The sequence below is a fragment of the Suncus etruscus genome, chromosome 1, assembly GCF_024139225.1.
Source record: "Suncus etruscus isolate mSunEtr1 chromosome 1, mSunEtr1.pri.cur, whole genome shotgun sequence".
Taxonomy (NCBI): Eukaryota; Metazoa; Chordata; class Mammalia; order Eulipotyphla; family Soricidae; genus Suncus; species Suncus etruscus.
In genome coordinates this window covers 58,660,846-58,789,740 of record NC_064848.1, presented here as the reverse complement: position 1 = coordinate 58,789,740, position 128,895 = coordinate 58,660,846, and the positions used below count along the sequence as shown (strand labels likewise).

General features: G+C 41.5%; 1 protein-coding gene and 2 non-coding genes across 3 annotated transcripts; 2 read left to right on the top strand and 1 right to left on the bottom strand.

Moving 5' to 3' along the window:
* Positions 1–4,655: 4,655 nt before the first annotated feature.
* On the top strand, positions 4,656–4,759 carry LOC126029037 (U6 spliceosomal RNA). The gene has a single exon (XR_007502700.1). It is a non-coding gene; the product is annotated as a U6 spliceosomal RNA (small nuclear RNA).
* Positions 4,760–15,918: 11,159 nt separating this feature from the next.
* ACO1 (aconitase 1) lies at positions 15,919–84,378 on the bottom strand. Its single transcript, XM_049773168.1, has 21 exons — positions 84,291–84,378; positions 65,383–65,501; positions 64,074–64,242; positions 62,003–62,140; positions 51,840–51,909; positions 51,544–51,727; positions 50,088–50,227; positions 47,274–47,445; positions 40,502–40,602; positions 39,369–39,485; positions 37,040–37,199; positions 34,708–34,843; positions 33,497–33,581; positions 32,394–32,550; positions 30,045–30,169; positions 26,727–26,831; positions 25,328–25,470; positions 24,003–24,150; positions 21,255–21,377; positions 18,112–18,297; positions 15,919–16,691 (listed from the first exon to the last, which is right to left on the bottom strand). The coding sequence occupies exons 2-21, from the start codon at positions 65,477–65,479 to the stop codon at positions 16,578–16,580; spliced, it is 2,670 nt and encodes an 889-aa protein (XP_049629125.1). The 5' UTR covers positions 65,480–65,501; positions 84,291–84,378; the 3' UTR covers positions 15,919–16,577.
* LOC126028348 (U6 spliceosomal RNA) lies at positions 52,770–52,872 on the top strand. The gene has a single exon (XR_007502423.1). It is a non-coding gene; the product is annotated as a U6 spliceosomal RNA (small nuclear RNA).
* Positions 84,379–128,895: the final 44,517 nt, after the last annotated feature.

The following is a 128,895-nucleotide window of genomic DNA, read 5'->3' as shown; positions in this document are numbered from 1 at the left end:
GGGACCATATAGGACACCGGGATTCGAACCAACCACCTTTGGTCCTGGATCGGCTGCTTGCAAGGCAAACGCCGCTGTGCTATCTCTCCGGGCCCACAGTATAACCTTTGAACCTTTTCTTGTTGTGATTGGCTCACTGTGGTACATACAGTTGCAGCACAGGAACGGTCTGGTCTGTCTGATGCAGCGAATATAGGCCTAAACCTATGTTTTAACTGCAAAATTAGGGGGTCGTTTTATATACCCAGTCATCTTATACGCTGGAAAATACGGTATTTGTTTCCCCCCTCCAATACTTTTAAAACCTGAGATAATCTTTGGCTTGTAACATGCATAAAATAAAGCCAAGTGTCAGCTTTAACCTGCAAGCTATATATTCATCTACTACCTAACAAAACCTTAATCTTTTTTTTTGGGGGGGGGGGCCACACCCGTTTGACGCTCAGGGGTTACTCCTGGCTATGTGCTCAGAAATCGCCCCTGGCTTGGGGGGACCATATGGGACACCGGGGGATTGAACCGTGGTCCGTTCCTTGGTAGAGCTTACAAGGCAGACACCTTATCTCTAGTGCCACCTTCCCGGTCCCCAAAACCTTAATCTTAACTGATCTCAACTTTTGTGTATTTATATGTATCCTGCCAAGTGATCCATAGGAAATCAGTAACTGCAATTTGGTATCACAAATATTTCTTTTGTAATTTTGCTCAATGTCTTTTATATCTTTCATTCTTTAACCCACAGCCACCTCCTTTCTACCAAACACTTTACTTGATTGGGCACTTCTTGTCAGTGTCAGGCTCTAGCAAAAAACCTCCCATCTGCTGACCAGAAATAATGTTTTAGCATCTTATTAGTGGATATTCCCACTTGATCTTGCCTGTTTTTTCTGTCTTCTTCAATGGTTAGTAAGTATGCTGATTGAAGCTGACCTCAGCTGATAATAATAGGATTTCTAGTTGATCTCTCACTGTTCCAGATGTGTTTCTCCACTGCTTCTTTTCCCTGTTTTATCATCTGGTGGGTCATTCCCCCACTCCACCCCTGCTTTTGATTTTGGAGTCACATCTGGCAGTACTCAGGGTTTAGTTCTGGCTTTTTGCTCAGGACTATATGTACCAGAGATGAAACCCAAATCAGTCACATGCAAAGCAAAACCCTTTCCCTCTTCTATCTCTCTGGCCCAGTTGAATTTACTTATTTCAGTTAGGGGTGTATGAAAAGGAACAGAAATGTGAAGTTTATTGAAAGCTCGATTGGCACTTTTATATTTTCTTTAAGATTATCATAATGGGGCTGGAGAGTACAGGTAGGGTAAGTACTTGCCTTACACAGCAATTTGATTTCCAGCAAACCATTTGGTCCCCTAGATACAGAGCCAGGAGTAAGACATTGATGTGATCTGAAAACCAAATAAAAACATTTTCATTAAAAAATATTAACACATGGGGCTGGAGAGATAGCATGGAGGTAAGGCCTTGTATGCAGAAGGATGGTGGTTCAAATCCTGGCATCCCATAATTTCCCCCGAGCCTGCCGGGAGCCATTTCTGAGCATAAAGCCAGGAGTAACCCCTGAGCGCTGCCGGGTGTGACACAAAAACAAGCAAACAAAAACAAAAAAATAACACATTTAAAAGGGTTAAGGAAATTGGATTTTATATTTTGTTTTTGCAATTAAAAATATTAAATTCAGGTAATGATCATTCATCTTTTATCAGATAACAGTCATTAGAAATGGAAGAAGCATAGCAAGTGCTTGGGACTAGAGCCATAGCGGGCATCAGGTAGGAAGCTTGCCTTATAGGTGGTTGAACTAAATTCAATCCTTGGCACTCCCTATGGTTCTGTACTTCATCAGGAGTGATTCCTGAGTGCAGAGCCATGTAAACCCTGGGCACACCCTGGTGTGCTAATCACCCCCTCCCAAACAACAAGAACATCACAACAAGTACTTAGAGTTACTAGGGAAAATTCAAAGGCAGAAACAGTGAATTGGACTATAGAAAAAGGTAATCTCAATGAAAAAGAATACTCTTTATGTGACTTTTTTTCCTAGAGATTCTCCTATCCACGTGGATCTAGAACACAGGCAGAGAAGCAGAGTTCCTATAGGAATTGAACCCTGGCTATTGAAGTGACACTGGAAGGAAATTACTGAAAGGAAACCTGTAGGGGACAAGCTATTACTTTCTTCTAAACTTTCTCTAAGTCCCTTAGCTAACTTTGAAATGTGGGTTTTCGGGACCTGAAAGATAGCACAGTGGTAGGGCATTTGCTTTGCACGTGACCAACCTGGGACGGACCCAGGTTCAATTTCGAGCATCTTCATATATGGTCCTTCAAGCCTTCTAGGAGCGATTTCTGAGCACAGAGCCAGGAGTAACCCCTGAGCACCGCCAGGACTCAAAAACCAAACCAAAACAAAAAATGTGGATTTCAGACAAATCCTCTTAGGAACCTCAGTGAACTGGCTGCCACTCTAGGGAAAACATTTCAAGACTGAGTCCTACCTATTAAGACAAAGGGAACATGTTTTCATTGAATAATGCTTGTTTCATGGAATATCCAGCAGAGTAATTAACTAGAGTTAATATGTTAACTCAATAATTTGCATAATACGGGGCCGGAGAGATAGATGGAGGTAAGGCGTTTGCCTTTCATGCAGAAGGTCATCTGTTCGAATCCCGGCGTCCCATATGGTCCCCTGAGCCTGCCAGGAGCGATTTCTGAGCATAGAGCCAGGAGTAATCCCTGAGCTGCCGGGTGTGGCCCAAAAACCAAAAAAAAAAATTTGCATAATACAAGGTCCAGAAACAAGTGTTTATGCACCAGAAACATTTGAAAATGAAGTTTTTGAAACTATTCACTTATCATAGTATCAAAGATCATAAGACAGTAAAACATAAACAGTAACTAATGAAACTAACAGGTATGAGTAAGGCCCATAATTATAAAAGTATAAAATAATATGGAGATAAAGGGCTAAATAAATGAAGTTCATGGCTTTGATGACAATGCTGTGATGTCAGTTCTCCCCATGTTCATCCATTTATTCTATATAAACCTGATCAGTATCCCAGTATGCTGTTTCTTTTTGGCAGAAATGAACAGGTCTATTTTCATCTAATTAAAATGTAGAGATCAACTTGCTCTTCAAACCCATGTTCTCCTTTGAAGATACATCTTGCTTTTTGCTATGTTTTTTGATTGCTTAATTCTACACTGGAGAAGCCTATTTTTCTCTTGAACACATTTTCCTTATTCTTGCCTTATCTTTGTTGTTGTTATTGTTTTTTGTTTATTTTGTTTCATTATAGGGGTTTGAGCCACACCAGGCAATGCCCAGGGGTTATTCCTGGCTCCCACTCAGGAATTACTTGTACTCAGGGATGGGATGGCAGGGAAAGAACCTGAGTCTGCTGCATGCAAGGCAAGCAAGCTTATTCATTGTACTATTGCTCTGGTCCCTCTGACCTTTCTAATCAAGTTTCATTCAATAAGAGCTACCTTACATGGGAACAGAGTGATAGTATAGCAGGTAAGGTGCTTGCCTTGCATGCAGTTGACTCAGGTTTGATCCCTGGCACCCATCAGTTTTCCCCCCAAAATTTCCAGGAATAGTCCCTAAGCAGAGACAGGAGTAAAACCTGAGTACCAGTCAGTATGCCCCTTCCCAAAGAAAAATATTTATAAAAATACCTGCTTCACTTAAAAATAAAATAAAATGCAAGATTATAGAAGAACGAATAGTTATTATAAAATATAAGGTTGGATAATCTATACTAATTAGTTTGTCAAGACTCAGTTGGACTCTTGAGCTTATAGTACAGCAGGGAGGGTACTTACTTTGCACGCTGATGACCCCAATATGATCTCCAGCATCCCACATTCCCCCTCCCAGCCCACTAAGAATGATTCATGAGCACAGAACCCAGAGTAAACTCTTGAGTACTGCCAGGAATGACTCCAAACAAACAAAAACAAAATAAAAGTGAAACAAAAGACATAATAAATAGGTTTTTACACAAAAAAAGTCTTACTTTTTGGACATGGTAGAAGAAAAACCTTTCAACTAATAATTTGTGCTATAACTATTTGTAACTGGAGGAAATAAATAAAAGGCATTGTTTTCATATCGCACCCACAGTAAATGAATTTGAGTTGACATTAGATCTAAAAAAATGGCTAAGAACAGAAAAGTTTGACACATGATCTTGGTGTAGTCAAAGATTTAGGAAAGGGGCCAGGGAGATAGCATGGAGGTAAAGCGTCTTTCATGCACAAGGTCGGTGGTTCGAATCCCGGCATCCCATATAGTTCCCTGAGCCTGCCAGGGGCGATTTCTGAACATAGAGCCAGGAGTAACCCCTGAGCGCTGCCAGGTGTGACCCAAAAATGAAAAAAAAAAAAGGCCCGGAGAGATAGCACAGTGGTGTTTGCCTTGCAAGCAGCCGATTCAGGACCAAAGGTGGTTGGTTCGAATCTTGGTGTCCCATATGGTTCCCCCGTGCCTTCCTGGAGCTATTTCTGAGCAGACAGCCGGGAGTAACCCCTGAGCACCGCCGGGTGTGGCACAAAAAACAAACAAACAAACAAACAAAAAAACACCACCACAAAACAAAACAAAAAACAAATAGATTTTCAAATTAGCTAAACTAAACTTCTACTCATTCTCGCTTCGGCAGCACATATACAGAGAAGATTAGCATGGCCCCTGCTTAAGGATGACACGCAAATTCGTGAAACGTTCCATGTATTTTTTACACGCTTAAAAAAGATAAACTAAAAAATAAATAAATAAACTACTCAAAGGAAAAAAAATTGTTTTGGGGCCTGTGTGATAATACAGAAGGTAGGGCCTCGCATGCACGACAGTTCCAGGTTCAATCAGCTTCATTCCATATGGTCTTCTGAGCACCAATAGGAGGATTCCTGAGTGCAGAGTCAGGAGTTACACTGAGCATCCATGGGTGCAGCCTAAATAGCAAGCAAATAAATAATAACAGCAAACAACTGAAAGAAAACAAGAAGACGTTAAAGAAGACTCGGCATACCTGTCTTTGAGAGTGAACTTGTATACAGAGTAATGTGTATCTACAATAAAAAGAAAAGGAAAAAAAGAGCTGAAGGATGGATGTTGAGGGGGAGTGAACAGTCTTCTGAAGTTTGATTGTGGAGTTCATTAATTTCATTAATTTCTGCTGTATGCTTTATTATTTCCTCCCATCTGCTGATTTTTGTTTTATTTGCTTTCACAAATTTTATAAACTTTGCCATTAAATTAATTATGTAGGCCCCTTCTTCCTTCCTGATAAATGCTTGCAAAATGATACATTTTCATCTTAGTACTATTTTTACTGTGTCCCACACATTCTGAAAATTTGTCATTATTATCATTTGTTTTAAGAAATCTTTTTATTTTTCTCTTCAACTTCAGCTGTGACAAAATAGTAGTGAGTTGTTTAATTTCCAGGTGTTAAAGTTTTTTCCCCCATGTCTGTGATTTACTTTTAATTTCAGTGCAACATAATCTGAGACAATAGTTCTTACAATGCCTATTCTCTTGATTTTATATTTGTTTGGTTTATTTATTTGGGGGGGGGGGAGTGTGTGAAACCCAGCAGTGCTCAGGGTTATTCCTGGCTCTGTTCTCAGAAATCACTCCTGGTAGGCATGGGGACCATATGGGATGCTGGGATTCGAACCACCATCTGTCCTGGATTAGCTGTGTGCAAGGCAAACTACCTTACTGCTGTGCTATCACTCCAGCCCTCTCTTAATTTTATGGAGGTATGTTTTATGGGGCAGAATGTGGTCTTGATCCCTTTGCATCAGAGAAAAATGTTTATCCAGTTTCCTGAAGATGGAGAGCTAGTATATTGTTGTCCCTCTTCAATCTCTTCCATCAGAGCTAGTATATTTTTGTTTGGTTTTAGACTGGTGGCATGTGTCTAAATTCTGTTTGATCCAAAAAAAAGCTTCATGGTCCCCTGTTTACTATCAGCAATGGTTACTGAAGTACAGAGATCGGTGTAGCTCCCAAATTCAACTGAATATAGTTTCCACAATTTGTAGAATGTTTTAATAAAATCTTTAGCAGAGAAAACAATACAAATGGCCAATAAAACCTGAAAATATGCTCAATACTATATTTATTGCTAGGAAAATATAATTTAACTCAATTAGATTAGATACTATGCATATCTCAATTCCATAAATAAAAAATATTTAAAAGACAGAATATGGTATTTGTTAGATCAAAAATTTTAATATAACTTTAATATATTTTACAGGTTTTTTTTGTTTTGTTTTGTTTTTTGGGGGGTCACACCCAGTGGTGCTCAGGGGTTACTCCTGGCTGTCTGCTCAGAAATAGCTCATGGCAGGCACGAGGGACCATATGGGACACCGGGATTCGAACCAATCACCTTTAGTCCTGGATTGGCTGCTTGCAAGGCAAATGCCGCTGTGCTATCTCTCTGGGCCCATATTTTACAGTTTTTAAAAAAGTAAAGTATGAATCTATATTATTTGTTGCCCTAGGTACTAGTCAATTTATAAGTACATATCCAAGACAACTGAACACATACACTCATAGACAAACTATTAATTAAAATATGCATAGCCTTACACTGTTAGCTAAGAACGAAGTGATCATTAATTGGTAAGGGATGGAAAAAATGTGGACTTCTAAAATAGATACTAGAAATTTTGCTAACTACACTGCAAGGAAGAACATGGTTGTCTTATGTGAGGATGCAGCTATTATGCCAAGAGAAGTAAGGGAAACTTTGAACTCACTGAAAACACTGAGTATAGATAGCAGCAAGAAGCATGAAAGTAGTCAGTAACACTTCCCCAAAGGTCAGCCTTTGTCATAGTGTCCACAGATTTCCCCAGTCCCTACTCCCAAAGATTTCCCCACCCTTCAGTGTAGTCTGGTATCTCTCATATTTGGGATATGCCTAATAAGCAGAGTCCAGAAATCCCTCATGAGTGTTTCGAGCACATTTGATTTTGGCTCTTAGATCATCAGTACCTGTTGTTTCAGGACAGGTTGTTAGCCTTGCCAATGATTTAGTAAGCAAAGTCTAAGAAGAGGGACTTTAGTAGGAAAATTATAGCCCGAAGCAAGAAATTAGAGCAGAACCTAATAGAGCCCTGAACTAAAAGATGGGCATAGATGAACAGTGTCATAAATCACCAAGGCATGACTAGAAATGAGCAAGAGAGCAAGACTTTCAGGTTGCTGGAGGAGCATAAAGGTCACAGAAACAATTAGCAAATGTATATTTGGAATTTAGAAACTATTGTTTTAATCACTGATTCTATCGGTTTTGAAGAGTAGCAAACTTGTTAGCAATCTTTACATATGTTAGATGAAAATTGCTCACGTAGAATCGATATATTCTGCATCAACCCTTTTTTAGGCTCTATGGGAATCATGTTCACTTCTAGCCCATTTTGGCACTATCCCTAGGGAGAAGGCATGCAGAATAAAATTGGGTGCCTCCCTCATTCTTCGCAGTTCTACCTGCTTCTTAGAAAGATGTCTGTAGATGATTGCTGATCTTTCAACATCAGTGAGATCAGCCCCCAGAATTGGGTATGGGGAAGTGAGATGCACAATCTCTGAGTTTTCCTTTCCCCAAAACTCAAGTTAAAACCTGGTCTGGGCCTCCAGCTAGATCAATAGCCTTTTTGCAGGACATGAGTAATTAAACACAGAGCCCCTTTAGGGGTGAGAGAGACTGCACACACATACACTCAGGCATCCTCTTCTTCCTGAGAGGGGATTTGCTTCAGTCCCCAGTGGCAGAGCCAGGCTGTGATAGAGCAAGATTTGTGTGAGAGAGGTTTATGAGATGCAGGAGGCATGCATAGGCCTTGACGCGAAGGCCTTGCAGTTGGCATGCAGGAAGGTCCACAATTAAGATATGCGGCGTGTGCCACACAGTTTTTAGATACTAAAAATCTGTTATTAAGGTTTAATTGACATGCTGGCAATTTTGAGGAAATTCTTTGGTTTTGTGCAGCAGTTTGGGCACTTGGGCTCAAAAAGGTTAGTCATCATTGGAGGTGGTTCCCAGGCCCTGGGAGAAACATGAAAGATGGGGAAAGGGCTGGGGGTGATGGGGTAAACTGAAGACCCTTCATGCTCTGCCTTTGATCAACAATGGCAGGGTTCCATTTGGTAGGTTGTGAGCAACAGGCATGACCTGTTGAAATATCTGAGAAAGGACAGTGAGGCTTTGCTTTCATCATCTTGAAGGACTCCTCACCCTGTCACTGAGTATTGTGTCTCTGTATCCTGCACTGTCTTTCCATGTGTAGGGTCACAGGGCCTGATTTCACTTTCTAGGTGGCTGGAGGATAGGGCCTCTGGAGGCAGGGGCTGTTTTAGTGTCATCTCTTTATAAAAGCAGATGGGGGATGGGGGAATGTTCTGGCTCCAATGTTTGGTCCACTATAAGTATATGTAACTTCCTAGGCCTCTGTATTTCTCAATGATCACATATATTTTTTCTTTGTGGGTGTGTTTGGATGGAGGGAGCCCCTAGCAGTTGAGTGCAGATCTAGGACATTTTTGCTGAAGCACTTTGTTATAATTCAGCCCATTTGTTTTGTTTTGTTTTAATTCATTTTCATAAAATCTGAGCTGGCTGAGATTTATAGGGTACAGGAGCAATTACAGGATGGGTGAATTATCTGCTGGTCCTGACTTCCAAGTTAGAGAGAATAAGGTTTCATGACAACAGCTTGCTATGGCTCAAGGGGTGGAGTTTGGGGGGGATTGGGGTAAGTTCCCAGACTGTCACTGGTGGCTTCTCCCTTTCTCCTATCTTTTTTCACTTCCCAGCTCAGCCCTTCAGGCTTGGGACCAAGCAGAAGCCCAGAAGCAGACAAAGGGAGGCAGATAGGGAAGAATACCACATGAAAGGGTGCCTGGACCCAGGAGTAAAGCACCTAATCTTTCTCTCCTGTAGCTCTCCAACTGAATTTACAGCACTGAAAACACCTCTAGTCCAAGAGCTCCACCTGGAGGAATATCAATTCTAAACTTATCTAGTTAGTCTTTTCCATATCAAAAGGGCCTAGGGTGAGTAATGCAAAAGCCTCTAGATTGTTTTCTTCAATCCAGAGAGATGGCAGATAATGGAAAATATAAGAAGTCCCAATCCCCCACGGCCTTTCCTAAGGGTACCTGTTTTCTAGTAGAAATTTAGGGTCTCGTAATTGCCTTTTCAGCCTCACTTCTTCAGCACCCATTTTTCTAGCTCTATACGTCTGTATATATATCTGAGAAGTAATGAACTTTGGTGAGTAATGAACCATAGTCAGTAATGGAGGAAATCATGTCAGAAAACTCCATTTATGGAGACAAGCCTATTTTTCCTTTACTATATGTTTATTCATCTGTATATTTTTTACTTTTGCTCCACAACCCATGATTTTCAGAGCTTACCCCTGGATCTGACACAAGTCATTTCTGGCAGATGTCTGGAAACAACAGGTAGATCAGGGAACTGCACATGGAAATACCATGAGGAAGGCAAGATGCCTCTTCTCTATGGAAGCGTTGTGTTCTTAGGACCACACTCAGAACGTTGCCTGTGCTCAGACAACTTGATCCCCTCCTTGATCCATTTCCTGTTTTACTTTTAGGACTGGGCATGTAAGGCCTGTAGCAACTCGTGCAGCATCCCAAGATTCCCTGCTTAGTTTAAATTTTAATTAGTGGCTTGCTCTTTCAAGACCCTATTCTCTTTAACAGGTATTTGACTTTCTCTTATAGCACATGTTACAAACTAGATTAAAAAATATTTTGCTTCACACACAAAGAGAAGGAATAAGAAGGATGGAAGGAAGGAAAGAGGAAAGGGAGGAAGCCAAGAATTAAGGAAGAAAAAGAAGGCAAAATGAAGGGAGGGAAAAGAAATTAGAGGGGTAAGAAGAAAAAAAAAATAAAGAAATTATTCTTGGAAGCACACTAAGTAAGCAAGCAGGTTTAATGAAAACAAAAAAAAATACTAGTGATGCATCTATGTTACCATGGTGTATGCCTTTTTTTTGTTTTGTTTTGTTTTGTTTGGGTCACACCCAGTGTGCTCAGGGGTTACTCCTGGCTGTCTGCTCAGAAATAGCTCCTGGCAGGCACGGGGGACCATATGGGACACCGGGATTCGAACCAACCACCTTTGGTCCTGGATCGGCTGCTTGCAAGGCAAATGCCGCTGTGCTATCTCTCCGGGCCCACCATGGTGTATGTCTTATACTCAGTTGATCTCATTTCTTTTTTTTTTTATAATATCTTTATTTAAACAACTTGCTTACAAATATGATTGTAGTTGGGTTTCAGTCATGTAAAGAACACCCCCCCCTTCACCAATGTCTCAAATCTTCCTCCTTCCCACACTACCCCCGCCTATACTCTAGACAGGCTTCCTACGTCCCTCATTCATTCACATTGCTGATAGTTCTCAATGTAGTTATTTCTCTAACTGCACTCGTCACTCTTTGTGGTGACCTGCATGTCAGGATCTGGACCTCCTTTCTTTTGTCTCTGAGAATTATTGCAAAAATGTCTTTTATTTTTCTTAAAACCCATATATGAGCGAGATTATTCTGTGTCTATCTCTCTCCCTTTGACTTATTTCACTGCATAATAGATTCCATGTATATCCATGTATAGGAAAATTTCATGACTTCATCTCTCCTGATGGCTGCATAATATTCCATTATGTATATGTACCACAGTTGCTTTAGCCATTCATGTGTTGATGGGCATCTTGGTTGTTTCCAGAGTCTGGCTATTGTAAATAGCGCTGCAATGAATATCAGTGTGAGGAAGGTATTATTTTGATGAATCCACCTTTCTGCTGTCTACAAGAAACACACCTGAATACTCAGAGCAAACACAGACTCAAAATCAATGGCTGGAGGAAAATCATCCAAGCACACAGCACCCTTAAAAAAGCTGGGTTGGCCATATTATTATCAGATGACACAAACTTTAGACTCAGAAAAGTTGTAAGGAACAAAGATGGACACTTTGTACTAATAAAGGGATATGTGCAAAAGGAAGAAATCGCACTACTAAACATAATACGCACCCAATTAGAGACCAGCAAAATATCTAATACAATTATTGAAAAATTTGAAGGAGGATATCAATGATAATACAATAAATGTGGGAGACTCCATTCCCAGAAACCTGGATACACATTCTTCTTCAATGTAGATGGGTCATTCTCCAGGATAGACCATATACTGGCACACAAAACATACCTCCATAAAATCAAGAGGATAGAAATTTTGCAGGCTATCTTTACTGACCACAGGCTCTGAAATTAGATGTGAACTGCAAAGGGACACAGAAGAAAAACTTTAACACCTGGAAATCAAACAGCCTACTACTGAACAACCAGTGGGTCCAAGATGAAATCAAAGAGGAAATCAAAACTTTCCTGGAAACAAATGACAATGAAGACACAAACTATCAGAACCTATGGGACACAGCAAAAGCGGTACTCTGAGGAAAATTTATAGTTTTGCAAGCACACATCAGGAAGGAAGAAGGGGCATACCTGAATAGTTTAATGACACAGATTATAAAATTAGAAAATGATCAACAAAAGGAACCAAAAATAGGGAGACAGAAGGAAATAACAAAGCTTAGAGCAGAAATCAATGAAGTGGAAACCCAAAAAACAATCTGAAAGATCAAAAAAAGCAGAAGTTGGTTCTTTAAAAAAAATAAACAAGATTGATAGACCATTGGAAAAACTAACAAAGAAAGAGAGAGAAACTTGATAACCCATATCAGAAATGAAAAGGGAGAGATTACTACAGATATTACAAAGATTCAAAGGGTAATCAGAGACTACTTTGAGAAACTCTATGCCACTAAACATGAGAACCTGGAAGAAATGGATACATTCTTGGACTCATAACTTTCCATGATTGAATAAAAAGGATGTAGCATATCTAAACACCCCCATCACTATTGAGGAAATTAAAAAGATAATCAAATGTCTGCCCAAAAACAAAAGCCCAGGCCCAAATGGATTCACTAAAGAATTCTTTCAAACCTTTCAAGAGGAACTATTACCAATCCTGGCCAGGCTCTTTCATGAAATTGAAAAAAAACGGAAACACTTCCAAATAGCTTTTATGAAGCGAACATCACCTTGATACCTAAACCAGAGATGCTGCCAAAAAAATTATAGACCAATCAATATCCCTGATGAACACAGATGTAAAGATCCTCAACAAAATCCTGGAAAATAGGATCCATGCCTCATCAAGATCATTCAAGATCAAGTAGGTTTTATCCCTGGTCTCATTTCTGAGTGACTGTTCTGTTAGCAAGATACCCGTCAGAAGTAATCCCTGAGTAAAGAACAGTTTTCATGACTTCATGAAAACTGCAGGTCTGACTTCCAAATATGTTGTTTTATTGTTTTTTGGGTCACACCTGGCAGTGCTCAGGGGTTACTCCTGGCTCTACGCTCAGAATTCGCTCCTGGCAAGCACAGGATACCATATGGGATGCCCAGATTCAAACCACTGTCCTTCTGCATGAAAGGCAAACACCTTACCTCCATGCTATCTCTCTGGTCCCATCAAATATGTATTTTAATGCAATACCTGTTAGAAATACCTTACATGCAAAATTAAATGAGATGAGAGAATAGAAAAATGAAAAAAGCAGGTTGATGGAAAGAGCACAGGAACATAGGCAAAGGATGTTAGCACATAGATAGTGCAAAGGGAGGGTCAGAGGATGCATAAAAACTGTAACTGTCAATCATGAATCAAGGAGTCATTGTATGGAAGGAATCCAATTCAGACATGGCATCATGGTCACTGGATGGTGATGATGTGTGATAATTTTCATCAATGCCAGGATCTTGAGCTTTATTGCAACAGTAATGCCTAACCCCAACAAAACTATTCTTTAAAAAAAATGTCTGGTATGTTTCATATATAGATATATGTATATATATTCATGGGGATGTGATTAACAAAGCCATAGGGTAGAGGTATAAGAGTGGGGTGAAGGATATGTAGGTAGTGATTGAAAAATGGAACTAACCATGCTGCTTAAATAAACACATTTATAAAAATAAAGAAAAAAATTGGAATTACATGGGGAATAGACTGAATTCTCCATACAATGTTGTACATTTATAATCCTGATATGATATCATATGAAAAGTCATGGTGAATTGTTTTATTTTATAATGTTAATAGTGAGTGTGATGTATGCCTTGCATGAGGCTCACTAGTGTTTGATTTTGGGCATCAAATATAGTCTTCTAAGCATGATTATTAAGCATGGAGCCAAAAGCAAATCCTAAGTACAGTAGGATATGTTCTCACCTTACTCCAAACACCCTCAAAAAAATCAGATGATAAGGAACTTGGAGATAGAATAGTGGTATGGCAAGTGGTTCAGATATTTTGTTGACTTATGAGTTTTCCCACCTGTCCCCAGTAGTTTGGAATCTTATGCTCATCCCTGTTTCTCCTGGGGATTCTTTGCACCCTAAAAATACTCATAAGGCTTTCTAAATTCATTGCAAGATACTTGAGGTTGTAACTGTCTCTATTAGTTACAACTTATTCTATATTTTTATCCTAGAGACATTGTAAAAACTCATTTGCTATTAATTTCTGTGCTTTCACCGTAGTTTTAAAACTATTTATAATCTCTATTAGTTATTTAAGTGTTTGACACCCCAGACATACAATCAACTGATCTTTGATACAGGGGCAAGAAATGCAAAATGAGCAAGGAAAGCCTCTTCAACAAGTGGTGCTGGAACAACTGGTCAACCATTTGTAATAAAGCAAACTCAGACCTCCATCTAACACCATGCACAAAGCTCAAATCCAAAGGGATTAAAGACCTGGATATCAGACCCAAAACTATAAGGTATATAGACCACGTAGGTAAAACACTCAATATCATGACATTGAGACTAAAGGCATCTTCAAGGAGGAAACAGCACTCTCCAAACAAGTGGAAGCAGCAATAAACAGATGGGACTATATTAAGCTGAGAAGCTTCTACACCTCAAGGGAAATAGTACCAAGGATACAAAAGCCACCACAGAATGAGAGAAACTATTCACCCAATACCCATCAGATAAGGGACTTATATCAAAAACACACAAGGTACTGACAGAACTTAACAAGAAAAAAAATTTAACCCCATCAAAAAATGGGGAGAAGCAATGAACAATTTCTCAAAGAAAAAATACAAATGGCCAAAAGGCACGTGAAAAAATGCTCCACATTACTAATTATCAGGGAGATGCAAATCAAAACAACACTGAGATACCATCTCACACCGAAGAAACTGGCACACATCACAAAGAATAAGAACAATCAATGCTGGCGGGAATGTGGAAAGAAAGGAGCTCTCATTTATTGCTGGTGGGAATGCTGTCTAGTACAGCCCTTATGGAAAACAATCTGGAGGTTCCTCAAATTGAGCTGGAAATTGAGCTCCCATATGTTCCCACTCCTAGAGATATACCCTAGGAGCAAAAAACAATACAAAAATCCCTTCCACACCTATATTCATTGCAGCACTATTTATAATAGCCAGAATCTGGAAACAACCACGATTCCCTTCAACAGATGAATGGCTAAAGAAACTGTAGTACATATACGCAATGAAATATTATACAGCCATCAGGAGAGATGAAGTCATGAAATTTTCCTATACATGATGAACATGGAAACTATTATGCTGAGTGAAATAAGTCAGAGGGAGAGAGACACAGAATAGTCTCACTCATCTATGGGTTTTAAGAAAACAAAAGACATTATTGTAATAATGCCCAGAGAAAACAGAGATGAGGGCTGGAAGGTCCGGCTCTCAATGTGAAGCTCACCCACAAAGAGTGATGATTGTAGATAAAATAAACGTTGGACATATAAGCACTGCAAGGACCATTGGTATGGTTAATAATAGATATCTGGTAATGATATCCTTTATTATGAGTACAATATCCAACCAAATATGTAACAATATGAAAAGAAAAGACCCATAATTATTCTGTAATCTTGGTGGAGATATTGTTTCTGTTCAACTATGGATGCCAGCATTTGCATTGAACATAGCCAATAAAGGTCGATTATTGGTGTCTTATATAGGTAGTATTTTGAGCTTTAATATGAGACAAATAGAGTCATTCAGATTGACAGAACAAAGAATTAAGGTGGTCAAGACTCTGATATTGATTCCCTGGCTCATAGCACATTACCACCTCAGTGATCCCTAAGAATCCGTTCAAAGACAGGCTTCCTCCATATCACCTACTTCTCTCTCACCCACCTTTTTACTGAGCCAACAGTAGGATCAGGCAGACCCCCTTCCTCAGACCACCATATGGCTTAACGAAAATGACAAAAGATTTGAGTCTTGGAAGAGTAAGAAAGGGGTGCAGAAGTTCCCCTTTAATGGGTAATGGATTTTATTTGGTTAGTTTTGCTGTGTGTAAGAATGTGAGATTGGCCATACTGTAAGTTGCTGGCACAAGAATCTATTTCCCCATCACCACTGACTATGGCATTATTTATTCCCGGGAAGCTCAGGAATTGAGAGCTAATGGGGTGGGAGGTCTGTTTTCTTAACCATTCTTAGTGTTTTCCATTAGGACTGATCTGAACTTGGGTGTAATAGGTTATTATTTTTAATATATTTAAGTCTTTGGGTCATATCCAGCTATGCTCAGGGATTACTCCGAGCTCTGAACTTAAAAATTATATCTGGCAGGGGTCAGAGGACCAGAAACCAGCAATGGAACCAGGATTTGGCCCTTGCTTTGCTTTACCCACTGTACTCCTTCTAGTCCCTATTTTTAAATGTTCATACACACATTAATTGCAAAGTCAACAAGGTGAAAATAGATTTAATTTTATTCCAATTAGAATCTCCATGTCTCTCTCAAAAAACAAAAACAAAAACAAAAACACCCAAAAGAAGTTCCCCTCTTAATGAAGAGAATTTTTTTTCTGGGGGGAAAAATGTAAAGATTGTAAAAGAAAATTGTCTATATCTTTAATGATGAGCTATCACCAAAGGGATGTAATAAAAACAGCTGCAATGTGTCACTTGGCCAAGAAGCATCTGGAGAAGGATCACATCCTGGTTATGATCTGAAGTTCGAGGAAACTTTCCTATCTATCACGTAAGCTAACACTGGTGCAGCAGGCAAAGGAAATGACCTCAAGGAAATGGCGTCTCTGCATGAGGACAACAGAGAGGAACAACCATATAATCCAGTGACACTTTCTGAGAAGATTTCACACCCACAAAGAGTGTGAAAGAATGACATATTCTACCTGGTAACTTTCCAAGTGAGCTCTTTCACTGGCATGTCTGACATTTCCCTACCACTCTAACTTCTGGAGTCTAGAAAAAGATAAGAAGATTAACAAAAATTGAGAATGTAGAAATTGCTGATTTGGAGCTTGGAAGAAAAGGCCCCATAACTGCAGCACCTGCTGCCGCTGCTCCCCTATGCTGGAGGACTGCAGGACTCCTGTGAAGGGCAGAGCTACTTGGCCATCTTGCGGATCATGTAGTTAAGGATGCCTCCATTGTGAAAGTATGTGAGCTCCACATCGGTGTCAAACCGCATGACAGTCTGGAAAGTCTTTCCGGTATCCAGCTGTGGTGACAAGAAATGAAGAAATGAAATGAGGGAGGTGGATGGGGCAAGAAACCCCACCAGTGCCCAGGAACTTATGCAGTAGAGGGGCCCCAGCCCAACATCCACTAATCAACTAATCAAAGATTGCATTTGAACAAGATGATGTTCAAATCATCATTTGAACAAGACAATGCAGAGAAAAAATGAGGGAAGTAAGAATTGCCTGAGAACTGAAGAAGTGTCTATCAGTGGTGACAGAATTTTATCAGCTCTTTGTGGAGTATCTTTAGGATGCAAGTGGCTGTGGTTAGTAGAGGCTTTGTTAAAGATGTAGCTTGGGCAAAGAACCCTGTCACTTGCTCACCCTGGACCATTTGGACTCACCAGCTGTCACTACCTGCAGTGCTTCAGTCCCTGGAAACCCGATGGGAGCCTGCTTCTTTTTTTTTTTTGGTTTTTGGGTCACACCTGGCAGTGCTCAGGGGTTACTCCTGGCTGTCTGCTCAGAAATCGCTCCTGGCAGGCACGGGGGACCATATGGGACGCCGGGATTTGAACCACGGACCTTCTGGTATGAATGGCAAACGCCTTACCTCCATGGTATCTCTCTGGCCCCTGGGAGTCTGCTTCTTAAGGTGGTTGTCATGATCATCTTTGGGATAACCAGAGCTCAGAACCTTTGCCAAACCTCAGAACTCGGAGGCCTAGGGTCACTATTCACATCTTTGTGTGAATAAAAAGGTGTACTAAAACTGAAGTGAGGGCCCAGAGAGATAGCACAGTGGCGTTTGCCTTGCAAGCAGCCAATCCAGGACCAAAGGTGGTTAGTTCGAATCCCGGTATATGGTCCCCCGTGCCTGCCAGGAGCTATTTCTGAGCAGACGGCCAGGAGTAACCCCTGAGCAACGCCGGGTGTGGCCCAAAAACCAAAAACCAAAAAAAAAAAAGAAAGACTGAAGTGATAGGTAGGACATTTGCCTTGCACAAGACTAACTCAGATTCAATCTCTGGCATCCTGAACACTGCCAGGAGTAATTCTTGAGTACAGGACCAAGGATAACCCCTGGGCATTGCTGGGCATAGTCCCCAAACCAAAAATAAATTTTAAAAAAGGCACACTACAGATAATGTGAGAATGTTCTATACTTTAATTTGGTCAGAATTATCTGGGCCTAGACAGACTGGGAAGAAGAGGAGGCAGAGAAGGAAGAATGACAACTTTGAAAAGTTATTACTAGGAAATGTAACTACACTGTAAGGGCACATCCGAAAGGTCCAGGGAACTTCTAATACCATCCTGATGAGAGATGATCTCCTGTTCCTCAACTGTCACTTACTTTCTTTGAACAAGATTAATGCCAAACACAGGGTCCCATTTAGTTGGGCCTGAGCAGGGGAGTTCGGTAAAGAGTGGGGGGGGGGGGAGGAGGAGACTTACCTTAACCTGAATTTTCATCCTTGGTGTGAGATTTTCTGGAATGATGACAGTGTATCTTTCTCGCCCTGTGAGTCCCAAGGTGTCCGCATTCTCCCCTGGGAGATACTCGAGTGGGATCACCCCCATTCCAACCAAGTTGCTGCGGTGAATCCGCTCATAACTCTCTGCCAGGACAGCTTTGATACCCTGATGAATCAAGACAGAAGTGTTAGATATGGCTTCCATGTCTCTTCATATACACCCACTTTTTAATGGCTAATGTCATAACTCTCCTTACACCTAGATTCTTTATAAATACTGAAGGACCTTCTGCATCAAACAGCACCCTTTAGCTGTACTACCTTATTGCTTAGCTTACCGATATATAGGCATTATGTGAGCAACTACAGGAATTCTCATTCTACCTGCAGCGAAAGCTGGGCAAATCGGGGAAACAGGCAAATGCTATGATTAACCTTCTTTACTCTGGTAGGCAGTGGCTATATCTGGTATATGAGCCAAGGCAGTCTGATCAGGCCCACTGCCTCTTCTGACACAGTATGTCTGAACATATTTCCTTTAGATGCCAATAAAACACACCATAGAAAAATAGAAAGAAAATTCTTTTCTTTTCCTCAAACTTGACTATTGTTGCAGGTGCTATCTACACATAGATTTAATCAAAAGAACAATGGTCTGAGCACACTACAGAAAAGTAAATGATTGCCTGCTCTATGCTGCCTTTATATTGCCACTCTCAAGTATTAAAGAGCACTGGGGGCAAGAGAGATAGCAGAGCAGGTATGGTGCTTGTCTGTCTTGCATGCGGCTGATCCAGGTTCAATTCCCAGCACCACATATAAGCCCCCTCAGTCCTGCCTGAGTAGAGAGCCAGGAATAAGCCCAAAGCACTGACAGCTATGACCCCCACTTTTCAGAAAAGGTACATTGAATGTAAACTTGCTATTTAGTTCCCTCTAAAGTACATTTTACTGGTAATCTATAATGAAAATAAAACAGGGTATTCAGTGAGAACACTACTCTCTCGTAATTAGTTAACTCTATTATAGTAAGAGACCATAAAAGGTACCCAACTACCTAGGGTAAACTTTCATTTTATTTATTTGTTTATTTATTTACTTGGCTTCTGGGCCATACTCGGTGGAGCTGAGAATTGAATTTGGCCAGCCTTGTGCAAGACAAATCTTGCCAACCCCTAGGGTAGAATTTTTTTTAAGCCAGTCAAATTGAGCAATAGAGGGGGGGGGGATTTATATACCAACTTTTGTGATGCTAACATTAAATAAACCACTGCCACTGGACCAGCCTAGGGTAGACTTTTAATAGCCCTTGCAACAGGGTTAGCTTTTTAAAAATGTGGCATTCTGGGCACTAGCCAAGCCTACTTCTTGATGGACCATGAGCTGGAGTCGACAGATTTTTGTTGTTTCTAGGCTACTCCTGGCAATACTGGTGGTGGGGACCTTTTTCCTTGCTCTGTATTCAAGAGTCACTCCTGGTAGGAGTTTGAGGACCATGTGGTACCTGGTACTGAACACTGGCCTTCCACATCCAAAGCATGCACTCCACCCTTCAAGCCATCTTCCAGGCTCTACAATGCTCAGACAGTGCTTCTTAAGTATTGAGAGTCAGGGCTATAGAGCAGTGGTTCTCAAACTTGGCTATATGTAAGAATTACCAGGGGAGATTTATCAAGTTCTTATGTCCAGGCTTTTCTCCTTAGCAATTAAATTGGAATCTCTGGCAAGGAGCCCCAGACACAGTTGGGTTCTCCAGGACAGCCATTATCTGGCACAAATGAATGCATGTATGGGAATGCATGTTCAGGGAAATCTGTGAGTAGTCTCTATGTACAGCTTTGTTTAAAAGTGAGCAGTGCTGCAAAGCCAGCTGTCTCTCCCTGTTTGTGGGCAGCTCAGAGGGAGCGCACAGGGCTGCCCACACAGACAGAACTCAGTACTGCAGGGAAATCAAGGCTCTAGAGAAATTTCCTTGAGAGCAATTCTCTTCTTAGGCTCGTTAGATCTTGCAGTTCCCCACCTTTCTGCTTGCATCTTGAGTCTCATTTCTGCTACCAGACATCCCGGTGGCATTCCTAAAAATCCTTTCCTTCTGTAACTTATCTGCTTCTTTCACACTTAATGGGAAAGTGAGTCCTCCGACTTGTGACTAACTAAAGACCATCTACTCCCTCCTCAGAACAAAACTATTAATTTAAAAATGAGCAGATACGATATGTAAAGACATTCAGAAAATTGAAGGCTGCTGCCAGATGGCTGGTTTTTGTTTGTTTGTTTTTAAACACATGTATCAGTGCTCAGGGTTTATTCTTGGCTCTACACTCCTGTTAGGAAAAATGAAGTCATGAAATTTACTTCTACATGGATATATATGGAGAGCATTGTAGAGCAAAATGAGTCAGACATACAGATGCAGAATAATCACACTCATTTGTGGAATATTAAAAAACAAAGTAGGGTAATAATATCCAGAGAAAATAGAGATGAGGGCCAGGAGGATCAGTCCATGGTCACCACGAATAGCTGGGAATACAGTTAGGGCAGAAAAGGAACCATTATGGCAATGATAGTTGAAGCTGATCACTCTTTCAGCACACTGGTTGCTGAAAGAAGATAAAGTGATAGGCATGATACCCCTCAATAATAATTGATAATAATAATAATAATTGCAAACCAGTGTCTAAATGGAGACAGAGAGAGAGAGAGAGAGAGAGAGAGAGAGAGAGAGAGAGAGAGAGAGAGAGAGAATGTCTGCCTCAGAAGCAGGCAGGGGAGAAAGCAGAGGAGAGGGTGGGCAGGAAAACTGGAGACATTGTTGGCCGGAAATGTGTACCAATGTGCGCATTAGTGAAGGGTGTTGTACATTGTATGATTAAAAATTAATCATGAACCACATTGTGTCTGTGGGGAAAAAACCACTAAACTGTACTATGAGTAATCTTGTAACCATAGTGTTTAAATAAACTAAGTAAAAAAAAAATTATATATCCCTTGAAAAAAAAAAGTCAGATCCCTTTTTAGAAAGTTAAGGAACAGAATAGGTCCCCCTGAACTTCTCCCACGGATGCTCCCTGATCAGGGGAAGGACACAGCTACCTGCCCCCAGGTTTGTGCCCTACTCACCAAGAGGAAGGGGCCCTTGGCAGCCCAGTCTCGGGAACTGCCTGAGCCGTATTCTTTGCCAGCCAGAACAATGAGGGGCAGGCCAGCCTGCTGGTACCTCTCCGCAGCGTCAAACACGTCAAGCTGTAGAAAAGAAGGGAAGGTTCCAAGGGGAGAGTCAGAGCCAAAGTGAAGACACAATCCAGTGAGAAGTCTAGTGCAGGGTGAGGAGGACCTGCAGTGGCCAAGGGCAGCACAAAGCCAACAGACCTACCCCCCGCTGTCACTCTACAACTCCCCCCAGGACCCATTGGTTTACTGCTACCAAATTGGAGTCAATAGTTTTTGACTGGACATGTCTTGTCTTGGTTTTAGGGTTCTATCCTAGATCATCAGGGGAGAATGAAAACTAGGTAAGTTGCCCCCACCCCCCCTTCTCTTTCATTGATTCAAGAATTTTAACTTTTGATTTTGGGGCCACACTTAGCAAGCAGGGCTCAAGGGACAATATGCAGTGCCAGGCACTGAATCACAGATAACCTTGTGCAAAGCAAGCACCTTAACCCCAGGTGCTTGGTTCCTCATCTATTTTAAAACATAGACTAACCACAGATCTCCACAGAAACCTGGGTTTCCTTTATCTATTAATATTGTTTCGTTTTATTTTGCAGTCACATCCGGAAGTGCTCAAGGATCACTTCCAGCAGGCTCAAGGCACTACATCAGGTGGCAAGAATCAAAACCTGGGTCAGCAGCATGGAAAGCAAGTGCCCTACCTCCTGAAATACTTCCTGTACTACTGATCCAGCCCAAGAGATGCCTTTTTTTTCCCTTAAAGTTTTCTTCAATTCTTGGCATTATCTGACTTCTCCTTTTATTTCCATTTTTGTCTGGGGAGGGGGGGGTGTCATTCAAGATTAAGACTTGGCTCAGGGGCCGGGCGGTGGCGCTAAAGGTAAGGTGCCTGCCTTGCCTGCGCTAGCCTTGGACGGACCGCGGTTCGATCCCCCAGTGTCCCATATGATCCCCCAAGCCAGGAGCAACTTCTGAGTGCATAGCCAGGAGTAACCCCTGAGCGTTACCGGGTGTGGCCCAAAAACCAAAAACCAAAAAAAAAAAGACTTGGCTCAAAGTTTATTTCTCTCTGTCTCAGTCTCCTCATTTATGGTGTACTATATCATAGAAGGTGGCATTCTCTGCCAGTATGCCTGAGCCCAGAGCCCCATACTGTGACTGCTCCTGCTTCTCCTTCAATTTCTTGGGCAACCCACTCACTGAACTCAATCTTTGTGTATCAATTTATTATCCCTACTTGTCATCAAGTTTTCTGCTGGACATTGATTTAGGCCTGGTCCTGGTGATCAAATATTACCCAGGAAGAGCTTCCTTTCCCTCAAAGAATCCATGGCAAGTGGAGTGTTACTTGTGCCAAGAGTGCTGGCACCTGAGCCAGAGCTTTGGGCTTTTAATCTCAGTTTCCCTCAGTGTGACTGAGAGTCATGTGAGCTTGCTCAGTATCAGGCTACCTAGTTTAAAACAGAAATAATTGGGGTTGGAGAGATAGTATAGCAGGTTGGGTGCTTGCCTTGAATAGGGCCACCAGGGTTTAATGCCTAGCACCCCAAGTGGCCTCCCAAGCCTGCCAGAAGTGATCTGGAGCATAGAACCAGAAGTAGCCCTGAGTACCACTTGAGTAGTAAAAAAAATCTAGTTAAACAAAATGCAGGTAATTATAGTTTATTCTTTGAATAACTTTCATAAAGAGTTGATATGAGGATAAAAAAGCTAACAAGTGCAAGGAGTTTAGAACAGCACCTGGGATGTAATAAATCCCACATTAATATAAGTCAATTCAAAAAGTGGAGAGTTATCTCTAAAGCAGCTCAGTAGCATTTGTTGAACAGTGAGTGAAATGACATAGATGTCATTTACCACCTGACACTATTCTAGGTTTGTCACCTTTTTTTTTGTGGCACACCTGGTTGTACTCAGGGTTACTCTTGACTCTGGACTCAGGGATCTCTCCTGGTGGTGCTTGGGGGAGAATAAGGGATGTCAGGGATTGAACCTGGATTGGCAATGTGCCAGGCAATTGCTCTACCAGCTGTACTATCACTCCTGCTCCTAGGTGTGATAGCTTTTAAGTTTAGTCTCAGACAGAACCTTATATATAAGGTTGGTACAACTGCTTTATAGGTTAAGAGAAAAGCTCCAAGAGGGTGGTATGTTGTGGTATGTTATACACTTGAAATCAGTGTATCTGACCCTCTTTCTACCTTCCAACCTCTCTCTGTGAGAACAATGTTCAGCTGGAAATATACGACATGCAAAACCTTTTAGATACAGCAGGCCTCCACATTCCTTCTTTTCCTAGAGGGTACCTTGGTATAAAATGAAACAGGGAAAAAGTCACGTAATACCATTTCTTGCTAAATATCCTCCACCTTAACCTCTAATTCTCTGAATGGATGAAATTCTTCTCATCGACCTTTTAAGTTTAATTTCCAGGAAACTAGACTGAGCTATAAACATCAGCGACATCCCTAAGGAGGAATGGGAAATTGCACATTTTCAAGAGCACTTCTGTTAGTAATGAACTTTACATCTGTGGAAACCTGGCATGAGAGGCTATAGGAAGGCAGAAGCGGGACGGAATTATAGGAATAAATAAGACATAAAGGAAAAAAGTGACTTGAGTACATAGCCAACTGCCCAGACAAAGACTAGCAAATGCTGGTTTCTTGAGGAAGAGGAAGTGACAATACTCACGACTTCTCCAGATGGCAGATGTATAGTTTGTGGTGCCTGCTTGTTCAAAAACTTGTTTAATAAGCGAATGTTGGCGAATGTCCCCCTTGCCATGATGGCATCGTTACCTCGGCGGGAACCATAAGAGTTGAATTCTCGTGGAGTCAGGCTATTATGTTAGAGCAAGAAAAGACTTAGATTAGTGGACAAAGTGGTCATTCAACTTGGCTTATGCACAAAGGAAACCCTTCCAACCAGCTACTCCTCTAAGTCGACTGGGCACTGGTTTAAGGGGGAGAAGAGCTTTTCCAGAAGCATCTTCTAAGGACAGAAAAGTGAGAACTGTGGAGACAAGGCCATGACCTATTCGAGAGTTTGGAAGCAAATCAAAACATCAGGAGGAATGCAAATAAAATAGGAAAAATGGGTAAGGAAGCAAAGAGAGAAATCAGGCCAGTTATATAGTCCCCTGAATTCTGCCAGGAATAATACTTGAGTACAGAGCCAGAAGTAAACCCTAAGCACCACTGGATATGGCCCCTAAACCAAAAAAAGATGGGTGCCTTAGTTCCCTGGTTCTACTGGTAAAAACTGGCTGATGAAGGAAGGACTGATACATGGAGGCAGGAACTGCAAATCCTCACAGCCATTCTCTGTCAAAAATTTATAACTACTGCCAGTACAATAGTATTGAGGGTAGGTTACTTGCCTTGCATGTGGTTAACCTGAGTTTGATCTTAGCACCCCGTATGGTCCCCCTGACAGTAGTGATCCCTGAGTGTAGAGCCAAGAATAAACTCTAACAGCATGTGTGTAGACCCTAAACAAACCAAAATCAAAAACAAAGAAAAAGAGTCTATAACTCAGTGGCCATGCTTTTCAGGTTATATCACTGCTAAGCTTCAAGGATGACTAGACTTTGTTCTTAATTTCCCCTATGGGCTAAGGGCTTGTACTCTTAACAATTAGTTATGCTAGGGACAGTGTGTTGACTTAAAATTTTAAGGACCCTAATCCTACTTCCATTGGTATGGATGTGCTAACTAACCTCAATGAAGCTGAAGAACAGAAAACAATTAGTTTTCCAGTCCAAGGGGTTAGAGAAAAATCAGACTCAGATTTCCAAGAGACCACGTGAAGAAAGAAAAAATGTCTTCACTTTTCCTTTTTTAATTTATTTATTGGGGAGGCACACACTGTGGTGTTGGGGGGCTACTACCAGCATGGTGCTTAGAAGTCACTCACAGAGATGCTGGGCAACCATATAATGCCAGGCCTTGTACAGTAGCCCTCTCGCAGGTGCCTCAGTTTTGGCTTTTGTCTTTCCTCACCTTGCTGAGACTTACCCTTTGTTGGTTAAGTAGCGAGCGGCAGGGCTGTTTCTGGCAATGTTCCCAGCTGGAGAGATGTGGTCTGTTGTTACAGAATCTCCCAAATTTAAGAGCACGTAGGCATCCATTATCGATTTTGGAGGCTGAAGATCCAAAGTCTAACAGAGAATACAAGAAGTCAGCATTTGCCTAGTTTGTGCTCAAACAAGTTCTCAGGACAGTCTCTACAGTGGCCATAGCCTCGACCTGCTTAGCACTGAATTCATTCCTTTTGTGAGAGGACCTTCCTAAGAAGACTACCAATACCACTTACCCTTAATGCTATAGTACATGATGTCAGATTTATATGGTTACATTAATAAATTATATGTACTAATTCTGTTCTAAAAATTAAGTCAGAAAAAGTTGATGGACTTTTTCCAGTTACTGATTTTCAATATATTTTTAGGGGGCTGGAGGGGAGTAGGGGTGGGGGTTTAGACCACACCCAACAGTTGTTTCTCCTGGCAGTGCTTGGTGGGGGGCTGGGGTGGAGACCAGGTGGCACTTTGGATCAAATCTGTCCAGAGTGACTGGTTCCAATTATCATTGCCATAGAGGACCCTTCTCTTCCCTAATTGTATTCACCACTCTTTGTGGCAAGCTTCCCACTATGACTCGTCCTATTGGCCCTCATCTTTGTTATCTCTGGATATTTTTATTATCATACTATCTTTTTATTTAATATCCCACAAATGAGTAGATTATTCTATGTGCCTTTTCCCTCTGACTCATTTCACTCAGCATAATACTTGCCATATCATCCATGTTTAAGCAAATTGCATGGCTTCATTTTTTCCTAACAGTTGCATAGTATTCCATTGTAGATATACCCCAGTTTCGTTAGTCAATAATTTTTTGGGCTGTTTCCAGATTCTGGCTATTATAAATAGTGCTGCAATGAACATAGGAATATAGAGAGCTTTTCTGCATTGTGTTTTTGAGTTCCAGGGTATATGATCCTCAGCATTTAAATACTACTTTCTAGTTCCTATTTTTTAATTTTGGTTTTGGACCACACCCAGGGCTTACTTCTGAATCTAAACCTAGGGATCACTGCTGGTGATGTTCACAGAATCATACATAGTGTTAGTAATGCAATCCAGTAGTATATATATAAAAACTCGCTGTTCTATCTCCAGTCCTCTAGTATACTTATAAAAAAAGAAAAATAAGAATACTAACTTAAGACTTAATAAGTATTATATTATTATCTTCTGGATAAATAAAAATACAAATTTTTATAGAATGCCAAAGAGAGAGTCAGAGAAAGAGAAAGCACAAAGGTAAAGGCCTGGAGATACTAGATAAATTATACTTTATAAGAAAATAACCCCTTTTAAGGAATTTGCTTTGTTAAAGAATAAAATCATACCAGTTTTTCAAAAAATGGTGGTGATTTAATGTAGGTAGATTTGGGATTCCAGGAATACAGCTTCTCTGTTGGAGCAGCTAAGGCATTCCAGCTTTCATTCACAGTCTTAAAAAGAAAGACAGAATTACATTCCATTCTAAGGAAATGGTAAAAGCAAACCCAATACACTTATTAAGAGTACAATCAGGGGCTGAAGAGATAGCACAGTAGTAGGCCGTTTGTCTCGCATGCAGCCGATTCAGGACGAATGGTGGTTTGAATCCCAGCATTCTATATGGTCACATGTGTCTGCCAGGAGCGATTTCTGAGCGCAGAACCAGGAGTAACCCCTGAGTGCCCCAAGGTGTGACCCAAAAACCAAAAAAAAATTTTTAAAAGTTAAAAAAAAAAGTACAATCAAAACCATACTTATTAGAATATCACACAAGAATTTCATTAAATGAATAAAGACCATTTTCATAACTTCAAATCCTGCAGAGTTGAGAGGAATCTTTGTGTTAGTCTCCCACAAGTCTCCCTTAGGTGTTCACTCCAGGTGTGATGATACCTGTCTAACTGAGTGCAATTGAACAGAGTGATTCATTTCCAAAATTATCACGGGACCCTTCAATCCCTCCCACCCCTTCTGGCTCTTAGACTTGCTTACTCTGCAGATACCAATAACATGCTTGTAAGAGACCAAGGCACTAAGGCCTGGTAAAGGCCTCTCCTCTAGCTAAAAGCAGAGTGGAACTGAGTCCTCAAGCCAACAGCGTTGAGGAACAAAATTCTGCAACACATGTGTAGTCTAAGAAGTTATACCTTTGCACCTCCTCCCCTACCTACAGATAAACCTTCAGGTGAACTGCAACCCCAGAAAATACTTTGGAGATTCATGAAGATGAGGCACTTTGATTCCTAGGTTGCAGAAACGTGAGATGATGAACTTACCTGGAGTCATTTGTACCCAGCAGAAAATACCTAGCATACATATTTATGTGTTTATTTAAGAGAGGATAATACAGATAGTAGCATAGAGGGATGTTTTTTTACTCTTAGGATTTTGGGAAACAAACTTCCAGGTAATAAGGTCAATGGAGAGAAAATATGGGTAGCTATGCATTCACATTAGCTTAAATTATTTCCTTCCAACCTCTGAAGAAACATGTTCAATCTGATAGCAACCAAATGTCACTTCTTACTAGGCAGTGCATGAAAGGCCACAGTCTTGAGTATAAGCCCTGTTTGATCCCTTGTCCCAGCCTATTCTCTCTATTTACTCTTCTGGTCAGCAGCCTTGGGTCTCCTTAAACAAAGGAAGCAGGAAAGGGAATAACAGTATACATATAGTACTTATTCTCTCTACCTGCCAGATGCAGAGAAAGCTTTTTGTTAGCCGTTTTTTTCTTTTCAACATTTTTCCTCTTTATTTTTAAGACTTTTTTTGGTTTTGTTTTGGGGCTACACTTGATGATGATCAAGTGTAACTCCTAGCTCTGCACTCAGGGAACACTCCTCAAGGTACCTGGGGAATCATAAGGAATGCCAAGAATTGAATCTGGGTGAGCTAAGTGCAAGGCAAGCTCACTACTTGCTGTACTATCCCTGCAACTCTACATTTTATTTTTCTTTCAAAGCACCAAACAATTCTGAGAGGAATATTTACCCAACTCACTTCATGTCAGACATGAACCTGGTGATATTAGGAGTCTTTGGCCAGTGGACTGAGGACCCCGTAGTGTTTGAGAAAATGGAGGCATTAAGAGAGCTGGACAACACATTCAACAGTACTTTTGAACTGGTCTATAGAATTGAGCTTATCATGATGGGGAGAGAGGGTAGGTGGGTTCTGGGGTTGGGGTAGGGACCTTGATTTAATAGTGAAGGGATGCAGACAATCTGGTGGAGGCTGTGGTGTTGAAGCACTATGTGCATGAAACCAAATCATTAATAATATTATAAATCTAAGTATACAAAATTAAGACTTTTTTCCCTGAGGCTGCCATTTGTTTGTCCTTATCTGGAAAGTGTTGGGCTAGTAAAATAAAAAGTGACTTAGGCCTCAGTTGATCGGACACCAACTGTCCAACCCCAAACCCTGGATCCCATTCTTGGAACTGGCATGGTTTTCTGCACCAGCACCAAATAAACTTCCACCAGGGGGAGGCCCTAATGCTGTCCTGGCACTGACTTGCTCAAGGGTAGGTTCATATGATACCCTGACAACAAGGAAACGGTAACAATTTGCTTTCAGGGCAGGATTCCCTGTCTTGCCATTTAACGATGAGATGGAATCAGAAGATGCTCCATGACATCCCAGCTTTGACATAGGATCTGTGCAAAAAGCAAGATCTCTAATTAAAGAAGCCTGTTGCAACAATCATGATTGAGGTGAACTTTTCCTGAGATCATGAAGAAGACTCGGGTTTTTTAGGCCAAGGATATATTTCCTTTCTAATTTCCTCAATGTTTGCTGTACCTATACAAAACAAAACAAAACAAAACACACACACACACACACACACACCCTGCCACCACCCCTTTAATTTTTTAATTTTATTTGTATCTTCTAGATAGGGGCTCCTGCCTTTTTCATAGAACCTTGGGACATGAATTACTTTGTTTTAGCTCATAATTCTGCATTTTTCTACAAATTGAGAAAAGAAAAAAAAAAAAAAAAAAAGAATGGGGCCAAGTAGTCTCAGGTGCATTGGTGGAGGAAAAAAAAAGGTTAGAAGTAAATACCTACCAAAGCCAACGACAATAGAATCAAGAGAGCCAAGCTTTAACAATCTAAATTTAAAATTGACTTATTACACTGGTAGGCCAGGGGGCTAAAGGTAAAGGCATGGAATGCATGCTGGAAACTTTGGTGAAGGACAGTCAACACTGGTGTGGGGATGACCCTCACTGTATGCCTGAAATCTAACTATGAAGGACTTTTAATTCACAATGGTTTCAATAAAAAATAAATAAAATAAAAAAGAAAGAAAGAAAAGAAAAAGTGAGTCACAGGAAAAAACTGACTTGAAAGCCAACCTCCTTAGTCCCCTGTAAAAGTAACTCTTACTTTTTTGGGGGGGGGAGGGTTAGGTCACACCAGGCAGCGCTCAGGGGTTACTCCTGGCTCCATGCTCAGAAAATTGCCCCTGGCAGGCACGGGGGACCATATGGGATGCCAGGATTCAAACCACCATCCTTCTGCACGAAAGGCAGATGCCTTACCTCCATGCTATCTCTCTGGCCCCAACTCTTACTTTTTGTAATTGACATACTTGTTAGCATTAAGGTCTGCAGAGGTGCAGAGATACTTGTGGGCTGGCTGGGCAGGAAGCGTACCTCTATTTTCTGATAGACTTCCATAAACATCCCGGGGATGACATATTGCCGCTCCACCGCCTGGATCTCATCTCTTGTCGGCCAGATATCTTTCAGAAAAACTTGTTGTCCTTTTGCGTTTACACCTGGGGGGGAAATATTGAATAAGAAAAATTGCATTTCATAATTCCATCTTCATCGAGACACAGAGTCAAGTCTTGTTTTCCACGATTCTTGTGTTACAAAGTTGGCCAATGCTGAGTCAGCTAGTACCCAGTTAGTGACTCTGGAGAAACAGGTCTGAGATTTCCTGGCATCTCTACCTTGACATCTCTTCCCTGGACACCCCTGTCTTATCTTGCTATATGTGTGTTTTTGTTCAAATACTTTACTTAACATACATTGCCTAGGTGTTCACATTGCATTCAGAGTTACCAGCTTCAAGTGGTGTTTTTCTTTTTTTTTCAATGATGTGCGGTTGCTATGAAATACTACTTCATAGGTTCCCCAAGTTTATAATGACTGGACAGCTCTTCATAGCACTCTTGCATGCATGAAGTCACTGCTACAATAAAATCACCAACACACAGTTCAAAGATGCAAAACCTGGGATCCTAAATAGATCACCCAAAAGTCACAGGTTTACTGTCCTACAGCTGAAAAGAGCAGGCAGAAGACTGCCTTGCCTAGCCTCAGCAGAAAAGGTCAATGTTAGGTGATTCAATGTTTTCATCCCTTGTGTATGACTGTGATTGACCACGGAGCGTGACAAGCGTTGTCTTTGTTAAACACATTTTAGTGAGTAGGCACATTTAAATGCAATAGGGTCATCTGGAGTTATGATTTCCTAAAACTAAGAAGACCAGACACAAGGAAACACCATAATTTGCCTTAAATCTTGAGAGATTAAACACTCTGGGATGCATACTTAACCTAACACAGTAGCTACCCTTCATTAAAGCAGGAACTGGAAAGAGATGACGGAGAAGTCAGAGTGCGGCTCTTTTGCTTAGCAATCATTAAGATTTAGGAAAGTTTAGTTTACTATGTGTCTATGTCATAGTTGTGCATTGCTTGCTTGTTTTGGGGGCCACACCTGCTGGTGCTCCAGGGTTCTTCACTTAGGAATTACATTTGGTAGGCTCCGGGAAACATATAAAGTTATTGGGAATCGAACCCAGGTCTTCTGTATCTAAGGCAAGCACCCTACCCGCTCTACTATCACTCTGACCCTGAGAACTAATTTTTAAAAACAGTCCTCCTTGTATTCTTTTTTTTTTTGGTTTGGTTTTTGGGCCACACCTGGAGATGCTTAAGGCTCTACACTCAGAAATCACTCCAAGTTTGAGAAAACCATATGGGACACCGGGGGATTGAACCAAGAGGTTTGTCCTAGGTCAGCTGCATACAAGGCAAACACCCTACTGCACCACTGCTCAGGCCCCATTGTATTTTGTCTCAAAGTTCTAAGCTTCATTTCTTTCCCTCCCTCCCTCCTTCCCTCCCTCCCTCCCTCCCTCCCTCCCTCCCTCCCTCCCTCCCTCCCTTTCTTTTTTGGGGGACTGAACTAGGGATTGGCCATATGTAAAGCATGTTGCCATAATCTTTAGGCAATTTCTCTTGCCTACTAAGTTCCTCCCTCCCTCCCTCCCTCCCTCCCTTCCTCCCTCCCTCCCTCCCTCCCTTCCTCCCTCTCTTTTTATTTCTTTTTTTTTTTTTTTTTTTTTTAAAAGATCACATCAGGCAGCGGCAGCGCTCAGGGGTTACTCCTGGCTCTATGCTCAGAAATCACTCTTAGCAGGCTCAGGGACCATATGGGATGTCAGGATTCAGACCACTGTCCTTCTGCATGCAAGGCAAATGCCTTGCCTCCATGCTATCTCTCCGGCCCCCTAAGTTTCATTTTTGTTTTTGGGTTTCTTTGACTCACACCCAGCAATGTTCAGGACTTACTCCTTGCTCTATACTCAAGGATCACTTCTGGCAATGCTCAGCAGACCATATGGAATGCTGTGGATCAAATCCAGGTCAGCCATATGCAAAGCAATTGCCCTACCTGTTGTATTCTCATTCTTGCCCTCTAAATTTTTTTTTTTTTTGGTTTTTGGGCCACACCTGGCGGTGCTCAGGGGTTACTCCTGGCTGTCTGCTCAGAAATAGCTCCTGGCAGGCACGGGGGACCATATGGGACACCGGGATTCCAACCAACCACCTTTGGTCCTGGATCGGCTGCTTGCAAGGCAAACGCCACAGTGCTATCTCTCCGGGCCCACCCTCTAAATTTCATGTATTAAGAAAAGCAATAACTTTCTTCCAGTTATACATTTGTATTAATTGGGGGAAAATATAACCACACAAATAAAGTCTTACCCAAGGGCTCTTTCTCAAAGTCAATCCGAATGGTGCCAGCAATTGCATATGCGATTACTAAGGGTGGGGAAGCTAAATAGTTGGCCCGGGTATTGGGGTGCACACGACCTTCAAAATTTCTGTTTCCAGAGAGTACTCCAACTGCTACAAGGTCTCCCTGTGAAAGGTCAGAGAAAAAACAGGTCACAAGGTGAAAGAAATGGCCTAGATTGCTTCTGCTGGAGCATTTTCAAAGTTTCTCCAACTTGGAGATGTAGGTCCTTATGCTTCTATTTTCCTGCTCCTTTCCCCTGGGGCAAGGGGAAGTGCACTGTTGAAGACTAGAGTCAACAGAAGTAGAGACAAGTGGTTGGTTTCTGAAATAGGTTGGAAAGCAATGTTCTGGCTCTTCTTCTGCCTGGGGCCCAGAAGGAGGTGGGAAAGAATAAACTTGAAAGCTAAAGACAGCTGGACTAACTTACACAGATTCTACAAAGCAAAGCCATTGTATGGGTTAGCACTGTGGAATTTCTGAGAGGGGAAAAAAAAGAAAACAAAATCAAATCAATGCAGTTTAGATTTATTTGTGATAAGACTTCTCTGACCTTAAAACAGTTTTTAATCAGCATGAATAATTTTGGAGAATTTTAAAGTCAAAACAACCACTTACGTATTGAGCAGAACTTCTGCAAGTCTGTCATGATTACTCACATCTATGAAGCAGGTTCTGTTATCAGCTGTAATGGCTAGTTGTGTATACTGAGGCCCAAAGATGCCTTTTTTTTTTCTTTTTGCTTCTTGAGCCACACCTGGTGACGCTCAGGGGTCACTCCTGGCTACGCACTCAGAAATCGCTCCTGGCTTGGGGAACCATATGGGATGCCAGGGGATCAAACCACGGTTCGTCCTAGGTTCATGTGCGTGCAAGGCAAACACCCTACTGCTTGCGCCACCGTTCTGGACCCTCAAAGATGCTTTCTTAACTTGCATAAGGGTATATAGTCTTAAGTTCTCCTAATGCCAAATACCACAACCATGCCCTTGATTTTCTTGATATAACCAGCATAATTTGGTTCATATGTCTTCTGAAAAGTAGCAAGACCCATGGGCTCCTCTGTAATTACCTGTGTGATGGCCTCGACCACAGGTTCCGGTAAGGGTCCACTATTGCCAATGCAGGTCATGCAACCATAGCCCACCACATCAAACCTATAAAAGCAGGATCAATTCTCCATGATTCTGTCCGTCTGCTGGAAACATTTCCTGAGAATACTAGTTTAAAGGTAGTGGTAACATATGAAATAAGTCTTACACAGCACTATTTTTATCAAGTTGCCATTCTTGGGAGTATTTTGAGATATTATTCATTCATTCTACAACGTTCAATTAAATTTATTTTCATAATTTTGGGGGGAATCACACCTGGCGGTGCATAGGGGATACTCATGGTTCTACAATTACAAGTCATTCTTGGCAGACTCAGCAGACCATATGGGATGTCAGAAATCGAATTGGGGTCTATCCTGGGTTGGCTGCATTTAAGGCAAATGTCCTACCGTTGTGCTATCTCCAGCCCCTATTTTTTTGTTTGTTTGGTTTTTTTGGCCACATCTGTTGATGCTCAGGGGTTACTCCTGGCTATATGCTCAGAAATCACTCCTGGTTTGGGGGACTATATGGGACACCGAGGGATTGAACCACGGTCTGTCCTAGGCTAGCACTTGCAAGGCAGACACCTTACCTCTAGTGCCACCACTCCGGCCCCTCCAGCCCCTATTTTCATAATTAACTTTGAAAATTAATGTTCTTGTTTAAGACTTCTACTTCCTGGTTCTACACTCAGGAATTGCTCCCGATGGGCTCAGGAGATCATATGGGATGCCAGGATCGATCCAGGTCATCTCCGAGCAAGGCAAATGCCTTACCCACTGTACTATTGCTCTGGCCCCTGATGCAGAACTTTTAAGAGTTGATATCAGAAATAATAGATATACAATTAAATGTCTTGCTTTAATAATGTTTATTATCAAGGGCAGACTCCCCACTACAGAGCCCACAGCTCACTCTATGTCCCTGAGATGATGCTTTCGACCTTTGGACTGGAGTAGCTCTACATTAGGACACACTTTCTAGCCCCGACAGACTTTCAAGGACAACTTGTGTGATCCATAGACAGCATAATTGTCATGGAGGATGCTACTTTGCTAGAATGGAGAAGCGGAAATCTATTCCCTAGTGACAGAATATAGCACCATCAGCTCTGAACTGTGACTAGGGATCCAGCATGCCATACAACACAGCAAAGGCATTGGTAGAGTAGAATGTGCTCCCTCACCCAAGCTGAGACAAGTAGGGCATGACTCCACTCTCTCGAAGGTAGTAGGTGACCACGCCGCTTCCAGGGGACAGACTGGTTTTGATGTATGGTTTCACATTCAGGCCAGCCTCCACGGCTTTCTTGGCCAGCAACCCTGTAAAGTGGTGAACAGATCTGGTGTGGGCGGTCATCTTGGGGTACCAGGTGGTTCGAGAAAGACACTGACTTTCAGTTTGCAACATGTACCATCACCTGTTTATGGAGGTGCTTCCTACTGCTGCTGTCAATTAGAAGTCAAAAACTCGATAGCCTCAGATCAATTAGGAAAGAAACAAAGTCTGCCCCAGAAAGGAAGGGAAAGAGGTGCACTTTTTAAGAGATAATTTTTTGTTTACATTTTTTGCACGTTACAAGTCAAGCTCTTTATTTTTGGGGAGAAGGGGGTCTGGGGCCACACCCAGAGATGTTCAGGGGTTACTCCTGGCTTTGCACTTAGGAATCATTTTTGACAGGCTTATGGAACCATACGGGATACCAGGGATTGAACCTGGGTCAGCCACTGGCAAGGTAAGTGCCTTAATTGCTATATTATCTCTTCAGCCCCCAAAGTGAGCAATTTATACTTGATCATAGCCGAAAGGTCTAAAAGGAATCAAGGTGAGGTTGGGTTTTTTTTGGTTTTTTTGAGCCAAGCTCAGGGGTCCATATGAGATGCCAGGGATCAAACCTGGGTCAGCTGAGAGCAAGGCAAGCACTCTACCTACTGTGCTATTGCCCAAGCTTGGCAATTTTCAGAGGGTAACACTTGTTTCTGTGCTCAGGATAACTCCTAGCAGTTCCTGGGACCATATAGGGATGCTAAGGATCAAACTTGGATTGGCTGTATGCAAGCAAGCACCCTACCTGATCCAGCCATGGGAAAGTGAGATTTCAAACTCTATTTTATTTGGGATCCAACCACGGTCCATCCTAGGTCAGCCGCATGCAAGGCAAATCCCCTACCGCTGTACCACTGCTCCGGCTCCAAACTCTAATTGATTTGGATAAAAATTATAATGGAATGAACCTTTTTAAAAGCCATATAAATTGTATTTTGGCTCATAAATTAAATAAATCAGTCTAGAAATAAAATTTTCATCTCAGATATTTCTTTAAATGCAAGTTCAAGAGCCCCTGAGTCATGAAACTTCTGGCAGACAGAGTCCATCACAGGAACATTGGGTGGTCTGGTTTAGGAAAGACTTGAGAGATGAGGGTAGGAAGAGACAAAGAACTACAGACAAGCCTGGGGACTTGTAGAAAGTAACTGGTTTACTTCAGGTAAGGCAATCTTAGAAGGCAACAGCTGAATTCTTGGACAAAAATATTATTCACGTTCTTGTCCATTTCATAATGAAAGAAGCTTTCTGGTCTAATGGCACAGGAGGAACTCTTGTGAATGAGTGACAAATTAGAAATTAAAGATCCCTTATGTTAGAGAAAATGCATATAAATATTAACTAGATAGATATTATCTAGAAATGTGAGTTTTATCGATCAGTGCCCTATCCCCTCATTCTTTTTTTTGTTTTTGTTTTTGTTTTTGGGTCACACCTGGCAGCACTCAGGGGGTTACTCCTTGCTCAATGCTCATAAATCACTCCTGGCAGGCTCGAGGGACCATGTGGGATGCTGGGATTCGAACCACCAACCTTCTGCATGAAAGGCAAACAAACACCTTACCTCCATGCTATCTCTCTGGCCCCTATCCCCTCATTCTGATGCCCTTGTCAAAGCATCTAATCAGACTCAAATTCCACTGTACAAAAGTCACTTTCAGGGAATTCACAAAGAATGGTCTAACATGAAAACAGATAGTTTTTCTTCTAAAATTCTAGACTTAGTCACTAATTCATCTTCTTGCTTTCTTCATTCTGTGTTACTTATATAAACAAAGACTAGCATGCATCATGTATTCAACTTGGAACACTTGGCTTTGGAAGCATTTCCTGATGGAAAAGTCAAAGTTCAGGGAACTCATTTATTCATTTATGTATTATTTTGTAATTTTAAACATAATTTTTTAAATTGCCTATCAGAAAGAATACTATTAAAATCGTTGCTTATAACTGCAAAGTCGCCACTCCAAGCCCTCCCTCCAGCAGTGTTTCAAGATGCCTTCACCATTACCCTATGGTGCCTTCTCTCCCATCCCCCACCCCCATTTTCCAGTTCTATTGGTCATGCCTCAGGTTTATTTCTACTGGAAACTGTCTAATTCCTTTCTCAAAGAACTTCTTGTAGAACCTGGTTAAACCCCCACTCATATGTTGGGAATTTTCACCTACTTGACTCCGAGGACGTTACTTACCTGCCCCTAACATCACGGAAGGATTGCTGGTGTTTGTGCAGCTAGTAATGGCAGCAATCACCACTGAACCATGAGCAAGGGTGAATTCACTGTTATTATAGATGAAAGTCTTTCGGTTGCTGTGATGGTTGGGAGCAACCTGGAATCCTTTAAAGCCTTGCTAAAAAAAGAGGGAACAAAAAATGTGCATATATGTGTATATATATATATATACATATATAAACATACACACATTACATATACAGTCCTAAGTTCTCATTTAAGAGAAGAAATATTATGCTAACTATAAATTTAAGGGCACAATTATCTCAGTAAACTAAGATACCACAGAAAAATCAAAGGTTTCATTATTCACTCGAAATATTCAGTTATGACTTTTCAATCTTACCTAGCCTTCAACTTATTAGCAGTTAATTCCTTTCCAACTCAAGCTAAATATATAGATTCAGTTCAAAGTTAGTTTAGATAGCAGTCAATGACATTTTAGTACTTTGACAGATAGACAGGTCACTGATTTGATTTAACTGAGATTTAGGGGGGAAAGTGCCATTTTTTGGTTTGTTTTTTGGGGCCACACCCAGTGACACTGAGGGGTTACTACTGGCTATGCACTTAGAAATCGCTCCTGGCTTGGGAAACTATATAGGATGCCAGGAATCAAAACCAGATCTGTCCTGGATTGGCCGCATGCAAGGCAAACGCCCTTCTGTGCTATCATTCTGGCCCTAAAAGTGGCATTTTTGGCCTGACTCAATATAAAATGATTAAGAAAAAAAAAACAACAAAGCACAGGAATAAACTCATTCTGTTTCTCTGTTTTTTTGTTTGTTTTTAGGCCATACCAGTAATGCTTAGGGGTCACTCCTGGATCTGGTGGGCATGGGGGACCATCTGGGATGCCAGGAACTAAACCCAGTTAGGCCATGTCCTGGGTCAGTGGTGTGCAAGGCAAATGTCCTACTACTGTGCTATCGCTCTGGCCCTTTATTTGGTTGGGTTTTTTTTTTTGGGGGGGGGGGTGGGTCACACATGGTAGCGCTCAGGGATTACTTTTGGCTCTGCTGACAGAAATCACTCCTGGCAGGCTCGGGGAATCATATTGGATGCCGAAAATTGAACTGAAGACCATCTGGGTTGGCTGTGTGCAAGGCAAACGCCCTACCACTGTGCTATCTCTCTGGCCCCATTCATTTTTTTTTTTTACAAGACCTTATACCAGCTATTATAAAGATGGCTAAAGACTCAGACGATGGTTAGTAATTTTAGCCACAAAGTATTCCTTAATTAAGGTATGTACATTTTAAGACATAATTAAGTGTGGTATTGCATACCTAGTAGAGTACAGAACATTGTAATCTTAAGTTTTATATGCCCTAAGATACCAAAAACTGTAATGACTAACTTTACTGTAGTACATGCTTTATTGCAATGGTCTGGTGCCAAATAGCAGGATGTCTGAGGTCTATGTACAGCTGAACATTTGGTGTAACACTGGTGTCCTAAGGATGAAACCCAACACATAGTTTCATTCATTCACTCATTAGGAAAATGTTCTTTGAAAAACCACTGCAAACTAAATGTTATGCTAGTAATTTTAAGAGGTCCAAAAGAGATTCTGACATAATGCCTTTCTTCAAATGTATTGTTCAGTAAGGAAAATCAGATAGGCAAATAAAGAAGCGTTATATAATAAGATGGGATGTCATCCAAGGATTCCAGACCCAGTGCTATGAAGATTCCAATTAGGCAAACGTAACTTTCCTATTTTTTTTTCTTCCAGTTTTTGAGTCACAGCCAGCGGTGCTCAGGGGTTACTCCTGGCTCTGCACTCAGAAATCACTCCTGGCAGACTCAGGGGACCATATGGGATGCCGGAATTTGAAGCACTGTCCGTCCTGGGTTGCTGCATGCAAGGCAAATGCCCTACCATTGTGCTATCTCTCCAGCCCTACAAATGTAACTTCCTGTTCTGGAATTAAAGATCCCATTGGAGAGGTAACAGATGAGGGAGCACAGGTAGAAGGGAAAGCAAGGAAAGGCATGAACAAAGTACAAAGGCTGGGAAGGCTGAGGTGCGTTGAGAGAACACTGTGGTGAGAGACCTGGCAAAAGGCGATATGCTTTCAAGAACATGTTCTGATTGTATTTAGATGCTTGAAGGAAACTGCTTAGATCTTAGCTAGGGAAGGAGGCTTAATTGGCTTTGTGATGTAGAAAAACATCCATAGCAAAGGTTTATTGCCAATTGGGAGGGGGGAACTTTGGGCACTTTGAAAGCAGACATGAACGAGACTAGGGGTCCAGCTCTCTGCCCCGACTGAGCACTTACCTTAGCTCCAAGGCAATTCTCAAAGTCCTTTTTCATTTCCGACACAGCAACTTTGTCCTGAGGTCTCTTGGGCCCACTGCAGCAAGGTACCACTGTTTTTAGATCTAATTCCACGACCTGCCCACCCAAGAGAAAGGCAACGTTAGGACTTAAGTTCTCACTAAGAAAAAGCACGAGTTCTATCAGTGGTCTTGAGGACCACAAGAAAACCACACACTCAACCACCACATTCGAGAACAATGATGTTAATGGTTTTAGAAGCAAGAAATCTTGTCACTTCTCAGGATGACCAGAGAGAGCACCTCCTAGAACCTTCCACGTGGTCATCTTCCTAAATCAGCTCACACATCCTTTTACCTTTTTTTATTGCTTTGGTTAGCCTCTGAGTTTTTTTTTTATTGACTACATAATCCACTGTACTTTTTCTACAATGATTTGGAAAGGATACAGCCTGGAAATTATCAGAGTCAGAAAATTTACATTTAAGTAAATGCTTCCTTTTCTCCATGTAATCCAAAACAAAACAATGCTTAATTGTTTAATTGAACATGTTTACTTCATGTTTCATTCACCCTCCAGCAATGGTTGCTGAGAAAAATGTAGGTTCAGTTCACAAGCCAGAAAATAAACATAAGTCTTCAGATAAATCAGAACTAAATGATAACCTTCATTATCACTGAACAGAGAACAGAAATCCTCCATTCTCTCTCCATCTACAATAATAAAGTGTTAATGGCCATGAAGAAGACAAGTTATGTTATTATTTTGTTGTTAAATTTCTTATTTTCTTCAGCCTTCTACTGCCCAGGTTTTTCTTTATGCATGTGAGTGGGTGGGGGCAATCGTAATGTTTTGGTTTTGGAGCCACATTCAATGTGCTCAGGAGATGCTTCCAATAATACAGCAGCATCATTTTTGAACATGCAACCCCTCCCACCCACTTTGTATTCAACCAATATTGGCTAATCCCCTGTGCCCAACACCTTATTTTTTGTGTGATGACTTGGCAACAAATTTCCTACCTGTTGGCCCCCTCACACCCTCAAAAATCACTGCTGCCACCATTACTGAAAACAAAAGAAAACATATAAACCTGAAATCTTTCTTGAAGAAGATGCACGGAGTTTTCCTACCTGGGCAAAGTCCGGGTCTTGAGAGGGGTCACTGAAATCCCGAAACATTCCCACAGCTTGAAGATACTTTTTAATATTGTTCACTTTTTTTTCATCGCGACCTAAATGAATATTCAGAAGCAATAAAATATAGGTATTAAGAACCTCTTTTTGCTCCTCCAAGCCTCCACAGTGAGATTAACTTTCTGGCTAACATCCCTCAGCCCTTTTTCAAATCCACCAAAGTGGATTCCCCTCCTTCCCTGTTGGGTCCCAACAGATTCCATGCATATCCCTTTCTGCCATCTTTTCAGTAGGTCCTCTCCACATTTCCAGACCTGCAGTAGCTTACAGTTGCTCTCACACACCTCACAAAGAGCAGACTTATACTTCCTGTCACTGGGTGAAGACAGCCTAATCTTCAAAGACTTTCACTGGACTAACTGCAGACTCATCTCAGAACAATGGAAAAGCAGCAAACAAAATGAAGAAGACATGTAGAACCCTTCTAAACTCATTAAATGAAAATACTAACCTGGAAGTATTAGTCAACTGTAATCTCTGAGTGACTCTAGAGACACCATGCTGATGATGTTTAATGAACTCAAAGAAATGATGGCAAAGCACAAGAAAATAAGAGTGCAGAGAGGAGAAAATATATGTGGATGTGGGAGAAACTGAATACGGTTAGAAATCTAAAAAACTTAGCAGAAGGTCTGAGCACCAGAGTAAGAGCAGCTGATGAAAAGATCAAGTAGTTCCAAAATGAGATGGAAGAAGTCACTAGAAAACAACAGAAAATGGATTTAAAGTCTGAAAAAGCAATGAACAGCATGCAGAGAACAAAGGGAGGAAGAACAAGAAAAGAACCACTAGTTAAAGAAATCATAGATAAGAATTTCTCAGAGTTGAAGAGTGCAGGCATCCAGATCTAAGAAGCCAGAAGGGTCCCAGCAAAAATAAACCCAAAGAGGAAAATTCCAACACATTCTCATTCTGATCAGAATGACTAAACCAAAGAGACAGAATACTGAAAGCAGCAAGATGAAAAACAGGAACTTACATACAAAGAAAAGCCCCTAAGATTTACTGGCTATGAGATTATAAAACCAGAGGAGCAGCGGGGGAATTGTGGGATATAGTAAAACAAAATCCCAACAACTTAACAAAATGAAAATCTCACCAAGAATATTCTATCGGGTTAGATTATTATTCAGATTTGATGGAGCAATACAGAACTTCATGGGCAAGCAACAATTTAGGGAATGAATAGCCTTGAAACAAGTTTTTAAAGTAGCTTTAAAGGAGCTACTTTAAAAGACAAGAACAAACTTCTCAACATTTTGCCACCGAATGTGGAATTCACTCATGCCCTTTACAAAATTTAAGGAAGGTCTGTCTAGTCCTAGTGTGCTAAGAGATTTTATAGTTTTTTAATAACAAATTAATGTTTCATGTATACTGAAAGTTTCACGACTATTTTATTATATCTATAGTTTATCACAATCTTTTACTAATTAATGCATTTACTTCAGCATTACCTATAATTTTTTAACACTTTCCTTCTTAGGATAAAACACACTTTCATACTTTTATAAGCCTAGTCAGATATTCCTTTAAAAATTTCTTAATTTGGGGCCGGGCGGTGGTGCTAAAGGTAAGGTGCCTGCCTTGCCTGCGCTAGCCTTGGACTGACAGCGGTTCGATCCCCCGGTGTCCCATATGGTCCCCCAAGCCAGGAGCAACTTCTGAGCACATAGCCAGGAGTAACCCCTGAGCGTCAAATGGGTGTGGCCCAAAAAAAAAATTCTTAATTTGGGCCGAAGAGGTGGCGCTAGAGGTAAGGTATCTGGCTTGCAAGCGCTAGCTAAGAAAGGACCGCAGTTCAATCCCCCGGCATTCCATATGGTCCCCCAAGCCAGGAGCAATTTCTGAGCATTTAGCCAGGAGTAACCCCTGAGCATCAAATGGGTATAGCCCAAACAAATAAATAAAAATTTCTTAATTCTTGGGCTGAAGAGATAGCATGGAGGTAGGGCATTTGCCTTGCATGCAGAAGGATGGTGGTTCAAATTCCAGCATTCCATATGGTCCCCCAAGCCTGCCAGGAGAGATTTCTGAGCGCAGAGCCAAGAGTAACCCCTGAGCACTGCCAGGTGTGACCCAAAAAACAAAAAAGAAAAAAAGAAAATTATTAATTCTCATCTCCTCATGCTAACTATATTGTACATTTATAGAATTTATTTATCTCATTAATTTTTAATGAATTAACAGAATTATTCACACTATTAATTTTTTTTGTTTTTGGACCACACTCAGTGACGCACAGGGGTTACTCCTGGCTATGTGCTCAGAAATCGCTCCTGGCTTGGAGGACCATATGGGACTTTGGGGGATCGAACCACCGTCTGTCTTAGGTTAGCTGTGTGCAAGGCAAACGCCCTACCACTGTGCCACTACTCTGGTTCCTCACACACACTATTAATTTTTTTTTTTGTGCCACACCCGGCGTTGCTCAGGGGTTACTCCTGGCTGTCTGCTCAGAAATAGCTCCTGGCAGGCACGGGGGACCATATGGGACACCGGGATTCGAACCAACCACTTTTGGTCCTGGATCAGATGCTTGCAAGGCAAACGCCGCTGTGCTATCTCTCCAGGCCCCTCACACTATTAAATTTCAAAATTTATACACCTACAAAAGGAGAATGTTCTGAAAAAATATTTTTTACAGGGCTGGAGCAATAGTACCAAATTTTTTTTCAGAATTTTTTGAAATTTAAGAAATCAATCTCTAAACCTTTATATGTGTGAAGGTCTTACCACTTCCGTGGTAAAAAAAAACAAAAAAACAAAAAACAAACAAACAAAAACTTGGGATAGGAGTAATAGTACAGAGGTTAGGTACTTGCCTTGCATGCAGCAACCCAGTTTCAGTTCCTGGCACCCCATAGGGTCTGCTGAGCACCAATAGGAATAACTCTTAACCTCAAAACTGCTGAGCAGTGCCTGGTGTGGTCCCAAAACCAACCAAACAACCAACCAAATAACAACAAAACGCCCCACAACTCTCATGTGTGGGCTTTCAAGAAACATAGTAAGGAAATAAACGGTCATTGCACTGGGAAATTTTGTTTGTAGAACTGAGCTTAAAAGAGAAGAGAGAGTGGCTGGAAGGGCCTTTGGGAAACTGGTAGAGAAAAGCAGGCTCTCTAGTGATAGAATGATGTGTGCGTGTATAAAAATGTATCATGAACAGTATAAGAAATCCCAATCTGTATTTCTGGTCTAAACTAAAACCCAAGTAATGGAAGGGTGCTTGCCTTGCAATACAACAGACCCAGGTTCAATCTGTGGCATCCCATATGGTCACCTCAGCCCATCAGGAGTGATTACTAAGCGCAGAGCCAGAATTAACCCCTGAAGACCAAAGTGTGGGCCCCAAACTCCCCTTTCTACCTCTCCCAATATAAACCTCTCCTCAGCACTTACATAAGCAATAATGCATTTTGATCCTACACATGTCAATAACTCTTCTGATTATTCAGTTCTGGGTTTTTGGAGGGGAGGGTTGTTTGTTTAGGTGGCCACACCCAGTGGCACTTAGTCTTTTCCTGGCTTTGTGCTCAGTGGAACATATGTCGTCCAAGGGATCAAGACTGAGCTTCCTACATGCTCATGTGTTTTAGCCCATTGAGCTCTCTTGGCCTCTGGTTACTTAAGTTTAAAGCTCGTAGTTCAGTATTTTAGCTGCTGCCAGTATTGCTTATTAAGGTCCATCAACAAATCTATTATTGCTCCCAAAGGGACATTTCTGAAGAAGATTCTGGTTTGACCTTTCAGCAAGTACTTCATTCCTTTTTAGACAAGGTCCTTAATTCTGAATCCTTGTCTCAGCAAATTAGCAGAGCACACCTGCACATCTGTCTTCACAGATCCATCCCGCTCAGCATTCCATATTATACTTATTAAAATAACATTTCTCCCAGTGTCCCATCACAAACCACTAGCTATAAACACTTCCTGTGTGCCTAGCATTGTGAGCTAAACATTTAAAATGTATTATCTCCCTATCCAAGCCTTTATCAGGCCGTATGAGACAAGGATGTTATTATGCTCCTTTACAGATGAGGAAATGGTGACTCAATGAGATTAAGTAACTTTCCCAGGGAATGCAGCCAGCCCAACTTTGATTCCCAAGTGCAAAGTCTTCATTCCCCAGGCAGCCTCAACAGGAACATGACCCTGCACATGTGCTGCCTAATTCTTATACAGACTGTGACCACCAGAAATAAAGCACATCAAGGTATGATCACTAGGTGAGGAGTCCACCTACTTCTGATGATAACTATGTGAAATCTCCAATCCCAGGCTCACAATGTGTCAGAAGTTTGCTTTTTGAGGATCAAATCCAGGACCTTTCCCTTGCCAAGGCAAGGGAAACCATTGAACCAAATCCCTGACTCCTTGGACTGTTTGTTTTAACTGAGTTGGAAGGTTCGTGGTGTTCAGTATGGCACACTGAATATCATTAACATGCTTTGAGCTTCCATATCTTGACCTATTGCTCTGCCCACTGTTTACTATGTCTCATGCCAACCTCGAGACAAAGACATAAAGGGAGACTTGGTTTTCAACGCAAGTGCTTCATCACTAAAGCACTATGTTTTACTTTAAAAGCTGATACAAACTTGCTATCAGATCACTAAGATATTTAACGGCCACCACTAGAGCCAGAAATTCATCTTAGCTTAGGGTATAGTCTATAGATTTACCTTTCCCATACATTGCCATTTCATTTCATTTCTTCCCTTCCCTCCCCTTCCCTTCCCTCTCCTTTCCTCCCCTCCCCTCCCCTTCTTCCTTCCCTCCCCTCCCCTCCCCTTCTCCCTTCCCTTCCCTTCCCTTCCTTCCGCTCGGAGGTTACCTTTGGCTTGGTGCTCCGAAATTGCTCCTGGCAGGTTCAGGGACCACATGGGATGCCAGGGATCAAACCCAGGCCTGTCCTGGGTCGCTGCGTGCAAGGCAAACACCCTACTGCTGTGCCATCACTCTGGCCCCTGGTTTTTTTTTTCCCATCTCTTACTTATTGATTCCATTCTTTTATTCCTTTATATCAAAAAGCTTTTATTAACGTTGGGGCAATAGTACAGTAGGTAGGATGTTTGCCTTACATGTATGTAGTTATTCTGGTTCCATCCCTGGCACCCCATATCATGACTCGAGCCTTTCAGGTGTGATCCTTTAGTGCAGAGCCAGGACTAAACCCTGAGCACTACCAGGCATGGCCCCTAAATCTAACCAATAACCAAAATGTTTCCATCATAATCTCAACTACTTCCACAGGGTTTTCCTTAGGAAAATCAGGAAGACCTATACTTAAAGTCTGTAAGATTCTCATGAAACCTTAACAAGGTATGTCCATTTTCTCATCCTTCCAGATGCCAACTCAACTTAGCTGAACTCTTGCCTCCAATACTCTATTCCTAATGTTCAAAAGAAATAGGGAGAGCAAGAAAACAAGGATGAAGGTACTTGCCTTGCATATAGCAGACCATTGTTTGATCCCTAGCACCATATGGTTGGTCCTCTGAGCCCTGCCAAAAGTGACTCCTGCACAGAGCCAGAAATAAGCCCTGGACACCTTTGGGTGTGAATCCAAAACAAAACAAAACAATAATAACAAAAGAAACAGTGGCCACTGGAACTATGCAATGGAACCAAATCAACAGAAAATATACAATATGAATGAAGAGGTCCAAGTCTGTATGTTCTTTCTCTTTACTCAGAAATAGTTCTATTTGTATTTTTTTTTTTTTTGGTATGGAATGCTAGAGATTGAGTCCAGGTCAGCTGTGTTCAAGGCAAGTGCCTACCACTGTACTATTGCTGATCCCAGTAAAAGATGCAGTTTTAAAGCAGTTTGGAAAATAAATGCTCGCCTGCAAATAACGTATTTGCTAACTAACCTTTTTAACTAATCTTTTTTTTTTTTTTTGGTCTTTGGGCCACACCCGGAGGAGCTCAGGGGTTACTCCTGGCTGTCTACTCAGAAATAGCTCCTGGCAGGCTCGGGGGACCATATGGGACACGGGATTCGAACCAACCACCTTTGGTCCTGGATCGGCTGCTTGCAAGGCAAACACCGCTGTGCTATCTCTCCTGGCTCTCTAACTAATCTTTCTAACTAACCTTTTTGATTCTGCTTTCTCTTTTATTTGATTAGTCAATCTATCTTACAGATCTGCGAAAGGATGAGAGCACGTGCTGAATGGGCAATACCATGTTAAGTACTCTATTTAGTTACCACTTCTCGGATGGGGGATTCTGTTCAATAAATAGTCATAGAAGAGCAGTATAAACTGCTAGGTTTCCATTGTACCCAAATTTTTTTTTGTATTTTTTTTGGTTTTTTATTTTTGGTTTTTTTTTTTTGGTTTTTGGGTCACACCTGGCATTGCTCCGGGGGACCATAGGGGATGCCAGGGGGACCATATGGGACACCGGGATTCGAACCAACCACCTTTGGTCCTGGATCGGCTGCTTGCAAGGCAAACGCCCCTGTGCTATCTCTCTGGGCCCCCCCAAATTTGTTCTACTGACTGTGGACCATGGTCTGCTACTGACCTTCTTCAATCCCACAACATGGACTCCAGAAAGTAAAGTAAAAACCAAACCAAATCAAACCAAACAAAATTGTGCATGCATTCCAGTGCATTCTGAGGAACAGACAGAGGCAGAAAGTGCTCAGTCAGTGAAACTCACCAAGGGCCCCTATCTTCCTGTTTTCACTTACCAGTCTGAATCAGATACTTGATACTAATGTCATCAACTGGGAAAAAGGCAGCAGTTGCTCCATATTCTGGGCACATATTGGCGATCGTAGCTCGGTCAGCAATCGACAACTGGGCTACTCCTGGCCCGAAGAACTCCACAAATTTGCCCACGACCCCAACCTGGCGGAGATGCTGAGCAAAGCAAGAGAAATGTCTGAGATTTGATAGCCCATCTTTAAAATGAAGAGCCATCACCTTGCTGGTTTTTTTGTTTGTTTGTATTGGATCACACTCCGCAATGTTAAGAGTTAATTCTAGTTCTGCACCCAGGAATCACTCCTGAGGTGCTCAGGGGACCATATAGGGTGCCTGGGATCAAATCGAGGTCAGCTGCATGCATGGCAAATGCCTTATCCACAGTACTATCACTCCAGCCCCAACTTTGCTATTGTTATAAATAAACCTTGGAGTAAACAGAAACAATAACTTAGTTTTATGTGAAGAGGAGGTTGGTATTTGGGCCATACCTGGTGATGCTCAGGGCTTACTCATGACTCTGTACTCAGGGGTCACTTCTAACTTGGCTTGGGGGACCATATGGCTACTGGGGATCAAACCTAGGTTGACCATGTGCAAAGCAAGTGCCCTACCTGTGCACTATCACTCAAGCACCAGTTTTACATTTTTTAATTGCATTAAAAAATAAATTGAATACATTAGGGCCTGAAGCGGTGGTGCAAGCGGTAGGGCATTTGCCTTGCACATGCTGACCTAGGACAGACCGCAGTTCGATTCCCTGGTATCCCATATGGTCCCCCAAGCCAGAAGTGATTCTAAGCACATAGCCAGGAGTAACCCCTGAGCGTTACCTGGTGTGACCACCCAAAAAAAACAAAACAAACAAAAATAAATTGGAAATTTATTGAAAATATTATTGAAAATTGTTAATACTGGATAAATACAACTATATCTTCTTCAAACACAGGTCTAACAGAATCAAAAGCTCCAAATAGTGTGACTTCCATATCTTTTCACACAAGTCATTAGGCCCAATTTCTGTGACTTTCCTGCATAAAGTCAATTTCACAAAATATGGACAGTTCCATGGACAAACTATGTTGAATACATGGGATTCTGTCAACTTTTGTAGGCAAACTCTCTTATTAGTACTCATTTGTAGAATAATGCATAGGTAGCTATATAAGCTAGAGTGTTCAAGTAAATCCAAGTCCAAGTTCCATAAACATTCCATAAAGATTCAAGACACATTTTTTTTGGAGGGGATATTTACTTTTTGGGCCACACCTGGTGGTTCTCCTGGCTCTGTGCTCAGGGATCACAACTGGAAGTGCTTGGGATAACATATAATGTGCTAGAATCAAACCTGGACCAATCATATACAAGGCAGGCACCAGCCCTCAAAGAAAAAAACTTTAAATAAGACCTTCACTAGAAAAAGTGGGAAAGCCCCCAAACTATGTAACCAGAAAAACATTCTTATGATGATAAAATCCTTTAACTTTTCTAATAATTTTTCCAAAGTGAAATAGCCGTGTTTTTGCAAAGCAAACAAATCACAAAAGAAATTATTTCTTATAGGGGTCAAAGAAAATTAAAAAAAAAAAAAAAAAACTATTACAGAACCGGAGCAATAGCACATTGGGAAGGTGTTTGCCTTGCAAGCACCAACACAGGACGAACCCTGATTCATCCTATATGGTCCCCCGAGCCTGCTAGGAGCAACTTCTGAGTGCAGAGCCAGAAGTAACCCCTGAGTGTTGCCATATGTGACCCAAAAAACAAAAAACAAAACAAAAATAATACCAACTATTATTTCTAGGTTGAAGAAAAATCTGTTATAATAATGTAATTTATTAAAACAAAGAAATTAAACATTACTCATAGGCGTTTTTTACAGAGATAGAAAGAAAACCCATGTGGAAAATGTACAATATGAACATATACATAGGAATGATTCTTAAAACCTCAGAACTGTGATTATTTTAGGACTGGGAAGGAGGGGCCTTAGTCATAAACATTACATTTATTTCTTAAAAAATACATACACATAGACTTCTGGAGCAAACACGACAAAATATGATCATCTGTTAAGCCTAAGTGGTGGACATATAAATATCCTTTTTAACATCTCCCAATCTGGAGTAATTTAGAATTAAAACAACTTTTGGGGCCCAGAGAGATAGCACAGTGGCGTTTGCCTTGCAAGCAGCCAATCCAGGACCAAAGGTGGTTAGTTCGAATCCTGGTGTCCTATGTGGTCCCCTGTGCCTGCCAGGAGCTATTTCTGAGCAGACAGCCAGGAGTAACCCCAGAGCACCGCTGGGTGCGCCCCCCCCCCCAAAAAAAAAAAATTAAAAACTTTTTAGAGGGGACTGTAATAATATTACAGTAGGGTATTTGGCTTTGCATTAAGCCACTCAGGCTCGATCCTCAACATTCCATAATGTCCTAGAGAATTGCCAGGAGTAATTCCTGAGTGCAGAGCTCAGAGTAACCTCTGAGCATCAATGTGTGTGATGCCCTAGCCCCTCTAAAAAAATTTTTTTTAAATAACATTTAAGAGAAAGATTCATATTCAGCGGAGTGAGATCCTGGGTTCAATCCCCAGAACAGCAAAGGGATTGAACAGTACAAAACAAAGAATTCATGCAGAGAAGTAAATGATATTTGTTCTGCATCTCTTTCCATATGTAATCTCTTTTTAAAGCTGTAAGTGTTTCCTAGAACACATGGAAGGAAACCAAGGGACTCATCACATATATACCTTTACATGGTGACTCTTTAAGACCATGGAAAAGGCAGCTGAATATTACCTTAGTAATGGTGAGCACAATGTCCGTGGAGGTAACCAGGGGATGTGGATTGCCCACCAGTTTGTAGCCAATCACCTGGGGAAGGACCATGCTGATTGGTTGACCCAGCATAACAGCCTCTGCTTCAATGCCACCCACACCTGCAAGGACAAGCACAACAGAACAAAGCTCTCCATTATTCCTTACTATGCCCCACAAGCAGAGTTCCTTACAGATCAATATCCAGTCTTAACTACTGTAGAGATGACTCAGGTTTCCATAAAGAACAATCAGTTATTTTTTTAATTTCTGCTACAGCATTCTGAAGACGTGATTCTCAACGTATGACACTCCCCCACCTCCTAATCCCCTTGGTTCAATACTAACAAAAAGAGTGAAATTCAGGCAGCATAATTTGTTGATTTGTTTTTTGGGCCACACTTAGCAATGGTTATAGGTTACTCCTAACTATGTGCTTGGTAGGTCATTCCTAGTGGTGCTTTTTATTATTTTTTTTTTATATATTTTGGTTTTGGGGTCACACCTGGCAGCACTCACACCTGGTCACACCTGGCTCTACGCTCAGAAATCGCTCCTGGCAAGCTCAGGGTAACCATATGGGATGCCAGGATTCGAACCACCATTCCCTCCTGGATCGGCTGCTTTCGAGGCAAACACCCTACCGCTATGCTATCTCTCCAGCCCCCCTAGTGGTGCTTTGAGGATGATGTTGGACCAGCAGTGTGAAATCATGCTTCAGTACATGGAGCTAGCTTTTGATATCCCATCAGGAGTAGCCCCCCTTTTTTAGATACCCCAGGTATTTTTTTGCATTCTAATCCTTTATTCCAGTTCATTCTTCTGAACATTATTACTTAGTACCTTCTGGGTGTTGTTGTGTATGTAAATATTTTGGGGGATTACTATGTTGCTCACCCTAATCTGATTAGGTGATTGTGCCCTACCCTAGGGTGTGACCTGGCATTCTGCCCCCACCCTAGGGTAGGACCTGATTCTGCTTCCACCATTGGTTGGTATCTGATCCCACCATGGGGTGGGACCTGACTCTGGAGTATAAGAGCAAGGGTCTGTGGAAAGCGGGGGGCCCTTTTGCTGGCTGGAACTGAATCTGAGTCTTTGGACTTCAGTTTTGTCCATCCGAATAAAGCAAATATTTCCACGAGCCTGATTGTCAGCGAGCTGTTTACCCGCCGTTTCACCTCAGAACCGTGGGCTAGACAGGGTGGCAGACGCGTGCTCCGAGCTGGAAGAAAAGGGCCTCATTCTCCATCCCTCCATCAGTCAACCAAATCAGGGGCTGACCTGCTACAGGTGTTAGAAATGAAGGCAGTAGGTGAAACTTCTAATACTTGTAATCATGCGAAATCTTGTTATTGGGATATATAGACACTCACGTAACTTCAGGCAGAAGCCCTAGCACTGGATACATGAAATAGAAATCCAGATGTATACTCACCCCAACCGAGAACACCCAAGCCATCGATCATGGTCGTGTGTGAATCTGTACCCACGAGGCTATCTGGGTAATAATATCCATCCTGATCAAACACCACTCTTGCCAAATACTCCAGATTCACTTGGTGGATGATCCCTGAGCCAGGAGGAATAATCCGCATGTTGTGGAAAGCCTGAGAGCCCCACTAGGATGGAAAAAAATAAAACAACATGCATGCAACATTAAGAGACCACCAATGTACCCACTCTACCACATGTACCTTGCACGTCAACCAATGCAACTAAACGGGACTGTACCTTTAAAAATTCGAATCGTTCTCTATTTCTTTCGAACTCTAGGTCTTGGTTCTTCTGTAAACTGTCTGCCCTATCAGAGAGAAAATGAAATGAATACATTATAAGACTGCCAATGTTCTTAGTCAAATTTTTGATACTAAATTTAAAAAAAGGCAAATTTAGCTGCAGATTTGCTGAGTGAAACTGACACTTTCATTCACATATGAAAGGATAGATATTCAGCTGAAATAAAAGAATGTTATCTGGTAGAAGTAATCCCTAAAACAGTTCTGAACAAGCAGGTAGAAAACTTAAAAGTTTTCTTTGGCGGGGGGGGGGGGCATACCCAGTGACACTCAGGGGTTACTCCTGGCTATGCGCTCAGAAATCGCTCCTGGCTTGGGGGACCATATGGGATGGCGGGAGATCAAACCACAGTTGGTCCTAGGCTCGCGCAGGCAAGGCAGACTCCTTACCACTTGTGCCACCACTCCGACCCCAGAAAAACATTCTTATGATGATAAAATCCTTTAACTTTTCTAATAATTTTTCCAAAATGAAATAGCCATGTTGGGCCCGGAGAGATAGCACAGCGGTGTTTGCCTTGCAAGCAGCTGATCCAGGACCAAGGGTGGTTGGTTCGAATCCCGATGTCCCATATGGTCCCCCATGCCTGCCAGGAGCTATTTTTGAGCAGACAGACAGGAGTAACCCCTGAGCACCACCGGGTGTGCCTCCCCCCCCCCAAAAAAAAAAGAAATAGCCATGTTTTTGCAAAGTAAAAGAAGCACACCCACACACACTACCTTCCTGGAACTCAATGCCTGATGACAAACACCCTGACAGACACTGGGTACCCTGAGAGACTCAAAAAGGGCCACAGCTCAGAGCAAAAGTTAGGAATGCCTCCCAGTGAAATAACAGCAATACAAGTTAAAAAGGAGAGAGAGTACTCGCTTTGGCAGTACATACTAAAATTGGAATGATACAGAGAAGATTAGCATGGCCCCTGCGCAAAGATGAGACACAAATTCGTGAAAAAAAAAAATGAGAGTGAGTAAATCAGATGAAAAACAGACCGGCACTCTTGGGGAAGTAAATCACTGGAAGTATTTACTATTTAGCCTATAAAAAAAAAATACATTCATGGGACTGGATAGAGTACTTGCCTTGCACACAGCCAACCCCCAGCATCTCATATAGCCCTCTGAACACCACCAGGGGGTGACTCCTAAGTGCAGAGCTAGGAATAAGCCCTGAGCAATGGGTGTGGCCCCTAATGAAATCAAAACCAAAACATTAATTAAATTGCAGGTTTTTTTCTCTTTTCTCTTGATGCAGATATGCACTTGAGTGTTCCATGCCTTCAAGGGCTAAATTTTTAAGAGCGCCCAGGAGGGGCCAGAGAGATAGCATGGAGGTAAGGTGTTTTGCCTTGCATGCAGAAGGACTGTGGTTTGAATCCCAGCATCCCATATGGTCCCCCAAGCCTGCCAGGAGTGATTTCTGAGCCTGGAGCCAAGAGTAAAGGAGTAACCCCTGAGCACTGCCGGGTGTGATCCAAAAACCAAAAAAAAAAAAAAAAAAAAAAAAGAATGCTCAGAAATAGAAATCCACAAACTATAGTCCTTGTGGCCCAATACTTGCATATTTGGCTTTAAGCAAAGAATGATTTATTTCCATGGCCAACAGAACCTCAAATATGGGATACTGAGGATCAAACCTGGTTTAACTATATGCAAGTCAAGCAAGCACCCTACCCACTGTACTAATGTTCTGGCCCTATTTTGTCCAGCTATGACAAAGATAGATTGGTACAAATGTTAGAGAAAAGCAAAAGAAAAGTGAGCAAGCAAAACAAAGTGGGACCCAAGGGCTGTTTCCCAGATCAGCAGATAGATCCCTGGGGCCAGGTACAACTACTCCCGACATTCAAATGCACCTTCCCATGGGCACACCGAGATTCCACCTTGTCTCCAGGTCCAGGAACATAACCCCAAGATGTGCATCAGGAAAACTTTGGACACATCACATAAAATAGACCAAACCCTAATACAAAACCCGTTTTCCTAGATCCCTTCCTCACAGAATGGCCAGCTCTTTTAGTACTCAGTGCCTATGAAACACGTATTCTAGACATAGCTCCCTCACCCATGTCTCTGCCAATCTCGTCCAAACTATCTTTAGTCCTTTTTCCAGAATCAGTTTTCCAAAATACAGATCACCATGGTTCATTCCAAATCTTTCAGTAGCTTCCCATTTTCTAAATAAAGTTCAGATTCTTTGCCTTAAAAAACAAGCCCTTTTGTTTGACCTCTAACTTCCTTTAGAAGCTCTTGCCTATCCTCCATTCCAATCTTTCATCTTAAGCCACAGTGCAATCTTCAGTTTTTCCTCTATATCCTCTTTCCTCATATCTAAACTCTATTCTTTCTCCTAAATGACCTTATCACCTTTTCTCTCTTTCATTAAAATCATTAGGACCCAAATCAACTGATGTTTCTTGAAGCATGCATCTAACCCCTTAAATCAGAATGATGAAATTCTTTGTAGCTAATACTTCTAACTGTGGCATTAAAACTGTGCACAATGAAATCCAGAATTGACATGCTGACATAAATCCTGTGTATAAGCACATCAAAATACTGAAGAATATTAAAATGGACATGGTTGACATGCTGACACAGAAAGAAGCATAATCACAACTGTGTCCATGCTGCCGTGGTGGGTCCCTGCTAAGTCAGGAAAGTCACTTCCTCGAGGTTAATACTAAGAACACCATTGTTGGGAGGTTGGTCTAATACCAAACTATTTTGTTTTCCCCTAATCTGCTCCTGGGATTCTGAATTACCAATTCATCTCTCATTTTATTAAACAATTTTTCTTTTCATCTTAGATGATAAAGATTTAATTTATTACTCCACATCTTACAGAAAAATCATATGAGAGAGAAAGGAATGGGAAGGTGGTGGAGGTTTATTGACTCTCAGGTGGTGGTGGTGATGGAGTGAAGTAGCATCACGGTAGACTAGAGTTATTGTTGACCCAGATTTCATCCTTAGCACCAAATATGATACTCTGAGTTCCATCAGGAGTTATTCTGATAACAGAGCTAGGCGCAAACCCTTAGCATAGCCAGATGTAACCCCAAAATTTAAAAAATAACAATAATTATATGAGAACTGTTGAAAATACATTAATTCAGGGACTGGAGTGATAGCAGAGTGATAGGGCATTTACCTTGCACAAGGCTGACTCAGAATGGTCCTGGGTTTGATTCCCCGGCGTCCCATATGGTCCCCCAAGCCAGGAGTAATTTCTGAGCGTATAGCCAGGAGTAACCCCTAAGTGTCACCAGGTGTGCCCCCCCAATATATTAATTCAAATCAAATAGAAAAATTATTTCTACTGCTAGAAATTATATTGGGTTTTTTTTGTTTGTTTGTTTTGGCAGTGGGACACACTCAGAGATGCATAGGGGTTACTCTTGACTCTGTATTCAAGAATTACTCCTGGCTCAGGGGATCATATAGAATGCTGAAGACTGAACCCAGATTGGCCATCTGCAAGGCAAGTGCCTTTGTACTATATGGTTCTGACCTCAGAATAATATTCTGAAACTAAAAATACTATTAAAACATTCTTATTAGTATATACAGATGTTGACTTATAATGACATACCTGTGAAACTTGTACAATTTATTGGCAGAGAATAAGCAGCACATACATTCATAACTACAGTATGACTGGGATAAAGCATCAGAGGATGTCAGAACAGCAACCAGAGTAGAAGGGGAACATTTACCCCAAAGAATGCTGGGAATGTCAGCTGACTATAAACAATGCATTCATCAGAGATGCAGAAACCAGGAACACTCAGGCTATTTTATATGTTTATTCCAGGTATAAGAGCTATTTATTTAAAAAAACAGAACATCAATTATGCTATAGCTGGCTCAGTTAATGTAGTTCAAATTAATAGAATGAATAAACAGACCTAGAATTCTGATTTTCAACCCCTCAGAACTTTCTTAAATTAACCTGGTTCAAGTGACCTTTTAATGAAATCTCTGACTGTAAATAGACTCACAGGCTAAGAGGGGAAAAAAAAAAATTTTTTTTGAATTACATAATCCAAATTCAGATTTGAATGCAGTTCAAAATCTCTGAGTTATGTTATATTCACAAATAAGATAGCCTTCACACTTAAAAAATTTGATCAGCACTGGTTACATATATCACAGCTAGGATTAAAAAAAAAGTGATTCTGGGACTGGAAATGTAGCTCAGTGGTAGAACCTGGGTTTGTACACTCCCACTCCTGTCTCCACACAATAGATTATATCTTTGTCACTGTTAACTATACATTACAGACATACGTATAGAACATTAAATTAATGCACCAGTTAGATGCTCCTAAAGATAGCATGATGCCAATCAATGTTAATCAAACCAATATTAATAAGAAATATAACAGAAATGTAACAGCCAATCTTTCTAGCTAGTTTCTGGAACTGATAGAAAATAAGCGCAAGGTTGAGACATTATCATGTTTAATTCCTTATAAAACTGAGAAAACATCCTGGGAGGTCAAATTGCAAAACCAAACTCAAGAAATAAAAACAAAATACCACTAAGAAAAACACTTCTAAAAGAAATGTTTTCTTTAATTATACACACATAAATTGTTTTCTAGATTTGATATCAGTTTGGACTAAGGTCTATCCCTGGACTTTGTTGTTTGCACAATGTTTTTAGTACTACAATGTAAATATAAAGAAAAAGGCCCATAAAAAATAGGAACCGGTGTTGATGGATGTCAAGGTTTAAAAAGAAAAAAAAAATCAGAGACTTAAAGATAATCTTGTTTCATTAACTGCTTCATAGTCAGAAGCACAATGAATGTGTGATGTTTGCCTTTCATGCAGAAGGACTCTGGTTCAAATCCCGGCATCCCATGTGGTCCCCTGTGCCTGCCAGGGGCGATTTCTGAGCATGGAGCCAGGAGGAACCCCTGAACACTGCTGGGTGTGACCCAAAAACCAAAAAAAAAAAAAAAAAAGACGTTAGACAGTGAAATAATTCCTGTCTTCTTCACTCAATACTTTCATCTTAGCTCACTACAAAGAGTGGTGAAAGCTGTTAGGGAAATAACTACACTAACAACTAGCATGACAATGTTAAAGAATAAAAGAAGTAGAATTCCTGTCTCAAATACAGTTGGGGTGGGGAAGAAGGAGGTATGGTGGAGGGAATGTTGCACTGGTGAATGGGGTATTCTGTTTATGACTGAAAACCAACTACAATCATGCTTGTAATCATGGTACTTAAGTAAAGATTTTATAAAAAAAAATACTTTCATCTTAGACTAACAAAATGAAAGTGAATCCAAGAACCACCAATGACAATCTTCAGTAAAGGTTAAGCTGTCCGTGATTCTGGAAGGTTTCTTCTAAATGTAATTTCTTAAGTAAAATAGCCTTATTTCTGAAATCTGATGGCATTTTATATAAATGTGTTAAACTCTTTCCCCTTGCAGCCAAAAATATTAAACTAAGCTAAAGTGATTGAAGAGGAGGAAAAAAAGACACTGCTTAAGGATAGATTAAGAGTCAATCCACAGATGAGCTAAAGAAACTGTGGTACATATACACAATGGAATACTTAACAGCTGTCAGGAAAATTGAAGTCATGAAATTTTGTGGATGGACATGGAAACTGAGTTAATAATGCTGAGTAAAATAAGTCAGAAGGAGAGAGACAGACACAGAAAGTATCACTTATCTGTGGGATTTAAGAAAAATAAAAGACAGTATTATTTTCTTTGTTTGTTTTTGGGTCAGACCAGGCCAGCGCTCAGGGGTTACTCCTGGCTCCATGCTCAGAAATCATTCCTGGCAGGCTTGGGGGACCATATGGGATGCTGGGATTCAAACCAATGACCTTCTGCATGAAAGGCAAATGCCTTACCTCCATGCTATCTCTCTGGCCCCAAAAGACAGTATTGTAATACTACCCAGAGACAATAGAAATGAGGGTTGGAAGGACCCCAGGATATGAAGCTTACCACAAAAAGTGGTGAGTGCAGTTAGAGAAATAACTACACAATAACTATAATGACAATGGTAGTGAGTGAGAGAAATAGAATGCCTGTCTACAGGCAAGGGCTGGGGGAAGAGGGAAATGGGGGGCATTGGTGGTAGGAAGGTTGCACTAGTGAAGGAGGGTGTTTTTTCTATAACTCAAATGTATTTGTAATTATGATGCTTAAATAAAGGTATTATATGAAAAAAAAAAAAGAGTCAGTCCACAGCGAGGGAAGGAGTTGGAAAGTATCCATTCTGTTTTTTTCAAGACCCATTAACTCAGGAACAAAGCAGACTTCTCTTTATCCTAAATTTCTTTGTATGGTTTGAATATTGGCAACATTAACGTGACAATAACCTTTCTTACATTTCTCTTGAGACTATAAGGAATCAATTTAAATACCCAAAGAGAAACAATGGGGCTATATTTCCCCTTGAATGAATGATATGTTGATTCTTCTTTTTTCTTTTTTGAGGGCCACACCTCGTGATGCTAAAGGCTTACTTCTGGCTTTGTGCTCAAGTGTTAAACACTAGGTGCTTAGGGGACTACATGTGGTGCCAGAGATTGAACCTGAGTCTTCAGTGGACAAAAGGAAAGTGTAGCATCTGCTGTACAATCTCTTCTGCAGATTCTTGGTGTGGTGTGGTGTGGTGTGTGTGTGTGTGTATTGGGTCCCACCTGGGGGCACTCAGGGGTTACTCCTGGCTCTGCACTCAGAAATGGCTCCTGGCAGGCTCCAGGGACCATATGGGATCCCGGGAATGGAATCACCTTCAGTCCTGGGTCAGCTTCATGCAAACCCTACAGCTGGGCTATCTCTCCAGCCCCTCTTCTGCATATTCTTTTTTTTTTTTTTTTGGGGGTGAGGGGCTTTGCCTGGCTGTGCTGTGATCATTCCTAACTGGGCTGGGATCAAACCAAGGTTGTTAGCATTCAAGGCAAGTGTCTTAACCCGTGTTATATCATCAGCTCTTTAAGCAATGTTATATTCTAAAAACAATTTATTCTTCTTATAAAAATAAAGAATTATTACAGTACAATATATAATCATTTGAACCTCTCTTCCCAATTATTTAGGCTTTGCATAACTTTTCATCTGGCCAAGACTACAATTTACAAGAGGCTCACTTTGCTCTAAGATGAGCATATTCCAAGTGTTGTTAAAGCACGCTAAAGGCATAACTGTAAAACGTAATAATTTGCTATAAGGACATGTCATAATTTAATAAATCATTCTTTGTATGACATTTAGAAGACTTATACCTTCTTATTGGTATAAGTAATACTTTAATAAACATTATCTAGCCATTAAGTTTTTCCTGAATGTCAGAAAAATATTTATTAATGGTATGCTAAGAAGCAGAACTTCCAAGAGAAAGATTATAGCCATTTCTAAGGTTTTTAATGCAGCATATCATTTCATTACTTCAGTTATAGTGTTATCAGCAGTACATAAAAGTATCTCTTTGATACCTTTATAATTAATAATGTTTATTTTCTAATCTTAATTGTGTTGATAAGAGAAACTAGTATCTCTAGGATTTAATTAAATGTTTTTATTACTTCTATAGTTGAAAAGGCTGTTTTATCATTTGCCTCTGACCCTAATCCTTTTTTTTTGTTGTTATGAAATGCCCACATTCCTTTTCCTATTTACCTGTTGGTCTTTATATTTTGTCCTACTTAAAAAATAGAGAAATTGTGGATGAACAAACCTGTCAATTTCTTTCCCTGTTTGTTCCACTCATTGCTTCTGCATTTAGAAAGATTATTTCATGACATTCTGATACATATCTAAACTTTCTTCTAAATGTTTTGTAATGAAATTATATTATTGCTTTGATTTATAGGAACTACTTTTTTCACTGAAAATTAATTTTCATAGTATTGCCTGCAGAATTGCTCTATCTTTCCTCAGGATTACCAGTCCTGTCTGCTTAACTCCCTGTAGTCCAAACTCAATATATTCTTCTTGGGGGAGAGATGCTACCAGGTGGTGCTTTGGATGTCTGAGACCTCACCTGAGATAGTCAATCAGCCAGAGGTTGAGCACAAGGATCTGACAATTGATAGGATGCTACGCAGGCAAGAATACCTGGACCACCCAGGGGTTGCTGAAACCCTTCAGAGCTGCACCCATTGATCCTTGGCGGATGGTAACCGAACCTAGGGCAAGAGTATGCTAAGCATGTGCCCTAATCACATTACTATTTTGGCTCCCTTAAACTCTGTGCAATCCTAGTTACTTCTATAACAGTGCACTCCCTCATCCTGACTGTGTGAGTTGCATTGACTAATATTAACAGTGACTTTACACTTTCCTTTGATTCTGATCTAGGTAGGTCTCTGAAGACAATGTAGATTAAAATGGACTCTCCAGAGCTTATCTCTAGGTTTCAAAAGACACACCTATGAAAATGGAGCTGCTCCCCTGGAATCCCCATTAGTAGTAATGGCACCACAGCATGAAGCAAAATTGTCTAAGTAGTCTAGGTTTAAAGATGGGCTGACCTTCCAAACAACTTGAAGATGTGTTGGTGGGGGTTATGATTTACAGGGACTAGAGAGATAGTACAGTGGGTAGGGCACTTATCTTGCATGTAGCCAACCAGGTCTAATCCCCAACATCTTATATGAAACCCCCAGGAAAACCCTATATGAAATCACTCAGGAGTGATTCCTGAGTGCAGAGGCAGGACTAAGCCCTGAACACCACAGGTGTGCCCTCCCAAAATTTCCGATTTATTAACTAATACTAAGATTTTAGTGATATTGATCGGATTTGGTCAGAAGAGAAAATCAAATATCCCCCCAAAGAAGAAAGTTCTAGAAAGGACTAGACATGAAAACCAACAAGAAGCAGAGAGAACTAAGTATAAAACAGTTGGCTTGGGATCAAAAGACAAATAAGAAATAAAGCTCTTATGCATAATAAACCATTATTAATAGTACTATAAAACAGAAGATCAACAATAAAAATTTATTTTTTATAAACAAGAAGGCTCCAGGGTTCAGGAGAGATAGCACAGTAGTAAGGCGTTTGTTTTGTACACAGCCGAGCCAGGAAGAATGGTAGTTAGAATCCCAGCATCACATATGGTCCCCTGAGCCTGCCAGGAATGATTTCTGAGTGCAGAGCCAGGAGTAACCCTTGAGCACTGCTGGGTGTGACCCAAAAACCAAAAAAAAAAAAAAAAAAAGAAGACCCAGTGGGTTAAAATATAAAATTCTTGGAGACCGGAGATAGTACAGTGGAAAGGGTGTTCGTTTTGTACCAACTAATCTGGTGAATCACCACCAAGTATGATCTCTGAATGCAAAGCCAAGAGTAAGTCCTGAGCACTGCCGAGTAGGCCCCCAAAACCCAAACAAAATCCCAAAATTTTATGGTCAAACATATACTTTTACTGACAAGCTCTCAAGGCAGAAATATGTTTTATCCATATTTTAAGCATGGCTTAAACGCAGGTTGCTCCCACCTAAGAAAAACAGGGGTGGTGGGTGGTGATGGGCAGATTTAAACTTAAATAACGAGGCTGGAGAGATAGCATGGAGGTAGGGCATTTGCCTTGCATGCACAAGGATGGTGGTTTGAATCCCGGCATCATCCCATATGGTCCCCCACGCCTGCCAGGAGCGATTTCTGAGCATAGAGCCAGGGGTAAACCCTGAGCACTGCCAGGTGTGACCCAAACCACCCCCCCAAATAAATAAATAAAATAAAAAATAAACAAAAATTAAATAACTTCTTCAAAAATCTCCACTGAAGGGGCCAGAGAAATAGCATGGAGGTAGGATGTTTACCTTGCATGTATAAGGACAGTGATTTGAATCTGGCATCCCATATGGTCCCCCGAGCTATTTCTGAGCATTGAACCAGGAGGAATCCCTGAGCACTGCTGGGTGTGACACAAAAACAAACACAAAAAAAAACCCACTGAAAAATAATAGTGAGTTTCCCCAAATAAATATTTCAGTGACTTTTTTCAAGTCCATGCATGGGTGCGCATGTGCATGTACCTCCCCCAAACACTCATTTTTCCATTTCAGGATTTGACACAAGCAAAAAACTCGTATTTATCTTAATCTCTCACCTTCTGTTGAAATCCACTTGAATGGAATGATCAATCACTAGATCAGCAGGACAGATGGGGTTTATTTTCTCTGGATCTCCTCCTAACTTTTTCACAGCATCACGCATTGCAGCAAAGTCCACTACTGCTGGTACACCCCTAAGAAGAGAGAGAAAAAAGCAGGAGAAAATGAATCTGCCTTCACTGATCATATTAATAACATGATAGTCTTATCAAAGGAGCTAGTAAGTTCCTATCACTTATTTTTTTTTTTAGGGGAGGGAGGGCTAAACCCGGCAGCGCTCAGGGGTTACTCCTGGCTCTACGTTCAGAAATCACTCCTGGAAGGCTCAGGAGACCATATAAGATGCTGGGGTTCAAACCACCCTCCTTCTGTATGCAAGGCAAACACTCTACCTCCATGCTATCTTTCCTATCATTTATTCTTGAGCAGAAATAGCTTAGGTAGTAAGTGATGTGCTGAATAGGCACTCTTATGCAATTTTATCACTGCATGAAATTCCCAATAAATACAGTTGATACAGAGAAATGATGGGAAAGCTAAGACTCAAAAACTCTGGGACTTTCACTGCTCTGTCATGATTGTTTCAGGGGAGACAGGAAGAGGGAGTGGATAGTGTGTGTATGTTTGTGTGTGTGTAAAGAAATAAGAGAGAGAGAGAGAGAGAGAGAGGGAGAGAGAGAGAGAGGGAGAGAGAGAGAGAGAGAGAGAGAGAGAGAGAGAGAGAGAGAGAGAGAGAGAGAGAGAGAGAGAGAGAGAGAGAGAGAGAGAGAGAGAGAGAGAGAGAGGAGGTGGTAGCCTAAACCTAAAGGCATGGATATAATGCAGAAAAGGAAATTGGGAATCCTTCCTTTTCCCTTTCTCAATAGTATAAAATCTAGATGCTTTTTTCTCTGGCAAAATAAAACTTGACTTCCCAGAGGAAGAGAATATTGTCAATTCAAAACTGAAAGGCACAGCCTTGAGAGTGTACAGTGGGTAGGGGCTCTTCTTGCCTTACATGCAGCCAATCCAGATTTAATATGAGCATCTCACATGGTCCCCAAGCACCACAAGGAGAAATTTCTGAAAGCAGAGCCTCTGAGCATTGCCAGGCATGCCCCCCCCCCCTTAAAAAAAAACAAACAAAAGAGGAAAGGTAGTATCCCATATTTCAAAGAGGCTGTGACAGTATCTCAAAGAGGTTATGAGAGCAAAGGTTCTTGGGATTCTCAGGATGTGAGGTTTCAGTTATAGGTCAGTCCTTGTACAATACTCATAGCTCCTTTTGGGGAGATCATTGGTGTTCCCACAATTGTTTGGAATCCATTTTTGGGGTGACAAGATATAGGGAGAAAAATGGTTTTGAGATTGAAATTTCCCTTTCCATGCTGGAAATATTACCTGTAAGACCAAAAACAATGATCCTTAGTCTGCAGAGGAGAAATATAAAATGGGTAGGTGCTTGTCTTGTGTGTACCTGACCCAAGTTCAATTCCTGGCACACCTATATACCCCTAAACACTGCCAGGAGTAATTCCTGAGAGCAGAGCTGAGTAAGTTCTGAGCATAGTCAGCTGTGGACCAAAAAACAAAAACAAAAACGTAAGACAATGGTTCTTGCCATTGGAAAAGATGCAGGAACAACTCAATCCAACATTTCAACAGCCTGAGACAATCCAGTTTATTCCTGTTGCCTGGACTTCGTCTTTTCATTTGCAAAAGTAAGAGATAAACCAAAGAGAATGAGAGCGAGAGAGAGAGAGAGAGAGAGAGAGAGAGAGAGAGAGAGAGAGAGAGAGAGAGAGAGAGAGAGAGAGAGAGAGAGAGGAGAGAGAGAATGTATGTTTTGCTAGGGATTGAACCCAGGGTTCTCACATGAATTCATGGAGGTCTGGGTTCAATCCATGGCATTGTTGTGTATGGAGGTTATGGTTCCCAAACTACACATGACCTCCTATCTCCATACACTCTCTCTCTCTCTCTCTCTCTCTCTCTCTCTCTCTCTCTCTCTCTCTCTCTCTCTCTCTCTCTCTTTAAAGGCTGATAAGGGAGTCAAAGAAAAGGGAAATTAAGTGACACCGGACTTACGTAAAATCCTGCAGAATGACACGGGCAGGCTTAAATGGCACTTCGATGTTTTTATGCTGCATGACATTCCAATTGAGGATATTTTCAATGTCATTTTTCTTCACCAAAAATTGATCACAATTTCGAATGGCTGCCTCCAGAAGAACCCGGATAGAAAATGGTAAGTGCACTAAGAGGGAAAAGGAGAAAGCATTTAAGAAAATGAAGAAAAAAGAGATGCTTAGTATGAGTTCCTTTACAGCCAATCTCTGTGTCATATGATTGTGACATGAACCACCTGATGCTTCCCATAGAGAGGTGTGAAGTTAAAAGTGATCAACAGTTTAAAATGTATGGATATTGGATACAGTTTATGAGACATTCAGTAGTAGAAAACACCCACAGCTGAGGCAAAAAAAAAAAAAAGTTTATTCCTTCACCTTGCCTTAGAGTCCAATAACAAAACATTTACTTTATATTGTTATGCAAAAAACCAGTCCAGATTTTTATGTTATATTTGTTAGCAAGTAACATAGATTAATATTCTTATCTTTCTTTTTCCTTTTTGGGTCATGCTAAGGGCTTACTCCTGGCTCTGCACTATGAAATCACTCTTGGCCAATGCTCAGGGAACTATATAGGATGCTAAGGTTTGAACCTGGTTTGTACTGTTACTCTCTCTCTCTCTCTCTCTCTCTCTCTCTCTCTCTCATTTCTTATGAAAACTAATGTTCTAGAAATAAAAATGACACCTTTATAATTATTTCCCTTAAGATCAAAATAGAATCATGTATATATACTTTTCAAAGGAAACAAAAGCTAAACCACCATGTAGGGTAACCCCTGGTAGCTGGGGTTCCTAGGGTAAAACAATGGTGATTCATAAGAAAAACAATTTGATTTATTTATAAAGTAAAAATTCCAACCTGATATATGAAAACTGTTCTCTAATATTATTTGAAAAAGCCCAGAGTACAAAAGCAGAAAAGGCACAAGTTCTGAAACAGAAAAAACCTATAATGTTCTTTTTTTGTTCTTCTCATAGCTGTCCTTGAGTCATTTGTGGACCACAGCTTCCTCAAGACTTCTCACATTTTAGAAACCTGAATGTATTGGGCTGTTATCCAGATTAAATGGCAGTATGTCCATTTTGCCTGTTACATTATATATAAATGCCTCCTTTCTAGAATCATCCAGACTTCTGTCAGACACAGAGCAAGGTAGGAAGGGAACAAGGGGTCCATTCTCTGCCACTTCCTTTCTCAAAAAGGCATTACAGTTTTTATTATGCAGATAAAAGTAATTATGGGAGCAATTCCACTGCACTTACCATATCTTGGATCTCCCAATTTATTCAAATTGAAGAATTTCTTTCCAGGTTCTGCAGGATCCAAAGGCTCAGTAAGGTGGGCAAATGGGTTACTCATCGTTCCTGATGGCTACGGATTCCTGAGAAGGAAAATGATCATTGAATCTGCCCTCTAAATGGAGCCTCATTCATTCTAATGTGAATTGGCCCTTAATAACTCTTTATTCTTTTCAAGGAACCACTCACTGCCTTTTCAAAGAAGGAAGTGGTAGAACATAAATAAATATTTGAACAATACGGTAGTAATTTCATTATAATTCTTTTTTTTGTTTGTTTTTTGTTTTTTGTTTTTGGGCCACACCCGGCGATGCTCAGGAGTTACTCCTGGCTGTCTGCTGAGAAATAGCTCCTGGCAGGCACAGGGGACCATATGGGACACCGGGATTTGAACCAACCACCTTTGGTCCTGGATCGGCTGCTTGCAAGGCAAACGCCTCTGTGCTATCTCTCCCGGCCCTTCATTATAATTCTTAAAGCTACCAGAGGAGCTGAAGTAAACTCGGGATCCCAGATTTCTTTTGCTTTATTACAACCACTTCTTTCACCGAAAGCTATAGAAGTAGGAGAATGGGGGTTGGGTCTTCCTGGGGAATCTTGAACCTCTGAGCTCCCAGCAGGTCATTCTTGGCAGGAGGTAAGAAGTTCAGGAGCAGGTGACAGACATTACACAACAGTTTATAAAAACTTGAACTTTGTAAGTTGGGACTCAAAAGCAGCTGTTTTCTTTTGTAACATTCTCTACAGCATTTGGAATAAACATGCTAGTTCAATGCCTTCCCGATTCACTGTTGCCTATGGTGGCAAAAGTGTACTGATAACAGAAAATCTTTAAGGCATATGGGTGCCCGCCAGCCCTGGGCAGAACTTCTCAGCTATCATTTAACATCTTACAAGCAGTAAACAGAGGACTCTGCTCCTAGTATGAATCACACAGATGAACAGTGACCCAGAAACAAACAGTGGGGTAGGAAAAGATTGCTCTCCCTCTTTTCTAGCGCCCCCAGACCCAATCTCCCATCTTCCCTCCTTTTCCCTCTCCCTTTCTCATCTAACCCAGGCATGGCAAAGTCACTTTTCAGGTTCAAGATTTACTTTCTGATTCTACCTCTAGATAACAAATTTGAATCGTTCCATTTTTGTAACAATGATCATCTCCTGCTTAAACTCATAGTTTTTTTTTTTTTGTTTGGTTTGATTTGGGGGGGATGGAAGAGGATAGAAGGGGCACACAAGCATGTTGGGCTCAAGCAGAACTCCCACATACAAGTAATTTGTGCTCAACCCCTGAGCCATTTCGGCCAGCCCAAGCAACTCAGTACACTTACAAACATTAGATGATGATGAATGTGGAATCAATATTTATAAACCCACCATGTACAATGATGGGATAAAAAAAAAACAAGTGTGCCTTCTATCAACTGGCAGGCATTTCATTATGCCACAAAAGGATGATTCTTTTAGAAGGAACAAGAATCTCAAAGTCAGAATGGTGAAGAAGACTTAAAGATTATATCTTTTAGCATTAATTGCATTTTTTTTTCTTTTCTTTTCTGTTTTTAGTCCACACCAGGGGGTGCTCAGAGCCTAATCCAGGTTCTGCGCTCAGAAATCACTCATGATTGTGCTGGGGTTGGGGGGTGGACTTTATTAAATGCTGGGTGGATCATTTACAAGGCAAGCACACACACACACACACACACACACACACACACACACACACACACACACACACACACACACACCCTGTACTACTGCTCAGGCCCTTAGCTGCATTTTTAAACTGTGCATACAGAAAGCTTAAAAATATATGTAAGTTTTGGGGCCGGAGTGATGGCACAAGCTGTAAGGCATCTGCTTGTGCGTGATAGCCTAGAACGAACCGTGGTTCGATTCTCTGGCATCCCATATAGTACCCCAAGCCAGGAGGAATTTCTGAGCACATAGCCAAGAGTAACCCCTGAGCATCACTGGTGTGGTCCAAAAAAAAAAAAACAAAACAAAACAATATATATATATATATATATATAATTTTAAAGTTTAAAAAGATCTTGTCCATCCATTTTAAGCCTAGTACTCGGGAGTTCTGGGGACAGAGAAGCAGCCCTGCCTGCATGGCCTCCAAGGTAGTAGGACTGGCCCACAATAATAGCAGGTGAGAATGCTGCCTGCCAAGGCAGCTGTCTGCAGGGCAGGAGTCTCTGTACTCAGAATCAGTGGCTGTTTCTCCTGGGGCCCACAAGGGTTTTGGGGAGCTGCCATTTGGTGCAAATGAGGAAAGGATCTGACCAGCCCTGAGCCAACTGGCTTCCTTCTCCAGGAATTCTGAAACTGGACCTAGAGAAAGGCCAGCAGAGGACACAAGACACTACTGGAGCCACTGGGCTCTTGAGAGTGGGTAGGTAGTGGTGGCTGCAAAGAATTCCCCAGGGGTTTCCACTGCTTTGGGGGAGGGTGCAGTTGGGGGAGGCACAGCAAGAATCACCACCACTAACCTGCCTGGTGATTGTGATGCACTTTCAGTTGGGGGATATTTACAGGATGTGGGGGTACATTGATGATGGAGAGAGAGAGAGAGAGAAACTGACACTTCATTGAGGAGGCAGATAGGTAAGTAGCCAGGCAGATGTAAAGGGGAGAGGGGGGCCTGAGAGACAGTACAGCTGGTAGAGCATTTGCCTTACAAGGGGCTGCCTGACCTACAGTCTAATCCCAGCATACCATATGTTCCCTGATCTGTCCAGGAGTAATTCCTGAATGCAAATCCAGGAGTAGCCATTGAGCACCGCTGGTGTGTCCCAGAAACAAATAAAAATAAGCAAACAAACAAACAAACAATAAAATGAAAGTAGGAGAGGGAGCCATACCAATTTGAAAAGAAAAGCTGGAAGATGGTTGCACTGGTGAAGGGGGTGTATATTTTTTCACTGAAACTGGCCTACAAACATGTTTGTAACCATGGTGCTTAAATAAATTTATTATTAGAAAAAAATCAAGAGAAGCTGCACTGGGATGGGAGAACTGGGATGTGCGTGTGCTTGAAGGGGATAGGAGTCCTCTGTCCCCTACTGAGGCTGAAGGCAGGAACTGGGGCTGAAAGTCTGAAAATCTGGCTATCTGAATTGCCACTTGACTCGGTTTACAGATGTTGGAAACTTAATATTTCTAATCTACTCTGCAGCTCTATAAGCTCGTGCCCAATTCCAGAAGCCTCTGCCTCTTATCAGAATGAACAACCAGCCAGGGTTCATAGCCCCAGCTTCCCAGACAATGTCTCAGCGGAGCTGGGTTAGGGAATTGAGGTGAACAACTGGCTAGCACCAGCCGAAATGGTAGACTGGGCTTGTGAGTTGTTACATGGTGTAGTCCTGGTGCTACAGGGTTTAAGCAGCATCAAATCCTTGTTGTTGTTGTTGTTGTTGTTTTTGATTTGTTTTGTTTTAGACACACACCCAGTGATGTGAAGGATTTACACCTGGTGGTGCTTGGGGGATCATATGGGATGCCTGGGATTGAACCCAGTTGGCTTTGTGCAAGTAAAGCACCCAACTCTCTCTCCCATCATTAACCACATCCTAGGGACTGAACCACTGGCTGGGCAAGCTGAATATCCTGATGAGTGGACCCCAGTATTCTGAAGCATCATTTGGGAGCCCCCTCCAGCACTCCAAATCAGTGATGAATGGGCCAAAAAATTAAAGAGGCACATAATAGATAGAAGCAGGCTAAGTGGGGAATCATCCAGAGGATGAAGGAACATGGTGACCCCCAGTGAGCATTTGGGCTGCTTTGGGAGACAGGGCTTAGGAGTTAAGGAAAGCAAGCATGCAGTCAGGACACACCTGCACCACACAATTGCAAAATTTCTTGGCTGAATGAGGAGGTATTAAGGGGTGGGGGGAGGTCTCTAAAAATCTACAGTGTAATAAGAAATGTGCCAGGTTGTCTACAATTTACACATCTGTGGATGCGGAACATGAGACTAATAATTCCACTACCAGAACTCTGAAGATGGGATGGAGAGAGGTCTTTAGACCACACCCACAGTGCTCAGGGTTTACTCCTAGCAAGCTTGGAAGACATGAAGTGTTAAGGATTTAACCTGGGTTGACCACAAACAAGGTAAATGACCTACCCACTGTACTGTCTCTCCAGCCCAACATTTAAAATATTTATTACTGGGGGAGGTATTCTTTAGTGGTGCTTAGGATGCCCAGATGCCCCTCCCTGTAGTTCTCAGTCAATCCAATCAGCAGCTCACTCTGAAGGGCCAGGGGGCTTACTGCTTTGGCCCCATCTAAGGTCCCCTGGCCCACTTGAGCCCACAGCTCAGGAGACTGTTCGGTACAGGGGATGCACCTTAACTCCTGTGCTATCTCTGGACTGAAAACTGGAGGCTCTGAAATGAGTGACACTCATCTCTTTTCATTGTGAGATACACCAATGCCAACTGCTCTGGAATTGGAACCCAATTAGAAGTGACTGCAGGGGCCAGAGCGATACACAGTGGTAGGGCGTTTGCCTTGCCTTGCACACGGCTGACCTGGCACAGACCTGGGTTCAATTCTCGGCATCCCATATGGTCCCCTGAGCCTGCCAGGAATGATTTCTGAACGTAGAGCCAGGTGTAACCCCTGAGCGCCACCAGATGTGGCCCAAAAACCAAAACAAAATGAGGAAAGCTGTAGTTTGGTCTGTCCAGGAAAAGAATACATCCACAGATAGGATCTGTACCAAAGCAGCAGAACATTGTAGAATCTTTGCAGCTGGGGTATGGTGAGGAACTAGCATAGAACTGGTCATGGAGGGATAAGCTTTCACACTGTTAAATGGCCTTCCAGTCTCTAGATTATGGTGTTTCTTTTTGTTTGTTTGTTTGTTTTTTTATTAATTTTTGTGGCATTTTTTTTGGTCATGTCCTAAAAGATACTAACTTAGGCTTGCCAAAAGGGATGTCCTCTGTTGAGGAGTCTCCCCTCTCCGCCAGGACCCAGCAAGGCCTGGCCTTCGTTGTGGAAGGCTCACAAAGTAATTTTCTCTATCAACTGCCTCCATTTCTCCTCAGGAAATATATTTTTTTTTCTAAATTTCACTCTAGTCTTGAAGCAATTCTATTCAGGGAGTCAGTGGAGTGAGGGACTAATTTTCTTTTAATTAATTCAGCATTATTCTCAACTCTAGGGATAGCTACAGAAGAGTATCCTTAGGCCCATTTTACAGCTCAGGAGACTGCCGCCCAGAGAAGCTGGAAAAACTTGCTCTGGGGGCAAATACCTAGCTCAAGGCAAAGACAGGTCGAGCTAGACCATTGGACTCTGGTTCACTCCACCTGCCTCTCTGGATAAAGAATTTCAGGTCTTGAGACTGATGCTGGCTAGAGTTCACCAGTCACCACCCCACACCTCACCCCACCCCATCCTGAGGCTTGGCACCTAAGTTAGTTAGAAAGAGACAGAAGTGAACCAGGGACTGGAGAAATCATACCCCAAATTTTGTTTTGAATGCTAGAGTTGTCCCATCTTCTTTTAGGGGTCCCCTATACTTTGGTCTCAGCCAGGCACTCTGGCTCCTGTCCCTGTCCCTTGCCAATCTTTACTGAGTCACAGGTCAATGAGGCTCTGGCAATCTAAAACTGGTTTGGCTTGAAGTTGGGCAAGAGTCTCTCATTGAAACCCTGAGGGCCCAGGAAATCAGTACTCCTCAGACTTCACTTGTCATGTCCCTCCCATCTCAAACCCCCAGAAAGGAGTTCCCAATGATTTAGTAATCCCAAGAGAAAGCCAAAACAATCAAGTACGTTCCAAGGAGGGTGTGAGGGGAAAAAATGTTTGGCTTGGGAATGGTCCAGATCCAAAGTACTATCGAGACATCATGAATGCGTCCTGGGTTGGCCTTACTCTGGCCAGAATCCACCACTATCCCCAAGCTCTGAGTATCAACTAGGTCCTACAGACTCCAAAGCTATCTCAAGGCACCATGGTGAGATTTTACCTAAGAACCTCACCAACTGGCCAGGGAGCTGACTGTGTCCCCTGTCCACAAAGATCTCAGCTCTCACTGTTCCGATTCCTTTCTTTCTTCATCCTCCCCTCCCTCTGCTATGTTCCTTTGTGTTTTCTTCCTGTTTTTGTCTAATCCTCATTCAATACTAATAAAAGAAGAATAAACATAGTTAATGTAGAATTTGGGGGAAAGTGGAGAGTGTTATCCACCCCCTCACTTTTTTTTTGGAAGGGAGAAGAATGGGTAAGCCTGGAAACATGTTTTGACTGATGCCTTTTCTATTGCACAAAATAAGGAGGGGGGGGGTACCACCTAGAGTCAAAACCAAAACAAAACAAATCCCCCAAAAATTATTAGAAAAAGAGAAAAAATATTTTTCTTAAGAAAAGAGGAAGTGATATCATCCACTGAACTGATGAGGCTGGATTGCCCTTCCCACTCCCCTCTGTGAACAGAACACCAGAACTGCTGAGTCAAGGGGGAACATGTCACTGGTTCTCATCCACTAGGAACCGAAAATGAGATACTGGCACCACATCTGAAATCCTTCCTACATAGTTTGCTATCTGAAATTCACACTGATGATCTGGTAGAGGAAAGTAGATGGTAGATATTCTCTCAGAGGGAAGTCTGAACTTTCAGGCAATTTGTTGAGAATCACCACTCTACAGTCTAAAGTATATATCTATACTTTTATACCTATATCTATGTATCTAACTTCTGCATTATTGACTGTTACTATCTAAAAAAGACAAGAGTATATTCCAAAAATCAATTCAAAGGATAAAAAGAAGTTTTTTGTACTTAATGTGATGTGTCTATGTTGCTTTCTTTCTTCTCATCATTTTTCTAACTATAAAGATCTAGAACCTTTATGGCTTCTAACACTCAAGTGCCATCACTCTATCTCTAAAGTTTACTTCGGTTCACTATAGAGATTAGCTAAGCTTTGCTTTTTTTTTTTGTTCCTGTTTAAAGAAAAATTAATTGGTCCCATTTGTAAACTGTCATGTAACTAAACACCAAGCTACTGATAAACAATTTTTATTTTCACAAGTGAGATCTCAAGGATGTGTAGAATAAACAAGACTGAGGTCAATACCACTCAGGCTGGCAAACCACCAGGGCTTGTCTATTTTGTTCTAGCCATAAAGCAGGGCGTTATAAACTGCAGTTCTGTGATGCATCTGGGAAACTGAAAAAACAAAACTACGGATCTCTGAATTTTCCCAGACACCAGGTCCCTTTATTAATCCTCTTACCTGCTCATAAAAGTAATTGCCACCCCACCCCCAATCTCTTGAATAGAGTATCTATAACAAAGTATTTATGAGAAGTCATAAAAGCAACTGTCCTGAAGAAAGAATGAAAACCAAGAAAAATTAAGTGTAGTGAACAGGTGGTTCTGGAGAAATAATGGCTTTATAACAGTATTACCAAACCTAACAACATATTTTCTTTTTGTGTGTTTTTGTTTTTGGGCCACACCTGGTGTTCAGGAATTTGTGCTCAGAAATTACTCCTGCCAGCTGGGGGAGGGAGGATCATATGGAAAACGGAGATTGAACCTGAGTTGGAGATCAAATCTGAGTCGGAGTGTACAAGGCAAAGGCAAACACTCTACCTGCTGTGCTATCACTCTGGCCCCACAGCACATTTTCTTAACATGCAAGGTGCTCATTTATGTTATAAAAATAAAAATTTACTCTGTAGATCAAGAAGCTTTACTATCACACAATAATAACTTCTTGTTCTTCACTAAGTTTTTCATTTACTCGTCTATTTTTGTTTATTCTTGTCTTAGACAAAAGATACCCAGGCTGAAGTAAATAGTACAGTGAGTAGGGCATTTATTTGCCTTGAATGTGGTCAAGCCAATCTGGATTTGTTTCTGGTACCACATAAAGTCCTCTGAACCTGCTAGGAGTGATACTCCCAAAACACTCAAATGCTAATATCAACAATTTTTTTCAAAGAACTATAAGTTTTGGGGGCCGGAGAGATAGCATGGAGGTAAGGCGTTTGCCTCTCATGCGGAAGGTTAATGGTTCGAATCCTGGCGTCCCATATGGTCACCTGAGCCTGCCAGGAGCAATTTCTGAGTGTAGAGTCAGGAGTAACCCATGAGCACTGCTGGGTGTGACCCCAAAACAAAAACAAACAAAAAAACCAAAGAATTATAAGTTTTTAATGTTTTTTGGGGTGTGTGTGGCTTGTTTGTCTATACCTATTAGGACTCAGAGGTCATTAGGGCTACAATGGCAAGTGTTGGGAGAGCAGGTGGTATAGGAATCAAATTTAGAAACAATTTTCCTGTGCAAGGCATGTGTTCTACTACTTGAGCAAAGATCTCTGAAACCTTTTCTGAATGACTCGATCTCATTTTAAATAAGTCTTTCTGAGCCCCAGTTTTCCACTGTAACATATAGTAGTCGATGATCTAAAATATTTTTCTTCTAATAAAATGCTATTTTTAGTCACTGATTTATTTACTAAACACATGCTAAAACTTATAGTCTGAGAAAGTGTTAATCAATAACTGGGAAGAAAATTGACAGTGTCTTGTGGTGCTTCCATTTTAGTGCTGGGAGAGCAACCAAACAAGTAAATAAATGAATGTATAAACAACAGCAAATGGTGACCAGTTCAATGAATAAAGTATTAGGAAGTCATCAGGGAATGCATGGGCCTTGAAGGGTGTCGGAGAGCCTAACAGGCCTCATTGATTTGGAGTCATGTGGGCAGAGTCTTGAAGGCGGTGAGGTAAGTTTGGAGGAAGGGAAAGTAATGTGCAAAGGCCCTGAGAAGGTTCTGAGGAAAGAAATTGGGGCAGATCAGAATAAGAACAAAAGAGGAGAAAAGCCTTTGGGAGGGAGCAGGGCTGGTCCTGGTAGGAGTTTGGACTGAAATTGAACTATCAAGTACTGACTGGGGACGGGTGATTTCCAAAATCAGAATTTAGCCAAGTGCAGCACAAAATTAATTCATAATATGAAAATACTAAATTGCATCTTAAAAATGCTAACTTCCTGAAATGTAACCCTTCTGCTTTCTAGAACTTTCATATTAAGTAACACGGGACATTTTTAGAATCTAGCATAAAGAATGAGCATGACTCACTTGGTGGATGAGCAGAGCCCCCACCAAAGGCAATGATTAGGATTTGGAGGCCCAGGGCACTCTGATTAAGCAGATGCAATGCTGATTGAGCAGCCCTGCTTCTTGAATTTGAGGCTTCCTGGCTAAGATGATAGAAACTCCCAAAAATGAACCACTTACCTGAAACAACCTAAGCTTGTTTTAAACGAATCCTTCTAAGAGCCAGAGTGAAAGTATAGCAGGCAGGGCATTTGCTTTGCATGTAGCTGACCTGGGTTTGAGTCCTGGCATCCCATATGATCCCCCAGCACTTCCAGGGGTAATCCCTAAGCACAGAGCCAAGAACAAACCCTGAACACCACTAGTTGTAAGTAAACAAACAAATCCTACTAGCAAAAGCTCAAAGCAAACTGTTATCTCCATTGCATGGAGATATTAGCACTGTGTGCTAATATAAGCTGAGCTTCACAGAAAGTTATCAGTGAAGTTGAGAACTTCGAATTCCAGAGATGTACTGAGAAAATAAAGCAGCTGGGGTCATGAAACACTTGGTCAGGAAGTAGAGGAAGACGCAGGGCAGTGTCCTTCAGAATCAGGCATCCTGACCTCATCCTCTCTTCACTGAGGTCAGTGCTCACTCTGTTCTTTCTTAAAATGTGAATCCCCTACCCTGTAGCTGCCCAGACCTCAGTGAAGCTTCAAAAAACCAAGACCTACGTGATTTGAACCAAGTCCTGCTGCACCACAAGGAGTAATTTCTGAGTGAAGTCAGGAGTAACCCAAGCATTGCTAGGTCCCATTAAAACATTCAAAAAGGGGCCCGGAGAGATAGCACAGCGGTGTTTGCCTTGCAAGCAGCCGATCCAGGACCAAAGGTGGTTGGTTCGAATCCCGATGTCCCATATGGTCCCCCGTGCCTGCCAGGAGCTATTTCTGAGCAGACAGCCAGGAGTAATCCCTGAGCACCGCAGGGTGTGGCCCAAAAACCAAAAAAAAAAAAAAAAAAAAAAAAAACCATACAAAAAGAAAACCCCAAACCCAACAGACTTGGTTGAAATCCATTTCTTTGGGCAAGGGTAGAGAGAGAGAGGTAGGGTGGGTGCAGGGAGTTTGAAAGCACAACCTGTAGTACTCAGAGATCATTGTGAAGTACTAGGGGGACCATACATGGTATTGGAAATCAAAAGGTAGACAAGTAACAGCCTTATCCATTGTACTCTCTCTGGTAAAATCTTTTTTACAAGCAGGCTGTTTGATTTCTGCAAGCTCCTGAGCTTATTTTGTAACTCCTTTTGAATAAACTTAGTCAACCCTAACTTCAGGAACTAGAAGGGAAGAATTGCCTCTGCACAATGCTGGGAGTCGGTCGGGTCACCAGATTCACTGGGCAGCATTAAATAATCTCTTGATGAATCCACCAAGTGTCAGAGTTCACTCACCCACCTCACCAGTGGAATTTCACCAGAGCCTCAAGAACAGAATGAGTCATGCTAATAAAAATCTCCCAAAGTGGGCTGGAATGATAGTATAGGAAGACGGCTCTTGCCTTAGATACAGCTGGCCAACATCCTTTACAGTCCCCTGACCCTGCTAGGAATAATCCCTGAGACCCAAGAGTTAAGCCCTGGGCACTGCTGGGTGTAGCCCCAAAATTAAATACATAAATATAAAATAAAATTCTCCAAAGCTCAGTGGACAAATCTCACTATTTACTGATCTTGAGGGTCTGAGCTAGAAGGAATTGCTTTTCTGTTCTGACTGGCATATTCTTTCCCCTAAATCTATCATGATGTGCCTGGCAGTTGAAGACAGAGTTCAAGCTTAGTGGGAGGAGGAAATGGAATCAACTCAAATTCACCAAACCCCAAAGCCCAGATCTTAGGAAATCACAGTGAAATATGTCTCAGTGGCCCACGCACAGCAAGGCAGCTGCATGCAACTGGATCTTCACTGTTGAGCAGAGCAGAGCAGTACTCAGCTCATTCACTTCTAATACCTCTGATATCTGGGCCTCTCTGGACACTGAGATAAGGGGCAGATCCAAATTAATTCACGCATCTGACATTAGTAAACCATTGGGATAGGGGAAGAACTATTCCCATGGCTCTCTAAGCACACACTGAGTCACCAGCATCATACAGTCTGTGTTCCACATGGAAGCAGTGTGTGTGTTGGGAGGGATTCTAATGCAACATGGAAGAGGGTCAAGAAAGTGTCTAGAGACAAGAAGTGACATGTACCAGATTTCTAGAAGCACATGGAAGAAAGGAAATCACTGTAGTTCTATTCTGGGCAAAGAAAGGCAGTTAATTTCCTATAGATGTAGTCTGGGGAGCACCTTAGGCAGAGCCAAGAGGAGAGGAAATGAGATGAGAGACTTCACTCAAGACTTCACTACATTCTGAAGACAAGGAAGAACCAATCAAATATTCTTAGCTGGCATCTCAAAGATTTAATTTCAGGTTCCAGAATGATAACACAGCAAACAGGGCACTACCTATGAAATGGAGACCTGGTTTCCATCTCCAGCATCCCATATGGTCCCCAGAGCTCTCTGAGCACAAAGCCAGGAGTAAGTTCTAAGTACCACTGGGTGTGGCTCCAAAACAAAACAATTTCCCTACAAGTGTTGGGGGTGGGGGAGTACAGTTAAGACAGAGAAGGAACCATTACAAGGACAGTTGGAAATGATCACTCTGGACAAGAAGTGGTTGCTGAAAGGAGGTAAAGTGATATGCATGATACCCTTTCAGTAACAGTATTGCAAACTGCACTGTCTAAATGGAAAAAGGGGGCGGAGTGAGAGAGAAGAAAAGTGTCTGCCATAGAGATAGTGTCTGTGGGGGATGGAAACTAGGGACACTGGTGTGGGAAGCACACACTAATGAAGGGATGGCTGTTAGAACATTAGATGATGGAAACTCAACCATCTATAACTTTATAATAGCATATCTTATGGTGACTCAATTAAATTCATTTTAAAAAATTCCGACTTCATTTTCATTTATCGCAGGGCTCACAAGTGGGGACAGCTCAGTGGAGAGCTAGATTGGATTCTTCTGCTCTTATCAAGCAGAAAGTGAATAGCTGGGGCCAGGAAGGTGGCGCTAGAGGTAAGGTGTCTACCTTGCAAGCGCTGGCGTAGGATGGACCGTGGTTCGATCCCCCGGTGTCCCATATGGTCCCCCCAAGCCAGGGGCGATTTCTGAGCGTATAGCCAGGAATAACCCCTGAGCGTCAAACGGGTGTGGCCCAAAAACCAAAAAAAAAAAAAAAAAAAAAAAAAAAAAAAAAAAAAAAAGAAAGTGAATAGCTGCAATAAAGCTCAGTATTTCATTTTGCTTCCATAATGGTGATACAAATTATAATCTCACTAACAGTGTACAAGAGTTTCTTTCTCTAACTAGGAACCAGAGTGGTAACACAGAGGTAGGATGTTTGCCTTGCATATGGCTAACTCAGGATGGATGGGGGTTCGATCCCCCACATCCTATATGGACCCTGAGCCAGGAGCGATTTCTGAGTGCAGAGCAAGTAGTAACCCCTGAGAGCCACCAGGTGTGACTCCCCCTCCCCACCAAATCTCTGCAGGTGAGAGTAAATGTTCTTGGTCCAAGACAATATTGAAGATTTTCTTTCAATATGGTGGATGCATTTCTTTTATTATAGAAAATTTCTACAGTGAATTTAATCAACTCAGATTAATGCAATACACCATTTTGTATGGCAATGATCAGGGCTTATTTCTGGTTCTGAGCTCAGGAATCACTCCTGGTGTGCTTTTGAATTTCAGTGTTCTAGGGGAACATTTGGATTGCCAAGGATTAAACCCAGGCTGCTGTGTGCAAGGCAAATGATCTATCTGGTGTACTATCACTCCAGTCCCCAACAAACATTCCTTAAGCATCTTTGCAGTTAGTATTGCTAAGTACCACCTGAGAAAAGGAGGTAAAGAAAATAAGCCTTGTTTTACAGGTAGAGTACAATCTAACATGGAAGAGAAGATAAGTATGTAAATAAATTATAATTCGATAAGGACCACAGGACTGGAACTAGAGGCAGAAGAGAAATGGGGAAGAAGACAGGAGAAAAGAATAAGTAAGATGAACAAACCCAGAGGCAGAGATGAGGACAGCACAGCAGAGTTCAAGGGTCATTCAGTTTGGCTGACATCAGGGCCAAATAGTTTAAACAATTTTTGCTACAGCAGCCAGTACATACTTGTTCTTAAAAAAGTCAAAACAATAAATACGTCATAGCAATTTTAAATGTTTATATCACTGAATATGAAGATACCAACTAAAGAAGCACCTCAACAAGCTGAAGCACAGGTTTTTCATGTAGGAGGCCCGCGTTTAATCCCCAGTAACCCATAGGGTCCCCTCAGCCTGAGTAATCCCTGAGCACAGAGCTAGGAATGATCACTTCTGAGTGATCTCTGAACACAGAGCCAGGTGTAAACTGTGGGTGTAATCCTGAAACAAATAAACAAAAACACTTGGCTATTTCTCTAAGAGCCTTAGAGAGAACAAAGATTAAGGAACTTGCCTATCACTGTGGCAAACTCGGTTCAAATCTCAGCACCACACAGGATCCACGATGATAGCCAGGTTACAACCCTGAGCACAGATATGGCGCAACCCGTCCCCCTCCCCTAAGTATAGCTAAAACAAACAAATGAAAGATGGAGAGGTCAGTGGACCTGGGGAAATGGTTGGCTGATGGCTCTCAGCTAGTGCTGGTACTAGAACGAACCTACATCAAGGACTTTGTAGGCTCTCGGTCAGTTGGAGGGTGAGGGTGTGTGGCTGATGTGGACAGTGACGCAACAGGGGAAGCAGGCACAGATACACAAAGTGCCGGTCTGCCAGCATGCCTGTTCTCAGTCCCCACCCCCCAACTCTGACTCACTCTATTTCTTCTCTCCTCACAGGCAGCAGAAATTGAACTAAGCAAGTTGGTGGTCCATGGGTCTGTTTATGGCCCAAGAGAGAAGGCAATGGTGTGGTCCACAACATGCGGCATCCAAGTAACTATAGGGATTATTTTTGTCTGTGTTGAGTTTAATGCTTGTTGTATATACTTTCTTGTTTTGCTGATATTGCTCAGGAACTCCCCCAATTTTGCTTGGGGTTCTTTCTGGTAGTGCTTGAGAGGCACTGTGGTGCAGGAGACTAAACTTGGACCTCCAGTCTGCAAGGCCCACCTTCTGTCCTTTGAGCTCTTTCCTCCGTCCTATCCTATTAAATGCAAAGCTGGTTAATATTACCTAGTATCTATCAGACATCTAAGTGAAGAATACATAGATACACATATACTTTTGTGGTGTCAGGGATCAAATCCAGGGTCTCATGCATTTAAGGCATGTGAAAGTACCATTGAGTCATATCCTAGGCCACAAGGGAAAAAAATGAAAATCAAGACCACCCCACTGCCAAGTATAAAGTCCTTAGGATGGCTGAAGTTCATGTCATACACAATGGGCCATCTGCCTTCTCTTCTCTGGAAATAGGATTGCAGTCAAGTATTCTTTTTTTGTTTGTTTGTTTTTTGGGCCACACCAGGTGACACTAAGAGGTGACTCCTGGCTATGCACTCAGAAATCGCTCCTGGCTTGGGGGACCATATGGGACACCGGGGATGGAACTGAGGTCTGACCTGGGTGTAAGGCAAATGCCCTACCGCTGTGCTATCGCTTGGCCTTACAGCCAAGTACTCTTGGTAACAAGTTTTTCATTTAAAAACTATTAACTATTTCACGTAGTTGGGAAGACAGTTAAAATAGAGGAACATGTTCCTGATAGTGTGAGGCTCTGAGTTTGAACTCCCACACCTCATGTCTTCTCCGTACCCTCACACCAGCAGCACTGGGGATAGCCCCCATGGAAACAATAGTAAAGTTCACTTCATGATGTTTCATGAAAAAGCTTTTTTTCAGTTGTCGGTTTAAGGACTGCATAATAGTCTGTTAAAGTACACTGGAATCTGGGGTTTCTCACCTTGCACAGGAGTTTGCATTTAATTCATCTGAGAAAACAATATTGTTTTGGAGCCACACCTAGCAGTGTTCAGGGTTTACTCCTGGCTCTGAGTGGGATCAATCCATGTGGGTATTTAGGGGACCATATGGGTTGCTTCATGAAAACAAAGTGTCTTATCCACTGTTCTATCCCTTTTGCCTTCACAATATTATATTGAAGTAATATATACTTTGTGCGTCCGTGTGTGTGTGTGTGTGTGTGTGTGTGTGTGTGTGTATAGTGTGCCAGGGGTTAAAGTCGGGCCTTTGGAGTAATAGACACTACAATGACATACTCTAGTTCAGAACTGAGATGTGGGCAAGGAAAACACTAATTTGTTTTGTTGGAAAAAGGTAGTAGTAAAAACAGTGTTTCCAGAGAAACCACCTTATCTTATTTTTAAATGTCTATAACAGGGCCAGAGCGATGGCACAAGTGATAAAGCCTTGCACACGCTAGCCTAGGACGACCACGATTGGATCTTCCGGCATCCCATATGATCCCCCACGCCAGAAGCAATTTATGAGCACATAGCCAGGAGTAACTCCTGAATGTCACTGGGTGTGCCCCCCCAATAAAATAAAATAAAATGAAATAAATGTCTAGGATGCTGAGATTATGAAAGCAATATATAAATGTTCTAGGATACACAGGCACACAACATTTCAAACAGTAAAAAGTAAAATTTTTCTACCTTGTAACCTCTTTCTACTGCCAATACTGGCCACATTTTTCCAGTTCCAATGTGGTACTATTCCATAGAGACCTTTTCAAGCTAACAACTGACTCTATTAAGTTGGAAAGGGTTCACGTAAACACTAGTAAAAACCAAGTTCAAGAGTGAAAGAGAGATGGAGAGACAGAAGAACGGAAAGTTACTTCTTCTAGCAAGTGAAAAGAGGAAGACAGGCGTTATATATGAAAATACTTCCATAAGATTATTATCATACTGATCCTACCCTAATCAATTATTGTATCCACCCTAGGGTGTGACCTGGTGATAGTATATTGGATTATTCCTTACTTGGTATTCTGCTCCCACCCTAGGGTGGTACCTGATTCTTGTCTATAAAAGCAAGCTTCTGAGGAAGGCTGGGAAATTCTTCAGCCTTATCCACTGAATAAAGCTGGTATCTCCTGAAGCCTGACTGCCTGTGAGTTTTCTACCCGTCGGCTGAACAAAGTGACGGACAAGTGGTCCGAGCTGGAGGAGAAAGACCTCATCCTCCATCGCTTCACCTTCCAGCCCCATCAAGGACTGACTTGCAACAGACAGGTAGAATTTCTTTGTCAGATACGAGGAAATAAAGGCTGCTCTGACCTATCTCTTGAGAGTTCGGGACCCTAGCTTTCTCAGTCTATGTTTTGAGGCACTCTTTTGATAAGGGGTATTTCTCTCCACACAGGACCCTGTTTTCTTGTGAACTCTGATGGTCCAGTGTCTCACCTGCAGCAATCTCATTTCTCCACTGTTGGGTCCAGAAAGGCAGAAGCCTGACAGAACTGGGCACCAGGTATAGCTGGTCCCAACCATGAATAGAAACCAAGAGGATGAGTTTTCAGCCAAGCGGAGTTCTGCACCAGTACCCACTAATGCGCTGTGGTCTGTGCCCTGGGCTTCTCCCACAAGTGAACAGTTAGCAAACAAAGTCCACAGAAGCAGAAGCAGCAGCGCCTCTAACGCTGATGCTGCTGGCGATTTCCAAGTTGCCCCACCAAGGCCCCAAAGGCTTGGGAGCAGAAGGTCAGCAGACAGAAAAGTTTCCCTTTGGTAGACAGTGAGTTGGAGGATTAAACTGTGGGTTAGAGCCGAAGACACTGCACAGTGAGAAAACCAGAGTAGACCTCTGAACCCCCTCCCTCACTTAACTATAATGGGATGTCCCTCCCTCCAAAACTAAATCAAAAGATGCCACTGGTCAGTCCTCCCAATTCACTGGCTCCGAGTGGAGTGCATCCAGTTGACATCCATGGTTGGTCGCCTATAGGACCCCCTTTTCAGAAAAAAAAGTTTACTCAGTTCTATCCTGAAAAATCTACCTTCTTTCAGAGAACACTCAGAGAGCACCCCACAATCATACCCAAGGCTACTTACTGCACCCCATGGACTGATCTGCTGCTTTCTGTTAAACCTGATACTAAAGAGACTTGTTAGAATATAAGATAATACCACACGATTACTATCAGAAACATCCTTTTTCTAAAAACAGCTCAACTTTTTTGGCAATGGAGGGGACCCAACCCAGGGCCTCACACTGGCAAGAGATTTACTGGTGAACTTCACACAGGTTTCTTCCACTATTAAAAAAAGGGGGGGGGGCGGAGAGATAGCATGGAGGTAAGGCGTTTGCCTTTTATGTAGGAGGTCACCGGTTTGAATCCCAGCGTCCCATATGGTCCCCCATGCCTGCCAGGAGCAATTTCTGAGCCTGGAGCCAGGAATAACCCCTGAGCACTGCCGGGTGTGACCCAAAAACCACACACACACACACACACACACACACACACACACACACACACACACACACGAAGGGGTGGAAAGAGGCAATGCATGTGCCTTGCAAGTAGCTGAACTAGGTTCATTCCAGGCACTCTATATGGTCCCCTGAGCATTTCCAAGGGTGATGATATCAGTAGTAAGCCCTGAGCATTGCTGAGTGGGTTTAAAAAAAATTCCCCTTCTCGGAGGGAATCAGTGAGATAGTACAGTGGGGTAAGGCACTTGTCTGGCTTGCACCCAACAACTTGGTTTTAATCCTCTGCACCTCAAATGTTCCCCTAGAACACCGCCAGAGGTGATCCCTTGAGTATATAGAGCCAGGAGTAAACCCTGAGCACCGCCAGGTGAGGCTCAAACTTAAAGAAAAAAATGTGCCGTTTCAATTATACGAGAAAGAACTTTATCAAGAATGTAAGGCCGGAGAAAGTGCAGAGCTGGCTGAGCGCAAACTTTGCATGCAGAGGACATACAGGAGTCGAGCCTTGGCCAAGCACTTCCAGTTCCCAGAGACCTTCCGGCACGGAGAGTCAGTCCCCTCCCCGAACACCTCCTAGGGAGAAACTGTAACAAAGAAAAAGAAAAAACAAAAGAAAAGCAAAAGAAAAGGGTTTCGCGCGTTTCCAGGATTATGTGCATTTCGGATGTGTTTCTCGAACCCACACCGGCTCCCAGTCCTTCCCCGCAAGCAGTGGCTCGAAAATCCCACACGGAAAGTCGTCGCTTGTCACCCAACTCTCTCCAGACTTTCGGGTTGAAGTCCCAGATTTGCACCCCCCTGCAGCTAACCCATCCCCGAGTCTCCGGAGGGGCTGGGGCGAAGAGTGGCGCGGAGGCCCCGGGCGCACGCAACTCGGGCTTTGGCCAGCAACCCCGGGACGCTGCTCCCCTGCGAGCTCCCTCCGGGCAGCGCGCACAGCCCGGCGCCAAAAGCCAACCACTGATTTGGGGAGTGGGGGAACACTTCCAGTCCCCGATCCCCAAGCTCCCACCGACCCTCGATCCCCAAGCCCGGCGCGTTGCAAATCAGGGCCGCGGTGGAGACAGGGAGAAAGAGAGAGAGAGGTCAGCGTCCAGGAAGGACTCGCGGATTCCTTCCACCCCCAGCGGCCTCCCCTACTCCACGCCATCCCCGGAGCCACTCGCTGTCCCAAGCTCTCCCGAGCCCGGAAGGTGAATCGGGGAGCCTGCGGCACGAAGCTGGCTCGCCGCGATCCCCCTCTTAGGCCCATCCCCGGGGCCTGGAGACTCACCCCACGGGACTGCACGGCGGAGCTCCGAGGCTGCGGGCCGCGCTCCCGGGCGCTCGGCAGAGACAGCGGCCGGTGGCTCCGCGCTCCGCCCCGACCCGCCCCCGGCTCGCCGGACGAGGGGCGGAGCAGAGGCGGGGCTCGGACAGCAGGGCTGTCCCCCCCTTGGCCCGGAGCAGCCGGGCGGGGCAGGGTCCGCCTGCTCCCGCCTTTAAAAGTGCCCCGCCTGATTCCTCTTGGGCTGGCTGCAGTGGCGCCTGGCTAAGCAGCGAGAGGACATCTTGGGGGACCTGAACCCCTGATGCCAGCTGGAGGCCTGGGGCTGGGTGTGCATTCTCTGATACCAGCTGGAGGCCCGGAGGGCGCTTTCAGTCCCGAAGTGGGGCGTGGAGCGCCCCGATGGCGTTAGGCCAGGAGCCGAAGGCCTGGGGGAAGAAATGCAACTGTTTCCCCATCTGATACTTTGTCAAAGCTCGGAGGCCGCGCGTGGGATGGCAGCGGTACTAGCCAGGTGCTCCTTGCAGCACCTCTTGCCCACCGCCTCTTGCCCTCTCGCTCCCTCGCCCCATTCCCCCCAGCCTAAATTCGGTGCCAAGCGTGCCCAGTGAATGATAGGATGGCGCTGACCAGTCGGGACTCCAGCGTTCCCCTGGCTCAGCAAGGCTCCGCGTGTAGAAGTGTCATTTATTTTATTTTCCCAGTGGGAAATCAGAACCGGCCTGAGGGTGGTTGCCACCGGGTAAGAGAGGAGAGGCGGGTCGGAGCTGCGCCCTCTCTGGCAAAAATGAGTCCAAAGAGTCGATCTTGCTAGATGAAATGGTTATATTTATTTTTGTTCTCTTTGGGTTTTTGCGGGGTGCTTACAGGGGGTTTTCCCAGAGAGGGGCAGAGAATCGTGGGGTGCTGAGTATTCAATGCACCTCTGCTGCCCGCACTGATCCTCTGAGTTTATCTCCTAGTTCCTATCTTAAATTTTAAAGAGGGGATATTTATTATTGTTATTATTATGGGAGGAAGTTTTTCTTAATTTGCTAAAATTATCTTTGGGGGGGATGCCGTATCCAAGGGCTACTCCTGGTTCTGTGCTAGGGTTAGCCCCTTGCAGTGGTCAGGGGACTAGGCAGGAACAAGATCTAACCTCAAAACCAAAGCATCAAGAAAATAATTCCCATGTTGATCTGCTTTGGTTTTTGCTGCTGTCTTTGCTGACTGCTTTGAGGTGTTGGGACACTAGCCATTGTTTTCCTCTTATCTTTAGCTCTTTCTTCTCCTAAGTCACCTCTTCTCTCTGTGTCTCAGTCATCCCTTTCCGCTCATTGTAATCTGCTTTGGTTTTGGTTTTGAGGTCTCACTTGGTGTTGAGCAGAGCTTACTCCCGATCTGTGTTCAAGGATCACTCCTGATGGTGCTCAGGAGACTCTGGGCAGTGCTGGGAATTGGCTACACTCAAGGCAAATGCCGTGTTTATGCTACTCTCTATCTCCTTGGCCCTTTTCCACCATTGTCTTTCTCCTCTTACTTACATACTGCTGCAAGCACAAACCGAGTTTATCTTCACTTGTTTCATCTCTATGCAGATTCTCCCATCCTTTCTATCTGAAGCAAGGTCAAGCTTCCTCATTGTATAGGCTTCACCCTCATCTAATCTCTACAGCCTTTACTTCCCAACTCTGTGGTTCCTCACCATCTTCACACCTGCCACTATTCACATCCAGAATGGGAATTCATTATTTTTCCATGGTTCCTTATCTACTTTGACTTCCTGAATTGGATGTCATGCCATCTTGAGAAAGTTAACCACATTAAGTTTAGAAGCATATGACTTTGCTTATAGAGAAACTGCCTAGTAAATAGTTCCAGCATGATACAAAATGACTGAGGGGAATGCACGTTCTTTGGATTTTCTGAAAGGATGCCTTCCAGGTATGGTAACTGGTCAGGATGGCAAATCAGCCTGCCTCAGGGACCTTAGTGGCAGAGGCCTTCTGTGATTTAACACCACTTTTTTTAAGCATCATTCAGAAGCTTCTGCTACAGTAAAAACAGTGAGGACTTGTTCAGATACCTTTATGGTATATTATTAATACACTACATTGGATTTGTTTACTTATATGAGAACTGGCTTTCTTCAGCATATTGAAAGTCTGAGGGGCTGGAGCGATAGTCATGGACAGGGCATAGGTCCTCCAAAAGTGACCTCAGAGCACAGAGCCAGGAGTATGCCTTGAGCACTAGCCAGTATAAACTTATGTTTAAAAACAAATAAAGGAAGTTTCTAAAAAAAAAAAAAAAAACTATACTCAGGGGCTAGAGAAATTGTACAGTGGGTAAGATACTTGCCTTGCATAAGGGTGAACATAAGTTCATCTTCAGCATCCCATCTCTCTAGCTCTCTCTCTTTCTCATAAACACACACACACACACACACACACACACACACACACACACACATACACACACGGCTGCACCAGGAATAGTAGTTACTACTGCTGAATGTAGATCAGTAGTAAGTCCTGAGCATATCTGGGTGTGGCCTCAAAACAAAACAAACACCCCCCCCTCAAAAAACCCACAAAACCTAATCAAACAAAAATACTATAGCTAACTTTGGATCATGCTTTGCAAATTCAATCATACTATCTGCCCTGCTCCCTCATTTTCATTTAGGCATCATGATTTGTAATAGTGTTAAAAGAATTTAGGCAGATCATGTTCCAATACCACACCCACAAACAATTTCAGTGTTCTTCTGCCAGTATTGCAAGGTCCCTCCCCAACCTCCAACTCCTCTAGTAGACTCAGCTATGTAGACCAATTATTAGACTGCTACCATTGGCCATTTGATATCCACCTTACTATCAAATATATTATTAAATGAAAAATAGTGGGAGAGTAAGACAGTCTGACATCACTATTCTCGAGCAGTGTTGCTAACACTTTTTTGCTGAATTTCACTCTCAGACCCTGACTGTAGATAATCAATTAACTACTCCCAATTGCCAGCTTCTTAGAATTCTACTGTTAACAAGTAGTTTCCAGTACTCCTTCCTACCTCCTAGAATGTCTGATTAGCTCAGTTGTGGGATTTGTACTCAGTATCTAAGGATTCTACATTCTACAGATGGTTCTTCTATCTCATATTCAAAGATCGACACCAGTAATATAAAGTCTCCAGGATTGCTGCTGCTCCTCATCCTTCTTCCTCCCTCTTCTCTTCTCTTGCCCTCCCACCCCTTTTTCCTTACTGTTTGAAGCTTCCTCACATGAACTTTTACACAGAGAGGAAGAAAAACTTGTCTTTTCCGTACTCATTGTCACTAACTGAACTTATTTCCTTTTCCAGTTAATGAAGAAACTCTTTCATGTAATTGGTTGAGCTTTTTGAAATGGAAAATCCCATCTCTTGGCTCCTTCCTTTCCTCCCCTCTATCTCCTTTCTGCCTCCCTTTGACCTTTATTTCTTCTTCCTTTCTCCACCCTCACTCCACCCTTCAACCCAGCCGATAAGCGATAAGCAACAACACAGTAAATGCATTTTTGTCTGTTCCAACTTCATCCTTGAAATTTGTATCAAGTTTATGCTAAGCTAAGGAGATGATGATAACTTCTGCCCTCTATTGGAAGAATACTGTAACTACATATGGGGAAATGGGAAAGGGAAAAGTTAGCTTTAAGAGAAAACAAGAGGATGAATTGAGAAGACTACCCATTTTTCACTAAATTCACATTTACTGAGCATTTTTGAGAAAAGAGCAGAAGTTTATTTAATGAACTGCCACTGCTAGGAATTTGGTAAGAACTTTGGGATTTATTATTATTATTTTCCCAGCACTCTTTGCTTTTGTTTAATGTTTATCCACAATATTAGAGCATGCATCTTTAACATATCAAAAATAATATTAAAATTATTTCTTTGAAAGCTGTTACAAGGGGCCGGAGCAGTGGCGCAGGAGTAGGGCATTTGCCTTGCACATGGCTGACCTAGGATAGACCGTGGTTTGATATATGAATCCTATATGTTCCCCCAAACCAGGAGCGATTTCTGAGCGTATAGCCAGGAATAACCCCTGAGTGTCACTGGGTGTGGCCCAAAAAAACAAAACAAAACAAAACAAAGCTGTTACAAAACTACAATGACTTTTTATACTCCTGCTGTCCCACCCCTCCTTTTCCCTGTACTCCAAGTTTAGCTGCTTTAGGGAAAAAGTTGAGTAATCTGTTTTACTTTAAATTATAAAAATTTATTTAAAGAAAATGCTTTACATAGTTGACCATAGTACATTTATTTCCAGATAAGCGAAAGCAAAGTTTTTTAAAAAAATAAAAACACAGTAGCAAGCACTTTTGTGAAAATTATTGTATCTCCAATGAAGTCTTTAATACAATGGCTCTTGTTGTTAGCTGCCCATTCTGTTAAATCGGTGTGTTCCTATTGGGATGACAACACTAAACAAATGTAGTTTTCCAGAGATTCACTTAATATTATTGATATTATGAATTTTAGGGGCATGTACTGAGCTGCCAGTGCTCCTGGAAGAAGGAAGATGAGGGGTGGGAGGGAAGGGTGCCAACACTCACTGCAAAAAACCCCAAACTGGCATACCTGAAGTTTGGCCAGTTTGGTGTCCCTGAAGGGGATCATAGAGGGTCAGTGATGAGGCAGGGCCGTTTGAAAAGACAGCGATTGTGATGGAGGCAGCAAGTGTGGCTTCAGCAAGGGGGGGGGGGCTTGTAAAGGCTCCACATATTCTCATCCCATTTGGGAAAGTGAGTCTGGAGCAGGGGTCATTGGAGCAGGATATTTGGAAGGAAATATCCAAACCAGGCTGATTAGGGTGAAATTCCTGTGTCCGGGACCTTTCCACCTTGTGGAGCAAGAGGAAGAGACTGCTGAGACCACAGTATTTGTTGGGAAATTAAGACCATTCCCACTGGGGGCGCGGGGGTGGTGGTGGTGTTGGTGGTGGTGGTGGGAAGCTACTGAAGGCAAAGGAACTATCTAGAAAATCTTCCTGCCTAGGTGAGTCTTTAATATGTAAAGAAGTTAAATGACAGGTGGGAAGGGGGAAGGAGGAGGGCTATGTGCAACACAGACGGGCATTATGTATAACACAGAGGAACCTTAGACTAACATAGAAGTGACCACCACACATGTGCGCACACATACATAGTTGGTCGATCAATATGTTACAGCTCTAATACTGACCCATCTAGGGTGGTAAATGGGAATGGGTCAAAGCACTTCATAAATATAAAGCCAGCAAGTAAGGTGGTGAAGATTTTTTTTTTTTATTTTTATTTTTGGGTCATATCCGACAACACTCAGGGGTTACTCCTGGCTCTACACTCAGAAATTGCTCCTGGCAGGCTCAGGGGACCATATGGAATGACGGGATTAGAACCACCATCCTGCATGCAAGGCAAATGCCCTACCTCCATGCTATCTCTCTGGCCCCTTGTGGTGAAGATTTTTTTTTTTTTTTTTTTTTGGTTTTTGGGCCACACCCAGCGGTGCTCAGGGGTTACTCCTGGCTGTCTCCTCAGAAATAGCTCCTGGCTGGCACGGGGGACCATATGGGACACAGGGATTCGAACCAACCACCTTTGGTCCTGGATCGGCTGCTTGCAAGGCAAACGCCGCTGTGCTATCTCTCCGGGCCTGTGGTGAAGAATTTTTAAGCCATTTACTTTAATAGTTAATTCACTGCTAGAGAGGTTAAACTTGATTGTAAAAGCACAAGTTAGATTGTTTATACACCATTCTCAAATCAGTCAGCTTTTCCATATCCTGCCTTAAAGATATCACAAAAGCTTTTCATAAGTTGCTGAACATGCTTTTAATGAACACTGTAATAAGAGTTAAGAGCACTGAGCACCACTGTAGCATTATTCCAGAGCATTCAGTTCCTTTCCTGTAGATGTCAGTAAACAAAAATATTAGAACTTTTGCATATATATTTAAATTGGAAATAAAGTGCTAAAAACATTCTTATAATGAGCATTATAATGAAAGTTTAGACCATTAAGCACTGTAATGCAAGTCTTAGGCATCCAAATTTTTTCTCCATACTTCTTTTTTTGGGGGGGGGTTTGGGCCACACCCAGTGACGCTCAAGGGTTACTTCTGGCTATGCGTTCAGAAATTGCTCCTGGCTTGGGGGACCATATGGGACACCCGGGGATCCAACCACGGTCTATCCTAGGCTAGCACGGGCAAGGCAGATGCTTTACCGCTTGTGCCATCGCTTCGGCCCATTCTTCATAGACTTCTTTCTGTGAATGAAAGCATTAGAGCATTACTGCAGACATACTTAATTTGAAAATAAGTTATTAAAACATTCTTAAAATGAGCACTGTAGGGGCCGGAGAGATAGCATGGAGGCAAGGCGTTTGCCTTTCATGAAGAAGGTCATCAGTTCGAATCCCATGTGGTCCTCGTGTCTGCCAGGAACAATTTCTGAGCGTAGAGCCAGAAATAACCCCTGAGCACTGCCAGATGTGACCTCAAAACCACAAAAATAAATGAGCACTGTAAAGAGAGTTCATGGCATACAAATCTCTTCTTTATAGATTTATGTGGACAAAATCATTCAGATGTTATTGCAGACATACTTAATTTTAAAATAATTATGTTTGGGCCGGAGTGGTGGCGCAAGGGGTAAGGCGTCTGCCTTGCTCGCGCTAGCCTCGGATGGACCACAGTGTGGCCCAAAAACAAAAAACAAGAAACATAAAATAAAATAATTATGTTTGCAGGGCCGGAGAGATAAGAGGTAAGGTACTTGCTTTTCATGCAGAAGGTTGGTGGTTCAAATCCTGGCATCCCATATTGTCCCCTGAGCCTGCCAGGAGCAATTTCTGAGCATAGAGCCAGGAGTAACCCCTGAGCATTGCCGGGTGTGACCCAAAAACAAAAACAAAAAAAAAGCATGTTTGCAATAATGTTCTGATGTTTTTGCCAGATGTAAAGGCTCCACACACCTCAAGAAATAATCTAAACCAGGCTGATGAGGACATTCGTGTGTCCAAGGATCTTTCCATCTCATGGACCAAGAGGAGAGGCCTTTAAGATTGCAGTATTTATTGGGAAATTAAGGCTACCCATGGGTGGGGAAGTGAAGGCAAAGAACATATCTAGAAACTCTCCCTGCCTACGTGGTTTTTGGCATGTAAAAAGGAAACCATCTTTAGGGTGAAAATCTGTTATCTCAAAAGGGGCTTTGCCTACCCTATCCTAAATTGAGTGTTTTAAGGAGCTTTAAGGAGGGAAGGATCTTAAATAGCTTTGTTTGCTATATGCCACACTCCTCCCTAGCTAGTTGAGTAGGTGCTGGGTACCAGGTTATTAGACGCATCAGGAACCCAGCTCAAACTGGAATGAAGCTCATGCTCAAGAGATAAAGGTATGAAGTTCCCCCACAGATTGTTTTCCTCTCCCTCCATCCGTCTGCACTTACCTTCCCTAGCTGCCTCTGTCTGCTGCCATACTTCCTGGTGTGCTCATTGTCCATGGTTCCACAGGGCAATGAATTAAGTCATTTGCCTCTGTCCAAAACTGTTCTCCCAGGACATAATTATTTTTTCATTTTTGGGCCACACCCAACCATTCTCAGGGGTTACTCCTGCCTCTGTGCTCATGATCAATACTGGCAGCACTAGGGAGATCCTACGGGATACTAGGGATTGAGCCCTAGTCAACTGAGTACAAAGCAAGAGCCACACTCATTGTACCATTTCTCTGTCCCCAATCCCCAGGAGCTTTGACAATATATCTGAAATTGAGGTGCCTCTTGGTTCCAGCTGGAAGTTTGTGTGCTTCACTGGCATTTTGTAAAAGTGCTAACCCTTCAATTCTTAGTACACAGACAACCCCACCCCCCATAACAAAGGATTATCCAGACCCCAGATGCAATAGTACCAAGATTGAGGAACACTGCTTTTTTTAGGGGGGAACATTCAAAATGTAATTGATGATGTCTGGGCAATATCTTTTGTAAAGAAAGAAAATTAGGGGCTGGGAAGGTGGCGCTAGAGGTAAGGTGTCTGCCTTGCAAGCTCTAGCGCAGGACGGGCCACGGTTCGATCCCCTGGTGTCCCATATGGTCCCCCCAAGCCAGGGGCGATTTCTGAGCACATAGCCAGGAGTAACCCCTGAGCGTCAAACGGGTGTGGCCCAAAAACCAAAAAAAAAAAAAAAAAAAAAGCAAAAAAAAGAAAATTAAAGTCATCTTTTAAGTGAGACCTTTTGCATTTATTGCATTGTTATTATACTGTATTGTACTTTCCCCGTTGAAAGTGAAACTGGAGCCTAGGAATAATGGGTGCTGTAGGAGGGGCCAGCGTGATAGTAAAGCTGATAAGGTTTTTGCCTTGTTTGCAGCCTACCCAGGTTCAATCACTAGCATCCCACATGGTCCCATGAACTCATGGAAGTTATTTCTGCACATAGAACCAGGAGTAACCCCTGAGCACTGCCAGGTTGGCCCCAAAACAAACAAACAAAAATGTATGAGACAAAAAATAAAAACTGAACCTGGAAAAGATTAAGTGGTTTCTAAAATAAAGTTCAAGAATATTTGTAGAAATTAAAAAAAAATAAGTGAAATTGGAATTTAGGGTTGCTTTGTGAATCCCATGAAGCCCAGGAGGAATTTTTCCATTTAGGGATGTGGAGGGGAGCATCACTTTCCATTCTAGGAGGAAAAAAAAAAAAAAGATGATGAAATCTGAAAAGAAAGCCACTGCTTTAAGTTGGATTTAATGGTTGTGGGATGCAATTTGACAATTTCCTGGAACAACATCGCCACCCAATGGACAAGGTACCAAGTACATGTCCTTTTTTTTGGGGGGGGGGGGTCACACCCGGCGTTGCTCAGGGGTTACTCCTGGCTGTCTGCTCAAAAATAGCTCCTGGCAGGCACGGGGGACCATATGGGACACCGGGATTCGAACCAACCACCTTTGGTTCTGGATCGGCTGCTTGCAAGGCAAACGGCCGTTATGCTATCTCTCTGGGCCCTTTTCTTTTTTTCTTCTTCTTTTTTTTTTTTTTAATGAAAGAGCTGCTTTACAAAGCTATCACTAGTGGAGTTTTAAGCATACAACATTTCAACACGAATCCCACCATCTGTACCCTTCCCCCAACTTCCTGTTTCCCTAAACTCTTCTTTTGATATGTAAACACCCACCTGGATGATCAGACCCACCCACACCTGTGATGGGGAGGGCTGTTTTAAATAAAAAAGAAAAAGTGCTGGCTGGAGAAGCAGCTGAGAGCTCAAGAGAGTAAAAGACATGGGATAAGCAGCATAAGGAGAGCTCTGCAAAAATGAGCACGTGGCAGACTCATGTCAGATAAAAGCCTGAGAAACAAAGCGAGCTGACTCCGATGAGACTTTGACTGAATTATTTCTCCCCGGCTACCCTGCCTCTTCAGACCCGTCAGCCTAAGGGGTTAGAAACACGGTGCCTGGGGTGGCCTCACCCAACACGTGGACTCTTTATATTTTTATTTTGCAACCATCAATGTCAACTCCCATCACCAGTGCTCTTCGTTATTCCACACCCCAGTTAGCCTCACTCACCCCTTGCCTGCCACCCTGGCAGGAACATTAAAGTTCTTGTGTTTTCAGTGTTGTTGAGTTTGTGCTTTGGATGTATAGTTATACAACGCTCCCACATCCCCATGATAACCAAATCCCAGACATCTGCTCCTCCATTAATTCCCTTTCTAATTTCTTCCTTTCCACTGTTGGTTTCTTTTCTCTCTCCTTTTCCTTCCTATACCCTGGTGTCAAGGCTCATCTAGGCATCCCCCTTTACTACATACATTACTCAATAATGCATCCTGTGTTGGTTTTTTTATGCTGGCTCATTTCACTCAACATATCTTCCAGTTCCAACCATGTTATAGCAAATGGTACAACTTCATCATTCCTTGTAGCCTATATAGTATTTTGTTGTGTTTATGTATTACATATTCCTTTACTGTAGTTGGGCACCTAAGTTGATTTCATATCCTAGCTATTGTGCTTATTGTAACAATGAATAATGGTCTCCTGATATTCTTTTTTTTCTTTTAAGTCCTGGGGGTAGATACCCCAAAGTGATATTGCTGAGTCATATGGCAGCTCAGTCTAAGTTTACTCTGGACTCTCCATATTGTTTTCCATAGGGATTGAACCAGACAACATTCTCACAGTGGATGAATTTATTTTTCATCACATCCCTGCCAGCATGATTGTTCCTACTATTTTTTTGTTTGTTTGTTTGGTCACACATGGCTGTGCTCAGGGGTTACTCCTGTCTCTACGCTCAGAAGTTGCTCCTGGCAGGCTCGGGGGACCATGTGGGATGCTGGGATTTGAACCACTGTCCTTCTGCATGCAAGGCAAATGCTTTACCTTCATGCTATCTCTCCGGCCCCAATTCCTACTATTTTTGATATATGCCATTCTCACAGGTATAAGATAATAAATCATTGTTGTTGTTGTTTTGATTTGGGTTTCCCTAATGATAAGTGATGCTGAGAACTTTTTCATGTGCCTATTGGCAATTCGCTTATCTTCCTCTGAAAAGTGTCTATTTATTTCTCCATATATATTGATAGGATTGTTTTATATTGGTTTTTGTTCTTTGTTAATATTTTATTTATCCAGGATATTAAGTCCTCATCTGAAGTCAAGCAAATTTCTTTTTAAGTGTGTACTTGCATGTGTGTGTATTCATAGAGGTCTGTGACTTCCATCTTGATTTGCACACACACACACACACACACACACACACAACTCAGACTAACAATAGAGGAAAAAACTCAAAATACTTTCCTGTCAAGTGGATGGAAATTGTGTGTTCATGGTCATGCAATCAAGTTCAGCTGGACTGACCCTGGTAGCATCTCTATGCGAAAAAATGTCAGTGATTGATTTTGAGAAGGATAATTCCCATTATACTGCCTGGAGGTAAAGTCACTGACCCAATGGGACCTCAGTTTATGAAGGCCCATTGCAATGCCTGACCTGGTTCCCTGATGGTTGGGCTAACAAACATTTCTCTGTCACCTCCACCTAACACTGCCACTGATGTCAAACTAGTTGAACTTACAGGCATGGTGACTATGGCTGAATTCTCCTGCTGTGCCTGATGCCATTAATAATAACTCTCAACATGGAGCCCCTTTGAGCAGGCACAAACACTTAATACAACTCTGTATCATTCTGAGTTTGAAATATATATGCCCTTATGATGCTTGAGAGGGCCTGTCAAAAAATAAAAACCATGTCAAAAAAAGGAGGCTATTCCTGCTCAGTGACTACCCATTTGATTTTACCCAATCAAGTTATTTCTCATACAAACTAAGTTTAACAACAAATCTCAATAAAAGAGTTCCCTGGATAATGTGTTTATGTATGGGTGGAAATGGGCCATAGAATGCTTTTGCACTGGAAATGGAGATGGTTTTGTTTATCTATGACCTCAGCAGGGCAGTATAGCTCTTGGGCATACAAATAGGCAACTGAACAACTTGAGACTATACTGCATCTGATTGTCTGAAATAAAGCTGTGGTCTTCCCCTGAACAGGTTTTGGAGTCCAGAACCCTGAAAGACATGATTTGGTGGGGGGCACATTTGAAGGTGTTTAAGGGAACTATGGTCAGCGTGTGCAATGCAAATGCCCTACCCACTATACTAACTCTTGCTTGATTTATTAGTTTAAATTCATCTTGTCTCTTCTGGGGAGGACATACCCAGCAGTGCTCAGGGATTACTTCTGGCTCGTGCTTCTGGTGGAGTTGGAGGGACCATATGAGGTATAAGATATCAAACCAAGGTAGGTCACATGCAAGGCAAGATCCCTACCCACTGTACTATCATTCTGGCCCTTTCCTTTCTTATTTTGTTTGGGCCACCAACTGTAGTGCTCAGAGCTAATTCATGACTTTGTTTTCAATGTTCACTCCAGAAGTTCTGGAGCTTTGTATGTGCATGGTGACCAAACCTAGGTTGGCAGTATGCAAGGCAAGTGCCTTAACATCTGCACTGTTTCCTCCCTCCCTCCCTCCTTCCCTCCCTCCCTCCCTCCCTTCCTCCCTTCCTTCCTCCCTCCTTCCCTCCCTCCCTCCCTCCCTTCCTTCCTTCCTTCCTTCCTTCCTTCCTTCCTTCCTTCCTTCCTTCCTTCCTTCCTTCCTTCCTTCCTTCCTTCCTTCCTTCCTTCCTTCCTTCCTTCCTTCCTCCCCAACCCCCCTCCCTGCCCTCCTCACCCATTCTCTTCCTTTTTTGGGGGGGGGGGGCACACCCAGCTGTACTTTTGGTTTTTCTTGCCTTTGCTCTCAGAAATTACTCCTGGCCATATGGGATGCTGGGGACTGAACCCAGGTTGGCCACATGCAAGACAAACACCCTCCCCAGTGTGCTTTCACTCTAGCCCCTCAATTAGTTTTAAGGAATCACTCCTGATGGTGCTCAGGGGGCTATATATGGTTTAGGAATTAAACTGGGACTGGATACATGCATGGCAAGTCTATCTCTCCACACTTCGTAGATATATATTTTAATATGTCTATTATTTATTCAAGATCATTTCTATAAAATTAGCCTTTTGTCAAATATATTTTTTTTGTCAAATATTTTGGGGCAGCATAATTTTGTTCCTAAAGACAAGCAAAAGGAACATTTATAATATTATAAATTATATATATTATATCACTGAGTTTTATTGTTTAATTAACTTTTATTAAAGAAAATATAAATGTATAATAAAATACTCTAGATTTGCAAAGTCCTGGATGATATTGTTTCTTCTATGTTTTATATAGTTCCTCCCCCATGTTGACAGAACCTACCTGATTTTCATACCATCTTATAAAACAGTGCTATTTTCACATTTACAAAATTGAAAATGATTTCCAAAATATCATAATAATGCCATCTGTATTAAAATCTCCCAAGTTACAATTTAAAACAATTTGCTTTAAAATTATACACCTTTTAAATATTAACCTTTGCTCTGCTAGTTTATGGATTCACACACTCTTTCACTTGCAGGTTATTTGTGAAAAAATAATTGTCCTGTGGTGTTCTATCACCTAGATTTTTCTAAGTATATCATTGCTACTACTGTCTTTACTGTGCTCTCCCATCTCCTACAAATAGATGCATGTATTTCAGAGCTGGATTAGATCATGGCTCAAGTCTTGTATCAAAATATTTTATATCAATGTAGGGGGATGGAAAGATAAGACTGGAGACCTGGAGACACTGGAACATTGTGGAGGGAATTTTATATTCTGAAGGAGATTGTGATATTGGAATACTTTTTTGCATGAACCTGCCATTATCAATAATATTAAATCATGTTGCCTAAAGTAAAAAATATATAAAGGCTAGGGGCTGCAGTGATAGCACAGCAATATGGTGTTTGCTTTGCATGTGGCTGACCCAGGATAGATCTGGGTTTGATCCCCAGTGTCCCAGATGGTCCCCAAACCAGGAGTGATTTTTGAGCACATAGCCAGGAGTAACGCCTGAGCATCACTGTGTGTGGCCCCAAAACAAACAAAATATATATACAGGCTAAAAGAAATACTTTTTTTATATTATATGATATACTTTTACCAGATATGTAATATCTGGTTGTCTTTTCATTTATTTATTGAAGTTATTAAATTACCATGGGATATACAGTTAAAAGGTTGTTGATGGTTGAGTTTCAATTATACAATGTTCCGATTATAGAATGCTCCAATAGCCATCCCTTCACCAATGCTCATTTCCCACCAAAAATGTCCTGTTTCTTCCTGTCCTGCAAACCCCAGCCTTTATCTACGGCAGATACTTTTCCTCTCTCTCTGTCTCTCTGTCTCTCTCTGTCTCTCCCCCCTCTTTTTTCCTTTTAGGCACTGTGGTTTGCAAAACTCTCTGGAGGTTGTGACAATTTCTTCCTATAACAAGGTAGCAGCCTATTCAGTACATTATTTTAGCTCTAATTGGGCCGAAAACTGAATGCCAAGAAAAGGTTTTTGGGCAAGAGATGGAGCTTGACAAATTTTAAGAGCTTATTAATATACTTATGAAAGAAGTCTGGGTTTGAGCCTGATCAAATATGGTCCCTTGAGCACTACCAGGAGTAATTCTCAATCATAAAGCTTGGAATAGGTCCTGATACCACCAGGTGTGTTCCCCTGTTCCCCAAAAGCACTTTTGTTTTGATTAGGACTCCAAACTTCTTGCTGGACAATACTAGCCTTTGAAGAATGTGCAGTGGAGCCCTTCTTGACCCCCACTTACCTTCCTTTTCATGAACAATTTTTTTTTAAATCATACCTGATGGAGTTCAGGGATTACTTCTGACTGCACTCAGAAATCACTCTTGGTGGTGCTTGAGGGACCATGTGAGATACTGAGGATTGAACCAAGCTCAACCTTATGCCAGGCAAACCACCTACTTGCTGTACTATCTCTCCATCCCTATCATGGATAGTTCAAAGTGACTAAAAAAATAGAAAAAAACTACTAGAATTACTTCCTCTAGTAAGATTCTCTGTCATTTTCTGTGTATGTGATAAATGTTCATAGTATGGTCCTAAAGCGTGCATGCTCACTATTCCCCTTCAAGAACAGGTCTGAATTTCCTGAGAATCTACTGGAATATGAATAAATGATTACATCATCCTAGAGCTGCTGGGCAGAAAACCAGGCCTTCCTCTCCTTCATTTTTCTAGACTGCTGGTGGACCTCCTTCCCTAAGAGAATGCTGAACAAAATCTTTAAATTTCTCTTTTGCCAATGAAACACCTCTTTATAAATTATTTTTAAATTCAGCTATCCCTTGGGCCTGGAGTGATAGCACAGTGGTAAGCTGTTTGCCTTGCACTTGGCTGACCCAGGACGGACCCAGTTTCCATCCCCAGCATCCCATATGGTCCCCCAACCCTACCAAGAGCGATTTTTGAGTGCAGAGTCAGGAGTAACCCCTGAGTGCCACTGGGTATGGCCCCAAAACCAAAAAAGTTAAAAATTAATTAATTAGTTCAGCTATCTCTATGCATTGGGGACAACACTGCCTTTCCCAAAAGTGTAGTCTTATAGGTAATTTATCTGGAATTTTCTCATTAGCACCAAAGAGGTAACTGACATCAAGATTTTCAACTATTGGTCACTAACTTTTTTGTGGATCTGTGAAGTCATTATTGATTAACACAAGGTATGCCTAGATTGTGTCATAGCATTATAATATGTTAACATATATGTATATATAGACATATAAATAATATTACCAAAAATAATGTTTAAGTTCTTAGACAGGGTCAGATTTAGAAATACAGAAAAGCATAGCAATTTTAACCAAAATGCAAAGAATTCTATATTAATAGTCTTTGCTTTAGAGCTAAAAAAAAAAAAAAAGGGCAGCAGCTACAGGCTGGAGAGATAGTGTGGAGGTAAGGCATTTGCCTTGCATGCAGAAGGACGATGGTTCTAATCCCATATGGTCCCCCAAGCCTGCCAGGAGTGATTTCTGAGCCAGAAGTAACCCCTGAGTGCTGCCGGGTGTGACCCAAAAAACAAAACAAAACAAACAAACAAACAAACAAAAAAAAGAGGTAGCAGCTAGACAGCCACATCCCATACTGCCACCATATCAGCTCAAAGGTCCATTTCTACAGATCCAGTGGTTCCTGAAGCATGCAGCCAAATTGACACCACCAATTTCCTCAACACTCATACCCCAGTAGGAGCACACCAAATTAGATGAAAAGTATCATAGAAGCCAATTAATCTCAATAACAGAAACAAAATAGAAGGCTCAACTAGCAACAAACAGCTTATTAAACCTTCACACAATGGCATTGTGTAACAAGTTTCCTTAACTTAAGTATATTTTGATAATTCCATTAGCCATTTAGTTGTAAGAATCAATAAAATAAATTATTTTGTGTCTGCCAATAAGGGAAGTGTGTGTGGGAAACTGACTGGGGTCAATGATGGTGGAGGAAATGTTACACTGGTGATGGAAATAGTCTCGGAACATTGAATGCCAAAACAACAGTTTTATGAACAACTTTGTAAACCATGGCGCTTAAAAAAAAGACAGAAACTTTGAGAAATACTATAAACCCTCAAGCTTAGGAAACTTAAAACAAAATTTAGATATCAAAAAGGAGAAGGTGGGTGCTGGTAGATCTGAATAAGGAGGCTTGTGAATGGAGGATCCAGATCTTGAACAAAAGTCTGGGCCAGTTTCTCTTCATGTTTATGTTGCAGAAAAGGATTTATAAGTAAGGAGAAAGGTAAAAGCTGGATTTTGTGGGGTGGTGGAAAGGTAGTGCTACTGCAGGGTGAACAATGTAGGTAGTGCAGATGGGAAATCCACAGGAAACAGGAAAGAGCTAGTTTTTGAGTTCTCTTGTCTCTCATACTCCCTCTGTGTTTCTGTGAATATATCCTAAGCGAGAGGCACCTAACAGAGCAGAGAAGGGGGATTACGAACCCCAGCTTCCATAGGCAGAGATTTAAATAAGAGGCATTGCAGTAATTATCTCTGAAGGAACCGCACCCATAGACAGACTAGAACTGTTTGCATTTTCACCCCTAAGTGCCATTTTAAGCTGGCCTTTTCAGTCCTTTAGATTTTTGACATTGATAGGTTTTTCTAAAAAACAGTCCACAGAAAATATTGAAACACATAAAAGAAAAAAATCAGGGCCCTTGGTGATTGCCTTATCTGCAGCTGACTTGGATTTGATCTCCATATGGTGTGCTGAGCCTGCCAGGAGTGACCTAGGAGTGCAGAATCAGGTACTGATCATTGGCTACTTTTGCATACAACTGGGTGTGGTCCCAAACAAAAACAAAACAGAAAAGAAAGAAAATCATCAACAAAACAAAAAAATAGGATAACTAATATGCTTTATAAACTTTTATCGAGGCATAAAAAAGATAAACGATAAAGAGGTTGGAGCAATAATACAGAGTAGGGTGTTTACCTTGCTTGTGGCCAACCTGCATTTGATACCCACCACTACCTGTGGTCCCCTGGGCATCACCAGGAGATATCACAGAGCCCAGAGCCATCTATGATTAAGTCCTGAGCACCACCTGGTATGCCCCTTAAAAAAATTCCCCCAAAATAAAACAAAGATGAAAAATAAAATAAAAATAGTATTTATTTTATTTTTTACTGTAACACTGTTATTTACCAAGTTGTTCATAATACATTGTTTCAGGAATTGAATATCTAATACCAATCCCATCACCAATGTGACCTTTCCTTCACCAAAGTCCCCAGTTTTCCACCCATCACCTAAGCCTGTCACCTTGAAGACACAAACAAATTTATTTCATATTGCTTGTTATAGCACAAAGGCAAATGAAATTATCAAAAAAAAATCAATGAAAATCAATTTGGGTACTAATTTATGCTTTGTAAGTAATGTGTGTGTGTGTGTGTGTGTTTTGTATAAGGCTTGTACAACACTTCACAGCTGCACAGAAACACAATGCACAGATTAATGAACAACTCTGTGACAAGGGTAAAAGGACTGCAAGATGACCCAAACCATCTGTTGGCAAAAGTGAACAGCCAGATCCTGGCTGTGTTTCTAACAATAAAACTAAACTCTACTGTGCTTTTCTAACCCTTTGAGTCTGAGTTTATCCTAGTTGGATTTAAGCCTAGAACAATTTCTACTATAAAAGAAGCTTTATTATAAAAATTGCCAATTCTTGCTTATATTAAGATAAAGGGAAACATCTAAAAACTAACCAGAGGTTTTAATTTCATAGAAATCTTTTTACATTCACACCTATTTTTGAAAGCCAGTTAGTCACTTCTGATTTATATATATTTTTTTATTAGTAAAGTAATAGCTTCTTGACTTTTCTCTAGCTTGGTAGCACCTCCTGTTTAAAGATATTAAAGATCAAAATAGTTCTCTATTAGGGAATATATCTTAGAGATATACCCTCTTATATTCTAAACACATTCCTCATTGAATTTTTAAATCTTTGATGAAAATCAATAAAGGTCAAGTCATCATATAAATAGCAGTGCTATTAACAATCACAAAATTAATGAGAATAATGAACTCAAATATGTAAAATGCCAGAGATAGCATAAACATTGTAATACCTCTGTGTATGACATTTTTGTTTTGCCATAGGGAAAAAGTTTCCTGAGCTAGTTCCCTAAGTAGAGCCAATAAGTTATATCTGAAAATAAAATGCTCATTATCCAAGTTGTTTTTGCAACTTTTGGAGAAAACAAAAGTAGGTATTCTTGAAGGAGACATTTATTACTGTGTAGTAAAATATAAAAAGTGGCCTTAAGCAGAGATGAAGTTAATATTCCTATATATCATTTTCATTAGCATTATGAAAACAAATCTGTTTCTGCAAAAACAATCTTTGTAGGAATATAAGAACAAGTGCAAACACATACAAAACATACATTCTTCTTTATAAATGACTCATAATCCTCTTAGTCAATTGGTGACTTACTACTGTAATTGCATTCAACATATAGATTGTATTTTATTTAACCATTTAAAAATTTCCTTATTTCTCCGTATAATGATAAAAATAATTGGTGGGTACAATTTTGGGCAGCACCTGATGATCTTCAGGTTTTACTCTTGACTTGTGTTTACGGAACACTCCTGGTCGTGCTCCAGAGACCATATAAGATGGTGAGGATTAAACCTCTGCATGAACCATGTGCAAGGTTAATTACCTTACCTATAGACTATCTCTCTGGTTTAAATATGGTTTTAATTAATTATGCCTCTGTAAAGTGAATATAATAATTCAGTCTTTATATTTGGGAAAATCTATAATTATTAGTAAGGTTGAAAAATAGTTTTTGTGGGCCCGGAGAGATAGCACAGTGGTGTTTGCCTTGCAAGCAGCCGATCCAGGACCAAAGGTGGTTGGTTGGAATCCCGGTGTCCCATATGGTCCCCCGTGCCTGCCAGGAGCTATTTCTGAGCAGACAGCCAGGAGTAACCCCTGAGCATCGCTGGGTGTGGCCCAAAAACCAAAAAAAAAAAAAAAAAAAAAAAGAAAAGAAAAAAAAAAGAAAAATAGTTTTTGTAATGTTTTTCCTTTCCTTTTTCCTACTCCTTCCTTCCTTCCTTCCTTCCTTCCTTCCTTCCTTCCTTCCTTCCTTCCTTCCTTCCTTCCTTCCTTCCTTCCTTCCTTCCTTCCTTCCTTCCTTCCTTCCTTCCTTCCTTCCTTCCTTCCTTCCTTCCTTCCTTCCTTTCTTCCTACCCTCCCTCCCTCCCTCCCTCCCTTCCACCCTCCCTCCTTCCCTCCCTTTTCTTTCTTATTTCTTTCTCATATCCACTGTTTTCAAGTCTTACTCTTGGTTCTGTGCTCAGGTGTCACTTTTGTCTCTACTCAGGGAACCATATATGGTGCTAGGGATAATTGAGGGGGCAGCATGTAGGGCAAGAACTTTAACTCCTGCAATACCTCTGGTTCTTCAAACTTTAAAAACTTTAAAAAATTTTTTAAAAACTCAAACTTTTAAAAAATATTTATCTTACTTTCATAAATTTGGATCTGTCTGGTCCACCAGAATGATATTTTCCAGTGATTCACTGACTTTTAACCTTTAGATCATTTACTTTCATTTTTTTTTAAATAAAAGTTTTTTTTTTTTGGTTTTTGGGCCACACCCGTTTGATGCTCAGGGGTCACTCCTGGCTAAGTGCTCAGAAATTACCCCTCGCTTAGGGGGACCATATGGGACACCAGGGGATCGAACCGAGGTCCTTCCTTGGCTAGCACTTGCAAGGCAGACTTTACCTCTAGTGCCACCTCGCCGGCCCCATAAAAGTTTTTTTTTTAATTGAAAATTTCTTTTATTGTTTTATACCTCTGTATATGTTTCAGGGATACAGTTTCTCATTTCTGTTCTATATATAATACATCATATCTACCACCAAAATTCTTAGTATCAGTACACTTTTCAGGTTGCTTTTTTTAAATTTTGGGGCCATGCCTAGTGATGCTTAGGGGTACTCCTGGCTCTGTACTCAGAAATCAATCCTGGTGATGCTCAGGGGACCATATGACAAAACACTATAATTAACTCAATAGATAGGGTAAGAGACAGCCAAGAGTCTTAAAAGATGTTGGGAATTGAGCCCAGGTCAGCTATGTGCTAGCCAAGTGTCTTACCTGCTATACTATGTATCCAGCCCTCAAAACAGAAACATTTCAAAACAGCACACATTCTCACATATACACACATGGAAATAAAAGAAGTGTTGATGAGTAAATAGAGAAATAAGAATGTTCATATATTGCTAGAAAAGTATATTTAGGGCAGGGCTGGGGAAAAAAAAAGAAAAGTATATTTAAGTAGTTTAGTCATTTTGGAAAGCTGTTAGGATATTTTCAGAATAGATATACAGTTACATTGTGACCTAGAACTTACACCTTTAGGGTATACCCAAAAAAACCAAAAATATTTAACCATATAAAATTTTGTACATGACCGCTTTAAGTATTATTTACTATAGGCCAAAGTAGAAGAATATAAATATCTATTAGCAAGAATGGATAAAAATAGTACATTCTATATATTAGATCATTAGTTGACAGTAAAATGGAATGTGTAGTGATGCTGCTACACCATGTACAAATCCAGAAAACTTTATGCTAAGAACAACACATGATTAAATTTTATGTGAAATGTCCAGAAAAAAATCTAAGTAATATATTAGTAATCTAAATTACAGTACATAATTCATAATGTACACTGTGAATAAAATAAATAAAGGAAAGGAAAACAAGACTGGCTCAAAATCAACTAGTATGACCCACTATAGCTGCACTGTAATCACCTCAATAGACAGGAGAAGAACTGACAAAACTCAATATTCATTGATAATAAAAGCTTCACTAAACTAAAAACTTAAAGAACAACCTCCTTATCCTGACAAAGGGCATCTACAATCAATGTATGAGTCAGTCATATAAAAGTTAAAGAAGGTGGGCCCGGAGAGATAGCACAGCGGTGTTTGCCTTGCAAGCAGCCTATCCAGGACCAAAGGTGATTGGTTGGAATCCCGGTGTCCCATATGGTCTCCCGTGCCTGCCAGGAGCTATTTCTGAGCAGACATCCAGGAGTAACCCCTGAGCATTGCCAGGTGTAACCCAAAAACCAAAAAAAAAAAAAAAAAAAAAAAAAAAGAAAAAAAAAAAGAAAAAAAAAAGAAAAAGTTAAGAAGGAAACAATGAGAAACAAGCTATAGAATTCACTGTCATATGACTAGCAACTTTATTCTATGTCTAATCCAGTATAATAAGTCAAGAAAAAGGATAGAAGACAAAAAAAAAATAGAAATAAAGAAAAAACCTCATTCTAGTTGTGCATGACATGAACATTTATGGAGAATATTTCTAAGGACATACAAAATATTTCTACCAGAAAAAATAACTTTGACATGAATCAGAATATAATGTTAATAAACAAAATTTGATCGGATTGCTAGATATTCACAATAGATAATTAAAAATTGAAGACTGTACTATTTACAGCAGCACAAAATTTCTGACATACTTAGGAGTGAATTTTAAAAATAAAATGAAGGATATATATATGTTAAAAATCATTGATGAGTTAAATAGAAGAACAAAATAAATGGAAATCATATAGTTCTCATGGATTTGAGGTCTCAGTATCATTAATATGTTAGTTTTTTTCAAACCGAACTGTCATTTCAAAGTATGCATCAAATCCAGCAGGATTCCTGTCTAGAAGTTAATGCACTGATTCTAAAGTTTATATGGAAAGGCAAATGAAATAGAAAACGCATTAGAAAACAAGATTAAATTGAAATTTTTGATCTACTTGATTTTGGGACTTAATTTAAACACATATCAAGACTTTCCTTAATGGCAAAATTCAGAGTGTAAACCTTCCTCACCACCCTTTTACCTAAATTTTCTTTTGAGATATTAATCCCACCTGGATGATCAGACCCACCCACACCTGGAATGGGGCGGGCTGTTTTAAATAAAGAATTAAAATTTCTGGCTGGAGAGAGGCGAGGAGAAGCAGCAAAAGGCAGAGAGGCAGCAAAAAGCTTGGCAAAGAAAGCAGATGGCAGAAAGACACGTGGCAGAGAAAAGCCATGAAATAGAAGCAAGCTGACTCTGATGAAACTTTGACTGCTTGTGAATTATTTCTCTGCCGTTACCCTGTAACTTCAGATCTACCAGCTGAAGGGGCTAAATGTGCCGTGTTGGGAGAGGACGCATCCATCAGGTGGACATTAAATTTTTAATTTTTAATCAACAACTGACTCTTGAACACAGACATACGGCATGAAAACTCGAGAAGACCCCAACGATGGTGATTGCCTTGACCCTCTGTGGCTAATCACGGCCTTCTTGAACACGTCTGAGAATGTCGAGCCCATAATATTGGCGCATGTGGCACCTGTTTTGAACATGGCAGAGACCTCTTCAGGCGGGACAGAAGCAAACGGTGAAGGGGACAGAGCTGAAAACTTGGAGCAATCCCCCAGAGGCTGAGACCCACAGTCTTTCTTCTACCAAAGGTGTTTATTCTGAGGACCTCGACCTCCCAATCTGCAGAAACCTATAGAAACCCCTGACTGGGAAGAAGCAAAAAGAAAAGCTCCATTGGAAGGGACCGACAGCAGGCAGAAGAGCAGGTCCCCAAATCCAGATTCCAGCTCGGGAACTGAAGAACCTTCTGTGCCTGATGACCTTCACAGTGTAAAGGAGATGGAGTATAAGATGGGGGATCAGGTCCAGGCAAAGCTCAACTGAGGAAAAACTGTTTTCAGAACCTCCTGCATCTTAACTTTGTTTCAGGTCAATATCTTTTTTTTTTTTTTTTGGGCCACACCCTGCCGTGCTCAGGGGTTACTCCTGGCTGTCTGCTCAGAAATAGCTCCAGGCAGGCACGGGGGACCATATGGGACACCGGCTGCTTGTAAGGCAAACGCAGCTGTGCTATCTCTCTGGGCCCTCAGGTTAATATCTTGACCCTATTTGCATCAGTAATTATCTTGCTGGTAAAAATGTGTGTGTGTGTGTGTGTGTGTGTGTGTGTGTGTGTGTGTGTACCTGTATGGATCTTACTGTTTTGTTCTAAGCCCCTCTGCAAACAGAAAAATTTTGTACCTAACGTTAGTGGTTTAATATTAGTTTGCACAATTCTGGGAATGAAATAATGCTGTTAGTTTTAATAGTTCTCAGCTATCCTAGAGAATGTTTCCCAATTGCTATTATGTTTTATTGTAGAAACTTCTTTTCCAACTGTATCATCTGCAGAAATGTGATTTTTGTTTTGAGAAATTTATGGAAAGGAACTCGATATTCTAGATTTATTAACAGTGCATGGTGGAATAATGCTAAGAATTTTCAAACTATAAGTGTCTCTGCAGAAAAATTTTAATGTTTATGCTTAAAGAAGTCTAGGAAAAAATTTTGTGATATGTATATGATATAGCAAAGGCTGATTGTTTTGAGAAGAATTGTATACAATTTAAACTTTATTGCATTAAGTCCTGTCTCTGGAGGAAAACAGGAGAACTTTTTTTGTAACTTTTTTTGTTTTGCTTAAAACACAAAAGGTATCATGTAGCCCTTCCCCCAACACCCTTTTACATAAACTTTCTTTTGAGATATTAATCCCACCTGGATGATCAGACCCACCCACACCTGGGATGTGGTGGGTGGTTTTAAATAAAGAATAAAAAAGTCTGACTTTGGGGAGGGATGCTAGAAGAAGCCCTAAAAGGCGGAATGGGAGAGGGAGAGGAGAAAGAGAAGAGAAAGAGCTTTTAAGCTCAGCAATAAAGCAGATGTTAGAAAGACTCATGGCAGAGAAAAGCCATGGAATAAAAGCAAGCTGACTCCAATGAAACTTTGACTGCTTGTGAATTATTTCTCTGCCTTTACCCTGCATTTTCAGACCTGCTGGCCGAAGGCTAGAGGCACTGTGCCAGGGGAGATCTCACCCAACACGTGGACCTTTCTGTATTTTATATTTTTATTCTACACAGAGGACACTTTATTTTAAAGGATAGAAGGAAGGACATAAAGGCAAGAAGGTTGCCATAGTGTATGAGAGTCCTCTTTAGCAGGATTCTCCCTTTGTAGGAAGGGGTTGGGACTCACTCAGCTGTACTCAATCAAGCTTTACTCCTGGCTGGTCTTATGTGTGAAGTGCAGGGATCAAAGTGGGTTTAACTGTAAAGCAAATGCCTTAACCCGTGTACTATTTCTTCACTGACAATGTGGTACTGACAAAAAAGACACACAGATTTCTACAAGAGAATTGAGTCTAAAAATGGGCATATATACTACGTATTTTTTCCAGAGACAAATGATTTTTAACAAAAGTAGAAATGCAATGACAAAACATTGATAAAGTCAATTTTTACATGTAAATAAATCAACTCAATCCACACAATAGATCATATTCAACAATTAACTCAAAAAGAGGTATGGAGAGACAATACAGTAGATTAGAATGTGGCCTTGCATGTGGCTAACCTGTATTTTATCCCAGTGCTGCCAGGCATGATCCCTGAGTGCAAAGCCAGGAGTAAGCCCTGAACACATCCTGGTGTGGTCTCTAAATCAAACCAAAACAAACCAAAAAGCTACAAAAGCAACACTCCAAATAGAATGTGTCCCCTACTTCTGAAATTATCAAACTTTTAGATAAAACTACAGGAGAAAATATTAGGATAGATTTCTTAATATAAAATACTAAGAATAAATATATTTTCTTATATAAACTATTAAGAATATACAAATATAAAGGTGTCTCAGATTCCAGTTATGTCTTATATTGTAATCACTTTGGTTTTCATTTTTTTGTTTCGGGGGCTGTACCCAGAAATGCTCAGGGGTTACTCCTGGTTCTGCTCTCAGAAGTCACTCCTGGCAGGCTCGGGGGACCATATGGGATGTCGGGAATTGAACCACAGTCTATCCTGGGTCAGCCATGTGCAAGGCAAATGCACTACCACTGTGCTATCTCTCCGGCCTCCATTTTGGTTTTCCTTATCAACTTATCTTCCGTATCACCATATGACCATATAAAAAGCTCTCTATAATTTATTAAATTACAGAAAAAACTAGGGAGACTTTAAAAGTTAATATATCTTATTAGTTTTGGATTACACCTAGGACCACTCCTGGCTCAGTACTCAGTGCTTGCTCTTGGTGGTGCTTGCTGGACTGTGCACATGTTATGGAGTTGAACCAAGCCTCCTGCATGCAAAAAAATACATGCTCAGCTTATTGCTCTGGTTCTATACCTTATACTTTTTTTTTTGGTTTTTGGGCCACACCTGGCGGTGCTCAGGGGTTACTCCTGGCTGTCTGCTCAGAAATAGCTCCTGGCAGGCACAGGGGACCATATGGGACACCGGGATTCGAACCAACCACCTTTGGTCCTGGATCGGCTGCTTGCAAGGCAAACACCGCTGTGCTATCTCTCCGGGCTCACCTTATATTTTTTAATGCACTGCTAGAGTCACACATAATTGAGGAGTGCAGTTTCCATAAACTTACTTTTCTTCAAACACACACACACATCCTAACCCTAACCCTCTTTGCCCTCCCTTTACAACACCTCCCCTCAATGAAGACATAATTATCACCTGAAGTCAATAGTTTACATTAAGATTCATTCTTGCTGTTCTGTCTCAGTAAGCTGTGGCTATTTGTATTTGTCTATTGTTCTCTCCAATTTTGGGGACAGTGGTTTGCCCCATGTTTTTGATGGATCTGAGAAAAGCTGTTCATTTTTCAGATTTTCCAGCGTTTTGAATAGATAAACCCTGGCCCCATTTCACTTTTCTCCTTTATTAAGTCCCAAATCATAAACTTACACTCTCAGTAGCTGCATGATTAGATGCTGATGATATTTGCAACGCATGAGTGAACATGTAGTCTGTATATGCACACACAACTTTAGCATCACTCCAATCATGCTAATTATTCCTGACCCTTCACTTTTCCTACCCCCTTAATTAGCTAATTTCTTAAAAATCCTTGCCCTAAAACCTGGTGCATAACTATCTCCTGAGAACACTGTATTCACACCTTTGTTGTGTTCTAATTAATCCCTTTTTAGTTTTTGAGCTACACATGGCAGTGCTCAAGACCAACTCCTGGCTCTGTGCTCAGGGATACTTTTTCTGAAAGTTTTTAGGGACATTATGTGATGCTGAGGGTCAAACCAGGGTCAGTAGTCTATAGTGTATGGGCTTTATTTCTTGTGCTATTTTTTTTAGCCCTTGTACTATCTCTTTTATAAATCTGCTGCTGCAACCTATACTTTGTCTGGTCCTTGAATTTTTTTCTTGTGTAAAGACAAAGAACCTGGTTTTTCAGGTTGAGGCAATGTTCACATATTTTCGGGATCAAAATTAGGTGTCACCTCAGCCAAGGACCTATGGGCCTATCTGAGTATGTAGTATTAATTTCAGACTGAGTAGATCTATTTAGCATGTGTAAGTGTGACCTCATGAGACTTCAAGTCCCACCTTGTGGGACTCGCAGGGTAATTGCTGGAATCCAGTTGGCATCTTCCAGAACCTTCTACTTTCCTTGAAATTCAGGGAGGGCAAACAGAAAGCCATTGGGATACTCTTACTTCTGTGTCTCCCTAAATCTGTTCTCCAATTACACATCCATGCCAGACCTGAAACCCTCCCCCCCAAAAAAAACTTTATTTTTTAGAGTTCTATTATCTTTCATCTTTAAACTCCACCTTCTATTCTGTGCTTCATATTGCTCTAACTAGGGTCCCCCTCCCCCCCTTTTTTTTGTTTGTTTTTGAGTCCCACTAGATGGCACTCAGGAATTATTTCTAGCTCTGCGCTCAGAAATTACTCCAGGCAGGCTCAGGGGACCATAAAGGATGCCGAAATCAGCTGTGTGCAAGGCAAAAGCTCTACCCGCTGTACTATCTCTTTGGCCCCTTTTGGTTAATTCTTATGAATCCCCAACCACGTGGAGTACTAGAGGAAAGCTGGGAGACTGGAAATGAAGGGAAAGAAAGAGCTACTTTTTCCTTTTTGTGTCTTCCTGTCTAAAACTTGACGATTTTTTTCATTAGTGACCCGTATTTCTTGTTGGAGAACCTCCCTGCTTTCAAGGATTCTTTCAAGGATGCTTTCAAGGAGTCCAAGGAAGTTAGGGGGAAAAGCCTTTTGTTTTTGTTTTTGGGTCATACCCAGCGGGCACTCAGGTGTTACCTCTGGCTCTGTGCTCAGAAATTGCCACTGGCAGGCTTGGGGGACCATATGAGAAGCCGGGATTCAAACTGCCATCAGTCCTGTGCAAGGCAAACTCCTTACCGCTGTGCTATTGCTCCGGCCCCGGAAAAAAGCCTTTTATCTTCCAAAACTAGTCATTACACCTGTCAAAATAATATATTTACAGGGGCCGGAGCGGTGATGCAATTGGTAAAGGCATTTGCCTTGCCTGCACTAGCCTAGGAGGGACAGCGGTTCCATCCCATGCAGCATCCCCTGCCAGGAACAATTTCTGAGCGCATAGCCAGGAGTAACCACTGAGTGTTACCTGGTGTGGCCCCTCCCAAAGAAAAACCCAAAATAATATATTTACATTCTACTAGAAGCTCAGTATTTAAAAAAAATACTACCTTTTAAAATTGCCATAACAATCTGATAAGATATGTGATTTTTTTTTTTGTGGTATTTGGGTCAGACCCAACAGTGCTCAGGGGTTACTCCTGGCTCCATGCTCAGAAATTGCTCCTGGCAGGCACGGGGGACCATATGGAACGCCGGAATTCGAACCAATGACCGTCTGCATGAAAGGCAAAGGCCTTACCTCCATGCTATCTCTCTGGCCCAAGATATGTAATTTTTATGAACATATAAAGAAAGGAGTTTAGGAGAGTAAAAGTAATTTGCTCTGGCAAGAATGGAATAACCAGTGGAATAGCCAGAGAAGTCATTGTGTCAACACATATCATACAAGTGGAAGAGCTATATTTAAGAAATGCAAGTCTGGGCCAGAACAATAGCACAGCAGGTAGGACCTTTGCCTTGCATTGGCCGACCTGGGTTTGATCCTTGGCATCCCATATGGTCCCCGGAGCCTACCAGAATCTGGCAGAGCTAGGAATAACTCCTGAGTGCCCTCTGGTGTGGCCCCAAAACCACCCCCCAAAAAAAATAGAAGCTCAAGTCTAGTAGGCAAAAAATACAAGAGATGAACTTACGGGGCCTGCGAGGTGGCGCTAGAGGTAAGGTGTCTGCCTTGCAAGCGCTAGCCAAGGAAAGGACCACGGTTCGATCCCCAGGCATCCCATATGGTTCCCCCCAAGCCAGGGGCAATTTCTGAGTGCGTAGCCAGGAGTAACCCCTGAGCATCAAACGGGTGTGGCCTGAAAAACCAAAAAAAAAAAAAAAAAGAGATGAACTTACATATAAATTCACTGCAAATATGCAGTCATATAGAGATTATGATGTTACAGGGATTGTGATGACATTTTATGCTAAAAAATTTCCATGGTGTTGTATTTTGTTGATGAGAACATTGGTTGCCTTGTCAGAGGAAGAGATTGACTTGCTTAAAGGTAGCGATTTGTTGGTGGGTGGGGAATTGTGAGACTGATTCTGACTCAACATTCAGTATCAATCTATGATACATTCTTAGCAAATTGGCCTTTTGCATGTCCATATATTTTCCACTTGCAAGCCATTCCAAATGAGGACTAAAATGTTGACATTTCCAATATTTCAGCCTGAACATGTGCTGAAAAGTGGTGATCACATCCTAAACTGGTTTATTTTTTATTTATTTTTTTAATTTTTTATTTTTAATTATGAGAACAAAGATGCAAAGAAAGAGGACAAGGTAAAGTTACAGTGGAAGGACAATAACCCATAAACAGAATTCTGTTGATCAGATTCTGCTGATATCTGATCTTTGAACTTTCAGCCAAAGAACATTAAGAAAAATAAAACAGAACCCATGTACAATTACTTTGTCCCTCAAGTCCCCAGATTGTAATACATAATATTTCTTAGCAGCCCACAAAGCAATCTAATGCCATAAAATTTATGTAACTCCTTAAACATTGAAGGCAAAGTACTTTTTACATTTCCATGCACATACATATTAGTTTAAGTTAACCTCAAAAGTTTAAGTGGGTTTTTCTTAAGGATTAGAGTCAAAGGAACCCAGTAAAAATGGTGTTAGAGAGGCAATTATTGTTTGCATAGGCCCACCAAAATATGAGGGACATGGAAAGGAAAAGCCTTGGCCTAAATACAAGAAGACCCTACCCCTGAAGTTTCCTGGCATATGACCAATTCTAGGCTCCAGACAAACTAGTTTGTCCAATCCAAGTCATTGTCTATAGTGCCATTTCACTTTTATTTTTCACACAGTCTCTGTTGTTGGTATCATGTTTCTGTATTGAAGATCCTGGAATTTGCATATTCTACATTGCAGTCAGGGTGGTGTGGAGCGTCTTCTCGTTTCACCTTAAAGGGCAATGCAGAGAGCCCTGTCCTGTAAGCAGGTCGTTGTTGTTGTCAAGTCTCCTTAGTGTTAAGGGAAGTCTTTTGAGCAGGTCGACGTCTGGATTGCTTCCAGGTGTTGTTATAAAAAACCTTGGATGTTTCATAGATAGGTTCCCTGGATCAGGGGGTAATGGAGGATGCCCATTCTTCTGAGGCCTGTGCCAGGTCATTATATCAATGTTCAGGGTGTAAGGTCCCATTGCATTACAAGATTTGTGTGTTCCAATCTTTATTAGATAAGAACTAATTTGTATGTATAGTATTTTCCCATTTTAATGTGCCTATGCAAACAAGGAACAATGCCACGTGGCATTATCAACGAATATTGGGTCCGTAAGAACAAGTCCAACAATCCCCATGACATGGTTCAATCATAAGCATTAAACTGAGGGACTCTTTCACCAGAATTCCTTATTGAACAGCTCACAAAGAGAAGAAAAGATAAAAAGTGGGTAGAATCGTCACTGTAAAAGAATACTTAGTAAGAGTTATAGCTGTCAAAGAAAATACACTTAAAATATTCAAAAGACTTATGTGTTCATTTTATGTCTTTTGAAATAGTTAAAGGTTGTTAAATCCAATGCACAACTTTGGTCTGTGATTAGGACTGTGCAGTACTGAAGTTAAAAAGAGTAAACGTGGGGTACTGATGGTTGGGTGTGAGAGACTTGAGTAATAATGAGCTTTGTAGGGGTGTGCGAAAGGGCAGAATCTGTTGGTGCAGGAGGTCGGTCTTAGTGCCTAGCAAGTTAAGAACTGTGGGTAAGGAGGGTTAATTAAGGGGGTTTTGTTATTTTTTATTTTTAAAAGCAGTTTATTTATTAATTGGCTTTTGGACAATACCCAGCGATACTCAGGGGTTACTCCTGGCTCTGTGCTCAGAAATTACTCCCTAGCAAGTTTGTGGGACCATATCTGATGCCAGGAATCAAAATGGGTCCATCCTGGGGCAACAAATACCTTACTGCTGTGCTATCTTTCCGGCCCCCATAAACTGGTTTAGATGGTCCTTTCCTGATAGTTTTTTATTCTTATAAATATTTTTTAAAGAAAAATTTGGCTTGACTTTATCTAGAAGGCAGAGATGGTGATTCAGGAAGCTTCCTAGCCCAGTGACAATGCCATGAATATTCTTTTTATAGGTGTTTTAACTCCTAAAGGCAAAAAGCTTAATGAAAGGGAGATATATTCAATTAGTGACTTTCTTGAGACTTAATGAGAGAAAAATCTCTATAGAGTAACAAGAGAGCATAGGTTTCAAGATATGAAAAGTTAATATGCAATATTAACTTGTACCAATAGATGGAGAAGTTGTTCTATATAAATCAGAAAGCTGGCTCCTCTTTAAAAAAATAAAGTAATTCAGGTTTCTGGCAAGTGGAAAATGGATTTCCTCAATAAAAATGTAAAGCAGGAAAACTGGGTTACTTATAAATTTTAACAAGAAGTAATTTTAACAGGGGACAGGAATTTCACTAATTTCAATTATGTGTACACAGAGGCCTTATTACCTGCACTGTTTTTGCAATTTGGCTATAACATTTTTAGATTTTAACATACGAGTGTATGTATATACTTAAGCCTGACCTTGTATAAAAAGATTTTAAACAATGTACAAGATTTATTGGGATTAAAAGGATAAAGCATAACTAAAATTTAAAAGTGGAGACTGGAGTAAGAAAAAAATGGAATGGGCTGAGAATATGTTTTGCATGCAGGAAACTCGGGTTCAATGTCCAGTATCACCTGGCTGTGGTCCATTTAGTACTGGTGGGAGCAGGCCCTGAGCACAGAGATGGAATGAAGTATAAGCCACATTTAGCCCTAGTTGGACCATAAAAACGGCTTGGAGCTTTCTGGCAGTCAATGAGAATAGGGATACAGGATCAGTTACATGATCCAGTGTGGTGAATGACATAAAAACATGGCTAGGAGCATTACAATAGCGAAACCAGAAATTATGATATGTCCCATAGAGAATCATGAAGAGAACATTATGAATATTATATAAAGCATAATGATGCTTTCACTGCTTTGTCTTTTCTTCCTCCCTTTCCCCTCCCTTCTCCCTTCCTATTTTCCTTCCTTCTTTTTCTTCCCCCTCCCTCCCTCCCTCCCTCCCTCCCTCCCTCCCTCCCTCCCTCCCTCCCTCCCTCCCTCCCTCCCTCCCTCCCTGTCTCCCTCCCTCCCTCCCTGTCTCCCTCCCTCCCTCCCTCCCTTCCTCCCTCCCTTCCTTCCTCCCTTCCTTCCTTCCTTCCTTCCTTCCTTCCTTCCTTCCTTCCTTCCTTCCCTCCCTCCCTCCCTCCCTCCCTCCCTCCCTTCCTTCCTTCCTTCCTTCCTTCCTTCCTTCCTTCCTTCCTTCCTTCCTTCCTTCCTTCCTTCCTTCCTTCCCTCCCTCCCTCCCTTCCTCCTTCCCTCCCTCCTTCTTTCCCTTCTTTTTTCCCTCCCTCCTTCCCTCCCTCTTTCCTTCCCTCCTTCCCTCCCTCCTTCCTTCCCTTCTTTTTTCCCTCCCTCCTTCCCTCCCTCTTTCCTTCCCTCCTTCCCTCCCTCCTTCCCTCCCTCCTTCCTTCCCTCCCTCCCTCCTTCCCTCCTTCCCTCCTTCCCTCCTTCCCTCCTTCCCTCCTTCCTTCCTTCCTTCCTTCCTTCCTTCCTTCCTTCCTTCCTTCCTTCCTTCCTTCCTTCCTTCCTTCCTTCCTTCCTTCCTTCCTTCCTTCCTTCCTTCCTTCCTTCCTTTCTTCCTTCCTTCCTTCCCTTTTCTTTTTCTCTTTCTTTTCTCTCAGCAGTGCTTGAGGGTCACTCCTCAAGGGGGACCATGAAGTGCCAGGGATCAACTAAGATCAGCTTTACGCAGAACAACTCTTGTGCTATCTCTGTAGCCCCATCACCTGACTGCTTCTTACAGAGTCAACTGTTGGGTAACAAACACAGTGTTAGTCAACTAAAGAAGTTTTAATGGAGGGAGGAAAGTGAGCATTGTATACTACAAATTCCTCCTAGAGTATATAGCTTTCTGATCTTGGTTAAAGTGAAGGACAGTGAGGGGCTTAATAAGAATAGAGAATTGTTCTGAAGACCAAATTAAATTCCTCAGGCAGAACACCCTAAGCCTGGCAGCTAGAAGACCTCCTAAAAGCCATCCATGTCCCAGTCTGGACCATGCTTCACTGTTAGTCAGTGGACACAAAAACCCACTGTGGCTTTCTTGTGTGACCTGATAAGACAATGGGGTACTTTTCAACAGTAAGATGATTGGGGATAACTTTACCAGCTCTGGCAAAAGGATTTCCAGCCTCATGTTGGCTTGTTTATTCTCTCCAGACCTCAGTTCGAAGGCTCTACGTCTGTCAGGATGATGATATATCAGACAACACTGCTACTAGAAATACTATACCCAGGGCAGAATTCCCCTTGTCTTAACTTTTTTAGACCACTGCTGTTGGGCATCAGGTTTCAGAACATAGACTTCAGGTTTTATGACTTTATTCTAAATAAACTCCCTCTAATTCCAAAGTTGAAAACACACTTATAAAAATTTCAGAGATGTGGGCCCGGACAGATAGTACAGCGATGTTTGCCTTGCAAGCAGCCGATCCAGGACCAAAGGTGGTTGGTTCGAATCCCCCGTGCCTGCCAGGAGCTATTTCTGAGCAGACAGCCAGGAGTAACCCCTGAGCACCGCTGGGTGTAGCCCAAAAACCAAAAAAAAAAAAAAAAAAAATTCAGAGATGTTTCTGAGGCTGAAGGCTGATATGAGAAAATTTCTCCAGCTCTATTAAATTACCACTTGATTGATTTTTAACCTTTTACTTGTTTATTTATTTTTTGAGTTTACAGGCCAAACCTGGCAGTGCTCAAGGGCTATTCCAGACTCTCAGCTCAGGAGCAACCCTTAGTGGGGCTCAAGGAAATCATATATAGTGCCAGGGTTAAAACTGGAGTCTAGTGCATGCAAGGCAAGTATTTACCTCATACTAACTTCCTCTTCCAACACTTGGTTTATTAATATTCTTATTATTATCTACTTGCCAATCATATCCAAATGCCCCTATATATATATATAGCTACCTCTTTACTCCACTCTATTGATTACAAATGCTGTTAGGTAAAATGTTGCAATAATGTTGTATTCCAAAGCCCAAGGATAGGCTAAGGGTGTGTTTTTGCTTGTATTTCTGCATGCTAGTTGAGAGAATGTGCCCTGAATTCTGTTTTGTTTCCATTAACCTTTCTCTGAGAAATTACTGACCCTGAATATTGGAGCCGCAAATGGATTCTTTTAACAAGTATCCTGTCAGGATGCAACCTCTGTGTATTATGTAGCTTTTAGTCTGCAAATGCTTACTCTTAATGCATCGATTCCCTTAAGAAGTATTTATTTGAGTGACTTTCCCTGTATTAGGACTTTAGGAATATTTCTATCTCTGCTGCTTTAGGAAACCTAGAGTCAGAATAATTTACAGTTCACTTATTTTTATAGCTAGCAGTAGCTATTTTAAAACTTCCCTTTCATTCTTACCTGCTTGAGATCTTCCCCAATCAACACTTTTTTGGATTTCTTCATAAGCTTAGTCTTAATCCTGTGCATTGGAACTCAAGTAAGATATTTGTATTCTGACATGTGTTGCTTGTCACTGTCATCTTTGAGAAAATCATGCAAATAATTTCCTACCTCAGGGCAAAGCAGAGTTGTGCCTCTCTCATTTAGTCTTGAGTCAGGGACTGTGTTTGGAGGTAAAACAGCTGCACTATTTTGATTTTATATTATTCAAATGGGAGCCTCCTTACTGTTCACTGCAACACTAATGTCTTGGAAATAGCTCCCCAATGTTGCCATTAGATTCTGATCAGGATGGGTTATTCTTCAAGAAAGCAAACCCATCAGGGAGCACAACATGCAGTGCTGGCTCTTTCTTCTTTTCAGGTGATGCTGCCAACATGCCAGGGTCTAGAATTTGCAGACCAGTGAAGACCAGGCTCACAAGGAACTTCACAGTGGCTAGGTTTCAACAGATATGAAGGAATTTGTTTTCTTTGTAAGCCCTACCTGTTAATTCTCTTCTCTAGTTTCTTTTATGGTAGAATTTCAAGATACAAAAAATAGCTTTCATAATGAAAGCTACATCAAAAGAATTAAGTGCTGCATTCAATTAAAAGAAACCAAAAACCTGCAAGCTCTTTGGACAACAGTCCTTTTTATCTTGCCCTTTCCCCCAAAACAGGTGGAATAAGGACAGGTAGAATCCTCACTCAGAAACCCATGTTTATTCATTTATTTTTACTTTTGGAGGGGGAGCACATCTGGAAATGCTCACAGGTGACTCCTTGTTCTACACTCAGGACTTCTAGTAGTACTCAAGGGACCATATGGGATTCTGGGGAATCAAACCTGACCAGGGTTGTGCAAGGAAATCACCCTACCCATTGGTCTCCCTGTCCTCAACCCTGATTTAGATTTGTTGATTACATGAAGCATGAACTGAAGCAGATTAGATGTTTTTCAGGACCAGCCCATGAGCCATGTGATTGATCACTGTTTCTTTTTTCAACTTTATTTTTAATTTTATTTTTGAGGGGTGGGGTCATATTCAGTGGTGCTCAGAGGCTATTTCTGGATGTGCTCATGCGACTCTGTGGTAGCTAGGAATCACACTGAGGCCTCCTACATGCAAAGCATGTCTCAGCCCACTGAACCTCTAGTCCTTGACCGATCATTCTGTTACAGCTACTCTTCCTAAAATTGTGCTTCCTCTTTCTCTTTTTCTGTAAAAACTGTTTCTTGTGACCTTGCAGGCAAGACATTTGCTTTGAGGACTGAATGGCTTAATGCCAATAAAACTTTTTCTCAACCTGTGACCGAGTCTCCTGATGGATTTTCTCTAGGGTGGCACTGGGACCAGACATAGGAGGACACATTTTTTAACAGAGCTCCGTTTCCACCAGTGAGTGCATTTTGAAAAAAAAACAAAAAAACCTGGAATCTTGAGAGGTGTGTGTGTGTGTGTGTGTGTGTGTGTGTGTGTGTGTGTGTGTGTGTGTGACAATTTGGGGCAGAGCCCAGAAAGGAAACTTGGATACTTGGAGTGCTAAGGGAATCTAATGAAACTGATAAAGAAGTGCTCCCTGAAGCCTAGCTGGAGACTCAGCCCAGAGGGCAAAATGAATTGCATTTCAGGCTGTCCCCCATCTCATCCTAAATGGCAGCAATGTTCTGACTCCTAAACCTGAGTTATTGGTGACAAGTGAAATCAGGCAGCTTGGTTTCTAGGTAGCAAGTTGGATTGCTGTGAAATGTTTCAGAGAAAACCTCAGCCTCTGTCAGAGAGCTGAACAGAACTACTCCAGATGGTATTTGTGTGGTGTGTAGCAATTTTTGAGAGCACATTACTTGTGTCTGCATTTGTGAGGTAGTACTGTTGTGGAGTAAAATGCTCCCTGAGAGGATATGGGAAAGGTCCCTTAGCATAACAACTCACCTGGGTTGGGGTTGGACCAAAGAATAAACGAAACATGAAAGTTGGGAAGGAAGATTACAGAGATTTTGAAAACTGGGGAGCAGCTGTTCTTTTGGCTAGATACCTGTGTGTGGCCACTGTTTATTGGTACTTCTCAGGATTAATTGGTGTGTGTGTGGGGAAGGGGAAGTGAGAATGGAGGGTGAGGTAGAGTGAAAGGGAAAGAAGCAGGGCCAGATTAGAAAAAAAAAGGCACTTGGTGGTGGGAATGGCCCTGACAAATGTATATCTGCTAGTTGTTTTACCTCCACCACTCCACCACCCATATGCCCCGGGATTATTTTGGGGACCACACCTGGTTGTACTCAGGGATCACTCTTGGCAGGAGTTTGGGGTGCCAGGAATTGAAACCAGTTGGGTGTATGCAAGGAAAGTATCCTAACTACTGTATTACCACTCTGGCTCATACATGACCTATTGTGAAACCTAGGTTTCTTTCACTTAGCAGCAATTTTTCCAGATCCTTCAATGATATAACATGTGCATTCCTTTTTATTGCTATATAATATTATATAGAAGCACCACTTTTTGTTTATTCTTTTTTTTTGGTTTTTGGGTCACACCCGGCAGCGCTCAGGGATTACTCCTGGATCTATGCTCAGAAATCGCTCCTGGCAAGCTTGGGGGAACCTATGGGATGCCAGGATTCGAACCACTGTCCTGCATGCAAAGCCAATGCCCTACCTCCATTCTATCTCTCCGACCCCTATTTATTAATTCTTGCTGATTTTCCCCTACCTATTTGCCCACAATATTTATATTTCTCTTCTTTTTATTTATTATTATTTTTAATTTAAACACCATAATTCAGTTTCTTCACAGATCAAGTTGTATTTGATTGAGTTACAGTCATACAATGTATAACAACCTTCACCAGTGTGCATTTCCTGCCAACAGTGTCAACAGTTTCCCTCTCACACTAATGCCTTCTTCTCTCACACCCATCCTCCCCTGCCTGCCTCTAGAGCAGGCATTTTACGTCACTCTCTCGCTCTCTTCCCTTTTCTTTTGTGACATTGTGGTTTGTTCTACTGCAAATGAAGGGGTGTCATGATTGTACTTTCTTTTTTTTTGTTTTTTTTTTTTGGCCCACACCCGGCATTGCTCAGGGGTTACTCCTGGCTGTCTGCTCAGAAATAGCTCCTGGCAGGCACGGGGGACCATATGGGACACCGGGATTTGAACCAACCACTTTAGGTCCTGGATCGGCTGCTTGCAAGGCAAACACCTCTGTGCTAGCTCTCTGGGCCCCATGATTGCTCTTTCTATATTAGACCTTGATTACTCTAACTACACTCTTCTCTTTTTGTGGCAAGGTACCATGGAATGTTCCTTTTGATTTTCATCTCTATTGTTTCTAGATATCATCTTCACATTGTCTTTTATTTTTACTTATATTCCAGTGATGAGTGAGATTATTCTATGTTGATCTCTCTCTCTTTGACAATAATACTCTTCATGTCCATCCAAGTATAAGAAAAGAATCATGACTTCATGTTTTCTAATGGCTGCATAGTAGTTCACTATGTAGTAGATAGATAAATGGACTACAGTTTCTTTAGCCACTCATATTGTCAGGCACCTGGATTGCTTCCAGATTCAGACAATAGTAAATAGTGCTGCAATGAACATAAAAGTACAGATGTTATTTTAGTATTTAGATATCATTTAGTATTTAGTTTTTGTGTTCCTAGGGTATTTTCCTAGGAGTGGTATTGCTGGATCATAAGGAAGCTCAAGTTCCAGTTTTTAAAGGAATATCCATATTGTTTTCTAGAAAGGTTGGACTAGATGGCATTCCCACCAGCAGTGAATGATAGTCCCTTTCTCCCCACATCCACACCAGCACTGGTTGTTCTTGTTCTTTGTGATGTGTGCCATTCTCTGTGGTGTGAGATGATACCTCATTGTTGTTTTGATTTTCATCTTCCTGATGATTAGTGATGTAGAGCATTTTATGTGCTTTTGGCCATTTGTATTTCTTCTTTGAGGAAATATCTTTTCATTTATTCTCTCCATTTTTGGATGGGATTAGATATTTTTTCTTATTAAATTTTCTCAATACCTTATATGTCTTAAATATTAACTCTTTATCAAATGAATATTGGGTGAAAAGTTTCTCCCATTTTGTAGGTAGCCTTTGTATCCTAGTTACTGTTTCCTTGGAAGTGTAGAAGCTTCTCAGTTTAATGTAATCCCATTTGTTTATCTCTGCTTCCACTTGCTTGGACAGTGATGTTTCCTCCTTGAAGATGCCCTTAGACTCAATTAATGGAGTGTTTCACCTATGTTTTCCTCTATGTACCTATGGTTTCAGGTCTCCTATCAAGATCTTTAATCCATTTTGATTTGACCTTTGTGCATGGTGTTAAAGAGAGCTCTGAGTTAACTTATTTCAGTAACTTACCAGTTCTCCCAACGCCACTTGTTGAAGAAACTTTCTTTGCTCCCATCTTGTATTTGTTGCCCTTTTATTAAAGATTTAAGTGCTTGCACAAGTGGGGCTAGTCTCAGAGAATACTTAAGTCTATTCCATTTATCTGATGGTCATTCTATATTCCAAAACGATGGTTTTATTTAATTTTTTTTTTTTTGGTCACCCCCGGTGACACTCAGGGGTTACTCCTGGCTCTACACTTAGAAATCGCTCCTGGCAGGCTCGGGGGATCATATGGGATGCCAGGATTTGAACCACTGTAGGTCCTGGGTTGACCACTTGTAAGGCAAATGCCTTACTGCTGTGCTACCTCTCCAGCCCCAAATATGCTGTTTTAATGACTATTGCTTTATAGTACAATTTAATGTTGGGTAAAGTGATGCATACCATCTTCTTTATTCAAAGATTGCTTTAGCTATTCATGGGTGTTTATTGTTTCAAATGAATTTCAGGAATGTTTGATACACTTCTTTGAAATATGTCATTTGTATCATTAGAGGGATTGCATTAAATCTGTACAATGCTTTGGGAAATATAGTCATTTTAGTATTATTAATCCTTTTAATTGATGAGAAGGAATATGTTTCCATTTGCTTGTGTCCTTTTTTGTTTCTTGAAGCACTGCTTTGCAGTTTTCTTTGTACAGGCATCTTACTTACCTCTAAGTTAACTCCAAGGTACTTGATTTTTTGAGGCACATTGTGATTGACTTGGGGGACCATATGGAACACTGGGGATCACACCGAGGTCTGTCCTGGATCAGCAGCTTGCAAGGCAAATGCCCCACAGCTGCGCTATCACTTCAGTCCCATCTTTCATTATTTGTATATAAAAAATCCCATGCATTTTTGAGTGTTAATTTTGTAGCCTGCCAGTTTACTATACAAATCTATTGTTTCTAGAAATTTTTTGGTAGAGTCTTTAAGATTTTCTAAATATAGTATCATGTCATCTGCAAACAGTGAGAGCTTGAATTCTTCCTTTCCTATATGGATGCTATTGATATCCTTCTCTTGCCTAATTGCTACGGCAATTATGTTGAATAGAAATGGTGAAAGGTGGTAACCTTGTCTTGTGCCAGATCTTAGAGGAAAGGGTTTTAACTTTTCTCCATTGAGTATAATTGCTGTGGGCTTGTCATAAATGTCCTTGACTATATTGAGAAAAGTTCTTTTAATTCCAATCTTTCTGAGAGCTTTTATCATGAATGGGTGTTGGACCTTGTCAAATACTTTTTCTGCATCTATAGATATGTTTGAATTTTTATTTTGTTGATATTACATTGATTGGCTGTTAAATATTACATTGATTGTTAAACCATCCTTGCAATTCTGAGATGAATCCTAGTTGGTTGTGGTGTATGACCTTCTGGATAGGCATTGGATCCTATTCGATAGGATTTTGTTGAAGATCTTTGCATCTGTCTTCATCAAGGATCTTGGTCTTTAGTTTTTTGTTTTGGTGGCATCTCTGTCTGCTTTTTGTATCAGGGTGATATTAGCTTTATAAAAACTATTTGGAAGGGTTTCTGTTTCTTCAATTTCCTGGAAGAACCAGAAAAGGATTTGCAGTAGAACTTCTTGAAAGGTTTGAAAGATTTTGCTAGTAAATCCATCAGGGCCCATTCTTTTGTTTTTGGGAAGATTTTTGATTACCATTTTAATTTCCTCAGTAGTGTTAGGTCTGTTCAGATATGACAGAGCATCCTGGTTCAACATTGTAAGTTTATAGGAGTACAAGAATTTATCCATTTCTTTCAGATTCTCTTGTTTTGAAACAGTCTTTCTCAAGTAACCTGATTATTTTTTGATTGTTTGTACTTTCTGTAAGTAGTCTCCCTCTTTTCATTTCTAACTCAGTTTATTAAACGTCTCCCTCTTTCTTTGTGAGTCTTGCTAGTCATTTATCTATTTTTTATTTTTTGAAGAAGCAATTCTTGCTTTCCTGGATCATTTAGATTTGGGGGGTTACCAGTTTATTAATTTCTGGTCTGAGCTTCATTATTTTCTTTTCTGCCTATTCTTGGTTCATTTTTTATCCTTTTTTGTTTTATTATTTTAAGCTGTTTTATTAAGTTATTTAAGTAATCTCTTTCATCCTGATGAATGCTTGCAAGGCTATAAATTTTCCTCTTTTTTTTTTTCGGGCCACACCCATTTGATGCTCAGGGGTTACTCCTGCTAAGTGCTCAGAAATTGCCTCTGGCTTGGGGAGGCCATATGGGATGCTGGGGGAATCAAACCGCAGTTCTTCCTTGGTTAGCGCTTGCAAGGCAGACACTTTACCTCTAGCGCCACCTCACTGGCCCCAAATTTTCCTCTTAATATGGCTTTTGCTGTGTCCCACAAATTTCGATAATTTGTGTCATCATTCTCATTTGTTTCCAGAAATCTTTTGATTTTTCTCTCTGATTTCATCTTAACTCAATGTTTAGTCATGAACTTTTTAATTTCCAGATGCTAAAGTTCTTACTTTCTGTTTGTAATTCACTTCTAATTTTAGTACATGATAATCTGATAAGGTAGTAGATAAAATTTGTATCCTCTTGATTTTATGGAGGTATGATTTTTTGCAGTATGTGGTAATCTTTTTATTAGCAAGTATATTCGTGAAAATTATTATATCTCCAGTAAAGTCATTATTACTCTAGAAGAGGGTATACTAAACTCCCCACCCCTTTTTAAGCTAGGAGATACAAGAATTGGGGCCGGTGAGGTGGCGCTAGAGGTAAGGTGTTTGCCTTGCAAGCGCTAGCCATGGAAGGACCGCGGTTCGATCCCCCGGAGTCCCATATGGTCCCCTCAAGCCAGGGGCAATTTCTGAGTACTTAGCCAGCAGTAACCCCTGAGCATCAAACGGGTGTGGCTCCCCAAAAATGAAACAAAACAAAACAAAAGAATACACTAAAAAAGATGTGTAAAAAAAAGATGTGTGTGGAGTTTGCATAGGCACAGCAAAATATGGGAGAAATGGAAAGGGAAAACCTTTGACCTCTAAACCGGAAGACCTTACCCATGAGGCATTCTGGCATAAGACCGACTCCACGCTCTAGGCATACTAGGTTGTTCAAACCCATAGTTATTGTCAATGGTCTCTGTAAGAGCTCTTCACCATCACAGTTGTTGCTGTCAGGTTTCTGTAGTTAAAGGTCCTGGTTTCTGTACAGATCCTATGTAGAAGACGGGTGATATGTAGCGTCTTCTGGTTTTATCTCACTATTAGGTAACAATGCAGAGAATCCTGTCATAAGAAGCATCTAAATATTTTATAACACTTTTTGTTGTTGTTTTTTTGGATCACACCCGCAGTACCCAGGGTTACTCTTGGCTCTGCACTCAGAAATCGCTTCTGGCTGGCTCAGGGAACAATATGCGATGCTGGAACTTGAACCATCATCCATTCTAGGTCAGCTGCATGCAAGGAAAATGCCCTACTGCTGTGCTATCTCTCTGGCCCCTATCTTTTATAACATTTTCAAGCTTAAAGTCTGTATTGTATGATCTTATTATGACCACATCAACCTTTTTTTTGGTGGGGGGGCACGTAGTGATGTTCAGACACTCTGGGGTTACTCCAGGCTATGCACTCAGAAAATGCTCCTAGGGCCCGGAGAGATAGCACAGCGGCGTTTGCCTTGCAAGCAGCCGATCCAGGACCTAAGGTGGTTGGTTCGAATCCCTGTGTCCCATATGGTCCCCCGTGCCTGCCAGGGGCTATTTCTGAGCAGAAAACCAGAAGTAACACCTGAGCACCGCTGGGTGTGGCCCAAAAACAAAAACAAAAACAGAAAACGCTCTTAGTTTGGGGAACATATGGGATGCTGGGGATAGAACCCAGGTTTATCCTGGGTCAGCCATGTGCAAGGCAAATGCCCTACTGCTATGCTATCACTCAGCCCCAACCTCAGCCTTTTTTTTAAAATAATTTTTATTGTGATAAAAGTGAATTACAGAACTCTGATGGAATGCTGAAGCCTGGCACATCTTTCTGGACTGTCTGTTTTCTGTGCTGCATCTGCGGGCCTGATTTCCTGTGTGTGTGGCTTCATCTGCAGATGGCTAGCCTTCCCTGGAGGTGAGTTTCTCCACCCAGAAAAGGAGGAGCTGGTTGAACTCTGATGGAACGCTGAAGCCTGGCACATCTCTCTGGACTGTCTGTCTTCTGTGCGGTATCTGCAGGCCTGATTTCCTGTGTGTGTGGCTTCAGCTGCAGACGGCTAGCCTTCCCTGGAGGTGAGTTTTTCTGCCCAGAAAGGGGGGGAGCCAGAGGAGCGCAGCCGCGTAGCAAAGCAGAGCCGCTCACATATCATTTAGCCAATAAATACAACCACAACATGTAGAAAAACCCACAATACAAGTGTGACAATGGGGAAACAATGCAGGTTAGTGCCAGACATAGAGAATGAAGATGGCAACTCTGATGACTGGAACATGGCCAACCAGCTAGTCAGTCTCTCAGATAAGGAGTTTAGAGTTGCAATATAGAAGATATTCACAGAACTCAAAGAGTATAGAAGAGAATACTCATAAGAATCAAGAGAATATAAAGATAGAAATCAGAAAACTCCAAACTAAAATTTCAGGTCAAATAACAGGTTTGAAAAACTCAGTAGATGAATTGAAGAAGATGAGCTTTCCCACAGGTTAACAGCAGCTGAGGATAGAATTGGTACACTAGGAGATGAATAACAACTCCATTCAGCAAAAGAGATTGGAAAAAAGCCTTAAAGCAAATGAACAAACAATGGAAAAATTACTCAACGAATGGGAACAGATGAAAATAGAAGTCTATGATAAGCTCAACAGAAACAACTTAAAAATCATTGGAGTCCCAGAGACCCAGGAAGAAAATCTCCAGGAAGAATCAATGGTCAAGAACATTATTAAAGAGAAACTACCAGAGGTAAAGAATACATGCGATCAAATCCTGCATGCCCGAAGAGTACCAACTAAAAGAGACCCCAGAATAAACACCCCAAGACATCCTAGTCACAATGACTAATCCCACAGATAGAGACAGAATTCTGAAAGCAGCAAGATCAAAAAGAGAAATTACATTCAAGGGAACATCCTTGAGATTTACCGCAGACCTGTCACCAGAACCACTCAAGGCCAGAAGGCAGTGGTGGGACATAGTGACAAAACTCAATGAAATAAATACTTTGCCTAGAATACTGTACCCAGCAAAACTCACTTTCAGGTTTGAAGGAAGAATACATGGCTTCATAGACAAACAACAGCTCAGAAACTTTACAGACTCAAAACCAGTCTTAAAAGAAAAACTGAGGGGCCGGAGAGATAGCATGGAGGTAAGGCATTTGCCTTTCATGCAGAAGGTCATCGGTTCAAATCCTGGCATCCCATATGGTCCCCCGTGCCTGCCAGGAGCAATTTCTGAGCCTGGAGCTAGGAATAACCCCTGAGCAATGCCGGGTGTGACCCCCCCCCCCAAAAAAAAAGAAAAACTGAAAGACCTACTTTAAGACAACACTGACCAACAGACACATCAAACTTTGATAGAAAGATGACACTAAATCCCAGGACAATTCTTTCTCTCAATGTCAATGGACTAAATGCTCTAGTTAAGAGACAGAGTGGCTAAATGGATCAAAAAAACTCAATCCGGGCTGGAGAGATAGCATGGAGGTAAAGCGTTTGCCTTTCATGCAAGAGGTCATCGGTTCGAATCCCAGCATCCCATATGGTCCCCTGTGCCTGCCAGGAGCAATTTCTGAGCATGGAGCCAGGAGTAACCCCTGAGCACTGCCGGGTGTGACCCAAAAACCACAAAAAAAAAAAAAAAAAAAAACTCAATCCAACCTTCTGCTGCCTACAAGAAACGCATCTGAATAGTCAGAACAAACATAGACTCAAAATAAAAGGCTGAAGGAAAATCATCCAAGCAAACAGCACCCATAAAAAAGCTGGAGTGGCCATACTAATATCAGATGATGCAAACTTTATACTCAGGAAAGTTATAAGTGACAAAGATGGACATTTTGTATTAATCAAGGGATACGTACAGCAGGAAATAATCACCCAACTAAACATATATGCACCAAATGAGGGGCCAGCAAAATATTTAATACAATTGTTTA

Coding starts and splice junctions, on each gene's coding strand:
- ACO1 (XM_049773168.1), bottom strand. CDS start 65,479: ATGAGTAACCCATTTGCCCACCTTACTGAGCCTTTGGATCCTGCAGAA. Junction 50,228..51,543: donor CTTGGGTGTTCTCGGTTGGG/GTGAGTATACAT, acceptor TTGTCCTTGCAG/GTGTGGGTGGCATTGAAGCA. Junction 25,471..26,726: donor CACCATTTTTTGAAAAACTG/GTATGATTTTAT, acceptor ATTCTCTGTTAG/ACTTTGGATCTTCAGCCTCC.